This window comes from Aplidium turbinatum, chromosome 17 (assembly GCF_918807975.1).
Source record: "Aplidium turbinatum chromosome 17, kaAplTurb1.1, whole genome shotgun sequence".
NCBI classification, from domain to species: Eukaryota; Metazoa; Chordata; class Ascidiacea; order Aplousobranchia; family Polyclinidae; genus Aplidium; species Aplidium turbinatum.
The window spans coordinates 16,315,726-16,437,886 of record NC_137488.1 but is presented as its reverse complement, the minus strand read 5'-3'; the positions used below and the strand labels follow the sequence as shown (position 1 = coordinate 16,437,886).

General features: G+C 37.9%; 3 protein-coding genes across 4 annotated transcripts; 2 read left to right on the top strand and 1 right to left on the bottom strand.

Annotated features, from left to right (window-relative positions):
* Positions 1–3,354: 3,354 nt before the first annotated feature.
* LOC145786943 (uncharacterized) lies at positions 3,355–21,710 on the top strand. Its single transcript, XM_082598689.1, has 13 exons — positions 3,355–3,468; positions 3,794–3,945; positions 4,368–4,456; positions 8,684–8,838; positions 9,185–9,376; positions 13,068–13,207; positions 13,439–13,571; positions 18,016–18,132; positions 18,692–18,789; positions 19,101–19,341; positions 19,793–19,825; positions 20,976–21,019; positions 21,422–21,710. The coding sequence occupies exons 1-13, from the start codon at positions 3,426–3,428 to the stop codon at positions 21,446–21,448; spliced, it is 1,464 nt and encodes a 487-aa protein (XP_082454815.1). The 5' UTR covers positions 3,355–3,425; the 3' UTR covers positions 21,449–21,710.
* Positions 21,711–23,348: 1,638 nt separating this feature from the next.
* LOC145786614 (uncharacterized) lies at positions 23,349–97,612 on the bottom strand. 2 transcript variants are annotated; one of them, XM_082598303.1, is made up of 8 exons: positions 97,210–97,612; positions 96,019–96,150; positions 94,158–94,267; positions 93,756–93,918; positions 93,137–93,287; positions 24,923–25,004; positions 24,414–24,581; positions 23,349–24,114 (listed from the first exon to the last, which is right to left on the bottom strand). In XM_082598303.1, exons 1-8 carry the CDS (start codon positions 97,582–97,584, stop codon positions 23,922–23,924), a joined length of 1,374 nt encoding a protein of 457 aa, XP_082454429.1. In that variant the 5' UTR covers positions 97,585–97,612; the 3' UTR covers positions 23,349–23,921. The 2 variants fall into 2 exon arrangements, with proteins under 2 accessions (XP_082454429.1, XP_082454428.1); XM_082598302.1 differs by lacking the exons at positions 23,349–24,114; positions 24,414–24,581; positions 24,923–25,004 and adding exons at positions 85,193–85,934; positions 86,231–86,398; positions 86,740–86,821.
* Positions 62,826–84,693, top strand: LOC145786809 (uncharacterized). Its single transcript, XM_082598550.1, has 12 exons — positions 62,826–62,955; positions 73,683–73,821; positions 74,962–75,116; positions 75,463–75,654; positions 78,711–78,850; positions 79,083–79,215; positions 81,250–81,366; positions 81,926–82,023; positions 82,335–82,575; positions 83,027–83,059; positions 84,210–84,253; positions 84,667–84,693. Exons 1-12 carry the CDS (start codon positions 62,826–62,828, stop codon positions 84,691–84,693), a joined length of 1,449 nt encoding a protein of 482 aa, XP_082454676.1.
* Positions 97,613–122,161: the final 24,549 nt, after the last annotated feature.

Genomic DNA, 122,161 nt, shown 5'->3' with positions numbered 1-122,161 from the left:
ATGTGTGGCTTAGGGATAAAGATCTGTCCTATATTACTTCCGACAAACGTGTTACCACTCACACATCTTCCCGGAAAGTACAGCCCGCTATGTTTGTTTTTTTACATTATCGTATTTTTCTCTGTAGTAGTTTACAAGATATGTCATCCACATTTTAAACAGAAAGGTTATTTTTAGTTGCAAAGTATGCGTAGGGTATAAATTAAAAAATATTTAAAACGTGGTTTGATTAAATGTCTTAACATTTCTGCATGCTTTCAGGACAAAACATTAGATCACACACTAACATCTCTCAAAATGTACTTTTTAATGCCAGCTGTGTCCATAAAAATAGGAAAGGGCAGCTGCTAATTATGAAATCCTGGGGTGGCTTTAGACAGGCTTGAGGAAATTGAGTCATAAGATAGCCATGTAGAGGAAGGCTTTAGAGTTTGCCACAGTTAGTTTGTGATTTCTCAGCTTAAAAGTTCAATATTTTTCGACAAAAATTTTCACATGTAAAACGTTTAAATGCAACAATTTTAAAATCAAAGAAAAAAGTTCGCTTTATAAGCTGCTTTCAGAATTCATTAGCGTCATTTGAAACAACAGCCTACTACTCAGTTAAAATGAAGCTAAGCGAAACTTTCAGAAATATTGGCATTCAGAACGAGGAACAAGGTATGTAAAAGAACATGTGGAAAAATTAAATGCGCATAACAAAGTACACAAACTAGTAACCCAAGACCAGGAACCTGAAATTTAGGGCGTTTTCCGCATTTTGAGATTATTGTGTGCTTCGTTTCTGTGGGAACGGATAACAGAAAACGTTGTCTTGGTTTCGAAAGTATGCAAGTTTATGTAAGAACGTTTTTGAAATAAAACTAAATTCAAAAGCATTTTGAAACCTATTTTTAGTTTCGAACAGCGGTCAATTTACTATTGCCCGCATATGACGATGTCTGTTATTTTTTATATCAGCCTAATAGGCCACCCGCAACTTTTTTTTAATGTGCGGCAGGTTACAGTTAAATGCTTAAATTGCAGTGCTGTGCTTTAGTTTTATATTCATGACTCTACAGCAGCTTGAGCCACTAAAGAATTAAAGAACATGGCTGATTTTGTGAACACGGCACCCAGGGCCGGCGCATCCATCAAGCAGACTAGGGAGCAGCCTTCGTGGGGATGTAGAACTTGTTTTTAATTAACCAGTTTGTGACATTTTAATTATTTTTTTAATAAAGCTGTTTTTGGGTTTCGAAAATTGTATGCTTCAGAAGCTAAAAAATGGACAGTTGCACTGGTGCTTTGAAATCATACGAATAATCTCCTTCCTTAAGAAACGCAGAACCGATAAGGCAGGGGAAGAATTCCATGCTTGCAAGAGAGGAATTTTCCCTTTCACTTGATAACTAATAGTTCTTCGTTTACAAGGAAAAGCCGCCACAGAAAATTTGAATTTGTGCAAAACAGGAAAACCATCAAACAGAGACATGCATCGCCATTGAACAACGATTAGAGTTACACAAATAAAAAAAAAATATGGTAAAACTTTGAGCAAATAGGCGCAGAAAGTGAAACTTGTCTAGGGTGCAAACTGGCCTTACGCCGGCCCTGATGACATCTTAATTAAAGTGTAGATTATAGGCCTAGGCTAGCATGCATAAGCTACAACCCTCTGTAGCTTTATTGTTTAGTCAACAAAAAGTAGGCGACTGCCAGTATTTGCTTGATGAAGCCGAGAATCAAATCGTGTGCATTAGAACCTGCAGAGCAAACATGCGTTGCTCCAGCATCACGCTCACTTGTACTTTCCAAAGTGCTCAACCGCACTATGCCCCAAGGCAGCGTTGATCAATCCACAAAGCGCATTTTGGATAAGCAAATTTTGTTGAAACTGTTCAGCCTTAGGTGCTGTCAAAAATAGGTTAATCAAATTGACGTGCTGTGAACAAAAAACGTATTTTGTGCGATCATTTTTTTTGCATCTTTTCAAGTTTGCTACGCTGCTAACAGTCAAAGAGATGTCTCTACTCATTGCAACGCCAATATTGTTTTCGAGCAAGAACAGTAGGAAATGTTAACAAAACCATTTGCGTTATCTCTTTAGTATGCAAACCAAGCGCTTTCAAGCAGCTTTAACAAACATGCGAATTATTTCAGTTTGTTTTCAGTCAACAGAAGATGCTAAATCTATCAGTCTTACCTTTTCGGCAGCGTAGCCTAAAAGTAATGAAGCTTTGAAGTCTTGTGAAGACAGGTTATATGCAGTAAATATTAGGCCATGTGTGTTAAAAGTGACAAACTGAGGCAAAGAAATTGTGATTTTGCTATGAGGAAGGCTTAAAAATGAAACTTTTTAGCCAACCTAAGAATTTTTGATTACAATACGTCATTTCTTATGCGTTATGTGTTCTAAACCAGACTAGTTACTGAGAAAGTATGTGGTAAGATCTATGCGTTATGTGAACACTATTATTGTTAAGTAGCTTACGTGTAGGTTATTATTGAGCTATCCTACGAATGAGCATTTTTCATACAGGCAGTATAAAATTTGAAAGTTTAATATTTCTTTAAAGAACATAATATTAACAATAGAGTAACTTACAATTATTTTGTTTGACTAACGTTGCCTACGTTACAGTAATATTTTACAAAATTCACTATGGTATTGGTGGTTGTTAGTTTGAAATACTCGTCTCTATGGCTGTTGGGGTAGAGGTTATAGGCCTCAAAAGTGTAATAGCCTAGGGCCTTTCTTTCTCTAAATCCGGCCCTACCTAAAGTTACAAACTAATGAAAAAGTTGCTTCTTGATCAAACATCACGATAAGGTGAGATGAAAAAAAAACGATTTTGCACAACAAATGGAAACTGAAGCTCTGAGAAACAAGAAGTAATAAACTTAAACTACAGTAACTTGAAACGCCATTTGGTGTTGAAGACAAATTTGGTGTTGAAGCGTAGTAGCCTAATAGTAATAGGCTATAACTTATTTCAAAGTACTTCTGCGCTGAACATTATTTTGTAAACTCGAAAATTTGGAAAGTCATTGTTTCAAATTCATGACGAAATAAAATTGTTTGTATCAAAATAAATTGATACCAAAACAAAATTTTACGTAGAAGCGAAATATTGTATTTCAAAATAGGCCTACCCTATTTTTGTTTGAAACAGTCCCAATAAAATACAAATCTAACTTTTCTTGAAAAAGGTTTTTGGAGAGTTGAATCTAACAGCAAACATTTCTGACAATTTGAACGTTGCTAACGGCATGTGCTAAACTTCGGCATCGTGGTTGAAAACCACTGGATTGGACTAAAGCCTAGTTGCATTGAAACTAGGTTTACAAATATAAAAGTTAATTATATTTTTTAGATTTGATTTTCACATAGCGTCATTAGTTTACTTCTATTGAAATATTGTTGCTTCGCTTGAAAGGGAAGAATGAAGATTTCAGCGATAGATAGCGCTTTCCTTCTGATAACTTGTAAGTTATAGTGTACAGTCACTCGTATAATGTGTTGAAAGTTGAAACCAACTAAACTAAACGAAGCTACTAGAAGCTACTCGATTCACACTTTTGCAAACTTCTAGCCATTTTATCGCTTAGCTTTCTGGAAGATTACTAGTATTGCCTACATTTTCATACGTATAAGTTTTACTTATCTGTTGCTACTAAGCTTTCTTTAGGCGTATGTTGATGAGTTGCTGTTCCTTCAAAAACCGGTTCATTGCTGTGGTGAGAGAATTATTGAATATTTCTTTTATTTTGGTTTTTTATTTTAAGCAATGTTTTTCCATCCTATTTGTAGATTGTTGTTTGCAAACTGAGACTCAACATCTATCACCACTGGTGGCAACCTTTTCCACTCAAGCTTCAGGACCATCTGTCGTGATTAGAGTAAAAGCAACGCCCCCAAAAAACATTTCTATCATGTGGGGATTTCAGTGGAAATATGACCGAGTAAGCTATAATAGGCTACTGATCAAAACATGTCATCAAATTACAATTAGGCTAGTGATACAAAAAATACAGCATCGTAGCTAAAACAGGACGGGACAGGCCAACTATCAGAATATCTACTATGGTCCAACATTTTCACTTCCGTTAGGATGGATGGATGGTCATTTAATTTTGTTGGATGCAAAACAAAACAAAATAGAGTGCTTGTTAAATTTGTAAGTTTTTATTATCTCTCAACGTGTTTCTTTTTCTCTCCTTTATTAGGAGAGCGTCTTTCGTTTTCACTAATCAATTTTACTGAACTGCTGAAAATGCTGTATCGAACAAGTGAGCATAACTTGCGGGTTGCGGCCATCCTCGATATTTTTCTGTATAACTTTATGATGGCTATCGCAATTACAGTTATCAAACCTATTTTTCAGATACCGGTAGCTTTGGTTGGAGTAGAGCCTGATTTGACCACAGAAGTTACAGTAATCGACAGCGAGCATGTTAACCGCTTAAATGTCAGGTACATGATTGAACACATACAAAAAGAATTGAAAAGTTTCGCAAAAAAAAAATTTTTTTTCACTGTATGAAATATCTTGGAAAAATTTTTCAAAAAGTTTTTTGAAAAGACAATTTTTTTTCAATAATGTTCACTTTTAGTACGTAAAAAAACTTTCTTAAACAATTTTTAATGACGTTAATTTCAAACAAAAATAATATAGTCTGGTGGAATTCTATATAGCTAACTATAGGCTATACGGAATGAGACTATTCACGAGGCATTTATTCATAATAATTACGTAAATTGCATCAATTTAGGGTGTGTCATACTTTTGCAAAAATTTATTTTTTATCGGCTATGCTAAAAAAGGTGATATTTTAATGACAATAGCAAGTCCTGATAATTTGAAAGAATTTGAAGGTCTACCTACATCGATTTTCACTTGAAAATCTTCATTTTTGGCCAAAATTTGCATTTTTTAAAAATTTTCTTGATTTTATAATTTGATACCCAACAATTTTTTTCATCTTTTTTGACTCCAGTATGGCTCAAAATAGTTACACTCTCCCTCCTAAATGTGGTTAAATGGCTCTAGCCTCCAAAAACATTCTTGTAAATAATGTCAAAAACCAGTGAATTTTGAAAAAAAAAGCCAAGAATTCCATTATTGACTTTCTGATTTGAGGGCAATGAGGATCCTGACATGCTTGTGTTTTGCAGAATATCAAAGGATATGATTACATTCTAAAACAACATTAACAATAAAGTGATAAACAAAAGTTTACAAGATAAATATGTGATAAAGTGATTAAAACACCTTCTCCAAGTGCATCAAATCATTTGTGATGCAATAATGAACTCTGGTTGCTTGATAATTGTAGCTTGAAGGTTGCTGGTTTTCCAGTTTGTTTGGGAATGAAAAACCAAGGAAATAGTAGGCTTTCAAAGATAATTTAGCAATTTATCCAACACCAATGTATAGAATCAATGTGAAGATTGCTGATTTAACAAAAGCCAGCTTTAGTTCAGATTGGTTTAACCTGTTCACTGGGTTCAGTGGTCAGTTAGTAGCCTAAGATTGTTAAATTTTGCAGTAGCCTATGTCTGCAATGTCATTCAAAGCTTATCCAGATCGCTTTTTGATTAGATTCATCAGGCATTGTTTTAACCAGATATACAGTGCTCGTACAATATAAGTTATAACTTAAGCTAAGCATTCAGCTAAGGTTTACCATGCAAAGTAACATACTAAGCACAAGCTATTACAAGTAGGCTACTGCAAAAAGTTTAGTCATTGTTTTGTTTTTGTTGTTTCCAGATCATTTTTACTGTTAGTAAAACTTGACTGCAGTTTTAATTAAACAGTCATTACGGCTACTAACACAAGAAGTGCTTCCAGCTGTCATTTAAGTAATATGATAGGATGTGGCAGCAAGATGCTGCCATCAGAACTTCCAACTGTCAGAGATGTGCTGAAGCTGGGTCTCTTTTTGCGAAAAACAAGTGAGACTAATCGCAGAAATTATACACAGAATGAGCTCATTACAGATATCTACAACCAGGTGTATGCTCAGTGGCAAAAAGCTAATGCCCTATTCAAATTCCCTGTCATTATTGCAGAAAAAAGCATTATGAACCGGTTAAAAAAACTGTGGAAAAGAGCAAATGAGATTGCAAGTGGTAAGGGAAAAACCGAAGCACGCCAAAAGTTTCTAGGAAGCATAGACTCATTGTTTGACATCCTTCATTGCAACTGTGTTATAAAAACATGTGATGAATGCCAATGTGGTTCGGGTTGTGAAAAAGTGGTTCATATTTTCTGTACCTGCAGGCTGCACCCGTGAACACAAGATTCCAGTTATGGATTTAGAGTACATCAAGGGACAAAGGGAAAAAAATAGCAGCAAGGGGCCCCATCAAATGTCTCATAAGGATGTTCCTGAAACAAGAAAACAAATTGCAAGTGCTTTAAATCAAAAAAGGAAGATGGAAGCCAGCGAGAAAAGAAAATTTAGACTAGAAGAGAAGGATGAAATGTTCGAACCTCAAGAAGAAGAACAAGATGACTATCAAGCAAACGAAAGTCCACAAGATAATGAATTTGTTCCAGAAGCTTCTGCTGGGCCTTCTACTATAAAGCGACGTAAGCGTAACACAGAAAAAATACCAAACATTGCATTAGCTAGTTTACGACACAACACAGGCTTACGAGAGGCAGCTGAAATAGCCAGTGCAGCTTGGATGGATGCTGGGATTATAACAAAGGATGACCTATCTAAGGTGATTGACCATAACAAGCTCGGAAGAGCACAAACAGAAGTGATGAAAAGCATCAAATCCAAGCTTGAAGAGCAGATCAAAACGGAAGGAATTTCCTGTGTGTTTTTTGATGGAAGGATAGACAATACTAATTCTTATTTCTATGTTGAAGGATTTAGCCAAAAGTACCCAGGAATGGTAAAGGAGGAACATTACTCGGTGTGTAGTGAGCCAGGAGAAAAATTTTTATTTCATTTTACACCAGATACTGCAACTAAAGAAAAGAAACATGCTGAAATCATTGCTGAGAAGATATTCGAGTGGTTGGTCGAAAGAGGATTGGACAAAAGTATCCTGGCGGTCGGCGGTGACTCAACTAACGTAAACACAGGTTGGAAAGGAGGAGTAATGCACTGTTTGGAAACTAAATTGAACAGAAAACTGGTTTGGATAGTTTGCGACTTGCACACTGGAGAGCTGCCTTTGAGGCATCTTATAATTGCTCTTGATGGAAAGACCGTATCTGATAGTAAGTGGTCTGGACCCCTAGGCAAGATGTTAGACGATGCGACGGAGATGGAGATAAATCCAAGTTTTCCCACGACTAGTGGTGGTCCAGCACTTCTTAATCTTCAACCAGAAATTATAAAAGATCTGTCTACAGATCAGTGCTATGCATACAAAATACATGAAGCTATAAAAACCGGTAACCTCTCACCATCTCTCGCTCGCATGGAAATTGGCCCTGTAAATCATGCTCGCTGGCTCACTACCGCTCTTCGATTCTGCCGAATTTGGATTTCCAGCATAATTTAAAGGGAAAAAAGCTACAAAATCTTCAAAGCATTGTTCAATTTATCATGGGGGTCTATCTTCCTAACTGGTTTAATATTAAAGTGAAACATAAATGGACAGAAGGTCCCGCCAATTTGTTGTTCATGCTAGAACAGATAAGAAAGCAAAAGACCGAAGTGCAGCAGCTGGTCATTCCTGCAGTGCAAAGATCAGCTTGGAACGCCTTCAGCGAGACAATTTTGCAGGCAATGCTTTGTTCCCAGGATGAAAGTGAAAGGGTTTGGGCCGTTAACAAGATCATTGAACTGAGAGGAGAAGGAGAAAGCAAAGTCGGAAATGAAGCAGTGCGAGTGAGACGGGTGGAAGAGATTAATATCGATGCAACTAAGATTTCAGACATGATAAAGTGGGAAGCATCGGCTTATGAGCCACCTCTTACATGTTCTCTTACAAGCAGTGAACTGAGAAAGTTTTATGCTGTTCCTATGGACGTGCCCATGTGGTCTAGCCACACACAAAGTGTTGAGAGGTGTGTAGGCTAAAGATGGTGTCTGAAGCAGCAGCAACTGTTTTTACACAAGAACGAAGGAAAGGGTACATCAAATCCCAGCAGGTTAGCCGTATGCTGATGTCCAGAAATCATTCCAAACAAGACATAGCAAAGTTGGTCCAGTTTGGCAGTTTCGGAACAATTTAAATATCCATTTTGCCAACTCTTGTTGTGTTTCTGTAGTTGTGCAACAATTATCTACGTGTTTTACGATGTGTTGCTGTGTTTTAAATGTTTTTCCAATTTTTTTTAATTTAAAAAAAAATTGAAAAAACTTCAAATTTTCTCGAAATTTCAGATGCAAAATGATGTAGGTAAACAAACTTCAATATTGCTAAAACTTTTTTCCCCAGTACTAGGCATAGATTTGCACCATTTGTTGGGGTAGCCGAGAGAATATTTATACAGATTCTAAAAATCAAAAAATATGACACACCTTAACTCATGTAGCCTACTTTTTAAGCTGCTATAACAATTTCTGCACTAAATTTTAATACTAACAAAAAAAAATTAAAAATATCGAGGATGGAAAATCTGAAAAAACAAGCTGATAATGCTCTCGACAATTATTTTCTAATAACAATTATTTTACAACAAACTTACAGTCACATAATATTCCTGTTATTAAACTACATTTTCAGAGTTTTTCCCGATATTATCAATGAAAACGAATATTTCGTTACATCTGAATTAACCATCAATTCCCTGCGGCCAGCCGATGACAATTTGACCATTTCAATCTTCTCTAACCAAGTCTCTAAAGAATACCATCCATCTTTGTCGCTCAGAGTAACAAGTACGGAGTGAAGTATAAACATCTTCTCTCACCACTGGTTATAGCATCGGTTTATTGGTCTTTGTTTTCTTTTCAGACAATGCCATTTTGTAAATAGCCTACCTTATATTAATAATAGCCTATCAAGAGGGTACCTGGTGAAAGTAAGAGAAAACCATTCTCGACTTTTATTGTAAAATGGGCGCTTTGCTTGTACTTTACGTCAAAAAGCGGAAATGGCACCGGAAATAAACCTCGTGGCCCATTCTGCCCCCTGACAGAAACCTATAGTGATAACCTTCTACTGGGTGATAGGATACAAAAAGCCTAATAAAAAGTTTTTGATTAATCGACTTGTGTTGGACAGATTGCTCATCCACAACTGAGAGTCTTGTCGCTGTGGAAACAAGCTATTCAGGAACTTCCGAATCTGGCTATTTCACTTGCGTAGATGGAGGAATCTTGCATTTTTTGAACGGAACCCTACTTTCACCGAATGAAACAACTTGTCAAGCTGTAGAAGACCTGTTTGTAAAAGATACAGTCCAATGCTGGAAAGGTCAGCAAATTGTTAGCATTTTAATGGTGTCGCTATTAGTTGATTTGAAACGAAATCAAAGTTACTATGTTACCACACAAAAAGTAAACTGATTCTTAACATGTCTCTGCAATCAAGTGTTTGTGTTTTATCACTTATAACGACGTGCCACATATAGGCCTGACCTTAACCCTTTGCTTTTCAACGTTTTTTTGGAAGTTAACTGCTCAAGGGGGGGCCATTTTTGGATCAAATTCAATCAGCTGTTACGAGTTATCCGCTGATGCTATTTCAACAGAAGTTGCACTGGTGTGAAAGCAAATCATTTGTCCATAAGTTTGAAAACTCATTATTTTAAAATTTTATATGTTAAACTTGATATTTCAATTTTTGCAAAGGTACCTAAAAACGACAATTTTGATTTAACTTGCCGCCTTTAATTAACCGTGCTAATCCGATTTCATGCAAACTTCTAAATAACAAAGAGCTCGATCGAACGCACGAAGTGTGTGTGCGGTGTGCCGAATCATTGCATTGATTAGAATTTACGACTTGCGAGCAAATCTTATTGTAAGCTACTCAGTACTCACTGATTCTAAAATAGATACAATCAGAGTAATATTGTTACACGAATTTGAAAAAAACAAAACTGCGTTTGTTGTCTTACATTTTTGTCCTAAACTAATGCATTCCGAAACTCATGGCTAGCTTCTAGTTTTATGGAACCAAATTTCTCATAAGTAACACCTTAGCCTGCTTGAATAGCTGTTTACATCTTCGTTTGTGTATTTTAGGTCTACAATTGAGTTTGTAGTATGAATATTTTTAGTAGAGAGAAGACAATTGAACAAGTTGTTGAAATAATCTGAAATTTCTAAGTTCAAATTAGGTGCTTTTGAAATTGTGGATTTGTGTCAAGTCGCATCACAAATATCATGCAGGCCACATCATAAGTCATTTCGCTTACGAGTGTTTATAAACATGACTCATAAATTACATCCACAAAAAATACAGCATTTACATCAACAAAGCTAAGTTCGAAGCTCACTTTTTATTGAAGATTGTGTCAATCAATTTGAAAATACATTTTTAGTCCGCCAGCGTCGAAATAATGCAACAGCGAATTGAGGAACATGCGTAAACAAAGGAAATGTGAAATAACCCACAGTCAGCAAATCTACATAAATTTAACGTTTACAAATGTTGAATCAATGTAAAAGGACTGGATTGCTGACTGGGTCCTTATTGTTTGAAGCACTAAAAATACGCGTAAAAGCGACAACGTCAGCAAGGCAGTGATTATGTTTCTGGCCAAAAAAAAAATAACGTTTGACTTCAAAGATAAAAATGATTATAACGAAGCTTCAAAGTTTGTCGTAAAACATTTTACTGAGATACAATAAACATAATCATTTTGTGCCAGATTGTGAGAAGACTTCCTAGATTCTTTCCAACCATTTGCATGATTGCAAATTATTTTCTATAACTTTACATTGCTAAAAAATGGCTTCTTTGTTGAAACAACGTGGCTACAATTCTATAAAAAATTCTTAGGCCTACTACATTGAAGTAATGAAATTTTTTTTGTGATTTTGCTGATGACGTTTTACAATATCCGAGAAGTAAAAAATAATAATGATGAATTATTTTACAAAACCGTGGTTTGCAAGTGCTTCACAAAAAATTGTTGGGGGAAAATTTACTATTAGACGTAAAACGTTTGTAAAAGAAATTTGTCGGTTTACGTATTTATAATGTTTATTGCGCTGTTATCGAATTATAAACTGCCTGTAGGCTATTGTCTACCTTTGTGGTTGCCGGCCAGCTTAGAGCAGCATGCAAACTAAGCGTTTATGGTATTTGCATCGTGTTATGATTCTCGAAAATTTCCCACAAGGTCTTTATTTTTATCGTGATATTTTGTGCCTCTTCTGTCCTAAACTTGAAGTTATTGTGCAGCACTATCCACATCGGTTTTTAGACTCAGTCTTCATTGAAAATCTTTTGTGTGGTGCATCATTTCAAATAGTGTCTTTCCCTAAACTGTTACACAAATCGCCCAGAACCAGGTTGATTATTATGTATCTTACAGCAGTTGAGAGCCCGTTATTGTATGTGTGGAATTATTAGATGTCTGACTAAATTCATGCCAAAGTCGAGCAAATTCTGCTTTCGGGATCCTTGCCGTTATTTACTGTATTTTTTGTTGATAAGTTTAGGCAGCATTTTTCCAAGATAAATGAAGACATCGGTATTGTTCGTCACTTAGATTTAGTTTTCTCAGCATTATTTATTCATTCTTTGATCCACTAGTTTGTCCCACTTTTGGTATAATCGGATCGTTTATAAATGGCGGGTCTTCACAATAGCCGGCCTCTTATACATTGGCGCAACGTATTCAGATGTTGAATCAATGATGAAGAAAGCTGATTTGTTGTTTGTCTTATGTGACGCCTAAATTTATGCCTCGTCTACAGTACAAAATATTTTGTAATGTACATTGTGTACATTGTACATTTTGTTTGTAGGCCTACATTACAAAATATTTTGTAATGTAGATGAGGCATTATCATCTTTATTTTGCGCTTTTTGGAACAAAACACAGTGCACTGTGAAACAAAAATACAGGACATAACAACAAGTAGGCGACATAAAGCAGTGAAGGGACGCCATCGAGTTAGCTGCTACGTGCAAATGGAGCCTATCTCATAATTTTGAGTGTATCTCACAATTACTGTTTGCAAAAACGCTATTTCTCCGGCTTCTCCCAAAAGCATTTGCAGTGATACATTTCCTCAATTGCAAGTTTTGTCAATGAGAGCATTTCCATAGAACGTTTATTTCGAAACCAGGTTTTCGTGTCTTTATCCAAGAAAAGATTTCTTATTGTAACGTTTTTTATTCGTCAATGAATATTATCTGCTTGAAACAACTGTTTTGAATAGTTTGTGGCCTCCATAGCCTACTATTTTGATCGTGGATTGCTATTCTTCTTTGTAGAGCTGATAACGCAAAAAAGCTTGCTATTATTGTTTCTAATTAACAGCTTTGCGATCACTGGCTTTTCTTTGTAGCATAAGAAATAACGCGCTTTGTATTATTGAGGTCAAACCAAACAAAAGAAAGCAAGAGGATGCTTCTCTCTGCTCGCGCATATCGATGCACGAAGCAATTATGAGCTTATGGCTTGTCATCGCAATGTAATCCATTTCACGCTTTGCTGGAAGTTAGCTAGAAATAGCAAAAATTCACCAAAATCTTGAATTTACAAGAAAACTACACAACTTTTAGCATCAAATTTAATATCATCAGATCCGCCTGGCAATTTTAGGAAAAGTCAAGAAAAACCAAGTGCATGGCGTTACTGTGCTTCAAATAATTAAAGGAAATATGAGGGGGGGGCCAAATCTGGCCTCCCTTTGAGGAGCAAAGTGCGACATATAAACGAAAACGCTTTCGATGAAGAAAAAACTTTTTAATTTTAGTTGGGTTTGTTCATTTTGATGTGATATAGCCTAATATTGGAATAAAACACTTCTGTTGCAGTTGTATTTGATCGTCTAGCTTTAGCCTATAGGCTTACTCTTTTTTGTTATTTGTCGTGTAAACTAAAATAGTGCACTGCTTTGCTATAAAATCGTATATTTGTTTAAAAATGCGCTAAATTTTAAGATACAACTAACTTGTCTCCGTGCTTCGAATATTTTTGTAGCTCCACATGTTTCACTGAATGGGCCATTGTTGGTAACCGAGGGCTCTGCGTTGAATTTTACTTGTGACTACACTGACGTCGTTCCTATTGGATTGGAGTCTACGTTTTATGTTGGCGGTAAAAATATCACTGTTACAAAGGTACAGTATATGGTCAAAAGAAACTGGGATGTATGAATTATTATTAGACTATTAGAAGTTTCCTGCAGTTTAAAAAAGTGTCTTTCAAGAAAGTTTAGATTTTATAGATTTTTCTGTCGATTGTTGAAGCTAAAGCTTAAAAAGCTATGTTACTGTTTTTGCTATTTTAGAATTATTCTTAAAATAAAATATTAAAATAACAAATTCTTCACTGCTTTTTTACTTTTTCAGGGTGAACCTTTCACTCTTAATGCTGTTAATGCCAGCTTCGACAACACTGAAATATCATGTCAAGCGGTGACCCCTTTCACAAGAGTACTTGACGATTATGGACTTTCTACTACATCCACTGTCAATGTACTATGTGAGGATTCTAAATGAATTAATTTTCATTGTCGTAGTATATCTTTTGATTAAAAGTTTTCGACCCCTACTACTTCGAAAGATTACTGAGAGAAGCCAAACCGTGATCTTACCATCTACTAATTTTCATTCAAACTTCTAGCCCTCATTGAAAGCTGGAAACATGATTTCAAAGCCGATTTGAATTACAAAATGTAGTGTTAGGCCAAGTTTAGTAACTTTTTAACGTTGAAAAAAGTACAGCAGTTTATTAGGCTACTAGTGGGTTACTAGACTTTTCATAAACGCGCTAGAATTCAGGGGTCACCAACCTTTTTTGCATGCGGGCCACTTTGGCACTCAGGAGAGCTGTGGCGGGCCGCACCAATAAAATTTTGGGTAGGTTGATTTTTATGCTAGAAAAGAACGCATTTCGTACCCAGTATCCAGCGTTACATGTTCTTAAATCTTAGAATACCGCAGCAACAAAATTAGTCGAACAACGCTACTGCCAGGCCAAGCTTCTTTAACAACACTTTTGACTTCTTTAACATTGCCTAATAAACGAGACCACTTGTTTTGCGCACGTACAGCGAAGCGAGCGGTTTCATCAGAATATTCATCGCCAAGCAAAGAGTGGTGTTGTCACTTCGCTTCACAAAAGATATCTTGCCATTAACAGTTTCAGTAAATATGGAAATGTTTGACACATCGCAATACAGGCAACAATAGTGACCTGCAAACAGATCAGCGAAAAATAGGTTCCAATAACAGGGAGAAAGAAATCAGGCACCATAAAACAAACGCTTGTGGAAATCACCGAAAAAACGTTTCTAGCGTAATTCATGAACATTGAACAGTCTTCCCTCTAAAAAAGCAATGAGTTGGTTTTTTATCCTTTTTGTGAGAGTCTATAAAACCGTCTTTGATACAATAACTGTCACTTGCGGTGCTTATTAGCATGGCAAGAATTGTTGATTAACAACATTTTTCAGTACTAAGCTAAATATGTTCATACCAGAAAAAGTCTTTAAATTTATATATAATATTTTTCCAATTTATTATAAATTGAGTTGGCACACCGACCTATTTTGCCAACAAAAACTTGCACAAAGGAACACTGCTCGTGAAATCCAATAACGGTGAAACGCACACTAGTGTTTACAGGACATTTACAAACTTAAAATAAGCTGTGCTCACAGACATTTTCGAAATTCGAAAACAGACGTTTTAATCAACCACTGGGACAGTGTGGCTGGACATCGCATTGGAATAACTTTAAACGACCCCTACCTAGAACTACAATCTGATTGGTAGGTCGGTGGAATCGTATGAAAAGCGAAAATATGCTTCCCGGAAAGTATTTTTTGCCTTTATGCTCTTTAACTCCTCAAGAAAAGTACTTTTGGTTATACTTGTGCGCTGATACCTGCCGCGGGCCGCACAAAACAGCGTGGCGGGCCGCCAGTTGGTGACCCCTGCGCTAGATAAAAGCAAAAGTTACCAATGAGTACGACACAAATGACACGTGCCGATCTTTTGAGAGGACTCTTTTTGTGCCATGATTCATATCATTCTTTTATCTGGCCCTTGTACAAAAAGCATTGTAGCACTGTCGCTTTCTTATGATATTGAAAATCTTAATGTTGGTAACTAGGTAATTATCTCTTCGTAATTTCACGAGTTCCCCAAGTCATGGAAATAATGGAGTCATACACATTTGAAACTAAGCTACAATACATTGTTTATGGTTCAACAAAGTAACCTTTCTACCAAAGTTTTATAGCCTATGATCAGGGGCGCCGGAACGATTTTTGACTGGGGGGGCAAGATTACGAAAAAAGGGCACTTTTGTTTACTAAAAGGCCAATTTTTTTTCAAGTTGTAAGATAAGATATAGCGACAATGCTAATCTATCAGCTCACTATGTATTGAGTAATGATAGCCTACAAGTGTCCAGTATACAAAGAAGGGCATCATGTTATGTTATAATGATGTCACCTACTGTTGAGCCTTGAAGCAGCCTGCGGCCATGGCCGCTAAGTAGCGCTTGAATGACCGCCGGTGCTACCTCCTCAATCGGCCAAGTTTGGCCGCCGTCTCTTCTAGCCAATTGTTTAATTTCGCAATAGAATGATCGTGGATTAACTGTCGAGAATATGTAGTATCAAAGAGTGACGCAAAATTAGGTCAGCGCGTCGTAATCGCCACTGTTGCATTGTGCAGGAATATTTGTTATTGATAGAATATATCCATCTGCGATCACCAGCGCTGTAAGTCTTGTTTGTAATTCCCGTCGTTTATTTTAACAAAGTCTTAATCCGAAGTGCTAATTTGCATCGGCTGGCAATATTGTCGTTTTTATGTCGATTCGATGTTGTCGGACATTAAAAAGAAGAACTAGGTTAGTTAGAAAGGAGAACTAGGTTAGTTGACATCCGCATGAAAAACATTTTTTGATCATATTTTGCAAAAATTTTGCTTCTATCAGTAATGTCCTTATCACATCATTGAAATACTTATTTTATTACCTTGCCGTCATCGTCAACACATGTCGAACGTTATTTTTCGTTGCTAAAGAAAATTCTAGGGGAGTGGCAAACTTCTTTAACCGTATCTGTCACTGGCGTAGACCTTATGGTCTCGCCCTCTGCTAATTCAGCAATTTCACATAGAAGCAGTGATGCTAGAAACCTGAGATTTCTTGACTTTTAGTTTTTTTTCTTGCCCCAACTTTTAATCCCGATTATGTTGGTATCGGATAATTGTGAAGTTCAAAATAAACCTTTTGTCACAGCCAGTTATAAAATGCAAGAAATTTCTTGATATTCAATAGCTTGATTGACAGTTTACTATTAGCGTGCGGTTTCATTTTGTGTCTGTCAGTCATAACAAGACGGCGCTAAAATTCCATTCTCTACCCAGGCAGCAAAATCCGTCATTTTTACATTGATTCAACGACGATTTTTCTGTCTGGGTAGGGAGTTGGTCTTTGACGCGATATGAGTCATTCTTTGCTGGCAGACATCAATTAGGAAGGTAATTTATTATTTGCGCAAATTGCCTTGTAGTGCAAAAAGTGCATGGAATACTGTTTGCACAGAAACGGAAAAACAAAATTGATGAAATTCTGTGTTCTATGCAAGAGGACTTTCAAAATAAAATGTGAACTGGGAAATTTGACCAAGAAATGGCGAAAATAGGTCAAAAACCAAGTCTTTATCACCTTTTCTACCTAAAATACACAATCACGAATATATTTTGCGAAATAAATTGATTGAAGTGATAGATAAGGCTTTTGACCAACGGCATACTTTTTCCCGTTGTTATTTGATATAAGCCGACGGAGTAATTAGCAATAAGAGAGACGTAGACCTGATGGTCTCGGCCAGTAACTTTTGACGCCAAAAGGAAGCAGTGACAGATACGGTTAAAGTTAGCCACATTGGAGACACTCATGCGAGTGTCGTTAGATGGTCCCGCGGTATTGGATTACAATCCCGATAAAGCACTTATTGCGTGGTGCAACAATTGTATTGTAGGACGTCGCCCAGGCCCAGACTTCAACAACGCTAAGTGATCATTTTTGCATTGTTTCAAGTTTAATTCTATTTAGGCTACTTGTGCTATCGTTATTTTGTATTTTGGCCTGCAAGCACGCAGATTTGGCCGCCGAGAAAGAGCTCCCGGTAGCAACTTTTGAAAAGGTATCATAAAAAAATCCCCTTTGAGCAACAAAAGAAAACGTATATCCTAGCTCAGTTTAATCATTGGTTCCCCATCGGCTGGCTTGGCGCATTGGGTAAGGGCGGTAGTAGTCATTACAATGACGTGGGTTTGATTCCCACCACTGCTGTTGCTCTTTTTTCTTTGTAATCCCCAAACAAAGTTGAAAGGGGATTTTATAATGGTATCTTTTCAAAAGTTGCCTCCCGGTAGGCCACGATAGCTGCCGAAAAAAAACGAGTATTAAGGCCTGTACTGTGTTGCAAAATTTTGTGCCGTATATTTTGAGGCAAAAATGAATGATTATAATTAGGCTAAAAGCGAATAGCAGAAATTGTTATATTGCAAAATGTGCAGTAGCTTACATAAATTTAAAAGGGCACCTTTGCCCCCCCCTGCCCCTCCATCTGCAAAAAAATTGAGGGCAGGGGGGGCGGCCGCCCCCCCTGCCCCCTCGCTTCCGGCGCCCCTGCCTATGATGTGCAGTACAAAACGTAATTTTACTTTTTTTTTAACTTTTTTGTATTGGCTTACCCAGACATTTGTAGCAAACTATTTGTTGACAAATAAACTATGTGAAGCCTAGATGTTTTTTACCCTTTCAATTAACGTTGGAGGTTGTAGCTTATCTGCAAAGTCATCGAGTAAATTATAAAGCAACATTTAAGGTTATTTATTATATATCAAGAAAAATACAGTCCTTTAAAACCAATAACCGTTTTGGATTCTATTTTCTACAGACCCACCGTTTACAGAAAGGCCTGTATCATGCACGTGGACTTTCAACAAAACGGGAACATGCAGTGTCGTATTTAATTCGAATCCACCGTCTCAGTTTGTTACACTAACAAAGAATGGTAAGAAGAAAGCCGGTAACGATAGAAAGCACACAAATATCTCAACGTTTTGAAAAGATATGATTTTACAAACTTTGTCCAAACCTTTGTTTGTTGTAATAAAAGTCAAAGGGGGCGAACTACCATTTTTTAGACCTCAGCTATGATTGGCATATTTTGTTTTTGTTCTAATGGTCAGAAATAAAGTAAACATTGAACTGAACGTTTCTCGTGACATAGACTACATTATGTGTATAAAATCTGCTTGCTCACAAATGTGACCGGTTTGCTAAGTTTAGTTGAGTCTTGGGGTTGCTTTATTAATATTTTTTAAGTGGGCTTCTTTTACTCCCAAAGGTTTCCCAAAAACAACTTTGTGATCTTCGAGACGAAATATTTTTGGCCTTGTGTTCCTATTGTTGAGAAAGTTATAACAGGTTACAACGTCTGAGTTTTGTCGCTCCTACTTTTTTCTAGACTTCTACTGTGTTTGGCGTATATTGTTTTATGTAGTCTTTGTCAGAAATATAAACAAACTGAACTGATGGAGGTAATTAAGATCATCAATTTTTGTCTTCAGGTGAGGAATTGGCTAATGGAACATCAACGTCCTTTATGATGGAAGAAAGTAACGCAGACAATAAAAAGAGACAAATGTTTTATTTCAAACGAACGAGAGTGAGTAGAAAGATCAAACTGTATGGAGAAATTGTTAGCTCTACTTCATTGTAGATATTTCTCAACCAATTCTGGAATGTGTGCAGTTGTTTAAACATAATGCCTATAACATTAATATAACAATGTGTAATTATCTATGTAAAAAAATAGGTACAGTCTTCTTGCAATCATAAAGAAATCCTTGTTTCAGAATCAAATCTAGGCATATTGCAAGATAAAATGCCTATATTGCATAAAACAATCCAGTTTTGATCCTACTACACACTGTACAAAATCACTTTTTCTGCTAAGACAGCAAATTTATTTGCAAGGTTGTTGCTGAAGATGCTGGACTTTACACTTTGAATGTCCGTTCTTCAGTGTCTCCATTTCGACATTCAATGTCATTCCAAGTGATCATCGTTGGTGACTTGGTAGAAGTCGGCAATACTTCTGACCGCGTTGGACTCATTGCTGGAGTCACTGTGGCCGGAATAGTTGTACTGCTGATCCTGCTAGGGATAGTCTTTGTCTGCTGTTGCCGTCAGACAAATAAATCTGCTTCTGAAACTGGTAAGCTTTCGTTCATGCGCATTACTGTAGTGTATACGAAGGCTTCTGCCTGCTGTTGTCGTTCCACTTTAGCAGACAGAAAAGTGTGTTATAACATACTGAAGGTGACACCACATACAGTGCGTCTTGCCGCAAGAGTCCAATCGCAACCTATAATTATTATTTATGCCTATATGTACGCTGTTAGCCTTGTTTCATGCAGCAGTTCTCAATCTATTTGTTTGTCTAAAGTTTGTGGCGCTAAGATTAATTCCTTCAGGTTTGCACTTCATCGTTTATGAGGTAGAAGTTCTGTTACATTGCTATAACATTTTTTACTTGCATAATATGTGACAGAGAGAGTGCAGTTGGCAACTGATAACAAGATGCTTGCAAAAGCTTTAAGTTACGAGTGAACTATGTTATAAAACGACAATTTGAATTTATTTAAATGCCTATCGAACATTTTTAGATAATATGGAAAAACCTGGAGTTAATAAGAAAGGTGAGTGACCCATATTCACATTCAATTCTTTTTACGAGTGTCTATCGAATAAGTACTTAAGAGACGGCGATCAAAATGGCAAACTCAGGGGTCGGCAACCTGCGGCTCTTTAGCTCCTCTGAAGCAGCTCCCTCTAGATTCGGCGAAACTTGCCATTTAAATTTGCGTTTGGTTGTTTATTATAATAATGAAAAATAAAATGGCATCATAACATTGTTTCTCAGTTGTGCAAGAGGATGCACCAATAATCCCTCACCGAGTGATACTCTGTCAGGAAAGAATTAGATTTCTACAATTTTTACCTTTATCTGTTCAGTTTACAGCTATTAGCGCTAACAGCATACCCTTTCTATCAGTAGCCATGCACACATCAAAACGAGAAATGTTTTAGGCGAAAACAGAGGATTCAATTTAGAATGGTAATGAACTTTGCATTCAACGTAAATAACTTTGGGGTCCTGTACGCTTAATTTGTGGGGAAACATCCGAAAAAAAATAACAAAAAAGTGACGTCGAAAGACATTTTCAGAACAAGCATAGAGCATTTGCTGCGAAGTAGGCCTACCTACCCCATTGGAGATGAGCTGAAGAAAACAGCATTGGAAGGAATGCAAAAAGGAGAGCAAGAAAGCTTTTAATGAATAGATAAAAGCCTCATGCCACCCCAGTGTTTCTAGTTTTGTGGTAGCTCAAGAGATTGTTAATTGTGGAAAGCGGTTCACAGACGGTGATTACGGTAAATAAAAGAATCGTTCCTAATTTAAAAGATAGTTGAAAAATTGTGCTGTGATCTATTACAGAACTACCGCGAAACACGTATATTACGTTTTTTGGATCTTTGCTGGTCATACCTGCTGAAAATATAGCAGAATGGCTCTTTTTTAATGGTTGCCGACTCCTAGGTAAATCATTAGCAGAAGCGTGCGCCTTTCCATAAATGCTCCTGAGGGAGACTGAGAAGTCACATCTCGGTTGCAACAAGAAGTATTTCATTATCTAATGTTTTCATTATTTAGGTGTAGAGTCAGAATTATGCAAGTTTGCAAAGTTACATTTCAAAATATAACCCAAATCAAGTTTTAATAAATAGCTTACAATATTCAAAATTTATAAAATTAATCATATTACTTATATTCGCTTTGATTTACAGAATCAGAAACATTTATCGCTATGAAGCCTGTAGAAACTATCACTGTAAGTAACATCTTTCGACGTTGTCGAAATGCTGAATATAGTATTACCTAAAGTATTTGCATCATGAGAATGCTTTCTATTTGGCGATGTGTTCTATTTGAAAACATTTTTCATTCTATGGCTTATATTTTCCTGAGGGAATAGATAATTTTGTTTCGATTTTTATATAATATTTCCTGTACGAGAACAACAGGTTTTTGTTTCAGCTGTTATCATCAGTCGGCAAGCTTCCAATGAAAATTTGAGTCGAAATTTTGTGTCGGGTAGTTTAGGAGCTGAATTGAAATTGATCTGAAAGTAAATCAAATTAAGGTTAAAGGCTTTGAAACATAAGCTTGAATTAGGCAGTTTATTCTAATTAAAGCAACTAAAAAAGTGTTCATCATTATTCTTGCTTTTTAGGGAACAAAGACAAACGAAGATATTTAAATTGTGAAGAAGACTCTAACATTCCTAGCAGAATGTTTTGGTAAACTGTACTACATCAAAGTCTCTGATTTTGTTTTCCTCACCATTTGAATAATATTCGTGGTAGGCGACCATGGTTAAAGTGCTCGAAAAGTCGAAGAGTAAAAATCTACTGTACATTTGAAATATTACATTCTGAATTCAGTTGTGAATTTGTTTAAGTGGTATCACTTGAATTGTTCATGTTTTGCACAAAGTTTTGCGTATTCCTCGAGTTATAAATGAGTTAAATGTAAATGTGTAGATTTTTGAACTTGATTCGAATGAGTTATATATGCAGTGAAGATCAGGCACATATTTTGAGGGAAACATGCAGGGGCGCCGGAAGCGGGGGGGCAGGGGGGGCGAATGCCCCCTCTGCCTTCAAAATTTCTGCAGATGGAGGGGCAGGGGGGGCAATGGTGCCCTTTTAAAGTCATGTAAGCTGCTGCACATTTTGCAATATAACAATTTCTGCTATACGCTTTTAGCCTAATTATAATCTTTCATTTTTGCCTCAAAGTAATATTTATGGCACAAAAGTTTGCAACACAGTACAGGCCTTAAAACTCGTTTTTTTTTCGGCAGCCATCGTGGCCTACCGGGAGCTCCTGCTCGGCGGCAAAATCTGCGTGCTTGGAGGCCAAAATAAAAATAACGATAGCACAAGGAAATAGAATTAAACTTGCAACAATGCTAAAATGATCACTTATAGCGTTGTTGAAGTCTGGGGCCTGGGCGACGTCCTACAATAGAATCGTTGCACCACGCAATAAGTGCTTTATCGAGATTGTAATCCAGTACTATTCAAACGACACTCGCACGAGTGTCTCCAATGTGGCTGATTTAATAGAAGTTTGCCACTCCCCTAGAATTCTTTTTAGCAACGAAAAACAACGTTCGACATGATTGTGTTGACGATGACGGCAAGGTAATAAAATAAGTATTTCAATGAATAAAACATTAGCCTACTTGTAGGCTTTAACTGCTCTTCATCAGAACTGACGATGCACTAGCAAGTGCGAAATATTTTTTCTGTTACATCTACTGACATCTGATCCCTGTTGCCTTAGCAATTAAGGTTTTAGCTATTTCAATGATGTACATTACTAAAAGAAGCATAATTTTTGCAAAATATGATCAAAAAATGTTTTCCCCATTGATGTCAACTAAATTAGTTCTTCTTTTTAACAACGGTTCAATGTCCGACAACATCGAATCAACATAAAAACGACAAAATTGCCAGTCGATTAGCACTTCGGATTAAGACTTTGTTAAAATAAACGTCGGGAATTACAAACAAGACTTACAGCGCTGGCGATCGCAGATGGGTATATTCCATCAATAACAAATATTTCCGCACAATGCAACAGTGGCGATTACGACGCGCTGACCTAATTTTGCATCATTCTTTGATACTACGTATTTTCGACAGTTAATCCACGATCATTCTATTGCGAAATTAAATAATTGGCTAGAAGAGACCGGCGGCCAAACTTGGCCGATTGAGGAGGTAGCACCGGCGGTTCATTCAAGCACTACTTAGCGGCCATGGCCGCATGTTGCTTTAAGGCTTGACAGTAGGTTACATCATTATAACATAGCATGGTGCCCTTCTTTGTATACCGGATTATCATTATTGCTATACTTTATCTTAAAACTTCAAAAAAAAATTGGCCTTTTACTAAACAAAAGTGCCCTTTTTTCGTGAACTTGCCCCCCCAGTCAAAAATCGTTCCGGCGCCCCTGGAAACATGAAAGGACGTATCTTAAATTTTGGATGAACTCCAAGCAGTCGTTACCAAGTCCTTGTATGCAACTGCCACTCACATCACTCTGTTTGTTCCTTGTAAAGTATTTTACTGTAGCAAACTCAGGGTTGAATGCACCAACACTAAATAATCTAAGCGCTCAATTAAGCTAAAACCATATCAATTTTGATAACCTACTGTTTGAACCACCATTCTCCGCAAATCAGTAATCAAGGAATGTAATCGGCGGATTTCAGTTAGTGCATCAGGAAAAAAATAATCCGCGGAATAAGTTTTTTAATCAGTCGATGTATCTCATCGGTAATTGATCAAATATCGGTGCATCTGACCTGAAGTCTGAGTGAGGCTGCTACTGTAGCCTACTTAGCAACTGCAACTTTGCTTTGGTCAGTAAAAGCCTCTGCAAGGATACGAAGTCACAAGGATTAAGCTACCAAAGAAGGTGTTATCAATCCACCAGTAACAATTCAATCAATGTAATCTAATTGACTCGGTATTGCAAATGCATCTAAATAACGGGAAAAAATAATATTCAATACAAAATGTTATCAGTCATGGGCATGGCCCAATGTCACCTTCCCTTCTGGGTAGACTGCTGGTACCTTCACTCATTTTAAAGACTGCTTCTTCGATACAACGACAAAGTTAGGCTATTTAATCCGTACGTATGCAAAAGTTATGAGTTAAGACATGGTGGGTAGTTTTTTCCCCATTGTCAATGACTGAGTTAAGTTGCACGTCACTATCCAGTTTGTGACGTCTCGTATGCGTTTGTCTCCCCAAATCACGTGACGTGCAACCTCTCCATAAGTGGAGTTAAGAACGGCAAGTTGTTTGAGAGGTCTTTCCGAGGTACCGTCTTCCTTCTTCATTACTCTAAGTAAATGTAAAAAATACTTTTGTCTCGACACACATTGAAACAATTCTATTTAAAAGTAGTCCCTATAAGACCTTAGACCTCCTACCAACGCTTGGCTTGTCTGCTTATGGCAACAAGAAATTTCAATGTGTTCGTTTTCATTTTGTTTTCAACGGTTACATCTCCTTTTCAACCAATTATAATGTGTAAAATGCAGTTCTTCAGTTTTACCTTCGTGTTGATAATAAATTAGACAACGCCTCCCATAACAAACTAAAAAAGGCACAACCAAGACTGTGTTGCAGATATCTTTTACCTTGAATACAAATGCATTATGTAGATCTGCTTCCAGTTGATGATATTTTTATAAATAAGTTCAACTTCCGTCCAACTTGGTCGACATATAGTTCCCTTTGCTACTCGAATCTTGTCTGGAAAGTACTGGGCGATGCCCCAAGGAACCAAAACTGAATTAAACCCCCATCTGAAATTAGGTCATTTAACACAAGTTTAATAATTTGTTTTCAAATCTGGGTTTTGCACTCCAGACCAGTAGCCACAAAATTCAGTATTCCGAGATGAAACTTCGTCACTAAACTTTTCAGCAAAATCTTTCTTTGAATGATCCAAATTAGGGATGAATACAAATAGATGTGTCGTGCGATAAAAATAATCAGAAAAGTAAGTTCTGCATCTCTTCGTTTTTTGCTCTGTTAACTGTCAATGATAGTCAGTCCATATAGAATAGATAATCATTTCACTCAGTAAGTAGATAGACTAGAATTAATTATTTTATGAAAGTGGTTATAGATTCATTTTACTTACAGGTCATCCTTGAAGTATTTATATTCATGATACCACCTTCTCAAAAACCACGCATTGCGGTTAGCAAGAATTATTCCATTGGCTGAAAAGTAATATTTTAAATTTAATGCTATTTATTATCAGATAAATAAATTATTAGTCTTTTATTTCACTGTGTAGATTCTAACGATCTTTTTAAGCCTGATGCTGCGAGTTAGTTGTGGCAATATCGAATTACACGAGCTTTCGGAACACAGTTCCCTAGTCATGTGCTATGACGAATGGTGTTGAATTCAGTGAGTGGTTCTTTCATGTGGCTCTTTGGTTTAGCTTGAGGCTGCCGGCTGTTGAGTTTCTGTGCTGTTAGGCGCTATTGTGAAATTTTGTTGAATCAGTTGTTAGTAGATTAGGTGACGTAGTTCTTCCCTTTCGGCACGGTTGTTGATTTTGCCTGCTGATGAATATGGCCTCTTTGAAACGTAATTGTACCGCGTCATTTTCTCTGGCAATAATTTTAAATTCAAAGTCGGCGTGGCACTGTTGTTGATGATCAAAGACCGAACTTTTATCTGAACTAAGGTGTTCTTTGATGCGGGAGTGGAGTGGGCGGATCGTGCTGCCTATATAGCTTTCCCTGCATTTTTTGCATGTGATCTTGTAGACACAGTTCTTGGTGGTACACATTAGGGTGGGCCGTCGGAAACAGATCGCTTAGCAACTCGAGTTTCTTAGGAGGTTTGTCGAGTAAATGGCGAAATCGAAAACCATTTTTTAATTGAACGCCAGGAAGACGGCGCACAACTGGGACCTAATCGGTAAATCACCCATTCCAGGGATATTGACAGGGTTGCCATAACGTCCTTATTTCTAAGATTTGTCCTTATTTTGAAGAACTCTATCTTAGAAAATATTACTGTCCTTATTGCTAGGAAATGTCCTTCTTTTTGACTTGAGTCCTTATTTTGTCTTATTTTCAACAATTAGTGAATAAACTTAGTGGAATGACAGCCAAATCCCTACTACAGTAAAAGTAAACCTAGACCTGAGTTGTCTTGAGATGCACAAAGTATTTTTTTACGAACAATGAGTTGCTGGAACACATTGTTTCTGGCAAACAATATGGCATGTGATATATATAATGGCTCGTATAAATGCTGAGGTTTGTTCAAAAACGTTTGTTTTACTTTGTATGAAAACTTAATTTTACTGTTGTCCTTATTTTGGGGTTCATGTCGATGGCAACCCTAGATATTGCAGTGGCGTATATTCAGAGTTTGTGTGCCGCACACCCATCAAACATGGTTGATTCATCAATCATCATACAGTTAAACATGCAAGTAGGCTACTTGGTAGCCTATATAAATGGTAAAGGCAGGGTATACAAGTAGCCTAAGTACTTGGTAGCCTATATAAAAGGTGATGGCAGGGTACAAGTAAGTAGGCTTCTTGGTAGCCTATATAAAAGGTGAAGGTTTGGTATGCAAGTAAGTAGGCTACTTGGTGATGATGAAGGCGTATACAAGTACGATAGCCTAAGATGATGAAGGCGTATACAAGTACGGTAGCCTAAGTACTTGGTAGCCTACATAAAAGGTGATGGCAGGGTATGCAAGTAAGTAGGCTACTTGGTAGCCTATATAAAAGGTGAAGGCATGGTATGAGCATTGCAGGTAAGGTAGATATAAAAGTGAAGGCAAGGTAATATGGACTACTCACAGTACTCAGGTATCAGGTATATATTAGTGCTCAGAGAAGGCAAACAGGTAGGGTATTGGCCTACTGACTGAAGCAAGTACAATTGGGTTCTGTTTCAGTGAAAAGTTTATTCACAATAGTGGAGGGAAATTTAAAACAAAATTCGCAATTTATTACAGGTATTCAGTACAGTAATTCGTAGTGGTGGCGATAACCTACGTCGAATTTTACATTGATTGATTGAATACAATAGGCTACCGGTGGCAGTTTACCAATTAATTGCAGTTAATTGGTCTGCAATAGTTATAACATGGCCGCATATACTCGATCTGCTGATCCGGTGTTCGGCTTTGCCAAAGAAATGAATGAACTGGTTCTTCCCACCAGTGGTGACGTTCTCCGATATTGCGCCCAAGTGAAAGAACAATACAAAATCATGAAGAAGAAGGACACCGGAGATTGCAAGAAGGAAATGGGGCTGCGCGAAATGGCGGAAGCAGTGGCGACTAAGATAACAAGCATCTACAATTTCGCCACAGTGGCGATCATTACGCGTGAGGGAGTGATCAAGAAGATTCTGAAGCAATGGGCCATGGTTAAGATGAAGAATAAAATCCCCACGGCGAGAAAGACGGCTGAATGGAAAGCTTCAATGAAGGCCAGTCTTTGCCTCGACACTCTTTTCGACGTCGTTGACGACAAATCGCTGCATTCACGCGAGGTTGATTTTGTTAAAGACCAACGCGAAGCACGCATTGGTTTCATTGGATTGGAAGGCGGTGAAATCTGAGAAGAAGAGGGACGAGCGGAAGGAGCAATTGCTTTTGAGAGAGAAACGAGAAAAAGAGCGGGAAGAACGCGAAGAATGTACTCAAGACTCGGATGACGACAATACAGAAGAAACTCCTAGAAGGCGCTTCCCTTCAGAGTGCTCGATCGGCAGAGAAGAAATCGAAGAAGAGCAGGAGCGATGTACTTTCGATCTTCGTACAGTTGCGCGTGAGGCGGAAAGGTATGGAATTTCGAGTAGAGCAGCAGCTGCCCTCGCCACCGCAACATTACTGGACACAAAAGATGATTTCAATCGGATGATGGTAGTGGATAAAAACAAGCTCGTTCGTGCACGAAAACGGCTTCGTTTAGAGATGAATCACTTTGCTTCAATTTCGCTCGGCACAATATTCCAAGGCCTTTACTTTGACGGCAGAAAGGATAAAGCCCTTACATTGAATGGCATAACTGGCTATCGTCAAAAATCAATCGAAGACCACTACATGATGCTGAAATACCCAGGAGGTGAATATATCGACCACGATTCCATTCAAGGGCGTTCAACTGGGAACAAGATTGCCAAAACGATGTTGACTGCTCTTGAAGTCAAAGGAACTGACGTGAAAGGCATTCAGGTCGTTGGCTGCGACGGAACTGCCGTCAATACAGGTAAGCACACAGGAGCCATCACCAGCATTGAGCAACATATCGGGAGTGCGGTACAATGGTCGATTTGCCAGTTTCACCTCAACGAACTCCCGCTTCGCCATCTCTTCGGCGAGTTGGACGGGAAATCATCAGGACCGCAAACCTTCAAAGGATTTATCGGCCGTGTCGTCGCTAATGATAAGTACAAAATGGGAGAATTTGCAGTCGTCGAGTTCGAGAAGATAAAATCCAACCTGACAGAAGTCGATGAGGTGATGGATATTAGCGGCGATCAAAAGTATCTGCTCGATATCGTGTTGGTCATCGAGGGAAGTCTGCCTCCAGAAAGCATTCGATTCCGTGATCCAGGAAAACAGGGTCCTGCACGATGGCTTACTCTCGCTTCAAGGATATGCCGACTTTATATCTCGGAGCCAGAACCAACAGAGGCGCTGATAGAAATGACGAAGTACATCGTTAAAGTTTACGCTCCCATGTGGTTTACTATCAAGCGAAACAATAAGATTCACTTCGCTGCTCGGTCTTTCCTTCGGTTGGTTAAGCTGACTCGCTATCTGACAGGCCAATTAAAAAAAGTCGTCGACAGTTGCCTACAGACAAACGCCTTCGCTGCGCATCCGGAGAATGTAGTGTTGGCTCTTCTGCATGACGAGTCTAAGCCAATGCGTAAGCTCGCAGTTCATCGGATCCAGAAAGCAAGGGACGATTACACGGGTGGGATACGTCGTTTCGAAATTCCCAAAATAAACTTTGAGTACACAGACTTGACAACAAACTCGTTGCTCCGGTGGAGCGAGCAGAAGCTCACTGAGCCACCAATTTTACGCGATTTCAGCATCCAACAGCTCACAGAGCTTTTCGTCGAGACCGATTTTCCTACATCGATTGACAGTTTTCCGTGCAGCACACAAGCAGTTGAGCGCGCAATCAAACTCGTCACCGAAGTGAGCGATGAAGTCATCGGCCATGACCGCAGACATGAACTCATTCTGACGCGAACTGCTGCTCGCTCACAGCGTTCACGTTTTGAGTCAAAGAAAGATTACGTTCTGTGATTGTTTTTGACTGTGTTTACGTCGTTTTGTGTATTTTTTACTTTTTTAATTACCGCACTTTTTATTTTTTTTTGGAAAAAAAAAACGTTTTTTATTGTATTTAGGTGATATTGATTTTTTTGTGCGGCGTCTTCCCGCCGCCCGATTTAAAAAATTTTTTTAGATTAATTGTTTGTGACCTAAGCCTCCTATCTGAGCCGAGTTGCTAAGTGATTTGACAAAAAAGGTGCATTGACGGCCCACCCTAGTACACATGTCGTCGTTCCGTAGCTGGTAGTTTTGCAGCCGGCAAGGTTCGGATTTTTGTGATTTTTTAAGTGCGTTTCGGAGGGTTCGTGACCGTCGAAAGAGGCGGACTGGCAAGTCCAGGTCTTTGAAGATTTTCTTTATTTTACGATCCGCGTCGCCGCTCATATAAGGAAATTTGAAATGTATTGGGTTGTATGGTGTCTGTCCAAAAATCCAAGAATCAACAACCGTGCCGAAAGGGAAGAACTACGTCACCTAATCTACTAACAACTGATTCAACAAAATTTCACAACAATAGCGCCTAACAGCACAGAAACTCAACAGCCGGCAGCCTCAAGCTAAACCAAAGAGCCACATGAAAGAACCACTCACTGAATTCAACACCATTCGTCATAGCACATGACTAGGGAACTGTGTTCCGAAAGCTCGTGTAATTCGATATTGCCACAACTAACTCGCAGCATCAGGCTTAAAAAGATCGTTAGAATCTACACAGTGAAGTAAGCAACGATCATGCTGCTAAAAGCGAAACTCAATCAATTGCATATTAGTCTTTGTTTGGCACTATACAAGAACCCCGTAAAAGAGACCCCGTAAAAATGTGATAATAGCAATTGTTGTTCTTGCCTAACTTGGATTGTCGCCGTTGGTTTATCCTTTTTGCCTATACCACCAGAGGCAATTGGAAAAAAACGTGGTGTTAGTCTTTTCTAAATTATCTTTCTCCAGCATTAAAAAGTTAAAGTCAAATAGGGAGCTGCTTTGTTTATTTGATGTCAACAAGACTGGAAATCCCTTCACACAAATAAGTTTAAGACATGGCTGTATCCAATTTATAATCTAATATAACCTACACTTGGGTTCACGTACACAATACAGGCTACCCTGCTGACTACTGCTATACGTTACACGAAATGTATAATACAACACAATACGATAAAATATAATCAAATAATTTCATCAAAACGTAGACCACAAATAAGTTGCATCATGTAATCCTAGCCTTGGCTGTCACATTTTCATACATCTTACCTAAGACTGCCCAATCTGATTCTGCAAGTACCATTTCAAAATTTCGAAAAAAATCGACCGATTTTAAAAATACGCTATCGGTATCAATATATATTCCTCCAACCTCCATCATTAGTTGCAATCTTGCAACATCTGCTTGATGTTCAATTACCTACAAGGAAAAGCAAAAATGAACGACTCAATTACAATAAGAATTAACTTTCTCGATTGAATTCTGTACTTCTAGACTACTTTTAGTTTGTAATTGTAGTATTGTTTGTTGTCACCACCAAGTGTCGAACCCGTGCTGCTAGATATTTCACCCGCGGTACCGTTCCGCCACCATAGGTAGTCTAGAAGTACATGATTGAATACTGTAATGATCACAGACCAATGGTAAATTGTGTAAGACAACGACGGACAAGATTACGTCAAGAACCATCGAGGTTGCGTTAAAAAACATAACATTATGTGAGATAAAACTATAACAACAAGAACTACTGTAAATGAAACAAATGTAAAGTGAATTCCTTACAAAAATTCGTACTTTCACAATGTATTATTGCGTATTAGAGATTGTTGACCTTTTAGGAAGATACACAAAACTTTAAGACATCGATTACATAATTAGATAAATATCTATAACTTTGTGAAGAAAGGGGCGTTCTTCCCGGCTATCAGCACAAGGCTTAGCACTAACACGGTGTCGACCGCTGTTAATTCTTGCTACAATCGGCTGCCGAGAAACATCTATAACTTTGTTGGCAAAAATATTTACACTGATACTGTGGCCAAATATTGTCTGTGGTGGAGTTCGTTTGACCATTTTCAAGCGCACACCCGCAAACTGAGTTGCTATCTTCCAATATTCGCCAACAGGCACCGCATTGTGATGAAACAAAATGACTTTTGGTTGTTGATAGCGCAATGCTCCTATAAACCTAAACATCAAGACTTTGTCATCGAATATTTTATTTTTTGTCACACCATGAAGTGAAATTCGACAACAAACAAACAAACATTATTCAAACTACGTACAAATTAAAACGAAACAAAGCTAATTTAAACATTTTCGGCTTCACATTGTGCCCTTCTCAAGAATATTAACAATTGCATGTTTAAATGAGAAAATGGTGACAAAAACACAAGTGTCATTTAAAATCTCTTGCAAGTTACACACGCCATGTAATGGTCAACTCTAAATCTTCTTTCAGCTCCAAACCAAATGAAATGAACGATATTTGGAACTTTATACTTCGAAGTCTTTAACTCTTCAAGAACTTCTGGAATCTGAAAAAATCAAGTTTGTACAACTGTACATATGCAGACGGCCCGCTGTTTAGCCTTATCGTTACCAAATTACATAATTACATTGAGCATTGGTATACTTTTTATTGGATTTGCAAATACATATACGTGTAGGCTATACTGTATAATGAAAATTGAATGGGGCTGTTCACCAGGCATTTTTAAAAAGCCTTTAAGAAGAAGATTAAATGCTTTTCTTGGGTTACCTGAAGCGGATCATCATCTCCCAAAAGAATCCTCAACCTAGTTTCTTTTCTTAACAAATCGTTTAGTAAGTAGACATTAATTTGCTCGTGTGGGTCATGCAAACGTGATCTGGGGTTCGGGGTAACCCAACCCTGAAACAGAGATGATAATATCGAAATAATCATAATCATTAAATTTTTATTGCTAAAGAAAAAGTATGGTCTTCGAAACGCTTTTTTGATATAAATTTAATTAGGTGGCTCTAAATTATCTATTCAAAATGACCGAGATTTTTCACCACTTTATAAATTAGTTTAGTTCAGTTCAGTTTGTTTTTATTTCTGATCATCACAACGAAAAAAAAAACAATATATGACAAACATAGCAGAGGTCCAGAAAAAGGTAGAAGCGGCAAAACGCGGACGTTTTAGCGTGCATGATGCCAAAGCAGGACAATCAGTTTAAAATATGGCACGGTCGCTACACCTTAATAAATTTTTTATAAATTTAGAAAAAAGTGAAAAAAAAAGACTAGTGAATTTTTTTTTTTAAACAATTTATATAAGCAAAAAATAAACAAAACAAAAAAAACAAGACAAAAAAACAGTTGCTATGTTGATCGACCTTAGAAGTTAGAAGTCAACAGCATAGCAACTTAACACAATCACACCATATGTATATTTCGACTACTTTTTCATTGGCTCCAAGTATAATTCTCTTTAAAATTTTCCTCATTTAGCAGGATTTCCCACCTATTCGGACTAATTTTGTTGATGGCGTAGATTTTTCTGGTGCGCTACTCTTACATTTATTTCAAACGTTTTCTCAAACATTATTCCACAAAATTTGCCCTTTTTGTTGCAAGCCTCGATTTGTGGGCTATAAAGCTTAATTTGATTTTTTTAAATATCAATCCACAAAAGATTTTTTTTGACAAACGTGACTCAAAAAAATAACACTCTATCTGTGAATTCGTAGGATTAAGCCATGCAAAAAATAGACTACTCCTTGCCTTAATTAAATCTATTGAAATGTAATAAATTGTTCTAGAATCTAGACTAGGGTTGCCATACCGTCCGGAAAATTCCGGACATGTCCGGAATTTAGTGTTAAATTTTGCGTCCGGAAGGAATTTTAAAAAATGCTCAAATGTCCGGAATTTTATGATGGGCGTTTTGGGAGAATTAGAAATTTTTTTTCTAGAAAATTCGCTCAGCCAGCTCATTTTACTGCATCTGCAATCGTACTGTGCAACACTGCCATTTTTTTTACTACGAGGTTGTACGAAATTATGATGTAACAGAGCGTTTGATTTATCAATGATGTTTACCACTTAGAACTTTATGGAGCTTTGGAACTTTCTTGAACTTATTGACCGTTGTGCTGAATCAGAATTGGTTAGATATAGATCACATGCTGCGAAAATTACTAGAACATTCCAACAGACTATAAAAGCAGGCGATTTCGCACATATAATCAGAGATTTACTTGAAATGTCATAGAGGAAGCCTAGTGAAATTTTGATATAGAATCCTTGACTAATTTTTATGGCTAATAGTTCGGTAGCGCATATATGGTCTCATGAAATAGTCATGCACTGTCCGGAATTTTGCTTTTTCAAATATGGTAACCCTAATCTAGACTGTAGTAGCCTATACGTTGTTTGCCAAAATCTTGGGCAGATGAAAACCAGATGGCGTGCTAACATTTGTTCAATTTCAAAGTCAATTAAAAACTAAACTCGATAATATAATCAAAGCATAGCCATTCTGTTACGAGTACGACAGTAGAGCATTTATATTTTTCAAGATATGCTGCATTTAAAACTATTTAAACTTATGTATACTTACTCTGCGAAGAGATAGTTCTCCGAGACTTTTTGACTTGTATACCGGATCTTTGTATGTCAAAGTAAAATTATAAGCAAGATGCTTTTTATATTCGGTGAAAGATAAATATTTTTTTGTATTTTCCAATTGAATAATCGTATTTTCATGATTTCCATGGCAGTTATGCATAAGAAAGTCTTTAAGATCTGTTTCTTTTAAAATGCTTTGCCTGGTTTCTCCATGTTGCCAAACATCTAAGCCAGAGGAATTTATTGTTGTTTGGAAAGGAGTGAACGGTGTATTAAACAAGAGGTTTTCCGAAAAGGAGTAGTGTTTATCGCTTCTTTTCACGTAGATTATGAAAGCTGCGAAGACAAGCAGCATAGTTAAGCACATGGGCCTAGGTCGTTCGAGTATTCTGTGCATCATAATATATCAACCTGCCATGAAAATAATGTACAATGGCCTTTAGCAGAAAAGAATGTAGGTAAATGTTTTCTGTAAGAATCTTTCTTAGGCTACATTTCTTATAATTTCTCTTACGGTAAAAGTCCCTCATAATATATTACGCTACATATCCCTCATAATATAAGCCACGTGGTTGGCAGATCCTTTTGCAGTTTTCGTGAATACTTTCCAGAACAACAGCGCATTTTTAATAAATGATTTTTACCGATTACCTATCAAAAATAACTAACACATTTCATAAAAACTTCGAAAATCAGATGAGGGATCACAATAATTATGAAGTGTGTTATGAAGAAAAGGATCCTCAGTCTCACTGAAATCAAAGCTTTCGAGAATCCTAGGCCTGCTGTATAGTTGTTTGAAACAAACAAAATTCCGAAGAAATTATCTTTGACATGCTCCGTCTCAACTGCGAAAGTTACGCTCTATCTAACTAGACCAAATAAAGTGGACCAGAAAAGCACTTTTGTGATAAATGGATCGCTTCACTTTGTTTTTCGATTGAAGTTCTTCAATTTATCAATCTGTTTTTGTGGTGACTTTACTTTTACAGTTAAGAAATTCAGCTTGACTGAGCTTACTTGAAGTTGAATGTCATAAATTATCAAAAAAAAAATATGTGCATTACTTAGCAGACAGTTAACTACGCGCTACTCTGTAACCAACAACTTCACATGAACTGAAGATACAGCATGTAAGTAATGGACAAGGTCCTTTCTTGCAGGGTTGCCATTTGTACTGAGCACAGCCAAACTAACTTTAAAATCAAATTACGGGTATACATCTAAAGCACAGAAAACCCATTGCAACTTTGGTTTTTCCTTGAATGCAGAAAAAATCGGGAACAAAACAAAAGCAACACTTTATTGCGTTAGCTTAATGTCCAAATACTAAATGTAAATTTTGTTTCTGTTAAACAACAACATTTACGGAAACGAGAAATTTTGCATATTTCAACAAACATCTAACACTAAATGAATTCTTTCAATGAATTTTTGTAATAAAATTAGTCATTTGTTTCTGCAACTTAATCCAAGCCAGTGCTGCCGGATTATTTGCACAGTTTAAGGTTAAATTTTGATGATTTTATGAACTTCGTGGCCAAATTTACTGGTGGGATTCTTTATCAGCAGTTGAGCGTAACTATAGCCATAGTCCAGTGGTTCTCAAAGTATGGGTCGCGACCCAAACATGGGTCGCGCAGGGTCAAAAAATGGGTCGCGCTATGGTGATTCAATTCTGCTTAAACGAACTTTATTCATTTCATTTTTCAAGTATTTTCAATTCCATTATGACTGAATTATGAATTACTTCTATTATGACTGAGTTATTGCATCGTAAGCATTTTATGTGGCTTCATCTCAGTAACCTGGAGTAATGCATCATGTGGTTTTCTGAGAGTTTTGATGGCAGCCACTACAGTATGGCCATAGCCAACTACAGTAGCTGCTAAGACTCGCTTGGTTTTTCAGAGAATCGCGTTTGTTATCAATTTTAGATAAGTGGGAGGCAGACAGTGCAACGAGGAATAGCTAGGAATGCAGTTCATTCTTTTACGTTTACGAACAGAGATAATTCAGTGCACCGGCCGTGACTATAATATTTTGCAGGATTTTTGATGTAGGCCTAATCATTAGGTAGACTTTCCACAGCTTTACAAGGAGTGGATGTTAAAATTATGTTACTTAAACGACATCTTCACCGCAGTGAACGATCTTAAGACATCAATGCAAGGCAGAAATCAAAATATTATCACTCTCTCTGAGAAGCAGTCTGCCTTCAAAGAAAAGCTGCAACTCTGGAAGAAGAAACTGGAGCGTTTCCATCCATGAACGAGTATCTGGAAGAATGGAATCAAATTGCAATTAGCAGATTTGATGTCATGAAACCCATCTTATTGGAGCATTTAGAAAACCTTCTAAATCACGGAGTTCGATCGCTACATCCCGGATATAAATCTGGCATCTCAGGTGTGGGTCAGAAATCCGTTTATGGCAAAGGTTGACGACATCAGAGGATATTGCAGGACTACAGGAAGTGCTTATCGAACTGCATCACGATCAGTTCCATCGACAACTTTTTTCCACAGCGTCACTTGGACGATTCTGGATTCGGTTAAAAAGGAAAGCCAATAATTGATGACGAAACAATGACTTTTCTGCTCCCGTTTGCGACCTCGTAGCCTATCTGCGCGGGCAAGGATTTTCGGCACTGACGGTTAATAAAACCAAGGCTCGCAATCGCCTCTATCCTGGTGACGGTCTGCGCATTGCGCTCACTAAAATAAAGCCGTGTATTAAAGATATTAAGAAGGAAAAACTTCAGTTTCATCAATCAAACTAGAACAAGTCCGTCATTTGTTTGTGATAAATCCTTGTTTCATAGCACTGTGTACTACAACTAGTTGTCTGTGTCTTTTTCTATTTCACGTATATTAGAAAGAATACATTTTTTGATGTTTGAGGCTTGGGTCGTGAGATGTTCATAAAACTCAGATTTGGGTCGCGCTCAAAAAAGTTTGAGAACCACTGCCATAGCCTAAACTGTAGATTGAAATGTCTCACTGGGATAGGTAGCCTACCCAGGGCTGTTGAGAAGATATTTTGGGCCCGGTACCAATGAAATCCTCGTACCCCAAGTGAAATCCGAAAATAATAACCATTTTGCTTTTTAAATGATGGGATACCTCACCTCAAGAGCCCTTTTGCTTTGCCAAAATCACCCATTTTTGACCTGTTTAGCCATGATCCTGGCTGTGATTCCTGTGAAACTCTATATTTCAATAGAAAACACTTTCACCTAATGCCTCTCTGATGGCTCACCACTGAAAAATCAATTTCTGGACGTTTAGCATGATTTTGAGAAATGTGGAGGGAATTAAAGCACTTATCGCCACTAGTGGTGAAAAGGCATTTTGCCTAATGCTTATTTCAGGCAACTTATAGCCTACACATCTTTTGAAATTTCTCAATGGGTTTAGTCTAATAGAAAAATACCAGATTTATTTCAGGTCTTCAGGCAAAAAGAACAAGTCAAAAATGGGTATTTGGCAAAAATAGACAAGAAATGTTTAGGGCTCTAGAGACAGGATATCCCATCATTGGTGCAAAGTGCAAAATGGTTGTCAAAATGGTTTTCGGATTTCTCATAGTCAAAACCATAGCAATTAATGCGAGAGGCTAAAAAAATATGAAAGTATTTAATTTTGGACAGGTCTAATCTGTGGTACATAAGTGTGGCACTGGTCCTGAAATGGTTAATGTGTGATGGTTGCAGAGAAAAACACAGATTTGATATGGGGAAAACGGACTTCATTTTCAGATTCTCCTACCTCGAAAACTCATCTTATCTTTGTTGAACCAAAAATTGTGTTGACCAGTGATCAACAGCTAGCGAATCTTTCGCAACATACGATAGAATAAATTCTGCTTGTATGATTGAGCTGGTGAAGTGGAGTTGTTGGAGCGTTCCGTTCCCAGATAAATCAAATCTTTTTCATTTTAATTCATAGTTCCTACAACAACTTAAGCTTTCGAGTAGCCTGGTCTTTTTTCCTGCTTTCTCTAAATTTGATTTTCTTTAACTTTCTTTAACATTTTTCTTTAATTTTATTAAATTCATAAGTTAATTGTCCATTGGACAGTTCTTTATCGCAGTATAAATAGGCAGAGATGTACGTATGCGCCGCAAATTCTACGCCGCATACATGCGGCGTAGACTTTTTGTTTGCGCTAACGCTTGCGGCCACATTTTTTTGGATAGTTTGCGCTTGAGGATGCGCCGTAAAGTTTTCGCGGTTTTTTAGCGCATAGCGTCAACGCATACTTTTTAATGTCTTAGTTGTTGTTTGCAATTTTTTTTGTCAAACTGCGAAATGTTAACGTCTTGCAATTGCCCATTGTTCTAGTGTTGTGTCACAGTGTCATCTATTGTTCAGTCAGCTGGAGTTTGTTTGTATATATGCCTTTGACGCTAGAGTCCCACGTGGAGACTGAAGTCTTGCAGAAAAAAAGAAAGAATTAGTTAAAACAACTTAGGCCTACTGAGAAATTACGGGTCAGAACAGGAATGTAATGTAAGCAAGCAAGTACAGTAGGTATGTTGGTAATGCCGCTCCATGTAAAATGTAAACAATGACTTGGCTTCGTAGTGTGAAGTTTTTTTAGTCAAGCAGTGTTGAAGGCGTTTGTAAGCAATTGTGAGCACTTTAATTTATATTAGTTAAGTCTTGCATTTTGGGGCAAATCAGAAACTTCTCAGGCAATGAGCAGTGCAGCCTATGTATCTAAACAAACTCAAATATTTGGTCTCCAACCGTGATTGCTTGCATAATGTTGTACCGTACTCTGTATGTTATATGTAGTAGGCCTACATTACTTTGCCGGTTATTCTTGTTGTAGGCTATGTAGCGTAGACTGCGTAGTAATGTGTAGGCCTACATACAGTAGGCTATCAATTAAGCTAAGGTAATTTTTACTTGACAATTTATACATTCTGTTGCGTAAGTATGTAATTATATATGTTTTGTAACTTGATGAGCAGTTTAGCAAAACATGCATCCAGGGGCCAATTGTGAGAGGCTTTTGAGTAGCCTACTGCTAATAACACTAGTACCGTAATGCTAACTATCCCTGAATGCTAATAACAAAGAGTTGTGTAGTTCAGAATCTAAACTTGCTTGTGTCTGGCAGTTTTGTCTTCCATTAACCCACTTTTTAAAAATCTTATCAGAAAAAAGCATAGGCCTAGAGCTTACTGAGAGAATTATGGTATTAAAAGCAACATTAGTCTTATTCAAACGGAATTATTTTAAAAAGAGTGTTTTTTATAATGGATTTTTAGGGAGCGACAGTTAGTAGCCTATATTACTAGGAGCGACAGTTAGTATATTACTAGAATTTTCTTGATAGGCATATGCTACAGTTTCTTACACTACACTATTGTATTCAGGGAATAACTTACGGTAATACTAATCTCCAAGTGAAATGGAGCATGATAATACAAATCCATGGCCCTACATGGAAAAGTATTTTAAGCTCTTCTTCGTAAGGCAAAAACTTATATTTTCAATGCCAGATGTGCCTTCCGGCCAAAAAGATAATTTCTTGTAACGAGAAATCGCGAAGTGGCTTGAAAAGTGTGTTGTTTCGAGTGGTTTATACCGTGTGAATGTTGGGCACCTAGCAAACAAAATGAGTTTGCGCTAGAGTATGCGCTAACGCTGACGCCGCCAACTTTTTTTACAAGTTGCGTTGACGCATGCGGCGTATAGTTTTTCGAACGTTTGCGTTTGCGCTGACGGCGTCAATATTTTTTGTATGCGCGTACATCACTGTAAATAGGTTAGTCGATTGAACCTCGTTTAGGACTGTAGGCCTAATCCACAAAATGTAGAGAAGCATAGATTTGAAATTGCTCACGTAGGCTGCTTGGATAACAAGGCAGCTTTCTTTAGTTGTTCAACAAGGCCTCTGAGAGAAATTTTCACTGGGGGTACGAAGAGTCATTCCGGACCCCCTCTCACTCCGGGCCCCCTTTGTTTTGGGCAAAAAGTGTGATGTTTGCTTAGGCGTATTGCACACCACACAACATTTTACTGTAGAATTGGACATCTGTGCCCAATGATAGTATCAGGCTGCAATAAAACTATTATTTTGTGTTGTGCATATCTTGTGATCTGTCCCTCGCCAATTTGTGTATCCTGCATTAAATTCGTGTGTCCGTTGTTGATGGTGCTGTTGAGAGGTGTCGTTTGTATATCTTTAATGTAAAATTTTTAAATTCATTTTTTTTATTTCTTTTAGATGTAGCTTATAATTATTTCTGAAGAGGACACTATGTGGTGTCGAAAACGTTGGATTTAGTAGTTTTTTCATGTTTTTTTTGTGTTTAATGTTAAATCCGTTAACGTTACTGAGTGTTATATCATATGTATCTGATACAAGCCAAGCTCTCTACCAAGGCTCAAACATAGCATCTTGTTAAAACATAGTCAAGTTACTTATCTGACCAATCCTAACCTTTCTTCATTAACTTTTGCATTCACCACATGCCCAGCACTAGCAGAGGTGAACGAGAGAAGTCACTTTTTTGACTCCGGCCCCGGTCCTGCTCCGAAAGTATTCTCCGGCTCCTGCTCTAACTCCGAAATTCATTTTGAAGTGAAATAAGCGTGAAACTACCTTTGTCAAATAGTTTTTAAACAACACAAAAAAAACACCCGGGCTTTTTGCAAATAGGGGAGAAACCGGGGCAAGTTGAGCAGGATTTTTTTTAAATCTAATATTTTTATTTTACTAACGTTTTCGAAGACTCAAGTATTGCATTTCAAAAACATGCTAATAAGCCAAGTTTTAAGAAAAAAACTGGTTGGTTTTATTTATTATTTTGCACTGTATTCAAGTTTAAGTAACGATTGCGCAACTTGCCCCGGATTTTTTTTCCGGGGAAAGTTGTGCAACACCATGGTGGGCAAGCTGTGTAGCACCATGGGGTAAGTTGAGCAACACTAGTGCCAGGGGCAAGTTGAGCAACATATTACGATCATATTACAGTTGCACAACTTGCCCCGTCATCAATTGCACAACTTGCCCCATTCGCACTTTTTTTAAAGAACAAAAAATTTCAAGAAAACCAACAAATGTACAAAAAAATTTTACCTGCGAAAATACAACTACATCACATGTCTACTGACCCCTACTGCTAATGTTTGACTAGTTCTATTGTGCATCCAAAAAATCAAAATTTCATTTGCATCCGAATTTAGATCCTAAGACCTAAACACCTTATATCGTTGATCAAGCCTAACCTGCCCAAAAAACTGATAACTGCAATTCACGTGCTTCAAAGGCATTATAGGTAAAATATAATAATGGCGTTAAAGATTCATTACGCTCTTTATTTCCTTTCAAACGGGGATTGCACAACTTGCCCCATTGCACAACTTGCCCCATTGCACAACTTGCCCCGGACTCCCCTATAATTGCAAAAATAACTTCGAACAAAAAGTAAGTGAGTTCTCAGATATGTTGGATGCTGACATACATCCTGAGGATAGCGCCTCAAATGTAAGCACTAGGATGTCTAAGAGTTCGTCTCGGATAGTTGCACAAATTAACCTACAGCTAAGAAGAGAGGAGCTCCAGATCCAAGCTGAGGCCGAAGCAAGAGCTGCTGAGGCCGTACGCGCAGAGGCTGCCGCGAGAGCTGAGGCCGACGCGAGAGCTGCTGAGGCCGTACGAGCAGAGGCCGCCGCGAGAGCTGAGGCCGAAGCGAGAGCTGCTGAGGCCGCCGCAAAAGCCGAAGCGAGAGCTGCTGAGTTCGCACTCAAAGACGCTCAGTTGAGGGCTGAACAACGTAAAGAGGTAGTTTTAGCTGAATATCGATCAGAGTTGGGCTCCCGGCGTAGTTCTAACAAGGGCTCTTCTAGCCATTCCAGAAGTGAACATCAATCACAGTTTAATTTACATAACCTTTTCCAGACGCCTGTTCAATCTGTAAGTGGACCAGTGCAATCCACACGTTTTCAAGCTATTTCAGGAGGTCTCGGGGCCGCGGCTAAGGATCTTCCAAAGGATCTAGAGCCAAGGCCTGCGAATTTTAGCCGAACTCCTCCCCCAGAGCGTACAGGTCACGGGGCCGCCATTAGCAGTAATGTTTTGCCCTCTTCACAGTTTTCTGCGCCGCTAGTTTTTGATCGCCCAGCTACACGTAATTTGCGTGATTGTGAGAGGCGTATCGCGTCTCCTGATTTTAACGTTTGTGAGGATCGTGATCGGGCTGTGCATGTGACTGAGCCCCCTCACCCCCTTAAGGGATATAGCTTGTCTTCTCCCGCTAAATCGAGTTGTCAACAGCAGGATTGCTTTTTTGAATACGAAAATAGTAGGACGTTTTTCGATAAGGCGGCCTTGATTGGTTACGATGGTAATAATATGCCATTTATCTTCTTTAAAAATCGTGTTACGGCCTTAATGGCAGCTTCGCCCTTTAAAGGAACTCGTTTGACTTTGTTACAAGCAGCTAGTGTTAGGACAGCTGCTCAAACGATTGCTAATTTGGTTTCCGACACTCCTGGCTTGTCAGAGGAAGACAGGATAGAAATGTCGTTAGATCGCTTGTCCCAACGTTTTGGAGTTCGTGGAGGTCTTTTCGCCGAACCGGAAATTAGAAAGTATCGCTATGGTAGCAAATTAACTTCGATCTCTTCCAGTGATTTGAAAGAGTTTAAAGATGAATTGTCGCAGTGTCTGCTTTACGCGCAAGCTTATGGTCAGCGTGATAAATTGGAAGGACGTTTTGTTTTGGATTCGGCTAAGCAACTCCCGTTTGACGCTAAGCAGCGTTATCTTGACTTTTTAGGTGATCAGTATGGTAGCACTAATGAGCCTACTTTTCAGAGTTTGTTTGAATTTGTAGTACGGGAGGAAACCCGTAAGTCGACTGATTTTAGCATTATGTTAATGGGCGATTCTGGCGAGTCGCAGCATTTTAAAAAGTTTGGCAAAGGAAAATTGTCTTCATGTCCGGTTAGGCAGACGTCGGTAAAACCCCATGATAATGTGATGCCAGGGAGTTCGCAGTACTCGACTGCTGTTGGCGCACCGCGCGGTGGTGAGGCCAGACGTAAAAACCTACCGGCATGCATTTATTGTTCGTCACGTGGTCAAGTTGAACATCATTTTTTGTCTAATTGTAACGATTTTTTGCGCTTGACACCTAAAGATCGGAGAGATGTTATTGTGAAAGCTGGCAAATGTTTGAATTGTTTGCGCCAGCATATGGTTAGGGACTGTAATCATGCAAACAACTGTCGTCAATGTGGGCCTAACAACGATAGGAAACACTATTTTCTTCTGCATGATTTTTACGTGACGTCACGTGATTCTCTGGATTCGATCGGCAAAGATTATGCTGGTGCCAGAGTTCCTGTGCGTAATGTTAAGATTGGAAATGTTAAAGCAGCCTTTAACCGCGTTACTGCTGCTCGTGTTTTGAATCCAATGACCGGTAAATCGAAGTTGGTGTATTGTCAGCATGATCCTGGTTCGCAGTTGACGTTTGTTTCGAGTGATTTGGTGTGCGAACTTGGCGTTAAACCGTACGATAAAGCGTCGTTTAAAATGGATACCCTGGCTGGTCAGAAAGCTACTTGTGCTGACCTGGTTAAACTCAACATCAAGTCGTTAGAGACGGATGAACTGTTTTGTGATATAACCTCGGTGGTTAACCCAGCTTATTTGGGCTGACGATGTTAAAACTTTACCGCATAAGCAGGATTTAAGTGGCTTCCGTCATTTTCATGACGTGAATATGTTTAATTTAAGTGAATGTAGTACTGTAGATATACTGATTGGTAACGACAACGCTTATTTGATGTGGGCTAAAGAAGAGCGTGTTGGTGAGAATCGTAGTGAACCACATGCTTTGCTCACTCCGCTCGGTTGGTTGGCTTGTGGTGGTAAGTCACCCTTAGATGAAAGCATTGCTAATGTGTGCAGAGTGCAGACGTCTTCAGAGTCGGATGTCATCTCTGGCTTTCAGCGTAAAATTGAGTCTCGTGATATGGAAATAGCAGACCTGAACAAAGTCATTCAGGATTTGACGTTGCAAAATGAAACCTGTGAATTGTCTCGCAATGACATTTTGGCTAGAGAACTTGTTGAACCGAATATTGAGTTGAAAGATGGTCGATTTGAGATACCTGTACCGTTGAAGGAAGATATTGATTTACCTAACAATTATGTGTTGGCGTCAGATAGAGCTGCTGCTTTGAGAAAGAAGGCTTTAAAACAACCTGAACTTCGTGATTTCCTTGCTGACACCATGAAAGATCTTAAATCTAATGGTTATATTGAGCGTGCTGGTGAAGCAGGAAATGTAAAGGGATTTGAGTGGTATTTACCATACTTTGTGACGTCACAATTAAAAAAGCGCATTGTTTACGATGGCAAGTCTGAATTTCGAGGAACTTGTGTTAATGATGTAATGTTTTCGGGTCCTGATTTGTTAAACCCTCTGGTAGATGTCTTGGCTAGATTTCGGCTTAGTAGATTTGGTTTCGTGGCCGATATGACTATAAGCACTTTTTTCACATTTTGGACACTTCAATACGTAAGCCTAATTTTATTGAACTGCTTACGTACACGAGCAGTGCTGTTCGGATCGTGAACGAACGCCCTTTGGTACCTTTGAGTGACGACCCTAGGGATTTTACTGTCATCACCCCTGCCTCACTGTTGACCCCATACTTAAACCCATACTGTGCTGTTGGGCAATCACATGATCGTGACCAATTAAGAAGGGATTATCGGTTCAATTTGGCACATTCTCAGCAGTTTTGGAGCAAATGGATCGATTTTTACTTGCCAGGGCTTCAGGGCCGGAAAAAATGGTTAAAAATGGCCGAGAATTTGGAGCCTGGTCAACTTGTAGTGGTGGGTTCTCTCCAAGACATTGGTAAACGTGGGAAGTATCAACTTGGGAGGGTGCATGAGGTAGTCCCACAAATTAGGAAAGGGAAGCCTGTGGTTCGGAGAGCTAAAGTTGCCGTTTGCAACTATGATGAGAGTACGGGGAAAGTGAAAGTAGACTACGTGTTAAGGGATATTTCGTGCCTCGCCCCCGTAAAGAACACTTAAGTGTTAGGGTTTGAGCCTGGTTCTGTCTGCGGTGGTCGACCTTTGTCTGAGCCCCGAACAGTCGGCTATTATCGCAACCAATGTACATAGCGTCACTTTAGCGTGTACCTATGGTACCAATTTCATGTATCGTCGCGTATTATTCTTATTGCTGTTCATTCTTTGCATCCCCTTTGTATTTGCGTATTAACTTAAACGTGAGTGATTCAAACAATTTGTGTATCGTGTGTTTTTATTCATTGGCTCACGATTGTCGTCAATTATTCTTTAGTTATGCCATGTCAGAATGTCATAACTAGGGGTCACTATGTTCCAGACAATTGTTCACCAAATCAGATTGCTCCATCGTTTGCAAGACCTGTAAAACATTGCAGCTGCAGCATAACATTACATCATCGTTAAATCTTGAATTACGAGATATGGTGTAAGCCAAAGCCAACAGGTGCTTGAATAGCTTCATAATGCTTATCATTATTAGGTCACAGGAGATGCTTACGTGCGTTTGAAATATTGCAATCTATTCTCGTCATTCTTAAAATTGTTGCTTGAAAAGTTGGTCGCATATTTAACTGTTTTGCTTAGTGCTTACCAACTGGACGAAATTTCCGTCTTTATCCAAGTAATTTGTTTTGTAGTGACAAGTTTTAGTGGCGTACGGTGTTGCGTCTCAATTTCGACAGCCAGTGGCTATTTTTACAGAAATACAATTCTCGAATAGACGTTTTCAGAAGAGTGTTTCTTTCGGTCATTACATACAGACGAACGGATCCGGGAATCTTATGTTACAATTTTCCCACGAAGAGATTATGGTTTACCGTTGTGACCACCTATTGCCACAGAGCAGCTTTCACAGTAGGCTACAGTTTTATTTTGTAATTGTAAATGATATTATGCCATTACCGTCTTTGCTTTGAAAAAACAATTATCTACAACAAATTGTTGTTATTTAGTAGACCAAGAAGCCTCATTGTCTCACTCTCATAACAATGTGTTTTTTACTTGCTGTTGCTGAAAATGAAAACCTTGCTAATTTTCCTTGTCTTGATCAAATTGCAATTACAGTAACTTCTCGACTTACGAACATTCGACTTACGAACATTCGGAGATACGAACATTTATATTTTCTCACAAAAAATTTTCATAAATGCATCTCTGGCGGGTTTGTTTGTGTTGGAAACAGTCCTTATTTTCTCTTTACGTATAATAATTTCCGTATCGTCAAAATGGCAACATGGATATAAAAAATCCATTGTAGATTTTCATATCCGTGATCCAACAATGGTCATTGTTGCGACGACAATCAATCAGTAGGTCAGTATTCCGGCCAGTGGAGTGCACTGCCGCAATGCCAATGTCCGCCCCGATAGCTCAGTTGGTTAGCGCGTGACTTCTGGAACGAAGAAGCTTCAAGATCAAGCGGCGCTGGTTGGACTCTCGGGGCGTGCGCTTGAGCAACGCACGTTAAGGACTGCTCTCCATTCAGCGGCATCTAATGGATGGAATAATTCCCCGGCAACAAGACTTCAACAATCGGAAACTTCACTCTGTCAATCTCGGTGACCGGGCGTGCGTCAGTGATTCAAAGCCTCTACAAGTATGCGAAACTGCCAGGATTAAGCTCTGCAACAAGCTTTCCCAGTCCGAGGATAAAGATTCAATCAATGTTGCCACACGTAGAGATTTATAGTAGGATAGTAAAAAGATGCATAGTAAGAAGCGTAAGGCGAGTGATGCGAGTGGTAGTGCTAGAAAACGGCAAGCCATCTCGATGGAAACAAACGTGTCAATTAAGCTTGATAGTGGTGAAAAAATAGTGAATGTGGCAAGCTCTTACGGCATAAATCGTTCCACTATTGCCACGATTTTATGGAAGCGTATTACAAAGAGCGTATTATAGAACATGTGAAAAGTGCAGTGCCTATGCAGTCTACCATCATTAGCAATAAAAGGGGAAGGCTTGGCTTTTAGAAGAAATGGAAAAGCTTCTCCACTTATGGATGGAACACCAGTGGCAGCGGCGTGTAAGACTTAGCCTAGCACTAATTCAAGAGAAAGCTAAATCTAATAGTGCGGAAGACGAAACGTTTGCTGCAAGTTCTGGATGGTTCCAACGCTTCAAGAAACGAGCAAACTTGCATCATGTCTCTGTAGAGCACATTGATGCTGCATGGCGTGAAGTGTCCCAAACCACAATGAATGGTGTCTGGAAGGCTTTGTGCCCACAGTTTGCAAACACCTTTCAAGGATTTCAGCAAGAGGAGAAGGAGATTCTTGAAAATCTCATTAAAATATTTAAAAAGCTCGATATTGACCTAAAGGAAAATGACTTTCAAGAGCTTTTTGAGTCACACACACAGGAACTGACAAATGAGGAACTAATGGAATTGGAAGCCATGCAAAGACAAGATGAAGATGATGAAGAGATTGTTCCTACAAAGAAGTTTGAAACAAAGTTGATGGCCGATGAGTTTAGTTTTATTGAGAAAGCTCTCAGTGTTTTTGAGATTCAGGATCCGAATGTAGAGCGATTCTCAAGGGTAGCAGCCAGTGTCCGCGATGCCTTCAAGTGTTATCGCATCATCTACGATGAAAAGAAACGAAAGACAGTGCAATCTTCCTTGAACCAATTCTTCAGAAAGCGTGATGACCCGCAAGAGAACGTCGAATCTGTAGAAAGTCTTCAAGAAAACGTAGAATAACTGCATTCAAACTCAACAACTAATGTGTTTTGAATAAGCTGCCTTTTTTGTCAGACGTTCCCCCCTTCTATTCCAACGTCGATGGACAGCTTAAATCCATAAAACAGTGTACGTAGGCTACTTTGCACACTAGCCTACACTGTATATTTATGTAAATACAATGCAATGATTTGAGACAATGTTTGCTGTGTTTTACTTTATTTCTATGTGTTTAATATTAGAAAGAACTTAGGTGCATGTTGCGTATGTGATGGACGAATGTCTAGTAGGCATAGGCCTAAGCAATTCTGTAGGCTACACCAAACAACAGTACAGTTTGAACTTACGAACAATTCAAGATCCGAACGGCCGTTCGGAACGTAACTTGTTCGTAAGCTGAGGAGTTACTGTAACTCTTTGCTGCAAAATGTCAAAAATGAAATTATTTCCCATTTAAAGATACTGGATGATTCTTCCGATGGTTACGTTTTTGCTGGTGAATTGAATAATTTCCAGCATTGGATTACAAATCCATTTCTTTTTGATTTAACAAAAATTTCGGATGAGGATAATTTGAAGGAGAATGTCATCGAAATGAAAAGCTGCCAAAAATTAAAACTGCTATTTGAAAAATCAAAGATTTTTGGTGTTTTGCTATGAATCTTTCCCAAGTCTTGCTATGGAAGCCATGACAGTGTTAATTCTCTTCTCAACAACTTATTACTGTGAAAGTGGCTTTTCGACCATGATGTACACCAAGAATAAGTACAGAAATCGTCTGCAACTGGAAGATGATTTACGTGTTGCCTTGAATAAAATCGAACCATCGTTTGAGCGAATTTTATCAATGAAGCAGCAACAAATATCTCACTGAGAAGTGACAAACAAAATAACTGACATTTAATTTCTTTTGGTTATTTTTGTGTGAAATATCGGTTTAACGTTTAATTGAGCTATAAAAGCAATTTAATTTAGCAATATATGCCTGAAAAATTCAATCAGATTTTTTTGGGGGTACAAAGAATGCTCTGACATGACAAAGGGGTATGAACAACAAAAAAGGTTGGGAACCCCTGGATTAAAAGCTTAATAAATAATTTGCGCCCCACTTCGGTGACACTCAGACAAGTAAGTTTAGAAAGATTTTCTCGCAATTAGCTATGAAAAACCTGGTAAGTACGCTATGCTACAATGTTTTATTTCTAAGGTAAAAAAGCACGTACTGATAATCATCTTTTAAAAACATTTTAGTTGATAACATTTCACACGTTGATTCGCCAACAAATTTTGTGTAGCCTACTTTACTTTTTAAGCCCAACGCCGGCAATTTATTGCTTGTCAAACGTAACTGATTTTTGTTGTTTGATCATGGGAAGTAATAAAGCGAATTGTTCAGCGGCAGACCGCTTATTTTAGCCGCCAATGTCGACAATTTTATTTACATGCCGAACCGCCATTTTCCACCGCTAATGTTTTTAAACGTTCACATTAGATTCACTAATTGCCAACAAGTTGCCTTTTCAGGGAAACATAACCATGTAATTTTTGATGAAAAATCGCAGTGTCAAATGCAACTTGAATTTTTAGCTCATTTTAATATTCCTTTTATTTTGCCTTATTCGGCATCGCAGATTGCAGGACACACGTCCCAATCTTATTTTATACAGACGTGCAGGAGCGCTGCCACGTATTGATATCGACAAAACAGCACCATTCATCACACGTCGTTCAAACGTTGATTAACCACTAAAAAACATACTAGCCACTTTACGCCTACCCCACCGATGTTATCTCGGTTCTATTGAACCATTATTGTTTCCTGTTAGTACATACACCCTATTAGTCGTAAGCTTACGCCTATTCCCATTTATCCTATATGCTATTATTTACCGTTTTTACATATCATACTTCAAGCTACGCCATGTCTCACTGACATTGTTTATTTACTGATATCGCATCATCACCTGTTTTTCACTGCATTTTATTACAATTCCAGGTGCCCATCATTACATCTAACCTACGTTAACTAGGCTATTCCTTTTCAACGACTTCGCTCATTCACTGACATTGCATATGTATCACCTGTATTGTATCACATTGTACACACTTAAACTTACAGTCTATAAATTTTTCTTGCCTGTTCTTACACTTGAACAGTTTCTAGAACCACATCAGCCGGCATCTGCCGCCATGATTAAATCATGTCGCCTAGTCATTTTGACCATTTTATGCTATAATTTTTGTTATTGTGTTCTACTATCGTGTACAAACCTTACTTATTACATGTATCTCGCGGATGCTACTCTGTATCGCTTTTTTCAGATGCGCCTCTCACTACACGGTTGCTGCTAGACGGAATGCGAGAGACCTCGAGAGACATTGAGAGACTGACAGCACTACGACGGATGACACGACAGAGTTATCAACGTCATCGCCACCACACTGTGGCCCTCATCAACTTACCTCCACGCGAGATGCCTCTATTCAGAGATGCCTTTACTTAAAGAAGCTCTCCACACACGACGTCAACTCGGCTAACCTCATAGCCGCCGATAAGCACCGAAGCTGCATCGTTGTCTTTCAACATGGTCAACCCCATGTCTGCCGCTACACAGCGACACCACGCGTAGTTGCATTATGCGCACTCAAGCCTTCTTCACACAAGAAGCACTCTACGTTTGCTTCCATGAGTGTCAAGTCCTATCTCCCCGGACGCGGGGCATGCACAGTCATGGACACTTACCTGTACGATATTTGTGTATTTTATTTTAAAACTATTCGTAATGCTTACTCAAGAATGACGCAGCAACGTAGCAGCTGCCAACCCATAGTTACTCCTGAGCATGAGGTGAAACTGCATCCCTCCTGGACAAGAGGTAAAACTGTACCCAACCCATAGTTCCTCCTGAGCATGAGGTGAAACTGCATCCCTCCTGGACAAGAGGTAAAACTGTACCCAACCCGTAGTTCCTCCTGGACAAGAGGTAAAACTGTACCCAACCCATTAGTCAAGCCACTGCTGTCCTAAGCCAAAAGGCTCTCAGGAAATTATGACATCGCCTTATCTCTTATGATAAACGAGTGTTTCCCCTGCAACCGCAATTACTGTTTTAGTGCTGCAATTACTGTAGGCCTATATCGTCCTAAGCCAAACGGCTACCAGGGTACATATGACATCGCCTTATCTCTCATGATAAACGAGTGTTACCCCTGCAACTGCAATTTGTGTAGCCTATATCATCCTAAGCCGAAAGGATTCCAGGGAACTACGACATCGCCTTATCTATTATGATAAACGAGTGTTACCCTTGCAACAATATAATTCAGTAACAGTATGTGTTATCTAACTTGCTTATGCGTGCATTTAATCTCATCATCCGACGAAAGGAGGGGGGTCATGTGTCTTCCCCTATTGATTGTTAGCCTACAATTGTTAATTTTGTTGTAAAGTATCTTATAACCACACACCTGTATACTATTGCATCATGTATAACCGAGTTTTTGTAATATGATTTATCTGTTATTTTGCCGTAAGGAGGAAAGTGTGTAACATGTACCATGTTATTAACCAACAAATTTATATTTTAACATTTAACCGAAACTTATCAGAATTGCAAAATGCATTTCAACGCTGCAAATTCAAAACCTAAGTTCTGTTCCCACGAAACTCAGGTCACACTTCCTGTTTAACAAATGCCGCTCTCACGGAATTTAGCGCACCACATCTGTATTTCTAAAGCGACATAACTATGTAACCGGTATAGCTACTATGAAATAAGCGGGGAATTGAAAAATGCAGAGATTCAGACACACACTCAGAGATAGACTTCACAGAGAACGGACTGAACTTTAGAACGAGAAGGTTAAATTCACGACTGGAGAATGTCGCTCTTCTGACACTGGTTGATAAAAGGCAATTGGCTAGGCATATTTCTCAATTTCCCGAACTTGTAACAATTGATTCATAATAAAAATACATTTAATATTCTATTTGGCTTGTTTAATTTTTGTAGGCAGTCATACCCCTAGACTAGACAGACAGCCTAAATTATCTTTTTTTTAATTATATCCTTTTAATAAACAAAAAAGACAATCAGATAGCAAAACCCTACACTAAGAATAAGGAAAACCCTACAGAAGAATCCACCGCGTAAAAAGATTCATTGTTTTGTTTGTGAGCGCCGTTGCAAACCGTAGTAGGCATTCATTGTTTATCTGACTGTTTCTGTTGAAAAGCAGACTATACCTTGACTATAGCTTGATGAAAATGTAGCCTTGGCTTGCTTTTTGCTGGAGATCATTGAGTCATCACAGCATTCGATGGCATTGGGTTTTAGCATTCGCTGTGAGGCGCTAGAGAGACGGATGGATGTGGCTCTGAAGCACTTTTTTTCGTTTCAGGCGGCAGGAACTAAGAACACACGTGCTTCTGTTGTTCATGATGTTAGAAACGATTCCCCGCCCATTTAATATTATTGTTGTATCTCTGCTCCATTCTATTTTCATGCTTGAGTGACCCGGCCATGCATTAACAATTTTTGCTAGTTGATCTTTCTTTTTACGTTTTGGCATGGACTGGAGTGGTCATTGTTTTATAAACCTGGAGAACTGGAGATTTGGAGTGACTAGGGAATATGTAAGAATTCGGTAAGCAACTGTTTGTTTTGTTTTATTATTGTCGTTTTCAATACACCATTTCTTCTAATAAGTAAGGCCTGCACTTTATCCAGTCTAGGCAGAAAACGTTTTAGACATCATTTATAAAACATACCTTTGCTTGGTGCAAGGTTATGCCTGTCTAGTTAACTCTAGCTAGTTGTGTAATTTGTTTGTTATCCTAGGGTAGTCTTTTCAGGTCTGCCAAGGATTCATTTATGGTATGTGCCTTTGTCTAGCTCACTTTAGCTAGTTGTGTAATTTGTTTTATTATCCTAGGGTAGTCTTGTCAGGTCTGCCAAGGATTCATTTTTGGTTTGTGCCTTTGAGCCTGCCATGCTGTAAAGTTTGTTTGAATTTTGTAATTTGTTTGTTATCCTAGGGTACTCTTTTCAGGTCTGCCTAGGATTCATTTTTTTGGTGTGTGCCTTTGAGCCTGCCATGCTGTAAAGTTTCTTTGAACTTTGTAACTAGTTGTTTGTTATCCTAGGGTAGTCTTTTCAGGTCTGCCAAGGATTCATTTTTTGGTTTGTGCCTTTGAGCCCGCCATGCTGTAAACTTTGTTTAAATTTTGTAAATAGATCTTCACTTTGGGCAGTCTTGTCAGGTCTGCCAAAGATTGAAGCTTCTAAGCCTGTACTCTGTCAGGCCATTGTTCTAGTCAGGTAGAACTGGTTACCGTTAAACCCTGTAATTTTAGTAGGTTGCTTACTGACATTCTCCGTAACATCGTGAAGGTCAATTGTCACCTCACCTAAGGTAAGTACCATACAGATTTTGTTTTTTGTAGCTTGTATATTGCTGTGTGTTAATTATGGCTCGTAAAAAGCCCAAGCAAACCCCAAGACGGGGTAAGCCAAATGGTTATGCTAGTGGCTCAACAGAGCAGCATGAGGCCGCCTCTAATATTAGTGGTCAACATGACAGTAGCGAAGAGCTGCCAGGTCTTGTTGTGTTAGAACAAGAGCTGGTTGAAATCGAGCTTGGCATAACTTCCATCGACATGGAGCTATGCTCAAGTGATGATTTCCTGAGTTCTTCTGAAGTTTTGGAGGTAAAGAAAAGATGCCTTGAACTTCAAAGGAAGCTCTCCCTTAAACGTTTAAATTTACTCAAATGCAAACCACAGCAATCAGGCTCAATAGAATCTAGGATGAACCGTATGGGGGAAAGCATTTATGGTTTGCTTGAAGCATGCTCTACCCTCATTCGAAGCTGTCGAGAGCAATCCAAGCAAGTGTCACATCAAACATCATCTGTAGTTATGGATGCAGGCAGTGACACAGGCAAAGCTGCTGAGTCTAGCGGTCACGTGACACCCCGTGAGAGTGGTGTAAAGATACCACCTGTAAAAGCAGAACAGGGTATCCTTCAGGGCAGCAGTAGTGCTAGTAATATTCTTAATCCTTACACATCTCCCTTTCGCACTGAAGCTAATAATAGTAGTGAATTTCCCATCGTCGTGCCTCAACCCCAGCTCAGTGCAGGGTTTCAAAATGTTCATGGTCCTCGGTTGTCGCTGGAGAAGTTTGACGGCAATGTGTTAAAGTTCTTTAACTTTAAAAGGCGTTTTGAACGATACATTGAGTCAAACTATCTAAGCTTTGAAGATCGCATCGCCTTTTTGGAGGACAATTGTGTAGGCCAGGCCTTGGAAGTAATATCTGGCCTGAGTTGCTTGCAAAATAGTGAAAGAGCATATGGAATGGCATGGGATAGATTGAGAAAAAGGTTTGGCAACCCTGGAAAACTCATGGCCAAAGTGAAGGAAGATTTGCTGCAAGGACCCCCTATTTCAGAGTGGGATGCGCCGGGCCTCACAAAGCTTTGCGACAAGATGTATAAGTGTGAAGTCAGTTTCGATGGCTGGGGTAAGTCCCATCTTTTAAACAGTGATGAGGTGCTTCAACGGCTGTTCCTGCGACTTCCTTATAAGCTAAAGGAGCAGTTCGTTAATGTTAATCACTTAGGATCGGACTGTGCCACGTTTGGTGATTTAAGAGTCTTGGTCGAGGATGCAGCCTCTCGAGCCGACAGCCAATATGGCCATCTTATGCAACCAGGCAAAGATGTTAAGAGAGCTCCACAACCATCGCTGGCTCGATCTAATCCGCAAGGTGGCTACAAGCGTGCTTCGGTTTGCACAACCGAAGAGCAGATTTCCCAATCTGCTAACCATAAACAAGAGTCCTGTTGTTTGTGTGCAGAGTCGCATGCCCTATGGAAGTGTGAGATGTTTAAACAAAAACCTGTTGCAGAAAGAAGAACCCTGGTGCAAAAGCATAGACTGTGTTTTTGTTGCTTGAGAGCAGGCCACAGAGTGGTTGATTGCAGATTTAAGAAATCTTGTGCAACGTGTGGATCGAGGCATAACTCACTTCTGCATGTAAACCGTGTGGAAGTGGAAAGTCCCTCTTCCCCAAGGAAGAGCATCTCAGCAACAACGTCCGCAACTGTGCCAGCTACATCTGGGACAACAATTTTTAAGGTTTTACCAGTTAAGGTATGGGCTGGGGACCCCTCCAACTATACCTATACTTATGCTTTTATCGATGAAGGGTCCAGCGTCAGTCTATGCTCCTCAAGCCTCGTATCTCGCTTAGGAGTTGCTGCGACGAAAAGCAATGTAGAGTTGCTGACCACCAATGCTGTCTCCTTTCATGACAAGAAAATTGATTTTTTGGCTGTGCAGGGAATGGAAGAGCAAGCTGTGTTTTCCGTTGCAGATGCTCTGGTGATGGACCAGATTGTTGATGTCAGCCACAGTATCCCCACCGAAGCACTTAGTAGTGCATATAGTCATTTGGAGGACTTAAAGTTTCCTGAACTAAAAGATAGGAAGGTTGAGTTGTTATTGGGTAGCGATCTTCACCAGGCTTATCTTTTGCAGGAAGTTCGTACTGGCGCACCAGGAGAACCATGTGGACTGCACACTCTTCTGGGTTGGACCATTTATGGGAAAGATGGCGGCGATAGGCAACTCAACTCACCAGTAATGGTAAACTTTTTTAGCGTAAAAGAGTCTTGCGATAGAATGTTAAATGTGTTGTTGCAGGATTTTAATGACATCGGTGAGCCACAGGTACCCTGTCCTTCAATTGAGGATAAACGTGCGCTGCAGATCATGCAGGACACGGTGAAGAAGGTGGATGGACACTATTCTGTAGGGCTGTTGTGGAAGGATGAAGACCCGGACTTGTGCAATAATCGCTCTATGGCACTCAAGCGCTTAGAGGGAATGAAGCGCCGATTTATTGCTGACCCGGAGTTATTCAATGAGTATCGTGGTAAAATGCAGGAATATGTTAAATGTGGCTATGCTGTGCCACTTGAAACTGGTGTGGTAGACACACCAGGGAAGACGTGCTATGTGCCCCATCACTGCACGACCAATGCGGCCAAGTTTAGAGTCGTTTTCGACTGCAGCGCGAAGTTTAAAGGCGTGTCATTAAATGACAAGCTGCTTCATGGCCCAGATCTCACCAATAACCTTGTAGGAACATTGTTTCGCTTCAGGCAACATCCGATCGCTGTTGTGGGCGATATTAAGGCCATGTTTTCCCAAGTACGTGTAGACGAAGGAGACAGGGATGCCTTTCGATTCTTATGGTATCCGGACGATGATCTCAAGGGGGAACCTGTCGACTACCGTATGCAAACTCATGTGTTTGGAGCAAAGTCGTCGCCATGCTGTGCTGCCTTCGCACTTCGGATGACTGCCAAAGACAATGAAGCAGGTGCTGATCAAAACACTGTTAACACAGTTTTAAAAAATGTTTATGTTGACGATATTTGTCATTCATGTGAATCGCCGGATCAGGCTATCGAACTAATACAACAACTGCGTGAACTATTACAAAGTGGCGGCTTCCATTTAACTAAATTCCTGTCTAACAGTGCAGAGGTCTTGAGTTCTGTGTTGCAGGAAGACTTGGCGTCGAAGGTCGATTTGCCTCAGTGCCAGCTTCCAACGCAGAAAACCCTTGGTGTTGTGTGGAATGCTGCGAGCGATTGCATGGAGGTGAGGGTGAGTATCCAACAAAAGCCTAACACCCGGAGAGGCGTTCTCTCCATGATTTCGCAAACATACGACCCACTAGGTCTAATACAACCCTTCATTTTACCTGCTAGGCAACTCCTGCAGCAGGCCTGTGACGCTCAACTTGATTGGGATGAACCCCTTAATGGCCTTGGGCCAGTAAACATTAATTGGGAAGCTTGGTTAAAGGCCCTTCCAGAGCTTGAATGTGTTTCCATCGCTAGAAGCCTGACTCTTTTTGGTAAATGTGCTATCCGCTTTGAATTGCATGGTTTTTGTGATGCCAGTACCAGTGGCTATGGGGTCGTGTTTTATGTTAAAGTGTTTTATGATGATTCTGTAGTAATTTGTAATTTTCTATTTGGCAAGTCTCGAGTGGCTCCATTAAAGCCTGTTAGCGTACCTCGCCTGGAGCTCACTGCTGCTGTGCTCGCTGCCAAAGTCTGCAATTTTATCCTGACGGAGTGTGATTTTAAATTCAATTGTGTTGTCTTATGGACAGACTCAACTTGTGCTGCGTTACATTAATAATACTTCGACTCGTTTTCACACCTTTGTGGCTAATAGGCTGAGCACTATTCACATGCTTACCAGTGTCAATCAATGGCATTATGTACCGACTACCTTAAACCCCGCTGATCTCGCGTCTCGGGGAGTTTGGCCTGATAAAGTTAATACCGCTAAGCTTTGGTTCAATGGTCCTAAGTTTTTGCATGATGTCACGAGCAATTGGCCAAACCAGCCCGACTTTGTTGGCGGAATTTCGTCAGACGATCCAGAGGTTAAAAACATTGAACATTGCTCAGCCCAACAACACGCGATTACGGACTCGGACTCTCTCTGTCGGTTGTTTACCCGCTACTCGAACTTCCACGATCTACAAAGAACGGTTGCATGGTTGCTTCGCTTCAAATTGTACCTGAAAAGGAAATGCCGAGATGACTCCTTGACTGTTAAGACAGATTCGCTCAGTGTCGAGGAGATGGACGAAGCTGAAGTTGCCATTGTCACAGCTGCCCAGCATCAAGTGTACCCGACGGTGTTCGCAGTTCTCCATAACCACCCAGGATTCGACGCCCCGGTGGAACTCGTGTCCGACCTGCAGCTGAAGAAGCATGTGGCTTTGAAGGAGCTACAGTCCCTAAACCCCTATGTTGTTAACGGAACGTTAAGAGTTGGTGGGCGATTGCAACAATCTTCTCTGTCAAGCGGAAGAAGCCATCCGATCATTCTCCCACATCAGCACCCAATCACCGATCTAGTGATCATGAGGTATCACGAACGAGAAGGACACATGGGATGCTCACAAGTCCTTACCGCCATTGCTTCCCGTTATTGGATTGTCAAAGGGCGGTCAGCTGTTAAAAGGGTCTTGCATTCCTGTATGAACTGTCGTTTTTGGAAAGCTACCGCCGGAAAACAGCAGATGGGCAACTTACCTGCTCCACGCGTAAACAAATCCATTCCTTTTCAAGCTGCTGGCACTGACCTTCTTGGTCCATTGATGGTAAAGAGCGGCCGCAGCAGTGTTAAGCGATATGTTTGTATTTTTAATTGTTTGGCGACCCGTGCTGTGCACTTTGAGGTCGTGCAATCCCTGGAGGCAAGTGCATTCATTCAAGCCTACCGAAGATTCTGCAGCCGTAGAAACGTTTGTCCTACTGATCTGTACAGTGACAAAGGAGGAAACTTTGTTGCTGCAGACCGCGAACTTCGGCAAGGACTCAAGAACCTCCATCAAAAGAAAGTCGCAGATGTCTTACTTCGGCATGAAACGAACTGGCACTTCAACCCTCCGCGTGCCTCACACCAAGGCGGCTTCTACGAAACATTTTTTCGTTTATTAAGAAAATTGATGCGGTCGCTGGTGGGAAACGCTACGTTGGATGAATTCGACCTTCTCACGCTGGTAGCAGAGATTGAAAGAATTTTAAACGATCGTCCCATCACTTCGCTCCCATCGTCACCAGATGGTCTGCAAGCCCTGACTCCAAGTATGATACTCACCGGGTCAGCTTGTGACACCCTATCGCCAGATGTTTTTATGAAGGCTGACGGTTATCGACGCTCTTGGAGAAAGACCCAATACCTCACAGACAAGTTTTGGGAACAATGGCTGTTGCAATATCTCCCTCAGCTGCAGCCCCGACAAAAGTGGTTTGGCACATCTCCAAGCTTGAAACCAGGCGATTTGGTACTGGTAACGGACGAGGCAACTAAACGTGGGCACTGGCCCAAGGCTATTGTAAAGGAATTTATGCCGGACACTAATAAACTTGTCAGACGCGTGCGAGTAAAGGTTGCTGACGGTACAGAGTTTGTTCGCGATATCAGAAAGATCTGCCTGCTAGAGGGCAGTATGGACTTTTAAAATGACAATTTTGTTTTCTAGGCTGGCTGGTTGGCACGATTGCACAACTGACATTGCTCATGCTGCTTAGGTTTCATATTTGAATTGTATTGCGTGTTTGTGTTTATTTTACTATTATTATTCTTGTGCTCCTCACTACCGCAGCTAACGCGGTGTCGTCGATGCATTTGCATCCAGCAGTTCTGCCATAACTGTGTTATTGACTCCCATTAATAGTGTTGTTTCTATTTGCATCCTGCAGTTATTTACACTGTAGCAGTCTAGCTCTGTTTTTGGTCTGACTATTTCACACACCTGTCTCACTACTAATGCTTTTGCTATGTGCGATATTATTTTTTGTGTTTTGTCAATTCATTGCTTAATTATCACGACTCGACTTAACAGTCGCGTGTTTTTTCTGGTAGCCTACTTTTGCTCTGACGTTAATGTCACTTGCGCTGGTCATAGCATTGTGCAGTATTAGGTTGTATGTGTGCTTTTGTTTATGCCATATCCCCACTTCTGCCACTGGTACCATGTATGCTATCATTTGTTTTTCGTGTATCCGTTTATGCTGACTTCCAGTTGTCGGTAGACTTATGTTTTTGTGCTTAATTTTAGCAATCGCTAAGCATGTTGGTCAAAAGGGTTTTTTAACTCCTCTTGGGCGTGTCTTCGATGTCCTTCTGTAGGCTACTGTTATGCATGTTCTATTAAGTTTGTGTGTAATGCAAGCCAGCCTTTGTGTTGCAATTGTGATCCTTGCTAACCGCGAATATTTTTGATTCTGGTCGACATTTGCATAATTCATGTTAATTGTCGTTTATGTGGCCACCTTGTGGCAATTAATTGGTTTGTGTTTTGCTTCGTTTTAATCGTTTTACATTGGTAAAACCCTCATTTGTTAAACTCTGGTTTTGGGGGTGGGTATGTTAGAAACGATTTCCCGCCCATTTAATATTATTGTTGTATCTCTGCTCCATTCTATTTTCATGCTTGAGTGACCCGGCCATGCATTAACAATTTTTGCTAGTTGATCTTTCTTTTTACGTTTTGGCATGGACTGGAGTGGTCATTGTTTTATAAACCTGGAGAACTGGAGATTTGGAGTGACTAGGGAATATGTAAGAATTCGGTAAGCAACTGTTTGTTTTGTTTTATTATTGTCATTTTCAATACACCATTTCTTCTAATAAGTAAGGCCTGCACTTTATCCAGTCTAGGCAGAAAACGTTTTAGACACATGATGCATGATTTGTGAAAAAGGAAAAGCAAATTTAATTACAAGTTCAACTTAAAAATATTTATGGACTTGGTTTGTAAACCGACCTGCACAAAATGCAAAAGTAAGAAAACAATACGGACAAAACAAATACAAAAGAAAATGCACGTCAATAGGCCTATTCTGTATGCTATCATTTACAGAATCGTAAATGTTCATATAATAATCCTGGGTTACTCATTGCTTCCTCCCAGTAGAAACCTGTTTAAAGAAGCCCTGAAACGTGGCAATGAGGTTATTCTTCCAAAAGCTCAAGGTCCACCATCAACACCCAGAAGGCCCGGATTCGGACCGCGGTCCGCCAGTTGAGTAGCCCTGCAATAGTCTGAACAGTCGTTCAACTGCTCCAAATGATCAGTCCTAAATAACCTCGAAATTGTTTAATGGATTACAGTAGGTTAAGGGAAACTTGTTTATAGCATCTATTTTCTCACTCAGTGGGTAAATGCCGTCTGGGGTTGTTTTATGACCCAAGAATTGTATTTCAGACGCGCCTAGGACACACTTGCTTTGATTTAGGCCTTAGGGTAACACTATACCCAAGGCCATAACACTATATTCCCTCTCCGATACCGAAGTCACCCGCATGCCATCAAGACCATTTTCATATCTTCTTCACTACATTTTTCATCATTTATGATCATCACTTTAATATTATGTTCAAACAATAATTAACTTAGTGTATATTAGGGTGGTCCCGAAAATTTTTTTTTAGAATTTTGTTACAACCACCTTACCTTTTTTTTTACATTGCCTAAAAGAAGTTAATGTGCAAAATTTGGTTAAAATTGAACAATGTTTAGAGGTGCCACAAAGCCATTTAATTTTTCTCTCAAGACACAATATAAAATAGTGTGGCTTATTAACTGTTTCTAAACCCTTCTGTACTATATTATACTGTAATGACATCACGACCTTAACAAATGTTTATTCCATGGGCATTGGGCCAGCTTTAACCAAGTTTTTTAGCCCAGCAACAACAGTTCTTTTTGTTGCATCTGAAAAGTTCTTGCGGTGATCTGCCACCACTTGAAGGAGGCATTGTCTTTGTTTCTTATCCTTTGTCAGAACATGGATATACTCCTGAATTAGAGCCGCTCCTCTCTCAGCTGTGTCGTTAAGCACTCGAAACTGTGCTGCTTTCTTTTTTCCTGCAATGTAACCATCATTTGACAGCCACAGTGACGGTGGCAATGACAGGAAATCTGTCGACAAATTCAGAGCTTTGAAGAACTGCATAGATTTTACTGAAACAAAGTCTTCTATCTCACTTGCTTCAATTTCTTCCATCTTCAAGCTGGCTTTCACGGCACGACTACTCTTTCCAGGCTTTTTAAGGTTCTTAACCATTCTTTGCTTCCTCTCTTCAGCAACACCATCATCAAAGAATGCAAATGCCACAACTTCTTCACTCAGGTACCAAAGATGGTTGAGGAATTTTCTGCATGTCACTTTGGAGACACTGCTGTTGATGGAGGCATAAGCTTTCAAATTCTTCAAGAAGGCCAGGTCATTGGCTGGTGCTGAAACTGCTACCGGTGCATCAAACCAGGCTCTGAAATATACCAACACTCCGAACAGAACAACTTCTGCAAGCCCTTTCTTTTGCTTTGCTGTCAGCTTTACTTGTGCCCGGAACATCCAAATCTTGAGAGAATAAAGGACCTTGCTCATCCACCGTGCTCTGTGGAAAGCTCCGGGCTTTTTGATAACCAAAACACCCTAATCTTGCAATTCACCAAGGAAGAAGATGATCAGTTCCAGAAATTCTCTGTAATCTTCTCTTGGTTGTTGTTTGCATAGATATTTCTTTGCAGATATCAACAAGGAATCACGTTCTGGTGCGATATAAATCTCCACTGAAGGTTCACTTGCTGCGGTTTCATAATCATCTTGCTTGAGATGTGGCCAGCGCGCTTGAAACTGCTTGAAAATCTCGATGTCAGGCCCTGATGACGGTCCCATTGCATTGTTGAATACTGCACCTATCACTAGTTCAAATATATGGTGCCGACACGGCAACCATAGAAGTTCCTTCTCTAGCTGGACATCAAGAAGATGACATGCTCCATTCCTTTTTCCTGTGTTGCTGCTAGTTGTATCAAAACTCATTGCTACAACATTGTCTTTTAGTACCCAATCATTCAGGACTTCTTTGACTGCCAAAGCCATCGATTGTCCAGATCCACTTGTCAACTTTGGTACAGCAAGCAACTTTTCTGTACTATCATGCGATACAATCACTGGTAACCTATCGTATTTGTCTTGACACCCTGCTGTGTCTGGGATTAGCTTTCCATCCCAATGCACAACAACCTTAACTCCCGGGTCAAGAATGTCAAGACTGAAATTGTCCTTACTGGAAATAGCAGCTTCTTGTCTTAGTGACCTTCTTGACTGACGGATAGTTTTTCGATTAATGGCCAATTCATCCACATTGTGGCCTAAACTTTGAGCTGTTGCAGCAATGATATGAACAGCTGCTGCTCTGTCACTGACTTTGGTTCGGTCCAGAGCTTGTGCTTGTCCTGGAGAGATCACATTCTTCGTTCTAGCTGTAATTGTTCATTTCCGTTTTTTTGGTGTCTGCACTTCTGAAGAACTGGACTGTTCACACTGTTCTGTATTTTCAGACTCTGATGACGATGTTGAGATATCTTCTTGATAACATGCTTGCACTGCAGAAGATGATACTTTTGCCTTTTCAGCTCGAGCTTGCTCCTCTTGTTTCCGCTTGACAGTTCGTGCTTCTTTCGCAGCAAGTTCGTGATCAACTGAACCTAGGAAACCTTTTCGTCCATCTCTTTGTGCCATCAGAAAAGCACGGTCTTCTTCAATAGTAGTCAGATCCAGTGCTTTCGCGTGTGCTATGTCAAACAGTTTGTCAAGATCGGCACTGAACTTTTCTTCTTTCTTCATCTGTGTATCTGTTCTCCTTAAAGCCGCCTTCTGGAGTCCTTTCCATTGCACAAATAACTTTTCCAGTCTTTCTCTTGCATGTATTTCTGTGCATGTTATAATCCTGGCTCTCTCTCAGAATGGAATACACAATTGATAACTTCTTTGCAACTTTCGTTGATGGTTACCTTCTCAATCTTGTGGAGATGGAAGAACACGCTAAGGACTTCCCTAGCAGAAGGAAGCTTTCTCCCAGACAGTTCCTTGGAAGTGGGACCAATCAACCAAACATAATTGTCCTTTCTGGTTTTGGGCTTTGCACCACCGATAGGCCTACTACTATTATTACTGTTGCTAGCCATCTGAAAAACATAGAAAGAAAAACGTTCACAACTTCATCAGTACACTACGATCAGTGCTCATCATTTAAGGACCCCTTAGTGCATGAAAGTTAACCTTCTGTTAGTCAATAAACTCCTCCTGCCTCTTCTTTTTCATAGAAGTAGCATATTCAATTTAGAAGTGCAACTTGTTCGCTATGCTTGCTATCTTGCAAGTTCTTGGCTTCGCTTTCAAATTCTAGCCATCGAAGAAATTACGCAATACTCATTGATTTGGGTGTAAAAAGAATTTGCTTGAAGAGAAAAATTCTGCACTGGGGAATTTTTATTTCGAATCGGCAGTACCAAAAAAAAGATTTCGAATCATTAGGGAATCGTATCAAATCGAAATACTGAAATAAGCACTCTTAACCTGATTTGCAACTTCGTGTGGCACCTCTAAATATTAACCAATTTTTCTGAAATTTAGCTTGTTACCTTCTTTTAGCCTATGTAAAAAAAATTGTAGGGTGGTCGGAATGTTTCGAATAAAAAAAAAGTTTCCCATACATTTCGGGACCACCCTAGTGTATATTCCTGAACACATCAGTTATCGATTCCCATTTTAAAACTGCACCACTGTCGTTGCTGCGAACACTTCACTTCATTTAAAAGCGAAGCACTGTATATAGTGTTTTGTATAAGCTCACCGTACGTTTATTCTTAAATGCTCGTGTTTTTGATTTTTCTTTTTTTGTATTGGTTGTAAGGTTCAGTCGTCCCCGCATGGCTTCATCAACTGTCAGATCTCCAGTTGCTTTAGGTATGTGGATGCAACTGGTTCTTTCAACTAATTCATCTATTTTAAACTGTTAGGTTTGGTGGCCGTGCTTAAATTTACTTTCATCGACGTATCCTTTAAATTTACATCGCATGCACGTTTTAAACTTCTTTGGTTTTGCCGCCGTTTCCTTTTGTTGGTTTTATTCCCGTAAACTGTTGGTAACTTTATCATTGCTGTTGTTTTCCGACAAAGAAAAATAAATTGAATTGAATTGAATATACTTGCTCAGCCGAGCGTTTTACGCGCATCTCGGCGAGCACTTCGGACGGCAGCCGATCGCCGATGTCAGATCGTGACATGACGTCATGGTTTATTAGAGAGAGAAGGGAAGTTCTTTTATTTTGCATCACCAGCATATGCGAAAAAAACAAAACGAAAAACAATACAAGATTACAAAGTGAGCTAGGTTGTTTGCTGATGATGATAGGAGTGGCAGAAGGACCGAACTGGTCATCAAGTCTGCCACACCCGTGTGGTATCATATAGCGAGATACGGTGAGAATAAGTAGAAACAGTTTGATGGTACTATACCAATTACTTACACTCAGACATTAAGTGCAGTTTTAATTTTTTAGAAAACATACTAATTGTTTGAACTTTTCTTAGCTGTTCCAGTAATTTGTTCCAAGTGTTTGTTCCAAGTAATTTAATTAAGCGTTGGCCAAGCTTTGTATGCATTCTTGGTTTAAAAAGCATACCTTTCTTAGCACCTCTGGTATTATAGTTATGAGTTTCATTAATAGGACGAAAGTACTCAAAAAAAATTGCTGGTAGATGTCCTTTATTGCTTTTATAAACAAACTTACATACTTCTATTAAAAACATGTCTTCGATTTGTAGCAAGTTGCTTTTATTGAAAAGAGATTTGGTGGGAATTCTGTCCTTAATCTTGGTGAAGTTTAAACAATGAATGATGCGATTGTGTACCAGGTTTAAAGGATACAGTTCCGTTTTACACGCACGACCCCAACAGATAATACCATGCATTAGGTGGGAGTGAACTAGAGCATAGTAAACTGCTCTTAATGTCTGGGAATTTACGTACTTTCTTAATCGATATAGAGCACCACAGCTTTGAGAAACTTTTGTTGAGATTATATTGATGTGCTGTTTCCATGATAACGACTCATCAAATGTTATTCCTAAGTATTTGTAGGTGTTTGTGCGTTGCAAACTGGTATTTTGAAAAGTTATTTCTAGATTTGAATTTCTCGGACAAACTTTGACCCAAACAACATGTATTTGGTTTTGCTTACATTAATTGTTAACTTGTTTGTATGCATCCAGTTTTGAATCATTAGGAGGTTAGAATTCACTTTTTCTTGCGATCTAGTAGGGCTTTTATCCTTAATACATAGTAGCGTATCATCTGCAAACAAACGAGTCTCAAATTCAGAAGCGTGTTTAAGGTCATTAATGTAGATAATGAACAACAGTGGACCAAGAACTGAGCCTTGGGGTACACCACATTTGATTTCTTCATATTTAGAATTTGTAGTACCAATCTGCACAAACTGGTAACGGTGATTTAAGTAAGACTTTAATAAATTATAAGCATTTCCTCTGATGCCATAATAATCTAGTTTCTTTAAAAGGATTTCATGGTCAACAGTGTCAAATGCTTTGGCAAGATCAATAAAGATACTACATGTAGTAAAACCATCATCACAAATTTGTAGTAGTTGTTCATAGATATCCGTAGCAGCTAATGTGGTTGAATGTCCACCTCTGAAGCCAAACTGTTGTTGGGAAAAAACATTGAATTTTTCAAAAAAATTTACTAACCTTTTATGAATGATTTTTTCAAAGATTTTAGAGAAACATGTTAAAATGGAAATAGGCCTGTATTGATCAACTTTGTTTTTTGCTCCCCCTTTATGAAGGGGTATCACTCTTGCAATTTTATAGCTATCAGGGAATTTACCAATTGTCATAGATTCATTTATTATAGAAGCTAAGATTGGGCTTATGACATACTTCAATCTTTTTATTGTTTTGATAGTGATGCCATGTGGACCAGTTGCTTTTTTGTTATCTAAGCTGTTGACAATGCTTAAAATTTCCATTTCATCAGTATTTTCTAGGTGCAGGGAATTGAGAAGTCTGCCTCTCATCAGGGACAATGGATTAGAAGTGGTGTTTGGAACTTTGGCTGCAAGTGAAGGTCCCACTTGAGTAAAATATGTGTTAAATGTATTACTTATTTGCACCGGGTCGGTTGTAACTTCATGAACATTACTTAATGAAAAGTTGGTTGCATGTTGTATATAATGTTTTTTGTTTGTACGGCCAGTAATTTCATTTGTTATTTTCCATGTGTTGCTAGAGTTGTTTCTTTCTTTGTTTATTGAAGTTTTATAATGATTAGACTTCGATTTCTCTTTCACATGAGTAAGCAGATTTCTATATTTTTTGTACTTGGTGTATAAATCGTTACTCTTAAAGTTAGATTTACATAGTTGCTTGTACATTTTATTCCTCGTTTTGATGGAGGATAGAATACCTCTTGACAACCATGGCCTCAAATATAACCGGCAGTTGTAGGGAAAGAGGAGATGGAGGACCTCTGGCAGTGCTAAAAAGCAGTGCTCCGGCAGTGCTCTGGCACTGCCCTAGCAGAGCCAAAAGCAGAGCCTTGGCAGAGCAGTCTGGCAGAGCAGTCTGGCAGAGTCTTAGCCTCTGTCCTGGCAGTATTTCTTGTTTGTTTATAAAAGTAGTGTTCTGGTCTTGTTTGTTTATTTTATGCGAAATTGTTATTATTTATTTCTTGTTTGTTTTATTTTATGAGGAAAACAGTGCCCTTACAATGGTAGGTCTGACAGTACAGAGCAAGAAGCAGTGTGGCAAAGCAGTGAAAGCTGAGTATTATTTCTTCTTTGTTTATGATATGTGAAGTTAATATTATTTCTTGTTTGTTTATTTTATGCGAAATTGTTATTATTTATTTCTTGTTTGTTTATTTTATGAGGAAAACAACCCCCTTACGATGCTACGTCGGCCAGTGCAGAGCAAGAAGCAGTGTGAAAAAACAGTGAAAAATGGGTATTATTTCTTGTTTGTTTATTTTATGTAAAATTGACCATAATTTATTTCTTGTTTGTTTATTTTATGCGAAATTGTTATTATTTATTTCTTGTTTGTTTATTTTATGAGGAAAACAGCCCCCTTACAATGCTACGTCTACCAGTAAAGACAAAGAAGCAGTGTGGCAAAGCAGTGAAAGCTGAGTATTATTTCTTGTTTGTTTATTTTATGTAAAATTGATATGATTTACTTCTTGTTTGTTTATTTTATGAGGAAAACAGTCCCCTTACAATGGTACGTCTGGCAGTACAGAGCAAGAAGCAGTGTGGCAAAGCAGTGAAAGCTGAATATTATTTCTTGTTAGTTTATTTTATGTTAAATTGATATTACTTCTTGTTTGTTTTATTTTATGAGCAAGAAACAGTGTGGAAAAGCAGTGAAAGCTGACTATTATTTCTTGTTTGTGTATTTTATGTGAAATTGAAATGATTTATATCTTGTTTGTTTATTTTATGAGAGAAGCAGTGCTCTGGTACTGCCCTGGCAATGGTCTTATTTCTTGTTTGTTTTATTTTATTTGAAATTGACATTATTTATTTCTTGTTTGTTTTATTTTGTGAGAAAGACAGTCACCATACAATGCTACGTCTGGTGGTACACAGCAAGAAGCAGGGTAACCAAACAAAGAAGTGTCTTAAAAGCTGAGCAATGACACTATTTATTTCTTGTTTTTTATTTTATGAGAATAGAAAAGCTTAAACACACCACAGCGCTACCGTTTGGTGAAAACAATTCAATCGCGTCATCGATGTCACAACCGTTGTGTAATATGTCGAAGAAATGAAAGGAAGTCGGTACTTTCCCTACTCATAATTTTGTAGGAAATTTGTTGTTAATTGCTTCCTTGCCTAGGTATGTTCACAGTTGCCTCAAACTATATTGCAACTCTGATTTTAATTCATACTCTTTAACCTTAGAAGATTAGTTGAACTAAAGTTTTATTTTAGTTTTATAAAAAAAATTATCATTTAAGGTACATTTGTTAGGTAACAGCTTTTTGGTTGGTTTAAACTTATTGCAATCCACGGTTTTAAAGGGTTCCTTAGTCACTTATCATTTAGTTTTGGGATTCATTATTTTCTGTAACCTTTCGCAGTTGCCTCAAACTATATTACAACAGTGATTTTAATTCATACTCTTTAACCTTAGAAGATTAGTTGAACTAAAGTTTTATTTTAGTTTTATAAAAAAAAAAAATTATCATCTAAGGTAGGCTACATTTGTTAGGTAACAGCTTTTTGGTTGGTTTAAATTTATTGAAATCCACGGTTTTAAAGGGTTCCTTAGTCACTTATCATTTAGTTTTGGGATTCATTATTTTCTGTAACCTTTCGCAGTTGCCTCAAACTATATTGCAACTCTGATTTTAATTCAACTCTTTAATTTTTATCCCTATATGTCCAACAGTTTAACCCAAAGACTTAACAAATCCTGTATTCTTTCATCTTGTTTCAGTTAATATACTTGTTTAGGTAAACCTCCATTAGGTCTCCGTTTAGTGAAGGTTAGCGCAACAACGGCTTTCGTTAAAAGCTTGATACCAATTGTTTGTAATTGCAGTAAACCCTGAAGTTGTTACAACCCAAGGTTTGCAAAAGCGATAACTTTGTCGCAATGACGTAAGTTTAAGTTTGTAGTTTTATTTGTATTTTTGGAAATAATTTTTATGTCTTATTGTATGATGCTAACAACAACTAAGCACTGACATGATAATATAACAACACGACTTGGTAAATGATCACTCTCTTTTTCAATAGCACCTAGCCTCCAAGACATTTTGTTTTTTGTAAGAACACGCAATCACACCAACAAAACACGCCATAAGTCTACAACCATTCATGTATTCTGAGGTTTTTATGAAGATGTTCGGTTCAGATTCTGTAAGATACTTGCCTATCAAGTTTCCTCAGGTGCGATTCTGCATGAGGTGATCACAAGAGATGTGTTTGAAATTACCAGGTGAGACACTATCGATCTATGACATAGGCTACTCAAGTGATTGCTATCAATAGGGTTTTTAGATAAACTTCTGAGTGTTGTAGTCATTTCAAGTTTTATCTTAAACTATTTGTAATGATAAAGAGACAAGATTTTCTAAATATGAGAAACAAACGCAAGTTTAGACAATTACTTTTGTATAAAAGAGACACAGAAATGAACACCCAGTACAAATCGCATATTAAGCTTTTATAATGATGATCAAAACAATCAATTTTTAGCACAAGGTTTACAACGCATAACTTGTCAAGCATCAAGAAGCAAAAAGTATAGCGTAAAAGCTAGCAACTGAAAGTTTCGTTTTTATAGCAAAGCGCAGAGCTATCCTTAATTAAATTTTCTTTTCCAAATTTATAAGAAATTTTATAAGTTTTAGTCTGTAATTTCATTGAGTAGACCTTTATAAGTTTTAGTTTGCGATTTTGTCAAACAAAAGATGAAATGTGCGGACATATGTTGAGAGGATCGTCAGACCAGCTGCATCAATTGGTTGTTGAAGGTAGGGTAGAAACAGAAAGGTTCAGGGAAAAAGAGACGCACATGGAGAACCGTTGTACACCTTGTCAAGCATGGAGAAGCTAAAAGAATAACAAAGGTACTAACAGTTGAAAGTTTCTTTTTTGTAACAAAACACATATTGTCCTTTGCTTTAGTTTTTTATTTTTTTTATTTAGTTCGATTTTGTAGAACAAAAGATGAAATTTAAAAGACACATGTTGAGACCATTGTCAGACCAGGTACATCTATTGGTTGTTGAAGGTAAGGTGAACAAAAAAGATGCAAGGGAAAACGGAGACGAACTTGGAGAGGTGTTGTACAAATGTAAGCTGACTTGTCAAGCATCGAGAAGCAAAAAGAATAACAAAGATACAAACAACTGAAAGTTTTTTTGTTTTTTTTTAGTTCAATTTTGTGAAACAAAAGATGAAATTTGGGAGACATATGTTGAGACGATTGTCAGACATGAATTGGGTGTTGAAGGTAAGGTCGTCGGCATCGTTCGTATGAAGCAGAAAGTTTTTGGTCAGCCGAAAGGAAGGACTTGGACCCAACTTTTCGTTAGATCGTCAAGTGTGTGGATGACTGTTATTCTGTTGGGAGGGGAATAGATGAGACACCCAAAGATGATGTGGTTGACTGTTTGCTCCGTCGCACTACGCTGACACACAGCAGAATCCCTCATACCCAGCGTGTCAAGCAAGCATCGAAGTGTCAACCCCCGTTCTTAATCGTAAGGTAAGGTGAACGGAAAAGATGCAAGGGAAAAGAAGACAAACTTGGAAAGGTGTTGTACAACTGTGAGCTGACTTGACAAGCATCGAGAAGCAAAAAGAATAACAGAGGAACTAACAACTGAAAGTTTCGATTTTGTAACAAAACACATGGTGTCCTTTAAAAAATTGTTTAGTTTTCAATTTTGAAGAACAAAAGATGAAATTTGGGAGATATATGTTGAGACGATTGTCAGACATCAATTGGGTGTTGAAGGTAAGGTAGTCATCCTTGTTCGTATGAAGCAAAAAGTTTGTGGTCAGTCGAAAGGAAGGACTTGGACCCAAATTTTCGTCAGATCGTCAAGTGTGCGGATGACTGTTATTCCGTTGGGAGGGAATAGATGAGACACCCAAAGATGATGTGGTTGGCTGTTTGCTCCGTCTCACTACGCTGACACACAGCAGAGTCCCTCATACCCCAACGTGTCAAGCAAGCATTGAAGTGCCAACTCCCGTTCTTAATCGTAAGGTAAGGTGAACCAAAAAAGATGCAAGGGAAAACGGAGACGAACTTGGAGAGATGTTGTACAACTTGTCAAGCAGCGAGAAACAAAAGAATAATGTAGGAAACTAACAGCTGGAAGTTTCTGTTTCATAGCAAAGCACAGAGTTGTCCTTCAAATAAATTTTCGTTTCTAAATTTATAAGAAATTTTATAAGTTTTAATTTGCGATTTTGTAAAACAAATGATGAAATTTACGGACATATTTTTGAGAGGATAGTCAGACCAACTGCATCAATTGGGTGTTGAAGGTGTGGTGGAGGAAAAAAGATGTAAGGGAGAAGGAGACGAACTTGGAGAACCGTTGTACACCAGTGACTGGTTTGTCAAGCATCGAGAAGCAAAAAATAATAGTGCAAGCGTGACGTGTGGAAGCAAGTGACAACCAACCTTCGGTTCAAAGACGACACATCACGATGGAAAGTGATAACAAGGTTTATTAAATAGACTGGACAAGGAGAGGGTATAAGCTGTCGGTCTTAAAAACCAATTGGTTAACGTCCGCGTGGATTCGAATCTCACATCCAGCATTGATCACCATTCTCTTTCACTTCATTTAAAAAACTTTTATTTTTAAAAAGCTTGAAATAAATGCTTTGTTACGAAGGTAAAATGGTTAAAGAAATTTGCTTCCAAGCTTCATTATTTAAGAATATTGTGCCCAATATATCTAACTTACAAATCCACTTAAAGTAAAATGTAATACCGGTACCAATAAAATTTAGAGAAAGCTTATACATGTCATTAATTACAGATCACAAGATATTTTATGAAAGTGCGGATTTACCTCATGTTAACTTTCAATAAGAACAGCCCCCACACCACTCAGAGGTTACCTTTCATTCATGTAGGCTATATATCAAATGATATCTTACGCATACAAAGAAAACTTAAGAAGAAGCTAACATGATTAAAATTACCAATGTTTATGGAAGGCGATACGAAACCGATAAAATTATAGTTGTCATACGAAAATTAACAACTTTCTCTTAAACTATTGTCCGATAATAGTCTATGTTTTTGGCAACCTTTTTGTAACCGTAATTATTTTGAGTTTTTATGATTGTAGCAGCATTAATCTATCTTTTGTTTGAAAAGGTCCGATGAAAAGACTCAGTTTAAAATGGTGTACCCATATACCTTTCAAATAACTTTCTTAAGTTGTGTTACATTTATTCTTCAGGGTATCAACGTTAAACTTGACAACAATTTCGGTCTACACATTAATTGTATTTCATTTGCAAATAATAACAAAAAATAATTGTTAAGCAAAAATAAACCTTCTTCATTCTTTTCCGATCATAAAGCATCATCTGTACTGTTACACTCGACACAATCTACTTTTTGAAACAAGTCTGAACATGTTTTGTATTTGCATTGATTGCAACATTGTTTCAACTTTATGCTGTAACAAGGTTTTTTTAGATTTCGGTGAATGTCACGTATTTACACCATGGAAAGGATAATTTTTTTTAATGTCACTGTATTCTTTGGTAACTATTTTAATCTTTTTGTGTAACTTTAAAAGTTTTGTTAGACATGACAATCTGATACATGTTATCATAGCTTTTAAACCGATCTCACCATGTGTTGATAAAAAACAGGCTTGAATACACATACTACATTGTTGAATGATCAGCTTGTGTGAATGAAAATACGAACTGGTTACAATACACTTGTTTTACTTAAATAAAATTTTGTTTTCCTAAAATTTTAAACATAGTTTGCACCTAATAAACTCCATCTGTTTGTTTTTAATTAACTTTCGTGTCAACACAAGAAAACTACTCGAATTGCCAGTAGCATTTAAAGGTTCCAACGTTTTAAAACAACCGCAATGTACATTTTCCGCTTTCAACTCTATCCTTATTTTCTGTATGAAGAAACTGAATTTCTTCATAATTTTTTATATTTCAGTGAAGAGACCAAAAGGCAACCAACTAAATGTTCAGAAAAAACTATAATATTTATAATATATTGATATATATATATATATATATATATATTACTATATTTCATAGGAATAGGTATAATATAATTATATATATTATATAAGTTTTAATATATTTTATTATATATCATAGATAGCTATAATTTTATAGGATAACCTAGTTATAATAAGTGTTTTTTAAACATTTGGTGTAGTTGTCTCTGGGAGCTGCGCTTCCCTCACACAGGCGTACGATGCAGCACACTTCCGTTACATAGTACTTTGTTATAATCCTAGTGTGACCACTGGTCATCCGTAGGCGTCGTTTGTTCACGTCGCACCTTGTTTATCTTTGTAGCCACTGTTGTTAGGGACTTGCTTGTTAAGGTGGGGCTTATACGCTGATTGTCTTCGCTGGCGTGTCGTCTCAGCGGTACTTAATGTGTATCTTCCAGGTTTCACTGTCCGTCTCAGTAAGCGTTATCGAGAAGCCACAGTCTTCACCGACATGTTATGCATATAACCGACATGTTCTTCGCAGTCACCTGTTCGCCGCTTCCTGCACTGTTGGACCAGTTCCTCATGTACCGTAGTCACTTCGTATAGCTATTATGCTGAGTCAGTCCCTGTACTTGCAGGTTGTCCTGAGGCTGGGCACTTCTTGCCTCGTCGCTCCCCCTGGTTTGTCTGCTGGCGCTACAGTCCTGTTCTGGTTAAATCAAAACGTTTGTCCGTTTTTTTCACCTTCCCCGGTTAGTTAGAGATTCCCATCCTGCTGTCATGACGCTTTGCTCTCGCGCCGCGGTGTGTGGCAGTTCGTGCGACTGCTTCGCACGGCCGTTGTTCGGACTGTCCCTCCGTTTCGTAGAGAGAGTGCGCTCTGTGCCCTCTGACATGCTTCGTCACTTTTCACAACTACTTAGGCTTCATGTACTGCATATAGACATTAACTGCTTCCGCAGTGTTCACCTGTGATAACCGTAGTGATTAGATTGTGTTTGTCATTATCGATTGTAACCTTCCACACTTTTTTGTGTTAATTTAGAAATCATCGTAGCCGGATGTCCGCCGCACGAGACCTCTGCTTCTACCAATCAAGAGCCGACCAGCCGCTCCCTGGAATCAGAGGAACTGTTAGCTCTCGCGCCGTGCGGAGGGGATCCGACCCCGTCTTGTTGTTCACCGTGTGTCATTTCTGTGCTATGTATTATGTGACGTTGTACTACGCATTGTGTGCCTCTCCTGCTTCATGTCCTCGCTGCAGAGAGCTTCATCAGAAGCCAAACGGCTCCCCCCGTTTGCCTTCTTGCGGGGGTGTCTGTAGCGCCCTGCGTTTCACCTTAGGTCTTTCAACGTTTGTTACCATTGTGAAATTGTCGTTTTTTGCATACATTTAACGTTACTCAGTAATTCATGTAGTTTGGCAAGTGTGCTTCGGGATTCCTGAAGTATGATTAGGAATTTGCTTGCCTCTCAAGAAATCGCATGCCAATCAGCGAAACGCATTCTTGCAACCGGCACTTTCAATCACATATGCGTAGTTTTTCGTCTTTTCAACGTTATAACTTACAGATGCTTCATTCCTCAGCGACTATGTATATCGCGTTCTGCTCTTCAATTCGACACACACACACACACACACACACACACACACAGAGAGAGACAGAGAATTTTACTTTGGTGTAGAGACTATGTAACAGACAGTACAGTATAATTTTTGGTGCAGAAGAGTTGTTATTTTGGTGCGATTGGAAGACCGGGGTTGGTCCAAAGTGAAATAATTTCTAGTATGTTCAATTTGTAATCGAGTTCTTTTGGCTGGGATCTGGGCCATGGCCCGGTTTGGATGTGGTGATTTGAATTGTGTTCGATTGTAGTCGGGATGGTTGCGGCCTCCTGAGTTGTGTGGTAACGTGGGGTTCCTTTCTACAGTGGAAGCATGCTTATAACCGGGAAGTCTGAACGTTGTTCTCGATCATTCCCTGCGATCACTGCGCTCGGAATGTCGCTGTAGCTTCTACAGCTAGATATGGGCGGATAAGTTAAATTACATGCTGTCCGCTACAGGCTATACGGAATGAGACTATTCACGAGGCATTTATTCATAATAATTACGTAAATTGCATCATGTAGCCTACTTTTTAAGCTGCTATAACAATTTCTGCACTAAATTTTAATACTAACAAAAAAAAATTAAAAATATCGAGGATGAAAAATCTGAAAAAACAAGCTGATAATGCTCTCGACAATTATTTTCTAATAACAATTGTTTTACAACAAACTTACAGTCACATAGTATTCCTGTTATTAAACTACATTTTCAGAGTTTTTCCCGATATTATCAATGAAGACGAATATTTCGTTACATCTGAATTAACCATCAATTCCCTGCGGCCAGCCGATGACAATTTGACCATTTCAATCTTCTCTAACCAAGTCTCTAAAGAATACCATCCATCTTTGTCGCTCAGAGTAACAAGTACGGAGTGAAGTATAAACATCTTCTCTCACCACTGGTTATAGCATCGGTTTATTGGTCCTTGTTTTCTTTTCAGACAATGCCATTTTGTAAATAGCCTACCTTATATTAATAATAGCCTATCAAGGGGGTACCTGGTGAAAGTAAGAGAAAACCATTCTCGACTTTTATTGTAAAATGGGCGCTTTGCTTGTACTTCACGTCAAAAAGCGGAAATGGCACCGGAAATAAACCTCGTGGCCCATTCTGCCCCCTGACAGAAACCTATAGTGATAACCTTCTACTGGGTGATAGGATACAAAAAGCCTAATAAAAAGTTTTTGACTAATCGACTTGTGTTGGACAGATTGCTCATCCACAACTGAGAGTCTTGTCGCTGTGGAAACAAGCTATTCAGGAACTTCCGAATCTGGCTATTTCACTTGCGTAGATGGAGGAATCTTGCATTTTTTGAACGGAACCCTACTTTCACCGAATGAAACAACTTGTCAAGCTGTAGAAGACCTGTTTGTAAAAGATACAGTCCAATGCTGGAAAGGTGAGCAAATTGTTAGCATTTTAATGGTGTCGCTATTAGTTGATTTGAAACGAAATCAAAGTTACTATGTTACCACACAAAAAGTAAACTGATTCTTAACATGTCTCTGCAATCAAGTGTTTGTGTTTTATCACTTATAACGACGTGCCACATATAGGCCTGACCAGGGCCTCCGAGAGAAATCAGCACTGGTCGGGAAACAACACGAAAATTGGGCCCCATAATATTTTTTAGCAAATATTGCATTGCATGTTCGTGTTAAGCTGAAATTAGCATACTTTTCTCAGCATGAAAAGAACTTCGTTCAATGTAAAAATCATCAATATACAGTATAATCACTGGGTTACATTTGCAGCAAAAATGCCATTGAGGCAAACTATTTTGTCTAGAAAGCTTTGTAAACACACAATAGGCCGACAGGCAACGAAAATAGTTCAACCAAGCATTTAATTCAGGAGTGTCCAAACTTTTCCCACGCGATGCAGATTTGATAATAAGTGTTCGCGGGCCAACAGCCACAATGATTTTTCTGAAAACTGCATGTTGAATTTACATGATTTTTGTGTGTCTGCAGGCCAAAAATAACACATCGTACAACAACAGGTACGGGCCATACAAAACGTCTCGTGGATCGGAGTTGGCCCGCGCGCCGGACTTTGGACATCCCTGATTTAATTCAACCTTTTCTGGACTTTTTGCAATGCAAAGTTACGGATCATAGCATCAAATGATAAAATTTTGCGACGTCTGAATTAATGCACAACATGTATAGTTGGGCTTTTCAATCGGTTTTGAGTCATAGGCCAACTGGAACGCAAACAATTCTTTACAAATTTCAGTAATTGCTAAAACCACGTTCTCAAAGCACAGCCGTTGGAGGTAGCCACCGGAATACAAAACAAAATCATAACAAAACTATTTGGAAAAATCTTTCGAAAGTTGCAATCAATGATTCCTTGTGTAGAGATTATGGGGTGGTTCGTTCTAGTTTTCAGCTGAAGTTTGCTGTGTGACTTTCTGTCAAAAGTACCAACTCATCCAAAATGTCTTGAAAAATGTCATTGTTGTAGCCTACAAATGGTTTAAATTTGTCCCACATCCCCGCACCTGCACAACAGACATACGATGAAATTTTCATGGAACTTCAAACTCATCGTCGATATGTTTAAGTTTGTTCATACATTTGTCAATTCCAACAACTATCGAATCCTTTGCAATGTACGATAGAATACATTTCCTTCGAATGATTCAGCTAGTTAAGTGGAGTTATAAAAGCGTTCTATCCTCAGGAAAACAAAGTCATTTTTTTTTAAATTTACAATTGTCACTGCAACTTTAGCTTGCGAGTAGCCTACTCTTCTCAGCTTTCTCTTACTTAGATTACATCTTCCTTTAATTGCATTAAATTCATCAGTGAATCTTGTTTAGGACCGTAATCCACATAATACAAAGCAGTCACAAATTTAAAACTGCTAGTTGGAGGCTACTTTAGCATTGATTCAGCTTTCGATCAAGCTCTTGTTGGTTCCAACTTGATGCATTTAAGAAACGTCTTTAGAGCTTCAATTGCAGAAGGGTGATGTAAAGCATTGGGTTTGACTGCACCACGCCTTGATTACCCTCTCGAAGTCAATTTTTTTTGCAAGATGATAGGACAGCTTTCTTTAGATTTTTTAAAATTTTTCCTCTGACTGGGCTATAACTTTAAAGATGCCCCAAGCTTACAGATAATCAATTACACCAAAAATGATAAGACATTTGAACAACGCTGTCTGTAGGCAACATTAGGCTATGAATTCCAACTAGATTCAAGCAACAACATCCATAAACAAAAAACTCAAATAAAGAAAAAAACTCACTACCTTCCAAAATCACATCATGAGAAGCATGACCAACAAAAGGCTACTTGACCACACGAAAACAGAAGATCTTTTAACTATGACAAAATTACATCCAATTGCAGCAATAAGTTAATAAAATCAAAAGTTTTAAAACTGTTTGGCCACACTAAAAGATCACAATTCGGAATCAGCAAAGTTTGCACAGAAGGCAAAGTAGAAGGAAAAAGTAAACGTGGCAGACAACCAAAACGATGGCAAGACAACATCCAATCATGGACCGGACTCAACTTGGCGACACTGGGCGAGCTGGCTTAAAATCGCCACTCTTGGAAGCAAATAACTCATGTTGATGCGCAATCTGCTGCAGGCGGAGATAATGACTGATGATGATCCATAAACAAAAAATATACAGGATTTACTTTCTTTAATCGTGCTTGGAATGATACCTTTAACTTTCCCAGATAACTTATGTTGGATACAACATCCTATGCCTGGCCAACGCAGATTTTGAAGTTAAGGTTCAGTTGTCAAGCAAAAATAGTTCCCGCTTAGCTAAAACAGCGCCAATTTTCAAGTTGAAACTATCAATACAATCGAAACCGTTCAGTGATACAGAAATCATTTTAGCTTCAGATTTTACGTTTTGAAGATGTTCAACATCGCCTACCTTAACACGAAAATGATTTGTTTTTGATGAGAAGCATCGAGAGTGACATTTACAATGAATGAGATATACTTGGAACTACGCACTTCATTTAAGAATTTGTTGATTATTTAGTTGGTACATTTTTACTTTAGTACTAAAAATGGGCCCCCCTCAAAAGTGCAAAAACAAAAAACTACTCGTTTTTCCTTTACAATGTTTTGCTAGGGGGGAAACTGGCCCGACTTCCCCCCCCTCTCGGAGCCACTGGGCCTGACCTTAAAACGTCTTCCGCGACATATAAACGAAAACGCTTTCGATGAAGAAAAAACTTTTTAATTTTAGTTGGGTTTGTTCATTTTGATGTGATATAGCCTAATATTCGAATAAAACACTTCTGTTGCAGTTGTATTTGATCGTCTAGCTTTAGCCTATAGGCTTACTCTTTTTTGTTATTTGTCGTGTAAACTAAAATAGTGCACTGCTTTGCTATAAAATCGTATATTTGTTTAAAAATGCGCTAAATTTTAAGATACAACTAACTTGTCTCCGTGCTTCGAATATTTTTGTAGCTCCACATGTTTCACTGAATGGGCCATTGTTGGTAACCGAGGGCTCTGCGTTGAATTTTACTTGTGACTACACTGACGTCGTTCCTATTGGATTGGAGTCTACGTTTTATGTTGGCGGTAAAAATATCACTGTTACAAAGGTACAGTATATGGTCAAAAGAAACTGGGATGTATGAATTATTATTAGACTATTAGAAGTTTCTTGCGGTTTAAAAAAGTGTCTTTCAAGAAAGTTTAGATTTTATAGATTTTTCTGTCGATTGTTGAAGCTAAAGCTTAAAGAGCTATGTTACTGTTTTTGCTATTTTTAGAATTATTCTTAAAATAAAATATTAAAATAACAAATTCTTCACTGCTTTTTTACTTTTTCAGGATGAACCTTTCACTCTTAATGCTGTTAATGCCAGCTTCGACAACACTGAAATATCATGTCAAGCGGTGACCCCTTTCACAAGAGTACTTGACGATTATGGACGTTCTACTACATCCACTGTCAATGTACTATGTGAGGATTCTAAATGAATTAATTTTCATTGTCGTAGTATATCTTTTGATTAAAAGTTTTCGACCCCTACTACTTCGAAAGATTACTGAGAGAAGCCAAACCGTGATCTTACCATCTACTAATTTTCATTCAAACTTCTAGCCCTCATTGAAAGCTGGAAACATGATTTCAAAGCCGATTTGAATTACAAAATGTAGTGTTAGGCCAAGTTTAGTAACTTTTTAACGTTGAAAAAAGTACAGCAGTTTATTAGGCTACTATTGGGTTACTAGACTTTTCATAAACACGCTAGAATTCAGGGGTCACCAACCTTTTTTGCATGCGGGCCACTTTGGCACTTAGGAGAGCTGTGGCGGGCCGCACTAATAAAATTTTGGGTAGGTTGATTTTTATGCTAGAAAAGAACGCATTTCGTACCCAGTATCCAGCGTTACATGTTCTTAAATCTTAGAATACCGCAGCAACAAAATTAGTCGAACAACGCTACTGCCAGGCCAAGCTTCTTTAACAACACTTTTGACTTCTTTAACATTGCCTAATAAACGAGACCACTTGTTTTGCGCACGTACAGCGAAGCGAGCGGTTTCATCAGAATATTCGTCGCCAAGCAAAGAGTGGTGTTGTCACTTCGCTTCACAAAAGATATCTTGCCATTAACAGTTTCAGTAAATATGGAAATGTTTGACACATCGCAATACAGGCAACAATAGTGACCTGCAAACATATCAGCGAAAAATAGGTTCCAATAACAGGGAGAAAGAAATCAGGCACCATAAAACAAACGCTTGTGGAAATCACCGAAAAAACGTTTCTAGCGTAATTCATGAACATTGAACAGTCTTCCCTCTAAAAAAGCAATGAGTTGGTTTTTTATCCTTTTTGTGAGAGTCTATAAAACCGTCTTTGATACAATAACTGTCACTTGCGGTGCTTATTAGCATGGCAAGAATTGTTGATTTAACAACATTTTTCAGTACTAAGCTAAATATGTTCATACCAGAAAAAGTCTTTAAATTTATATATAATATTTTTCCAATTTATTATAAATTGAGTTGGCACACCGACCTATTTTGCCAACAAAAACTTGCACAAAGGAACACTGCTCGTGAAATCCAATAACGGTGAAACGCACACTAGTGTTTACAGGACATTTACAAACTTAAAATAAGCTATGCTCACAGACATTTTCGAAATTCGAAAACAGACGTTTTAATCAACCACTGGGACAGTGTGGCTGGACATCGCATTGGAATAACTTTAAACGACCCCTACCTAGAACTACAATCTGATTGGTAGGTCGGTGGAATCGTATGAAAAGCGAAAATATGCTTCCCGGAAAGTATTTTTTGCCTTTATGCTCTTTAACTCCTCAAGAAAAGTACTTTTGGTTATACTTGTGCGCTGATACCTGCCGCGGGCCGCACAAAACAGCGTGGCGGGCCGCCAGTCGGTGACCCTTGCGCTAGATAAAAGCAAAAGTTACCAATGAGTACGACACAAATGACACGTGCCGATCTTTTGAGAGGACTCTTTTTGTGCCATGATTCATATCATTCTTTTATCTGGCCCTTGTACAAAAAGCATTGTAGCACTGTCGCTTTCTTATGATATTGAAAATCTTAATGTTGTTAACTAGGTAATTATCTCTTCGTAATTTCACGAGTTCCCCAAGTCATGGAAATAATGGAGTCATACACATTTGAAACTAAGCTACAATACATTGTTTATGGTTCAACAAAGTAACCTTTCTACCAAAGTTTTATAGCCTATGATGTGCAGTACAAAACGTAATTTTACATTTTTTTTTACTTTTTTGTATTGGCTTACCCAGACATTTGTAGTAAACTATTTGTTGACAAATAAACTATGTGTAGCCTAGATGTTTTTTTACCCTTTCAATTAACGTTGGAGGTTGTAGCTTATCTGCAAAGTCATCGAGTAAATTATAAAGCAACATTTAAGGTTATTTATTATATATCAAGAAAAATACAGTCCTTTAAAACCAATAACCGTTTTGGATTCTATTTTCTACAGACCCACCGTTTACAGAAAGGCCTGTATCATGCACGTGGACTTTCAACAAAACGGGAACATGCAGTGTCGCATTTAATTCGAATCCACCGTCTCAGTTTGTTACACTAACAAAGAATGGTAAGAAGAAAGCCGGTAACGATAGAAAGCACACAAATATCTCAACGTTTTGAAAAGATATGATTTTACAAACTTTGTCCAAACCTTTGTTTGTTGTAATAAAAGTCAAAGGGGGCGAACTACCATTTTTTAGACCTCAGCTATGATTGGCATATTTTGTTTTTGTTCTAATGGTCAGAAATAAAGTAAACATTGAACTGAACGTTTCTCGTGACATAGACTACATTATGTGTATAAAATCTGCTTGCTCACAAATGTGACCGGTTTGCTAAGTTTAGTTGAGTCTTGGGGTTGCTTTATTAATATTTTTTAAGTGGGCTTCTTTTACTCCCAAAGGTTTCCCAAAAACAACTTTGTGATCTTCGAGACGAAATATTTTTGGCCTTGTGTTCCTATTGTTGAGAAAGTTATAACAGGTTACAACGTCTGAGTTTTGTCGCTCCTACTTTTTTCTAGACTTCTACTGTGTTTGGCGTATATTGTTTTATGTAGTCTTTGTCAGAAATATAAACAAACTGAACTGATGGAGGTAATTAAGATCATCAATTTTTGTCTTCAGGTGAGGAATTGGCTAATGGAACATCAACGTCCTTTATGATGGAAGAAAGTAACGCAGACAATAAAAAGAGACAAATGTTTTATTTCAAACGAACGAGAGTGAGTAGAAAGATCAAACTGTATGGAGAAATTGTTAGCTCTACTTCATTGTAGATATTTCTCAACCAATTCTGGAATGTGTGCAGTTGTTTAAACATAATGCCTATAACATTAATATAACAATGTGTAATTATCTATGTAAAAAAATAGGTACAGTCTTCTTGCAATCATAAAGAAATCCTTGTTTCAGAATCAAATCTAGGCATATTGCAAGATAAAATGCCTATATTGCATAAAACAATCCAGTTTTGATCCTACTACACACTGTGCAAAATCACTTTTTCTGCTAAGACAGCAAATTTATTTGCAAGGTTGTTGCTGAAGATGCTGGACTTTACACTTTGAATGTCCGTTCTTCAGTGTCTCCATTTCGACATTCAATGTCATTCCAAGTGATCATCGTTGGTGACTTGGTAGAAGTCGGCAATACTTCTGACCGCGTTGGACTCATTGCTGGAGTCACTGTGGCCGGAATAGTTGTACTGCTGATCCTGCTAGGGATAGTCTTTGTCTGCTGTTGCCGTCAGACAAATAAATCTGCTTCTGAAACTGGTAAGCTTTCGTTCATGCGCATTACTGTAGTGTATACGAAGGCTTCTGCCTGCTGTTGTCGTTCCACTTTAGCAGACAGAAAAGTGTGTTATAACATACTGAAGGTGACACCACATACAGTGCGTCTTGCCGCAAGAGTCCAATCGCAACCTATAATTATTATTTATGCCTATATGTACGCTGTTAGCCTTGTTTCATGCAGCAGTTCTCAATCTATTTGTTTGTCTAAAGTTTGTGGCGCTAAGATTAATTCCTTCAGGTTTGCACTTCATCGTTTATGAGGTAGAAGTTCTGTTACATTGCTATAACATTTTTTGCTTGCATAATATGTGACAGAGAGAGTGCAGTTGGCTATTGATAACAAGATGCTTGCAAAAGCTTTAAGTTACGAGTGAACTATGTTATAAAACGACAATTTGAATTTATTTAAATGCCTATCGAACATTTTTAGATAATATGGAAAAACCTGGAGTTAATAAGAAAGGTGAGTGACCCATATTCATATTCAATTCTTTTTACGAGTGTCTATCGAATAAGTACTTAAGAGACGGCAATCAAAATGGCAAACTCAGGGGTCAGCAACCTGCGGCTCTTTAGCTCCTCTGAAGCAGCTCCCTCTAGATTCGGCGAAACTTGCCATTTAAATTTGCGTTTGGTTGTTTATTGTAATAATGAAAAATAAAATGGCATCATAACATTGTTTCTCAGTTGTGCAAGAGGATGCACCAATAATCCCTCACCGAGTGATACTCTGTCAGGAAAGAATTAGATTTCTACAATTTTTACCTTTATCTGTTCAGTTTACAGCTATTAGCGCTAACAGCATACCCTTTCTATCAGTAGCCATGCACACATCAAAACGAGAAATGTTTTAGGCGAAAACAGAAGATTCAATTTAGAATGGTAATGAACTTTGCATTCAACGTAAATAACTTTGGGGTCCTGTACGCTTAATTTGTGGGGAAACATCCGAAAAAAAATAACAAAAAAGTGACGTCGAAAGACATTTTCAGAACAAGCATAGAGCATTTGCTGCGAAGTAGGCCTACCTACCCCATTGGAGATGAGCTGAAGAAAACAGCATTGGAAGGAATGCAAAAAGGAGAGCAAGAAAGCTTTTAATGAATAGATAAAAGCCCCATGCCACCCCAGTGTTTCTAGTTTTGTGGTAGCTCAAGAGATTGTTAATTGTGGAAAGCGGTTCACAGACGGTGATTACGGTAAATAAAAGAATCGTTCCTAATTTAAAAGATAGTTGAAAAATTGTGCTGTGATCTATTACAGAACTACCGCGAAACACGTATGTTACGTTTTTTGGATCTTTGCTGGTCATACCTGCTGAAAATATAGCAGAATGGCTTTTTTTTAATGGTTGCCGACTCCTAGGTAAATCATTAGCAGAAGCGTGCGCCTTTCCATAAATGCTCCTGAGGGAGACTGAGAAGTCACATCTCGGTTGCAACAAGAAGTATTTCATTATCTAATGTTTTCATCATTTAGGTGTAGAGTCAGAATTATGCAAGTTTGCAAAGTTACATTTCAAAATATAACCCAAATCAAGTTTTAATAAATAGCTTACAATATTCAAAATCTATAAAATTAATCATATTACTTATATTCGCTTTGATTTACAGAATCAGAAACATTTATCGCTATGAAGCTTGTAGAAACTATCACTGTAAGTAACATCTTTCAACGTTGTCGAAATGCTGAATATAGTATTACCAGTATTACCTAAAGTATTTGCATCATGAGAATGCTTTCTATTTGGCGATGTGTTCTATTTGACAACATTTTTCATTCTATGGCTTATATTTTCCTGAGGGAATAGATAATTTTGTTTCGATTTTTATATAATATTTCCTGTACGAGAACATAACAGGTTTTTGTTTCAGCTGTTATCATCAGTCGGCAAGCTTCCAATGAAAATTTGAGTCGAAATTTTGTGTCGGGTAGTTTAGGAGCTGAATTGAAATTGATCTGAAAGTAAACCAAATTAAGGTTAAAGGCTTTGAAACATAAGCTTGAATTAGGCAGTTTATTCTAATTAAAGCAACTAAAAAAGTGTTCATCATTATTCTTGCTTTTTAGGGAACAAAGACAAACGAAGATATTTAAATTGTGAAGAAGACTCTAACATTCCTAGCAGAATGTTTTGGTAAACTGTACTACATCAAAGTCTCTGATTTTGTTTTCCTCACCATTCGAATAATATTCGTGGTAGGCGACCATGGTTAAAGTGCTCGAAAAGTCGAAGAGTAAAAATCTACTGTACATTTGAAATATTACATTCTGAATTCAGTTGTGAATTTAAGTTATTTAAGTGATATCAGTTGAATTGTTCATGTTTTGCACAAAGTTTTGCGTATTCCTCGAGTTATAAATGAGTTAAATGTAAATGTGTAGATTTTTGAACTTGATTCAAATAGGCTAAGCAATATTTGCAGTGAAGATCAGGTACCTATTTTGAGGGAAACATGAAAGGACGTATCTTAAATTTTGGATAAACTCTAAGCAGTCGTTACCAAGTCCTTGTATGCAACTGCCACTCACATCACTCTGTTTGTTCCTTGTAAAGTATTTTACTGTAGCAAACTCAGGGTTGAATGCACCAACACTAAATAATCTAAGCGCTCAATTAAGCTAAAACCATATCAAATTTGATAACCTACTGTTTGAACCACCATTCTCCGCAAATCAGTAATCAAGGAATGTAATCGGCGGATTACAGTTAGTGCATCAGGAAAAAATTAATCCGCGGAATAAGTTTTTTAATCAGTCGATGTATCTCATCGGTAATTGATCGAATATCGGTGCATCTGACCTGAAGTCTGAGTGAGGCTGCTACTGTACTTAGCAACTGCAACTTTGCTTTGGTCAGTAAAAGCCTCTGCAAGGATACGAAGTCACCAGGATTAAGCTACCAAGGAAGGTATTATCAATCCACCAGTAAAAATTCAATCAATGCAATCTAATTGACTCGGTATTGCAAATGCATCTAAATAACGGGAAAACATAATATTCAATAAAAAATGTCATGGGCATGGCCCAATGTCACCTTCCCTTCTGGGTAGGCTGCTGGTACCTTCACTCATTTTAAAGACTGCTTCTTCGATACAACGACAAAGTTAGGCTATTTAATCCGTACGTATGCAAAAGTTATGAGTTAAGACATGGTGGGTAGTTTTTTCCCCATTGTCAATGACTGAGTTAAGTTGCACGTCACTATCCAGTTTGTGACGTCTCGTATGCGTTTGTCTCCCCAAATCACGTGACGTGCAACCTGTCCATAAGTGGAGTGAAGAACGGCAAGTTGTTTGAGAGGTCTTTCCGAGATACCGTCTTCCTTCTTCATTGTTCTAAGTAAATGTAAAAATACGGTTGTCTCGACACACATTAAACAATTCTATTTAAAAGTAGTCCCTATAAGACCTTAGACCTCCTACCAACGCTTGGCTTGTCTGCTTATGGCAACAAGAAATTTCAATGTGTTCGTTTTCATTTTGTTTTCAACGGTTACATCTCCTTTTCAACCAATTATAATGTGTAAAATACAGTTCTTCAGTTTTATCTTCGTGTTGATAATAAATTAGACAACGCTTCCCATAACAAACTAAAAAAAGCACAACCAAGACTGTGTTGCAGATATCTTTACCTTGAATACAAATGCATTATGTAGATCTGCTTCCAGTTGATGATATTTTTATAAATAAGTTCTATTTCGCTCCAACTTGGCCGACACATAGTTCCCTTTGCTACTCGAATCTTGTCTGGAAAGTACTGGGCGATGCCCCAAGGAACCAAAACTGAATTAAACCCCCATCTGAAATTAGGTCATTTAACACAAGTTTAATAATTTGTTTTCAAATCTGGGTTTTGCACTCCAGACCAGTAGCCACAAAATTCTGTATTCCAAGATGAAACTTCGTCACTAAACTTTTCAGCAAAATCTTTCTTTGAATGATCCAAATTAGGGATGAATACAAATAGATGCGTCGTGCGATAAAAATAATCAGAAAAGGAAGTTCTGCATCTCTTCGTTTTTTGCTCTGTTAACTGTCAATGATAGTCAGTCCATATAGAATAGATAATCATTTCACTCAGTAAGTAGATAGACTAGAATTAATTATTTTATGAAAGTGGTTATAGATTCATTTTACTTACAGGCCATCCTTGAAGTATTTATATTCATGATACCACCTTCTCAAAAACCACGCATTGCGGTTAGCAAGAATTATTCCATTTGCTAAAAAGTAATATTTTAAATTTAATGCTATTTATTATCAGATAAATAAATATATTAGTCTTTGTTTGGCACTATACAAGAACATCGTAAAAGAGTAAAAGAGACCCCGTAAAAATGTGATAATAGCAATTATAGTTCTTGCCTAACTTGGATTGTCGCCGTTGGTTTATCCTTTTAGCCTATACCACCGGAGGCAATTGGAAAAAAAACGTGGTGTTTGTCTTTTCTAAATTATCTTTCTCCAGCATCAAAAAGTTAAAGTCAAATAGGGAGCTGCTTTTTTTATTTGATGTCAACAAGACTGGAAATCCCTTCACACAAATAAGTTTAAGACATGGCTGTATCCAATTTATAATCTAGTATAACCTACACTTGGGTTCACGTACACAATATAGGCTACCCTGCTGACTACTGCTATACGTTAGTTACACCATAGTTAATAAATATACCTAGTTCGCCAGCTTCCGTTGTTTTAAACTCGGCACGTACGCCCTCTGTCGGTGGTTAATACGTTTTGCTGACTCAGCAAAACTACTAGATATAAACCTGTAGAAAAATAGCGAATTGAATGGTTGCAGTGTTTGTTAGGTGAGTTTGGGCTGCTGAATGGGGGAGAATAACGCTAGAAAGAAGAAACTGTGATACAGAAGTGCTAAACGTTCCTTTTAGGCCTTCACTGTGTAATTTTAATTAAAATATAATACTCCATGTGCACGTTTTCCTCAGAACATACCGTAGCTCAGAATGCTTGCTGCACCAAGTTGAGCCATATAGACAGAAAGCATGCAGAAAGGCACTGGTATCATGACTAGGCCAACAAGTGTTAAAAGATGATGTGAGTTTTCAAATTACAAAGGAAGTGATTAGTTTGAAGTAGTGGTCTTTAAAGTTCATAAGTTTAAAGGTGGTCTTTAAAGTTCAATGTACCAAGTATATACAGCAGCTTAGTAATTGAAGGGTTTAATTACTAAATATTTGTGGAAGCTTTAAGCTAAAGTAGGCTTGAAATTAGTACCGTAATTGGAAGATGCTACGGTACTTAGCCAGCATCATTTCCAAAAACATTGATTGATCAACTAATTCAGTTGACAGTTATTTTGAAAAGTGTATAAAATTGTTTTATTTAGTGATACTAGTACAAAACGGTGATAGGTTTCAATTTGTTGCACTCAAAATAGCCACTCCCAAAAATAATTTGTAAACAAAAAGCATTAGCAAGACAAATTTGAGTATGTATGTATGCAGGTTCAGTAATTTAAAGCAACGATGTCACAAAGGTTAAAAGTCCTGAGATTTAGCTTAAAACTAGTTAGGCTGACAGAAGATACAGCAGAATCAGATACCGTAACTTGTTTCATATTTGGGGAGCCTGGTTTGCGACATGTTTAGCATCTTAATTGATTATGTGTTGTAATTTCCTATTCTTTATTATGTTAAGCATACCATTTTTTGTAGGTCAATTCGTCTACTTTGAGACTACCAGCAGGTCACTAATGCAGTAACCGGTTAACCACTACCTTTGTTAGTAATTATCTTTTGTTGTTATTAGCATTACAGTTCATAATCAAATGCTGTAGGCTTTTAAGGATTATGAATTATCTTAGTTATGATTATTTAGTTGGATAATGTCACAAGTTAAGTGTAAATATGGTGGAATATTGGAATAAACCGCTGTTTACCACAATGTAGCAGCACTACAAATGTGGAATTTTGTTTGTACAAAGTTCCAAGTGATGAAAAGAAAAAAATTTCTGTTTCAACAGCACAGTGGGCAAAACAGTTTCATCAGGTAAGATCAACACACTAAAATAATGTAATTTTATGTCATGATGGTTGACATTGGTAAAAATTAAGAGCTTATGCCTAGTGAATCACGTAATGTGTCATATATATTATGTTTTTTTTTTTTAATTTAAGCAATAAGCATATGGTGCTTACTGCTACTGTACTCGTATATTGAGAAGATTCACTAATCTGGCATCCCTGTGTAATGTGTATAGTTAATTTGTGATGAACACGTGTGCTAATTGTAACATACATTGCTAAATGTTATTTTTGATAGGTCATTGATTTTCAGATTTAGTTGAGGATGTCAATAGAGAGAAGATGCTACTAAGTAAAGCTTCAGATGCTCTTCTCGTCCCTGTCCTTACCAGCGATAATTCAAGAAACGTTTGCTGCTGGCTGCTGTACTTGCAAGAAGAATAAAGCAGGATCATCTTGAACACTACTTCGGTTGTCAACGTCAAAGAGTTGCATGTCATACCGCACCTACAGTTCGAATGCCTAGTAGTACAGCCGAAATTTTAGATATTGTATAGCACTCTGCAGTGAAGGGATCTAATGTCGAGAAGTGAACATTAGACTAACCACTCTGGCATACTGCGCTTTACTCGAGACTGCATAAAACAGTGATTGAAAGTGGCGTATCCGTATTATGAATGAGGGTTATAAGAGTGGTTTACTGTACTTTCACTGCAACTACATCATTGCCGCATTGGCACCCTTTTGTGTACTTTTTACAGTACCTATTTAAGTTACGGTGTTAATAGAAAGCCTATTTTATTCTTTAAAGTAATGTGCTATGTAATCAGCTTGAAAGCATACAATGAAAGTATGCTACGATATTTATTGTACAAATCAAAAACAGATAACAAAATACAAGAATCCTCCTTCAATGTTTGCTTTTAGAATTGTTTATACTTTTCAGACTTCAGAGTGCTACGTAGTGCACTGTTCTGCTTATGCGATTGTTTTGCTGTTTTGTTTCTCTTGTAAGAAGTCTTGTTGTGGTAAAAAATATGAGTCCTCATACGCATGTATCTCTCCAGCACTTTTTTTTTATTTCTGACCATCACAGCGAAAACAATACATGTCAACATAGCAAGGATCTAGAAAAGTTCTTCAAAGGCGCCTTCGTAGAGGGTTTCCAGTTAATAGATTGCTGTATACCTTGCACAGTCCAAGTCCGGCAATAAGCTTTCTTCACAGTAGTCATGATTTGCATTAGGCAGATTAAGGTTATTGATTTCATTGCGCAATATGTCGGTGTAATACCCTGCGTTTCGAAGAAAATTTCCACCTTCCAAATCTTCATTCTACTGTAAAATACAAATAAATTCAGTATTACACCGTCTTCATCAAGTGCCATTATTCTCTCCAAACTTAGAAGGCATGGCACCCAAAGAAGAACGTTCATTACCTCAAAATGTAAATATAGCTACAGAATTATTGAATTAAAGCAAGCTTCTAAAGTAGCACCATCATGATGATATTGCATACCGTATATATTATGCTTTTGAAAACTAACTTTTCAACCTGAAGGCCAACCCTGAAGCAGTTAAGTATTTCATTGGCTAGATTTCCAAATTTCATATTGATAATATTATTTTTAGTATTATTATATATTTGCATCAGACCAATAAGTCCATATTAATAACCATACATGCAAAAAGACAAAAACAAAAAACACAAGAATAATCACAATAACCCGGTTAACAGATAATGCTGTTGCAGAGAATTGTTAACGACAAGCTGCGAATGGCAGATTTGAAATATGACGATTTGACAAGAGCGTCAGAATTGCAGATTCAACGAGCATTTTTGAATAGGAGTCTTAAAGAGACTTAGTTAGTAAGATATATGAATAGTATTTTGCATCTAAACAAGTGTGGTTAAACATACCTCATCAAAAAATATTGTAAGTTCTTCTTTACTCATGTCTTGAAGAGCCTCCAACATTGTGACAACATTTTAATGACTTTTAAAAACAATATAATTAAAAACCTTTCTGTACACTTATTGCTGCATTGTAATAAATATATATATACTGTATTTATGAACATTCTCTATTTGTATTATGCATATAAATTGTTTTCTATATCATGAGTGACCCACGAGTAACATGCTAAATGTGACATAATCATAATAATCATAATCATGCTTTTATTTGCGCCCATTGCGATAACATACAGTACACTGCGATCACAGATGCGATACAACAGACGACAGGAAGCAGCGAAGTGACATATAGTCTTCGAGTCAACTGTTCCCCTTATTTTGGCTTGCCTTTAAGTGTCTTTCGCCGAGACACAGCCGCGTGCTCTGGACCGGTGTCGAACCCACGTCCTTTCGAACGTCGCGCAGACGTTCTCACCACTCGGCTACGCAGCCGACGATGCCGACGCAGCCGACATATCCAAAATATAGAACTGCTGTATATATTTCCTTTTCCATAAAGCTAGCTGTTTGCATTCAAAAGTACCGTAAGTTACCAATACCTTAGCCCACCAGTGTGTAATTCAAACATAGTTATTTTGCTTATGTGCTTGCGAGAATTAGCACCAGCATATTTTTAGCGGAAATGGCTCAAAATCAACTGTGGTTAGTGAATAAGAACTCATAGTAAATACATTAAGTGGAACAAGAAAGGAGATTACATACATAACTTTATATTTTTAGCAGTAATACACAAACAAGTTTTTTGCAAATACATCTGCAGTCTGTAGTGTACACTGACAAACAATAAATATTCAATGGCAAGTTAGAATAAACTTATTGGGCCTAACCTAGAAAACTAGCCACAAGAATGGGCAATTTTTTGACTGTAATTCACATATTCTTAATGAACAGCAAAATTGTTGATTTTGAGAAGTATAGTTGTTAACATACCGTATGTCAAGCAGATCAAAAGTGATTAGTAACTGTAATACAGAATAAAATGATTGATTGATTGCACATGTCTGATGTAGCCATATCTAGATTTACATACCGTAGTCTAATAAATAATCTACTCAAAAATTCTTCAGAATAAATACTTGTAAACTACATATATATTTATAAACTTTGAATAGACAAAAGTACTGTTTAATCTTGAGTCTAGGTCAATTTTCATGGGCAACAAGTGCCTTCCTTTAAATTAACCAGTGCCTAATATTCCTGGCAGAAAAGTTAGCAACTGACCAGCCTTTTAAGAACCTATGTTTTGGTCTTCTGCTGAAAAAGCCAAAATTTAATTCCTTAGTAATTTGAAAACTCACATCATCTTTTAACTACTTGTTGGCCTAGTCATGATACCAGTGCCTTTCTGCATGCTTTCTGTCTATATCAGTGGTTCTTAACCTATGGGTAATTACCCACATGTGGGTAATTTCAGGATAGCAGGTGGGTAATCAGCTGAACCAGAATATTTAGAATTATACATGTAACAAACAGTGTCATAGCTGTAAGTGGGAAAGTTGTTTTATTACTTACACTTTTTTTGATGTTTTGAGTCCGTTCAAAATAACCAGTGATATTTTATTTTAATATGAAAATTTTCCCAGTGAAAAAGATGAAGACATCCAAGAAGGGTTTTTAGACATGATTCATGAGTCATCTGTCAAGGCTTCTTCTGAAGATAAAAGCTTGGGAAAATCCTGGGGAATGATGGGGAAAGTATATCTAAAAGTTGCGCAAAAACCACTAACACTGTTGACTATATTCCCTTCCACTTATCTCTGTGAATCAGCATTTTCAAGTGTTGTTGCTTTGAAATAAAAATCCGGAAACAAGCTTTTAGATCTGGAGTCAGATTTGCGTTGTGCAGTATCCAAAATCGCACCCGATATTGCATCGATTGTACACAAAAAGCAAGAGCAACTGTCTCACTGACACTATTGATGTCATTCTTTGCATTAAATGCTGTTTTTGTTGAATATCGCTCTTCTACATTTTTAATACGGCAAAATAGCAAGATAGATAAAATTAGATTTTGGGTAATGAGACTTTGATCTGAACAGAAATGGGTAATAAGGGGAAAAAGGTTAAGAACCACTGGTCTATATGGCTCAACTTGGTGCAGCAAGCATTCTGAGCTACGGTATGTTCTGAGGAAAACGTGCACATGGAGTATTATATTTTAATTAAAATTACACAGTGAAGGCTTAAAAGGAACGTTTAGCACTTCTGTAACACAGTTTCTTCTTTCTAGCGTTATTCCCCCCCATTCAGCACAGGGATGATTCAGCAGCCCAAATTCACCTAACAAACACTGCAACCATTCAATTCGCTATTTTTCTACAGGTTTATATCTAGTAGTTTTGCTGAGTCAGCAAAACGTATTAACCACCGACAGAGGGCGTACGTGCCGAGTTTAAACAGCAAGATTCGTATTCAGTTGGCGAACTAGGTATATTTATTAACTATGGTTACACGAAATGTATAATACAACATAATACGATAAAATATAATCAAATAATTTCATCACAACGTAGACCACAAATAAGTTGCATCAAGTAATCCTAGCCTTGGTTGTCACATTTTCATACATCTTACCTAAGGTTGCCCAATCTGATTCTGGAAGTACCATTTCAAAATTTCGAAAAAAATCGACCGATTTTAAAAATACGCTATCGGTATCAATATATATTCCTCCAACCTCCATCATTACTTGCAATCTTGCAACATCTGCTTGATGTTCAATCACCTACATGGAAAAGCAAAAATGAACAACTCAATTACAATAAGAATTTAACTTTCTCGATTGAATGCTGTAATGATCACAGACCAATGGTAAATTGTGTAAGACAACGACGGACAAGATTACGTCAAGAACCATCGAGGTTGCATTAAAAAACATAACATTATGTGAGATAAAACTATAACAACAAGAACTACTGTAAATGAAACAAATGTAAAGTGAATTCCTTACAAAAATTCGTACTTTCACAATGTATTATTGCGTATTAGAGATTGCTGACCTTTTAGGAAGATACACAAAACTTTAAGACATCGATTACATAATTAGATAAATATCTATAACTTTGTGAAGAAAGGGGCGTTCTTCCCGGCTATCAGCACAAGGCTTAGCACTAACACGGTGTCTACCGCTGTTAATTCTTGCTACAATCGGCTGCCGAGAAACATCTATAACTTTGTTGGCAAAAATATTTACACTGATATTGTGGCTGAATATTGTCTGTGGTGAAGTTCGTTTGACCATTTTCAAGCGCACACTCGCAAACTGAGTTGCTATCTTCCAATATTCGCCAACAGGCACCGCATTGTGATGGAACAAAATGACTTTTGGTTGTTGATAGCGCAATGCTCCTATAAACCTAAACATCAAGACTTTGTCATCGAATATTTTATTTTTTGTCACACCATGAAGTGAAATTCGACAACAAACAAACAAACATTATTCAAACTACGTACAAATTAAAACGAAACAAAACTAATTTAAACATTTTCGGCTTCACATTGTGCCCTTCTCAAAAACATTAACAATTGCATGTTTAAATAAAAAAATGGTGACAAAAACACAAATGTCATTTAAAATCTCTTGTAAGGTACACACGCCATGTAATGGTCGACTCTAAATCTTCTTTCAGCTCCAAACCAAATGAAATGAACGATATTTGGAACTTTATACTTCGAAGTCTTTAACTCTTTCAGGACTTCTGGAATCTGAAAAAAGTCAAGTTTATAAAGTACTTAGTGAAAAAAATTGAATGCAGTAATATTGACGACCTTTTAAAGTACATGTAGTTCAAACAGAAATAGAAAATGTTGGGTGGAAATTCAATGTTCATGACAAAGTCCAATTGATATTCATCTGTTGCAGATCGCGATTTTGGGTATTAAATCCTCTTCAGTACAACTTATTAGTTCATAGTATCAGTAAAATTTACAGCAGTTCACTTTAGAAAATGATTAAAAATGTTATTTGGTTACTAAGGAACAGATTAGTCTGCGAGATTAGTCTGCGAGCAGTAATAATGACAATTTCTAGCAAATTATGAAGGTTATAAGGTCATACAACCGACAGTTGCAACAATAAAAAGCACGAAAATATTAAACATTCAGGCGAAGTATTTAAATTCTATCAACAAACAAAGGGGTTAGTCAAGCTGACATACACCTAAGCCTGGGACCAGTCAAGCCGGCCTCCTGTAGAATGATCCATAGGCTATAAAAGGATGCGAGATACTTCTAAAATAAATGAAAAAAAGAGAATTTCGACACTTTAAACCATGATTAACGTAAAGTCAATAGAGGATCCGCGTAAAGCAGATACAAAAGCATCTAATTTAGTGAAAAAAATTGAATGCAGTAATATTGACGACCTTTTAAAGTACATGTAGTTCAAACAGAAATAGAAAATGTTGGGTGGCAATTCAATGTTCATGACAAAGTCCAATTGATATTCTTCTGTTGCAGATCGCGATTTCGGGTATTAAACCCTCTTCAGTACAACTTATTAGTTCATAGTATCAGTAAAATTTACAGCAGTTCACTTTAGAAAATGATTAAAAATGTTATTTGGTTGCTAAGGAACAGATTAGTCTGCGAGCAGTAATAATGACAATTTCTAGCAAATTATGAAGGTTATAAGGTCATACAACCGACAGTTGCAACAATAAAAAGCACGAAAATATTAAACATTCAGGCGAAGTATTTAAATTCTATCAACAAACAAAGGGGTCAGTCAAGCTGACATACACCTAAGCCTGGGACCAGTCAAGCCGGCCTCCTGTAGAATGATCCATATAAAAGGATGCGAGATACTTCAAAAATAAATGAAAAAAAGAGAATTTCGACACTTTAAACCATGATTAACGTAAAGTCAATAGAGGATCCGCGTAAAGCAGATACAAAAGCGATCTGAAACTGATCTGATCCCGAAATCGCGATCTGCAACAGATGAATATCAATTGGACTTTGTCATGAACATTGAATTTCCACCCAACATTTTCTATTTCTGTTTGAACTACATGTACTTTAAAAGGTCGTCAATATTACTGCATTCAATTTTTTTCACTAAATTAGATGCTTTTGTATCTGCTTTACGCGGATCCTCTATTGACTTTACGTTAATCAGGGTTTAAAGTATCGAAATTCTCTTTTTTCATTTATAAAGTACATATGCAGACGGCACGCTGTTTAGCCTTATCGTTACCATATTACATATTTACATTGAGTATTGGCATAATTTTTGGTGAATTTGTAAATATATATATATTTTGATAGAAACGAAAAAGTATGGGCAGATAATAAGGATAATGAAGAATTTCGTTTGGTGTTCTGCAAGATTATTGCAAAACATAAAGTGTTTTGTGGATGAAAAAAGGTTATAAACACTATTTTAGAGCGAAAAAAATTGAAAAAAGTTTTTAAAAAGCCTTTAAATAGAAGATTAAATACTTTTCTTGGGTTACCTGAAGCGGATCATCATCTCCCAAAAGAATCCTCAACCTGGTTTCTTTTCTTAACAAATCGTTTAGTAAGTAGACATTAATTTGCTCGTGTGGGTCATGCAAACGTGATCTGGGGTTCGGGGTAACCCAACCCTGAAACAGAGATGATAATATCGAAATAATCATAATCATTAAAATTTTATTGCTAAACAAAAAGTATGGTCTTCGAAACGCTTTTTTGATATAAATTTAATTAGGTGGCTCTGAATTATCTATTCAAAATGACCGAGATTTTTCACCACTTTATAAGTTAGTTCAGTTCAGTTTGTTTTTATTTCTGACCATCACAACGAAAAAAAAAACAATATATGACAAACATAGCAGAGGTCCAGAAAAAGGTAGAAGCGGCAAAACGCGGACGTTTTAGCGGGCATGATACCAAAGCAGGACAATCAGTTTAAAATATGGCACGGTCGCTACACCTTAATAAAATTTTTATAAATTTAGAAAAAAGTGAAAAAAAAGACTAGTGAATTTTTTTTTTAAACAATTTATATAAGTAAAAAAAAAAAACAAGACAAAAAGACAGTTGCTATGTTGATCGACCTTAGAAGTTGTATATTTCGACTACTTTTTCATTGGCTCCAAGTATAATTCTCTTTAAACTTTTCCTCATTTAGCAGGATTTCCCACCTATTCGGACTAATTTTGTTCATGGCGTAAATTTTTCTGGTGCGCTACTCTTACATTTATTTCAAACGTTTTCTCAAACATTATTCCACAAACTTTGCCCTTTTTGTTGCAAGCCTCGATTTGTAGGTTATAAAGCCTAATTTGATTTTTTTAAATATCAATCCACAAAAGATTTTTTTTGACAAACGTGACTCAAAAAAATAACACTCTATCTGTGAATTCGTAGGATTAAGCTATGCAAAAATAGACTACTCCTTGCCTTAATTAAATCTATTGAAATGTAATAAATTGTTCTAGAATCTAGACTGTAGTAGCCTATAGGCCTACGTTGTTTGCCAAAATCTTGGGCAGATGAAAACCAGATGGCGTGCTCACATTTGTTCAATTTCAAAGTCAATTAAAAACTAAACTCGATAATATAATCAAAGCATAGCCATTATGTTACGAGTACGACAGTAGAGCATTTATATTTTTCAAGATATGCTGCATTTAAAACTATCTAAACTTATGTATACTTACTCTGCGAAGAGATAGTTCTCCGAGACTTTTTGACTTGTATACCGGATCTTTGTATGTCAAAGTAAAATTATAAGCAAGATACTTTTTATATTCGGTGAAAGATAAATATTGTTTTGTATTTTCCAATTGAATAATCGTATTTTCATGATTTCCATGGCAGTTATTCATAAGAAAGTCTTCAAGATCTGTTTCTTTCAAAATGCTTTGCCTGGTTTCTCGATGTTGACAAACTTCTAAACCAGAGGAATTTATTGTTGTTTGGAAAGGAGTGAACGGTGTATTAAACATGCGGTTTTCCAAAAAGGAGTAGTGTTTATCGCATCTTCTCACGTAGATTATGAAAGCTGCGAAGACAAGCAGCATAGTTAAGCACATGGGCCCAGGTCGTTTAAGTATTCTGCGCATCATAGCATATCAACCTGCCATGAAAATATGTAGGTAAATGTTTTCTGTAAGAATCTTTCTTAGGCTACATTTCTTATAATTTCTCTTACGGTAAAAGTCCCTCATAATATATTACGCTACATATCCCTCATAATATAAGCCACGTGGTTGGCAGATCCTTTTGCAGTTTTCGTGAATACTTTCCAGAACAACAGCGCATTTTTAATAAATGATTTTTACCAATTACCTATCAAAAATAACTAACACATTTCATAAAAACTTTCGAAAATCAGATGAGGGATCACAATAATTATGAAGTGTGTTATGAAGAAAAGGATCCTCAGTCTCACTGAAATCAAAGCTTTCGAGAATCCTAGGCCTGCTGTATAGTTGTTTGAAACAAACAAAATTCCGAAGAAATTATCTTTGACATGCTCCGTCTCAACTGCGAAACTTACGCTCTATCTAACTAGACCACATAAAGTGGACGAGAAAAGCACTTTTGTGATAAATGGATAGCTTCACTTTGTTTTTCGATTGAAGTTCTTCAATTTATCAATCTGTTTTTGTGGTGACTTTTCTTTTGCAATTAAGAAATTCAGCTTGACTGAGCTTACTTGAAGTTGAATGTCATAAAATATCAACAACAAAAAATATGTGCATTACTTAGCAGACAGTTAACTACGCGCTACTTTGTAACCAACTACCGATGTAACCAACAACTTCGCATGAACTGAAGATACAGCATGTAAGTAATGGACAAGGTCCTTTCTTGCAGGGTTGCCATTTGTACTGTGCACAGCCAAACTAACTTTAAAATCTAATTACGAGTAGAATACATCTAAAGCACAGAAAACCCATTGCAACTTTGGTTTTTCCTTGAAAGCAGACAAAATCGGGAACAAAACAAAAGCAACACTTTATTGCGTTAGCTTAATGTCCAAATACTAAATGTCCATTTTGTTTCTGTTAAACAACAACATTTACGGAAACGAGAATTTTTGTATATTTCAACAAACTTCTAACACTAAATGAATTCTTTCAATGAATTTTTGTAATAAAATTAGTCATTTGTTTCTGCAACTTAATCCAAGCCAGTGCTGCCGGATTCTTTGCACAGTTTAAGGTTAAATTTTGGTCATTTTATGAACTTCTTTGCCAAATTTACTGGTGGCATTCTTTATCAGCAGTTGAGCGTAACTATAGCCATAGTCCAGTGGTTCTCAAAGTATGGGTCGTGACCCAAACATGGGTCGCGCAGGGTCAAAAAATGGGTCGCGCTATGGTGATTCAATTCTGCCCAAACGAACTTTTTTCATTTCATTTTTCAAGTATTTTCCATTCATTTTCCATCCATTCAAGTATTTTCCATATATTTTTTCCATTAATTGCATTATGACTGAATTATGAATTACTTCTATTATGACTGAGTTATTGCATCGTAAGCATTTTATGTGGCTTCATCTCAGTAACCTGGAGTAATGCATCATAAGTGGTTTTCTGAGAATTTTGATGGCAGCCACTACAGTATGGCCATAGCCAACTACAGTAGCTGCTAAGACTCGCTTGGTTTTTCAGAGAATCGCGTTTGTTATCAATTTTAGATAAGTGGGAGGCAGACAGTGCAACGAGGAATAGCTAGGAATGCAGTTCATTCTTTTACGTTTACGAACAGAGATAATTCAGTGCACCGGCCGTGACTATAATATTTTGCAGGATTTTTGATGTAGGCCTAATCATTAGGTAGACTTTCCACAGCTTTACAAGGAGTGGATGTTAAAATTATGTTACTTAAACGACATCTTCACCGCAGTAAACGATCTTAAGACATCAATGCAAGGCAGAAATCAAAATATTATCACTCTCTCTGAGAAGCAGTCTGCCTTCAAAGAAAAGCTGCAACTCTGGAAGAAGAAACTGGAGCGTTTCCATACATGAACGAGTATTTGGAAGAATGGAATCAAATTGCAATTAGCAGATTTGATGTCATGAAACCCATCTTATTGGAGCATTTAGAAAACCTTCTAAATCGCGGAGTTCGATCGCTACATCCCGGATATAAATTTGGCATCTCAGGTGTGGGTCAGAAATCCGTTTGTGGCAAAGGTTGACGACATCAGAGGATATTGCAGGACTACAGGAAGTGCTTATCGAACTGCATCACGATCAGTTCCATCGACAACTTTTTTCCACAGCGTCACTTGGACGATTCTGGATTCGGTTAAAAAGGAAAAGCCAATAATTGATGACGAAGCAATGACTTTTCTGCTCCCGCTTGCGACTACGTAGCCTATCTGCGCGAGCAAGGATTTTCGGCACTGACGGTTAATAAAACCAAGGCTCGCAATCGCCTCTATCCTGGTGACGGTCTGCGCATTGCGCTCACTAAAATAAAGCCGTGTATTAAAGATATTAAGAAGGAAAAACTTCAGTTTCATCAATCAAAGTAGAACAAATCCGTCATTTGTTTGTGATAAATCCTTGTTTCATAGCACTGTGTACTACAACTAGTTGTCTGTGTCTTTTTCTATTTCACGTATATTAGAAAAAATACATTTTTTGATGTTTGAGGCTTGGGTCGTGAGATGTTTATAAAACTCAGATTAGGGTCGCGCTCAAAAAAGTTTGAGAACCACTGCCATAGCCTAAACTGTGGATTAAAATGTCTCACTGGGATAGGTAGCCTACCCAGGGCTGTTGAGAAGATATTTTGGGCCCGGTACCAATGAAATCCTCAGACCCCAAGTGAAATCCGAAAATAATAACCATTTTGCTTTTTAAATGATGGGATACCTCACCTCAAGAGCCCCTTTGCTTTGCCAAAATCACCCATTTTTGACCTGTTTAGCCATGATCCTGGCTGTGATTCCTGTGAAACTCTATATTTCAATAGAAAACACTTTTACCTAATGCCTCTCTGATGGCTCACCACTGAAAAATCAATTTCTGGACGTTTAGCATGATTTTGAGAAGTGTGGAGGGAATTAAAGCACTTATCGCCACTAGTGGTGAAAAGGCATTTTGCCTAATGCTTATTTCAGGCAACTTATAGCCTACACATCTTTTGAAATTTCTCAATGAGTTTAGTCTAATAGAAAAATACCAGATTTATTTCAGGTCTTCAGGCAAAAAGAACAAGTCAAAAATGGGTATTTGGCAAAAATAGACAAGAAATGTTTAGGGCTCTAGAGACAGGATATCCCATCATTGGTGCAAAGTGCAAAATGGTTGTCAAAATGGTTTTCGGATTTCTCATAGTCAAAACCATAGCAATTAATGCGAGAGGCTAAAAAAATGTGAAAGTATTTAATTTTGGACAGGTCTAATCTGTGGTACATAAGTGTGGCACTGGTCCTGAAAGGCTTAATGTGTGATGGTTGCAGAGAAAAACACAGATTTGATATGGGGAAAACGGACTTCATTTTCAGATTCTCCTATCTCGAAAACTCATCTTATCTTTGTTGAACCAAAAATTGTGTTGACCAGTGATCAACAGCTAGCGAATCTTTCGCAACATACGATAGAATAAATTTCGCTTGTATGATTGAGCTGGTGAAGTGGAGTTGTTGGAGCGTTCCGTTCCCTGATAAATCAAATCTTTTTCATTTTAATTCATAGTTCCTACAACAACTTAGGCTAAGCTTGCGAGTAGCCTGGTCTTTTTTCCTGCTTTCTCTAAATTTGATTTTCTTTAACTTTCTTTAACATTTTTCTTTAATTTTATTAAATTCATAAGTTAATTGTCCATTGGACAGTTCTTTATCGCAGTATAAATAGGTTAGTCGATTGAACCTCGTTTAGGACTGTAGGCCTAATCCACAAAATGTAGAGAAGCATAGATTTGAAATTGCTCACGTAGGCTGCTTGGATAATAAGGCAGCTTTCTTTAGTTGGTCAACAATTAAGGCCTCTGAGAGAAATTTTCACTAGGGGTACGAAGAGTCATTCCGGGCCCCCCTCTCACTCCGGGCCCTCTTTGTCTTGGGCAAAAAGTGTGATGTTTGCTTAGGCGTATTGCACACCACACAACATTTTACTGCAGAATTGGACATCTGTGCGCATTAATAGTATCAGGCTGCAATAAAATTATTATTTTGTGTTGTGCATATCTTGTGATCTGTCCCTCGCCAATTTGTGTATCCTGCATTGAATTCGTGTGTCCGTTGTTGATGGTGATGTTGAGAGGTGTCGTTTGTACATCTTTAATGTAAAATTTTTAAATTCATTTTTTTTATTTCTTTTAGATGTAGCTTATAATTATTTCTGAAGAGGACACTATGTGGTGTCGAAAACGTTGGATTTAGTAGTTTTTTCATGTTTTTTTTTGTGTTTAATGTTAAATCCGTTAACGTTACTGAGTGTTATATCATATGTATCTGATACAAGCCAAGCTCTCTACCAAGGCTCAAACATAGCATCTTGTTAAAACATAATCAAGTTAATTATCTGACCAATCCTTAACCTTTCTTCATTAACTTTTGCATTCACCACATGCCCAGCCATAGCCGTACGAGACCAAACCATTTTGGGGGGGCAGAACGTAGATTTGCCCAAATCTGCACGCTTTTATAGAAATTGCCCAAATATAATGTATGCGGTGCATGATAACAGTGAAAAACTAACATAACAAGATCACCAGCTAGCTAGAATTTCTTACCCAAGTAATCAAGATAGAACAACTGAATTCATCTTTGAATATACCTTGCTTGTGCATTGCTCGATGCTTCTGTACTTTGGCATGGTAGGTAGGAGTAACATTTAGGAGTATTATATACTTCAGCAGTAGCATTTTAAATGTTGGTGAAATTAACATGACACAGTTGCATATACAAACTAAATATTTATTTTTTATTTTGGGGCGCAACTGCATCATTTTAATTTGGGTAGTTTTATAGAAGCAACCAAACAAAGCTAAGCAACACCACAACATTAACATTACATTTAACAGGTACAGTATAACATTTTTTCGTTAAATGTTGTGGTGTTGCTTAGCTATGTCCGTTTATGGTTGAGAAAGTACTGTAACCTCTCCACCCGAATTGTTTTATAAAAGTATTCACCAGATTTATATAAATTCATATTTTGTAGTTGCCCAAATCAAGATGATGCATTTATGGATATTAGGCCTATGAAAAAAATTAAAGACTTTGTAAATTTTGATGCCGAGGCAACTGCATCACGCCAATTTGGGCAGTTTTATAAATAGACTATAATCAGATAATTTCATATTTTTTTGTTGCCCAAATCTAAACGATACAGTTATGTAAATGGGAAAAATTAATGAATTTGTTCATTTTGGGGAAACTTTCTCAGCCTCACGCTAATTTGGGTAGTTGCATACACAGACTAATCAGATAATGTCATGTTTTCAGCTGCCCAAATCAACACGATGCATTTGTGAAAATTAATAAAATTAGCTATATAGCAAATTTTGTGTTTTGATTTGGGCAGATTCATAAAAGTAATAGAGACATATTTTGGTGGCTGCCCAAATTGGCATGATGCAGTTGGTTAAATGCATTTCGTACTACAGTTTGATCACCATACAATACATCAATACGGGTGTGCCAAATGAAAATTTTGCGGCATATTTCTTGTGCAAATGAGGCTGTAGCCTTAGTTTGATAGGTAAAAGATATTAATTTGTAGGCTAGTTTTTCTTAATTCATGCAATTTTAAAGCTTTTCATATATCAATTTGTGCCCTAATAATTGCAAGATTTTGCCCGAATTCGCGACATTTTAAAACAACAGGGGGGGCAGCTGCCCCCCTGCCCCCCTGGCTCGTACGTCTATGTGCCCAGCACTAGCAGAGGTAAACGAGAGAAGTCACTTTTTTTGACTCCGGCTCCGGTCCTGCTCCGAAAATAATCTGCGGCTCCTGCTCTAACTCCGAAATTCATTTTGAAGTGAAATAAGCGTGAAACTACCTTTGTCAAATAGTTTTTAAAAAACACAAAAAAAAAAACACCCGGGTTTTTTGCCCGGGTTTTTCTCAAACGTGCTTTTGCTACACTATGCCCCTCCCCCCCCGGACAGGAGAATAACTAACTTTTATGATTTAATTTAGGGTGCCTTTAACAGAACATTTTTGCACGTAAAGCATTAAATTACCACTTTGGGCCCCTAATTTGCTCGCAAAGCACTCGATTACCTTTCTGGGCCCTTTTGCTAGATTATGGGCCCCCCAGGACTAAAGAATAACAACTTTTATGCTTGAAAACAGTCGTTTATGATGGTTTTAACCAAACATTTTTGCGCGTAAACTATAAAACCACAATTTCGGGCCCCCCAACAAACACAGGCCTGGGCTCTCAAGGGTACGCCGTACCCTCCGTATCCCCCTCTCATAGGCCTTGTAATGGTCAAGCAAACATAGTAGGCTACCCGCTTAGCCAAAGCAGCACCAGTTTTCAAGTTAAAACAATAGAAATCTATAGAATTTAACAACCAAACGCAACTTTTCATTAACAGGATTTTCGTTGCAGTACGTGTTTGCTATCAAACCTTCGATTTTGACCAAATACACAAATAACATGTGTGCATAATGCTTTAATTCAGCGGTTCCCAGGGGGCACGAGATTAAACATCAAGGCGTACAAAAATCCTTGGGCCACAGAGCAGCTTTTCAAACAGATTTCACAGTAGCCTACAGTTTTATTTTGTAATTGTAAATGATATTATGCCATTACGGTCTTTGCTTTGAAAAAAACAAAAACAATTATCTACAACTAATTGTTGTTATTTAGTTGGCTAAGTAGCCTCATTGTCTTATAACAATGTGTTTTTTTACTTGCTGCTGCTCAAAATGAAAACCTTGCTAATTTTCCTTGTCTTGATCAAATTGCTAATAACTCTTTGCTGCAAAATGTCAAAAATGAAATTATTTTCCTTTTAAAAGATGCTGGTTGATTCTTTCAATGGCTACTTTTTTGCTGGTGAATTGAATTATTTCCAGCATTGGATTATAAATCCATTTCTTTTTGCTTTAACAAAAATGTCGGATAAGGATAATTTGAAGGAGAACATCATCAAAATAGAAAGCTGCCAAAAATTAAACTGCTATTTGACAAATCAAAGTTATAAGATTTTAAACCTTCCCAAGTCTTGCTATCTATGGAAGCCATGACAGTGTTAATTCTCTTCTCAACAACTTATTACTGTGAAAGTGGCTTTTCGACCATCATGTATATCAAGAATAAGTACAGAAATCATCTGCAACTGGAAGATGATTTACGTGTTGCCTTGAGTAAACTCGAACCATAATTTGAGTGAATTTTATCATTGAAGCAGCAACAAGTGACAAACAAAATACGTTCTGACATTTAATTTCATTTGGTAATTTTTGCATGTTTGTGTGAAATATCGGTTTAACGTTTAATTGAGCTATAAAGCAATTTAATTTAGCAATATATAAATAGCCTACCTGAAAAATTCAATCAGAATTTTTTTGGGGGTACGAAGAATGCTCTGATCTGGCAAAGGGGTACAAACAGCAAAAAAGGTTGGGAACCCCTGTTTTAATTGATGCATACGAAGTTCACAAGTTAGCCAAGATTAGTGAATAAACTTTTCAGTTGTACCATAGCCTACTTAGTTTTTTTTTGGCCACGAAGTTCACAGAATGACCAAAATTTAACCTTAAACTGTGCAAAGAATCCGGCAGCACTGGCTTGGATTAACACTTTGCTCCTCAAAGGGAGGCCAGATTTGGCCCCCTCCTCATATTTCCGTTGATTACTTGAAGCACAGCAACGCCATGCACTTGGTTTTTCTTGACTTTTCCTAAAATTTTCAGGCGGATCTGATGATACTAAATTTGATGCTAAAAGTTGTGTAGTTTTCTTGTAAATTCAAGATTTTGGTGAATTTTTGCTATTTCTGGCTAACTTCCAGCAAAGCGTGAAATGGATTACATTGCGATAACAAGCCATAAGCTCATAATTGCTTCGTGCATCGATATGCGCGAGCAGAGAGAAACGTCCTCTTGTTTTCCTTTGTTTGGTTTGACCTCAATAATACAAAGCGCGTTATTTCTTATGCTACAAAGAAAATCCAGTGGTCACAAAGTTGTTAATTAGAAACAATAATAGCAAACGTTTTTTGCGTTATCAGCTTTACGAAGAATAGCAATCTACGATCAATGTAGGCCACAAACTATTCAAAACAGTTGTTTCAACCAGCAAATATCCATTGACGAATAAAAAGCGTTACAATAAGAAATCTTCCCTTAGGTAGTGAGTAGTGACATGAAAAACCTGGTTTCGAAATAAACGTTCTATGGAAATACTCTCGTTGACAAAACTTGCAATTGAGGAAACGTATCACTGCAAATGCTTTTGGAAGAAGCTGAAGAAATGGCGTTTTTGCAAACAGTAATTGTGAGATATGCTCAAAATTATGAGATCACGTAGCAGCTTACTCGATGACTACATGTCCCTTCGCTGCTTTATGTCGCCTAGGCCTACTTGTTATGTGTTGCATTTTTGTTTCACAGTGCACTGTGTGTTGTTCCAAAGAGCGCAAAATAAAGATGATAATGTCTCGTCTTCACTACAAAATATTTTGTATTGTAGACTAGGCATAATGCTCGGCGTCACATAAGACAAACAACAAATCAGCTTTCTTGATCATTGATTCAACATCTGAATACGTTGCGCCAATGTATAAGAGACCGGCTATTGTGAAAACCCGTCATTTATAAACGATCCGATTATTCCAAAAGTGGGATAAACTAATGAATGAAAGAATGAATAAACAATGCTGAGAAAACTAAATCTAAGTGACGAACAATACCGATGTCTTCATTTATTTTGGAAAAATGCTCCCTAAACTTATCAACAACAAAAAAACGTAAACAACGGCAGGGATCCCGAAAGCAGAATTTGCTCGACTTTAGCATGAATTTAGTCAGACAGCTAATAAATCCACACATACAATAACGGCCACTCAACGTCTGTAATATTCATAATCAACCTGGTTCTGGGCGGTTTGTGTAACAGTTCAGGGGAAGACACTACTTGAAATGATGCACCACACAAAAGATTTTCAATGAAGACTGAGTTTAAAAACCGGTGTGGATTGTGCTGCACAGTGACTTCAAGTTTAGGACAGAAAAGGCACAAAATATCAAGATAAAAACAAAGACCTTGTGGAAAATTTGCGGGAATCATAACACGATGCAAATACCATAAACGCGTAGTTTGCATGCTGCTCTAAGCTGGCCGGCAACCACAAAGGTAGACAACAAAGGCAGTTTATAACTCGATAACAGCGTAATAAACATTATAAATACGTAACCCGACAGTTTTCTTTTACAAACGTTTTACGTCTAACAGTAAAGTCTCCGCGACAATTTTTGTGAAGCGTTTACAAACCATGGTTATGTAAAATTATTCATCATTATTATTTTTACTTTTCGGATGTTGTAAAACGTCATCAGAAAAAATCACAAAAAAACATTTCATTACTTCAATGTAGTAGGCCTAAGAATTTTTTATACATTGTAGACACGTTATATCAACCAAGAAGCCATTTTTTGGCAATATAAAGTTATACAAAATAATTTGCAATCCTGCAAATGTTTGAAAAGAATCTAGGAAGTCTTCTCACAGTCTAGCACAAAATGATGATGTTTATTGTATCTCTGCAATATTTTTTACGACAAATTTTGAAGCTTCGTTATAATCATTTTTATCTTTCAAGTCATAAGTTAATTTTTTTTTGGCCAGAAACATAATCACTGCCTTGCTCTTGTATCGCTTTGTCGCGTTTACGCGTATTTTTTGTGTTCCAAACAATTTACATTTCCTTTGTTTACCCATGTTCCTCACTTCGCTGTTACATTGTTTCGACGCTGGCGGACTATAAATGCATTTTCAAATTGATTGACACAATCTTCAATAAAAAGTGAACTTCGAACTTAGCTTTGTTGATGTAAATGCTGTATTTTTAGTGGATGTAATTCATGAGTCATGTTTATAAACATCCGTAAGCCAAATGACTTATGATGAAGCCTGCATGATATTTGTGATGCGACTTGACACAAATCCACAATTCCAAAAGCGCCTAATTTGAACTTAGAAATTTCGGATAATTTCAACAGCTTGTTCAATTGTCTTCTCTCTACTAAAACTATTCATACTACAAACTCAATTGTAGACCTAAAATGCACAAACGAACATGTAAACAGCTATTCAAGTAGGCCAAGGTGTTACTTATGAGAAGTTTGGTTCCATAAAACAAGAAGCTGGCCATGGGGTTTCGCAAAGCATTAGTTTAGGACAAAAATATAAAACAATGCAGTTTTGTTTTTTTCAAATTCATGTAACAATCTTACTCTGTAACTATTTTATAATTAATGAGTAGCCTACAATAAGATTTGCTGATAAGTCGTAAATCTTTATCAATGCAATGAGTCGGCACACCACACACACACTTCGTGCGGCTGATCGAGCTCTTTGTCCTTTAGAACTCCTGCATGAAATCGGATTAGCACGGTAATTAAAGGCGGCAAGTTAAATCAAAATTGTCGTTTTTGGGTACCTTTGCAAAAGTTGAAATATCAAGTTTAACATATAAAATTTTAGAATAATGACTTTTCAAACTTATAGACAAATGATTTTTTTTCACACCAGTGCAACTTCTGTTGAAATAGCACCAGCGGATCACACGTAACAGCTGATTGAATTTGATCCAAAAACGGCCCCCCTTGAGCAGTTAACTTCCAAAAAAACGTTGAAAAGCAAAGGGTTAAGTTGCAGAAACAAATGACTAATTTTATTGAATACAAAAATTCATTGAAAGAATTCGTTTAGTGTTAGAAGTTTGTTGAAATATACAAAATTTCTCGTTTCCGTAAATGTTGTTGTTTAACAGAAACAAAATGGACATTTAGTATTTGGACATTAAGCTAACGCAATAAAGTGTTGCTTTTGGTTTGTTCCCGATTTTTTCTGCTTTCAAGGAAAAACCAAAGTTGCCATGGGTTTTCTGTACTTTAGATGTATTCTACTCGTAATTAGATTTTAAAGTTAGTTTGGCTGTGCTCAGTACAAATGGCAACCCTGCAAGAAAGGACCTTGTCCATTACATTCTCCATCTTCAGTTCATGTGAAGTTGTTGTAGGTTACATTGTAGTAATATTTATTTTAGGTCTGAGTAGTGTTTTTTTTTGAGATTTTATAACTTATGTTAATTGACTGTCTAATGAAATCGGTCAGCATGGCAGATATTCTAACTAACTTAATTTTACGATCTCACTCCATTAAACTATTTCCCACACAATTAGGCCTATTACTTGAATTATAATTTTAAGTTATCAGAAGGTGTTCGTATGATATTGTAGATTTGCAGGTCTATAATAAAAATGAATTTAAACATTACAGAATAACGAAGCAATAAGAGGATACGAATTATCACATTTTAACAGTCATCCAAATTGTATACGTTCTAGTTTCTATTCTCTCTCACGTCGCTGTTCTTCTCTCTCCGTCAAAGGGCGAATGTGAACAGTTTTTATTTTCTGTTTCCTTTTTTCTATTTAAAGCAGGTTAGTGTAAACATACAAAATCTTTAGAAAATGACGTAGGCTATAGGTTAAAATGGTTCACTTGTTGGGAAGAAAAGCGTGTTTGGTATGATATTGGATTGCTACAGAGTCCCCCCCCCCAAAAAAAAAAATTGAGCTAAATTGGAACCGGGGGGTATCAACTTTAGTTCAAATTTGAGGAGATAAAAACGGTAAGACACAAAATCGTAACACATGTAGTACCAGTACCAAATAGTTGAGTGTTTTTGATGATAATATAGTGTTGTGTTTGCGGTATCGTGTCGCGATGTGAATCTGCGTTGTTCTACCGCCTTCCGAAAAAGAATGTCTGAGTTTGTACCGTGTAGAAGAATCCACCGCGTAAAAAGATTCATTGTTTTGTTTGTGAGCGCCGTTGCAAACCGTAGTAGGCATTCATTGTTTATCTGACTGTTTCTGTTGAAAAGCAGACTATGCCTTGACTATTATAGCTTGATGAAAATGTAGCCCTGGCTTGCTTTTTGCTGGAGATCATTGAGTCATCACAGCATTCGATGGCATTGGGCTTTAGCATTCGCTGTGAGGCGCTAGAGAGACGGATGGATGTGGCTCTGAAGCACTTTTTTTTCGTTTCAGGCGGCAGGAACTAAGAACACACGTTGTTGTTGTTGTTTGTTGTTTTGTTTTTTATTTCTGACCATCATATCAAAAACAATACACGTCAACATAGCAAAGGTCGAGAAAAAGGTAGAAGCGACAAAACGCGAACGTGAAAACGTGCTTGTGACCGATGTAAGTTATTGAGTTGAAAAAAATTTGGCACGGTCGCAACACCTTCAGAAAAATTTAAGATATAAAGTGAAAATAAAAAAATAAAATGTTACAAAAAAATAAACAACATATATTTAGGCTATAGCTTTATTAGCCCAAATAGCTTTAGCTGATATATTTAAGATTTGTATGAACAGTTGCTATGAAGATCGGCCATGGTGCGTTATCAAGAGTGCTGATGGTCGTGAGGGGAACACGTCTTGATGCGTTTAGCTCATAGCAAAGAAGAGCAAGGCAGGCAAAGAAAACCCCACAAAGAAATCCTACCACGGGCAAAGCCATTTCAAGCGCAACGCACCAGGCCTTGCACGACTCACAAAATAGATAGGTTATAACTTGACATGAAAACAACGACTAAAACAAACTAGCAAAAACAACATTATCATCTTGCGGAAATTCAATTATACCCAGAGAAATTATGTCTTGAAGATATCAAGCGTGCTTTGATATAAAGTTGCGTTGATAAAGCGATAATTTTAGACCCCAGTCAGCTAAACTCGTCACCTCCACACCGATCCAACGTTAGCAAACGTTGAATTAATGCAAAAATGACAGGCATCGCTAGCTGGGATGTAGTAGTGGCATGTCACAGTAATATGAGAAATTTGGGTTACCGTATGTTTTACACGTTAAACCATAATAGAAGTAAAAAAAAAAAAAACATTTCGGCATATTTCGGCATATTGTTCATGATGCATGATTTCTGAAAAAGGAAAAGCAAATTTAAGTACAAGTTCAACTTAAAAATATTTATGGACTTGGTTTGTAAACCGACCTGCACAAAATGCAAAAGTAAGAAAACAATACGGACAAACAAATACAAAAGAAAATACACGTCAATAGGCCTATTCTGTATGCTATCATTTACAGAATCGTAAATGTTCATACAATAATCCTGGGTTACTCATTGCTTCCTCCCAGTAGAAACCTGTTTAAAGAAGCCCTGAAACGTGGCAATGAGGTTATTCTTCCAAAAGCTCAAGGTCCACCATCAACACCCAGAAGGCCCGGATTCGGACAGCGGTCCGCCAGTTGAGTAGCCCTGCAATAGTCTGAACAGTCGTTTAACAGACGGCAGCCGATCGCCGATGTCAGACCGTGACATGACGTCAGCGATACGTTTGTTCAACGTCGGTTCTCTAAGTAAAATGCAACTTAGGAAGCATATACACGTAATTACCACTCACAAAAAGATAAGTGTATTAAAACTTTTTAAAAAGGGTTGTGATCATGGGTGTCGGCAGGGAAGGGGCACTTACTCCCTCCCCCAGGATTATGATTTTACATGTAATTTGCTCGCGAGTGCAATTTTCAAAAAATGGATTCGCCTTCCACGCAAACACTTTCTCATAAGGTTTTCAACCAACTCTACTTCAGTTTTTTGATTTCTCTACGTAGGCGCAACAACCACTTACATCATACGTTAATAGTAATTTTTTCACAATTTTCGCACCTCACCACTCAAATGTTACTTTAAATTTAGAACTTTTCTTACCTATGTTGCAGCTTACCAGATGAATTTGGCTTCAAAAATTGTGCCCTCCCAACCCCCGCTTCTCCCCCACTCCTGCATTTTTTCTGCCGACGCCCATGTTTGTGATGTATTTGGCCATTTATGACAGTCTAATTATTTTCACGCAATTATAATTGCCTACGTTAAAGTGTAATTCAATGTAGGCTATATGACACTTCAACAACATTAGCAACTGAAACAAATGGGGATACAACGTTGGCAGATGTCGAATCAACGTATAATAGAAAGATAAACATCAGCGATTGGAGCAATTAATGCTTATCTGGAGACCATTTAATGTCGTTTATTAAGTAGCCTAATATTGCTTTGCTTCAACAGAAAAGGCAGAGTATATTTAATATATGCGTTCACTTTCATTTACAAATCATTCATTGCAAAAAATATTTTACTTGCAAAAACTACCACAGTAACAATTTGAGGTCCCGTTCTAGGGATGCAACTATTTTTATTAAAGTAAATATACTTCTACACTCACAGCTCTTGGGTATCTAACACTCTAAAGGTGATGAATTTTCACACTGAGCTTCACAAGCACAGTGAATACTGCATTTAAAGCCTTTCTTGGAGCAACCTCAAGATGTGCATAAGCGTTCAGCGCTCCTGCAATTGCACTTAATTTCTTTCAGAAACCTTTTGGGTGCACATTCATTATCTGTCATTATTGGGACCAGACCAGAAGCTGTTTCCTTGTATCCATAGAAAGTATGATTCAGCACAGTTTTCAAATGACGCCATGTTGACACTTGATGATGCACACGAAGACTGTGAAAGTAGCATGCTCTACTTGTAAGAGGCATTCTTTTAACTGATAAATATTTTGGGGATACAGCGTAATGGTAGCGCAATAAATTCAAAGTATTCATGGAAAACACTTGCTTGTACAGATTTGGGAGAATTCTTTTCCAATTCTGGAAATGTCTTTTCTTTTAAAGCTTTCTTGTTTCCGAAGGCGGCACATTTACGCTGCACTTTGTCCAGATCTTTCAAGATTTTAAAAACTTTTACTTTTCCCGTTTCGTAAAAGCAGGATGTTGTATCGCATCCAGAGAACGCGTGGCAAAATAGCAAGGATCGGCACATATTTTCTCCAAGAGCAAGCTGAACTGCTCGACGAATGGAAATTTTCGCGTTAGACGTTGTCATATAGCCTAAATGCTGTTTCCGCATGGTGCGTGATAAACCAAAAGGATGAGTATATCAGTATCGTCAGCCATCACAGTTAGCCTATACTTGTGGTCACAGCGGTAAACCATAATCTCTTCGTGGGAAAATTGTAACGTAAGATTCCCGAATCCGTTCGTCTGTATGTAATGACCGAAAAACAAACACTCTTTTGAAACGTCTTTTCAAAAAGTGTATTCCTGTAAAATTAGCCCGCGGCTATCGAAAATGGGACGCAACGCCGTACGCCTCTAAAAACTGTCACTACAATACAAACTACTTAGATAAAGACGGAATTTTTGTCCAGCTAGCAAGCACTAAGCAAACAGTTAAATGTGCGACTAACTCTCAAGCAACCATTTCACGAATGACCAGAATAAATAGCAATATCTCAAACTCACGTACGCAGTACTGTGACGCAATAATGAAAGACATTGTCACGCAATTCAAACAGGTGTTCAAAGCTGGTGATCCAATGTTTCATGTTTAAACAGGTTTGATACAAGTCTTACGAACGATGGTGTAATTTTGGCTCATTTTTTAGGAAAAATTCCATGACGTAATACGCTAAGATTCAGTAGACCTGAACGGTTTATATATGACGTTTGATTAGGTGAACAATTGTCTGGAACAACTTGACCATAGGTTTCATGTTCTTTCAGAACCTTACGGACGATAGCAATATCAGCGTCTCTTTCTCCTTCGGCCTTGTTCACAGTAATGCCATTACTACTAAGATTATCCTAGAGTAAGTTTATAAATTTTTGCTTGTTACGATTATTTGATAAAAACACGGGTTTATTTGCCGGGATGGGTGTGTCTAAGCGAATTGCTACGTCGGGACAAGATGTGGTCAGCTTTATGCGCTTTTGCTCTGCTCCTTTGGTTGTTCCAATATCACAATTGTCAAAAACAACGCTGATATTGGTATTTTCCCTGCGTAGAAGGTATTGCATGAACATTTCAAGCAAATTTTTTATATTCCCAACTTTTGGCCAGGGAAGTCGGTGAATGAGAGCACAGCCATCAAATACAATCGAAATACAAGAGAATCGAGAATTAGTGCACAAAATATCCTCATTTTGAAAGATTATGTATTTGAACAATGCAAATGTCTGAGATTTCCGCATACTTCCGTCATCTGAGAAAAGTGATGGTGGAACATTGGCAAGTTCATACGAAAATTTGTCCGGTTCCAGTGACCCCTGCAAACAGGCTATAGACAGTAATATGTGAAAGATTTTGGTGGATGACATGTGTAATGTGTATCTCTTCATTTCCACATTTTAAGGCTTTTCGCATCACGGCAAAGGTACTTGCTTAGTCAGATCTTTTTAGCGAAATCTCTTTAAGTTTCTTTCCACATATTTTGCGAATAATATCGTCACCAATAATTAAGGCGTTATCCACATTTACACGAGTATCAGCAAATAGCAATAATGCCCTGTTGAAACGTTGTAGCCTACAAATCTTCTCCATCATTTTTGCAAAGATTTTGATGCATACACAGTTTTCCATAAATCATCTAAGCCACTTCTTTCCATCAGTTTGCACCCTGCTCCGAGAAAGGACATCAGTTGATGAAAACCATCAAGTCGTAAGTGAACATTTTTGAAAATACCAAAATTGCGCTGTTTAGTTTTGAATGCTCTGAAGTAGAGGGGTTGGTCAAACGTTAGCGGTGCACAACATATGCTCATCTGTCTCGCTTGGTCTTGAACAAATATTGTACTGTAAACAGCTTCATCTGTTGCGGGATTAAGCGCTATCATAGGATTAATTGATGCTGACAAAACCTGAAACTCACCTTTAACTGCATTAGCCATGAACCCTTGCCATTGTAGGCCTACTGGGTTAGAATTGAATATGTTTGAACGCAGCCATAGAGTGTCAAGCAATTCATGGTGCGTAAATAACACGGGACAGGCATTCAGCTTCTTGATTCGTACGTCTTTCCAAGTACCCGTCTTTGCAGCAGTATACGACTTGACTAAATTGCCTGATTCCAGTAGTTCAGTTGCACTGACGTGTCGTTTTTCAATAACTAGTGGTCGAGTTGCCATTCTTGGTGTTTGACAATTTATAATGCCCATCACATGCGTTATATCATGAGTTCATGACCTGTCAGAGTATCTTCGTTAAAATCGAAGTTATCTGCTACCTACTGACAGAAAGAGCCCGGATTACTTGTAGAGTCCATTACCTCATCCGTATTATCACCATTCGCTTGGCTTACAGTAGCTGATCGTTTAAACGCTATTGCTTGACCATAACTTGCACAAAGACCAAGGGATGATGGTACATCTAAGAGAATACTCGATCTTGTGACCTGATGTATAAAAATGCCAATTGACAATAAAAGTCTGGCGACATTGCATCGACGTAAGAATGGCCACCTATGTAACGACCTATTTTTTCAGGTAGGCTAAGTATTTTTGTGCAGCTATGGCGATGATGCAATGGATTTGATGACTTGACTGGTATAATGTTATAGTTGTTATCCAACTCCTTAATTATGCTTTTTCTGAAATCTATTCTTTGTGAAAGTTCAAGATATAAATCATTACCAAATTTTATGTGCCCGTAATTTTCATGTTCGTCAGATAACGTTGTAACAGACGAAATTACATTTTCCGAAATCAATCTTAGTTAATTAGCATTTGGTAGAATTTTACAACCACTACACTGTGGGATGGCACAACGGGTAAGGCGTTGGCTTTCCAATTATGCAAACCTGGTTCGACTCCCGGTTTCAGCTGGTTGTTGAAAACACCGCACTATATATTTCTAGGGTGTAATAAATTGGGTGGGCATAATTGCAGCAGGAAGGGCGGCCAAAAGAGAGGAACTGTCCACCCTACTCTCCTTAGTGCTGAAGGCTTACTACAATGAGAACCTTATCTTCTCATACCCAACACTTGAATCAAGTATGGGACCACCTTTTTACACTATCATTGGAGCCTAATTTCTGTTGCATGAGGCACTCAGCAAACAAAATATGTTATTTTGCTGAAGGGTAATTCTAGACACTATGTTAATCATCCTTGTTTCACTTGAAATTCGAGAATTAGCACAACAGAAAATACATAAGTTTTTCTTCCGCTAGATGGCGCGCCGATCAATAATTGCCCCCGTCAAAAAAGGCCTTTCCCCATGTCCGAATTTTGCCGAATTTTAGATTTGGGGTGTCAAACAGGTAACCCATCTTTTTATGAAGAAAAATGGTTGTTATCAAAAATATCCGGGTCCGGCTATTTTTATGTCAATTCTTACTCGCCTAGTAGGGCTAAAAACTACAATTAAATGATGAGATACACAACAACAAGATATATTGCGGCAATTGCAACACAGAAATAAGGAAAACAAGTGGTTACCAATGTTCTGGCGTTTTCTTTTGTAAAACCTACTTAGCCTACGTGCGGGGTCACCAATGCGGTTAATTTTTATTTTTGGTCTTAGTGGTGGTTTTATTGAGATTTTATATGTTAATTGACTGCCTAATGAAATCGGTTTGGCTGACGAATATTCTAACTAATTTGACGATCTGACTCCAACTATTTCCACACAATTATTACTCGAATTATAAGTTTAAGTTATCAGAAGGTGTTCGTATAATATTGCAGGTCTATAATAAAAAATGAATTTAAACATTACAGAATAACGAAGCAATAAGAGGATACGAATTATCACATTTTAACAGTCATCCAAATTGTATACGTTTTTCTATTCTCTCTCGTGTCGCTGTTCTTCTCTCTCCGTCAAAGCATAGATATCTTACATACAGATATGCAACTCAGCAATCGTGGAATTATCGTCACGCTCGACTGACTTTATGGACACTATCAACAATCAAGGTTGCAAGCTAGGCTAGCGTACGGTACCTATGGTAGGCTATTATTGTACGGTTTGGGCTTGGCGAGGCTAAGTAGTGGCGGCTTTTGAGCTCCTTTGGAATATTTTGTTTGGCGTATATTTCAAGTTTTCACAGAATAGCCTACTATGAAAAATCAAGACAAGACAAAGAAAGATTGTAATCTTTCTTCACGTAGGCTATGCAACTTCTGTTTCATGATCGTTGGAACTATCATTTAAGCTTATTTCCAGTGTCTCATTAAAGCTTGTTGTAGGCAGTTTACAAACCTGAGATAGAGGGGCGCCGGAACGATTTTAGGATGAGATATACGGTAGCGATAATGCTGGGAAACTCGTTCGTTTTCCCGCTATTAGCCATGAAAGTCGAAATGTGAGACAGATGAATGATTGAAATAGCTTGAACAAGAAGAAACGAAAGGTAAATTTCATATCCATAGCCTCACAATCTGCTGCAAAGTATAAAATGTGTCCACGGGATAATTTGTGTGGGCCTAGTGTAGGCTATAGGCCCTATAATTAGGCTAAAAGCGAATAGCAGAAGTTGTTAGCCTATATTGCAAAATGTGCAGTAGCTTACATGACCTTAAAAGGCACCATTGCCCCCTAACCAGAGAAAATTTGAGGGCAGGGGGCATCCGCCCCTTGCTGAGACAGCTTCATTAGCATCACGTATCCAACCGCCAAACCAAGACAATTTTAATGTTTGGTACACACCATAACTAGGTTATTAGTTATTACCTTTCATTACCTTTCATCTGAGATGACAGTTTGGAATAAGAAGATTTCAGATTGTGTAAAGTTGAATGTCGAACACTTACAGGTAAAGCCTTGCGTTTGACTGGAGACTTTTGTTGCAGCACCTATATCCATACATAAGCAAATTAAATTTTATATGTAATGCATCATTGCATTTTTTATCAAAACTAAGTATAGAAGCATAAAATCAACAGCAATCATATACTGTAGCCTACCTTTATACTTCTACACTTCTCAGACAAAAATTTGGTAGGAAGAGTTCCACAAACAAGTTCTGCTAATGAGTTTGATCGATTTATGTCCCTCTCCTCAAAGCGTTTTTCACATATTAATGCCCTGTTAGCACACAGCAAGTTGAAATACCTAGAAAAAAATTCTTGAACTACGACATTAAGATACAGCTCACAACTTTGTGGCTCATGTTTCTTTATGACAGGCCCGTAGCCAGCCGGGGGCCAGGGGGGGCCTCGCCCCCCCCCCCTGAAAAAAAAATTGCCCCCCCCCCTGGCAAAATCCCAACATTTTCGAGCAACAGCTACAATTATAATGATTCAATTTTTTCGGCCCCCCTTGCTCTGCGGTCTGGCTACGGCCCTGCTTTATGAAGTTCTTTGATTCTATCACCCTTGCTTGCATCCCGTATGGACAAATTAAACTTTGTCAAATCGGATTGATGCTTTATTTCTTCTGCAGTCCTGCCAAGATCTGGACGTCTTATAGAAAACAGTGAACGTTTGTGTGCACTTGAATATGAATAAGCACATCCAGGAATACAGCAATTTGGCATAGCCTATTTATATTGAAATGTACAGCAACCAAGCTACTGCAAAAAGGTACAGTTCTCAAGTGGTTGTAACTTAGATGAGCCTATTGGAAACCTTAAGCTGACGCCGTGACGATAACGAACTGTACGCTAGTTTACTAGTCCATGCTACGATTTGATGCTGTCCCTTGATTTTGATGCAGCTGCCAGAAAGTTATGCGGGGCTCACACTGACAAGCATAAGCGCAAATCATAAAGCGTGTCAAAAAAACGAGTGTTCACACTGAAAAAAAAGTGTTCACATTGAGAGCGTGAAGCGCGATCGAATCGCGCCACCGGTTTGGAGATCTAGATTTCAAGCGTGAAAACAGAAGTTGAATTATTTCAACTTTTCCCCTCACGCGCTTGACATGAGAACTCGATCTGTTCGACTTCGAGTCTAGGTTCGACTCGAAGAGGTTGGCTGATTGTACTCGCTTAGGCTATAGTTTGTCAGCAGTTTTGGCTCTGTAGATATTTTGATTTTGTAACACATTATCAGCAGTCAGTTCAAATTCTAGCCAGCAGCAAGATGTAATTGATTCAACATACTGGCATTGAAAGATCAAAGCCTAGGAAAAAATACTAGGCCTATTGCTGTAACATAAACCAGGGTCAGATCATCAGATGTCACTAGAATACTTAAGTGAGGCCTAAATAGTTGACAAATAATTCCAAATTTACAGAAAAACCAGATCGTTTTTGTTTTAAAACTAATCAAAGATAAGTTAACCTTTTTTTCCAAACAACCTTATTGCAAAAAGATCAACAAGGCTAATACAGTTTACAACTTTATATATAATTGGCAAATAAATGAAAGCGTAGTTCAAGTTTAGATGCATTATACTGAATTCGAATATGTAGGCTACAGTATCGTAGGCTATGCTGTTTTATTAGCCCTGAATCTATGGAGGCCGAGTGGGCTATATTTGACTTGGCCTGCTACAATACAGGGCAGTACCGGTATAACACAATGTACCGGTATTCGGTATAGGCTAGGCAGTAGCGTATTTAGGGGGGTGGATAAAGGGCGATGCCCCCCCCCCCCTAATGATCAGGTAAAAAAAATACAAATTTTGCAAAAAAAAATAAAATTGTAGCGCAAGACATAATTGCTTGGATGATTCATCCTAGCGCAGGGGGGGAGGTATACTTTTTGCAATGTAATTTGTCAATAATATTCTGAGTTTCCACCTAGACAACAACATCGACCTAACATTCCAGCTGAAACTGCGGAGATCTATTTCAAACGAACACTTTTTCTTCCTTTTCTTGATAATTGCATGGCACAAATTCACGAGAGATTCAATGAGCACTGCTCGCTAGCTTTTAAAGTCAGCACATTTCTGCCTTCATTGATTCATGAAGATGAGGACTGCCCGATCGACGAGATTTTCGACTTCTACCATGAAATGTTGGATGTTGAGCCAAGCAATTGCTTTGCAGCTACTATTGAATTGCGAAGATGGAGAGCGAATTTGCTTGCAGTTTCTGTGGATAAACGATCTGCGACTCTTGTGGATGCGTGTCAAGCTGCTCGGCACTTATCCGATTATCCATGAATTACTTCGAATCTTTGCTACGCTTCCAGTTACAACTGCCTCCAATGAGCAATTTTTCAGTTCACTAAAGTATCTGAAACATTATTACCGCACGACCATGACCGAGCCACGTTTGGATGGTCTAGCTCAGATGTATTTAAACAAGGATATTGTACTTGAGTATGATGCAGTCATTGATATATTTGCCAAGCGCAGCCATCGCATTAAACTGTAAATTGTCATTGCGAATCGCCGAGAATGTTCAAAAGGTATTCGAGGTCGGAAGGACTAACTTATTGTTTATGTTATGAAGTGTTTGATATCTTTTGTTGGTTCATTGATTGGAACAGTAACTTACTTCTGCGGATTCGCTCTTGATTCTGCACCCCTTCCTCCCATATCTGACGGTATTCTGACGGATTCAGCTAGTCCCCTCCCCCCGTTCTGACGCGTCATATGACATTTTGGTATAACCCCCCCCCCCCCTTATTTAAAGGGTCAAACAAGTCTAATTTTAACCCAAGTAGAAAAAAAATTGAACCAATTAACAGCCATTTTCACCAAGTTTGAGCTTTCTGTGTACTACCGTTGAGACTACCCCGTGTGTACTACCCCCAGACCCCCATTGGCCTCCAGCCGCGTAGCGGCTGACTGACACAATGTATTGGCCTCCCCCTAACAAACTTTCTAAATACGCCACTGAGGCTAGGTCTGTGATTTAAAAGTAAAATTTAGTATGGTACTTTATAAAGCAAACAGAAAAACAAACCTAAGTCATGACATACACTATATTGGTACATGATCAAGTGGTATTAATTTTTTTATATGGAAGTGGCTGCATTTACGGCGCCGTAAATACAGCCGTTCCATGCCTTTTTTTTTAATCTTTACGTCGCTTTTAGAATTTTTTTTTTTTTTTTTTACATTTTTGTGGAACTTATGCTTATCTTGTTTGCAACGTATTGCCGATGCTTTACATTTGTCACATTAAAAACACGGGAAGCAGCTGATTCGATGACTAATATAGTCTTTCGCTGCTTCCTGTCTGTTGTTGAATATATTTGTACCGGTTTATATTTGTACCGTATAACCTACTATTTTTCGCAGCAGACAAAATAAAAGGTTTCTCTCTCTCTCTCTTTTACTGCGCATGCGCGCTGTTGCTGAAAAAAGGTGCATATATAACTAAATTCAACAAGTGTTTCAGTGGCGCGTTCGATCTTCGTCTGGCTCATACTCCCAAGGATGTGAGTTCGATACTTCCAAGAGGTATTTTTTTTTTTAACTAAATTCTCACCCGAAGTGACTCAATCGTTAGGCTACCGTACGCATTTTTGTGGCCGTTCAGTTTAGTTTGTTTTTAGTTCTGAACATCACAACGAAAAATCAGTTTAAAATATGGCACGGTCGTAACACCTAAATTTTTTATAAATATTGAATTTTAAAGAAAAAAAATTCACTAGCCTTTTTTTTCTCTTCTAAATTTATAAAAATTTTATTAAGGTGTTACGACCGTGCCATATTTTAAACTGATTTTTCGTTGTGATGGTCAGAACTAAAAACAAACTAAACTGAACGGCCACAAAAATGCGTAGCCTAACGATTGAGTCGTAGCGTAGCCTAACTAAAGATTTGAGTACAAGAGTTCTGAATGGAAGTCAAGCGCCACCAAACTCTATTCGTTCATGGTTCATCCCCGACGCCGACACACGACCCATCGGCCTAACACTACCAAGACAGGCATGGGTGCGCCTTAACCGTCTTCGTACGGGCGTCGGGCTTTTCCGCTCAACCATGCACCAATGGGGAATGGCCTCTTCCTCCTCCTGTGAATTTAGTGCCGAGGAACAGCAGACCGCAGACCACATCATCAATGACTGTTCCATCTTCAAGCCACCTAACGGAGCCAGAAGCTCACACGACGACGACGCCATATTTTAAACTGATTGTCCTGCTTTATAATAATAATCGTGTTTTTATTTGCGCCCATTGCGATAACATACAATACACTGCGATCACAGATGCGATACAACAGACGAGTGACGACAGGAAGCAGCGAAGTGACATAGCCTATTGGTCACAACGGTAAACCATATAATCTCTTCGTGGGAAAATTGTAACATAAGATTCCCGGATCCGTTCGTCTGTATGCAATGACCGAAAGAAACACTCTTCTGGAAACGTCTATTCAAGAATTGTATTTCTGTAAAAATAGCCTCAAAGCTGTCGAAATTGGGACGCAACACCGTACGCCTCTAAAAACTTGTCACTACAGAACAAACTACTTAGATAAAGACGGAAATTTTGTTAAGCTAGCAAGCACTAAGCAAAACAGTTAAATATGCGACCAACTCTCAAGTAACAATTTTACGAATGACGATAATACATTGCAATATCTCAAATGCACGTAGGCAGTTATGTGACGTAATAATGATAAGCAATGATAAGTTATTCAAGCACCTGTTTCAAGTTTGGCTAACACTTGTTCAAGCCTGGCCCACACGGTCCACACCTGCCTCGCAATTAAGATTTAACGATGAT

Coding starts and splice junctions, on each gene's coding strand:
- LOC145786943 (XM_082598689.1), top strand. CDS start 3,426: ATGAAGATTTCAGCGATAGATAGCGCTTTCCTTCTGATAACTT. Junction 4,457..8,683: donor GTTAACCGCTTAAATGTCAG/GTACATGATTGA, acceptor CTACATTTTCAG/AGTTTTTCCCGATATTATCA. Junction 9,377..13,067: donor TACAGTCCAATGCTGGAAAG/GTCAGCAAATTG, acceptor ATATTTTTGTAG/CTCCACATGTTTCACTGAAT.
- LOC145786809 (XM_082598550.1), top strand. CDS start 62,826: ATGGAATACACAATTGATAACTTCTTTGCAACTTTCGTTGATGGTTAC. Junction 81,367..81,925: donor TGTTACACTAACAAAGAATG/GTAAGAAGAAAG, acceptor TTTTGTCTTCAG/GTGAGGAATTGGCTAATGGA. Junction 82,024..82,334: donor TTTATTTCAAACGAACGAGA/GTGAGTAGAAAG, acceptor TTTATTTGCAAG/GTTGTTGCTGAAGATGCTGG.
- LOC145786614 (XM_082598303.1), bottom strand. CDS start 97,584: ATGTGCTTAACTATGCTGCTTGTCTTCGCAGCTTTCATAATCTACGTG. Junction 96,151..97,209: donor GAGAACTATCTCTTCGCAGA/GTAAGTATACAT, acceptor TCTCTGTTTCAG/GGTTGGGTTACCCCGAACCC. Junction 25,005..93,136: donor ATCAGATTGGGCAACCTTAG/GTAAGATGTATG, acceptor ATTACTTTTCAG/CCAATGGAATAATTCTTGCT.